This window comes from Homo sapiens, chromosome 11, assembly GCF_000001405.40.
Source record: "Homo sapiens chromosome 11, GRCh38.p14 Primary Assembly".
NCBI classification, from domain to species: Eukaryota; Metazoa; Chordata; class Mammalia; order Primates; family Hominidae; genus Homo; species Homo sapiens.
In genome coordinates, this window is record NC_000011.10 from 104,981,732 (window position 1) to 105,117,373 (window position 135,642).

Sequence of the window (135,642 nt, forward strand, 5' to 3'; positions counted from 1 at the left end):
AGCTTGTTTTGGAAGGACTCAGAGAAAGAAAAAGTAATGAGAAATTAGAAATTTTATTTTAAATTCCTTAAATTTGAGCTACCAATTAGATATGCAAGGAGACAGGTACAGTAGAAAATTTTATGTATGAAACAGGAACTCGGTTTTTATAGAGTTCTATATAGTCTCATGGTTCTTGTGAAGGGTCAAAGGACTTAGACTAATACTAGACACCCAACAAGTCTTTGATGTTAAAGTGGTTTAAGTAGCCTAGAAAATACTGTTATTAGTAATTGACTAGAATAGTTCTAAGGAATAAAAGGAGTACTCAAACTATAAACACAGAAATTATATTACTTGATTTCTTTTTTACATAAATAAAGGACAGTCACCTTTTGAAAATATTTGGGTAGCTAAAACATAAATTCTACTCTTTATGCCTTTCAAGGAAGTATATAACACAGATAAGAGTACTAGTTTCCGTAAGAAATCTATTAGTGAGCAAATGGCACATATAAGATGCATTTTGTATGTGTCCCCAAACATGTGACCATTACTTGGTTTATTTCACACCTTTATTGTTTGAAATATTCAATATTTATTGCACTTATTGTATTGAATTTAAAAAGAGTATGTGCCACTGTACTCTTTTTAAAGAGCACTTACATAAATTTAAACATATTTAATTTTTCCATATTTCCCCTATAGTGCACAAAATTTAACTAAAAAATATTTGTTTTTATCAAAGTTATTCTGAGCCAAATCAGAAAAAAAGCCAAATGATACAAAATACATAATTTTGCTTATCTTCTTTTAATTTTTGCATCATTTTTTTCCCATAATTACATTCGACACTTATAAAATGATTTTGTGGGAACTAATCCCATCATGAAAACTTTGTAAGTATGCCATGCTCCACACTTCCATTTAGGGTTTTGTTCTTTATAAAAAGTGCATGGCCTTAAAGTGCAAAAATACAGACCTATTTATAGGATACTTAATATCCCAAACAAGTTAAACTATATGTAAGACTAATCAGAGTCTTCGGCAGAAACCAATATTTGTGTCTTAGACTCCAGAAATACCTGTCTCAGCCTTGTTCAGTGCCAAGGAAAAATTCAACATACTGTTATTGACCCATAAATTCTACATCAAAATGAACTATGATTCTCTCACAGATTTAGAAGCCTCAAAAATTACATCTCATAATGTATCAGTCTGTTATTGCCACAAGACTGCCATATAACAAATGATCTCAAAATTTCAGCGACAAATTTCACTAAGCTCATTTTGCACCTGTGGGTATACAATTCAGCTGCAGGAACCTCTTACTTCCCTTGTGGGTCATCTCAGTGCGTCTTTTCCATAATTCTCATCCTCCTTTAGGTCTGGTAGGTTTCTGTCATAGCAACTGCAGAAGCCGAGACGACAAGCCTAATCAGTTAAGAATATTTCAAGCCTCTGCTTGGATTAATAAATTGGTCATTTCAACTGAAAGAAGTTGCTATGGAAGATGTAAAACATGGTACTCAGAACAATTTGCTAATCCTCTACATCCTGAAGATTTCTGTAATGAATTGAATCCAAATATTTCCCTCCATTTGATCTCCTGTAGCAAATATTGATTAAGCCATTTAATAAAAAGGTGCTTTATATTCTTTCATATAGGGTAGATACTTCTGACATGCAATTTTTTTCTGAAGTTCAAAAGCACCATGAAAGCATGTACTAGAGATTTTTCTCAATTTGTATAGCAGATGTTCAGCACAATGCCTTAAATAAATTGTTTTTAATAATGGACAAAATATAGAGGGTAAAAAAGCACTTTTTTTAAAAAAAAGAATCAGACAATTTTGGTTTGAGTTCTATTTATCAGTAGGATATCAATCAAAATATATAGGCTGCAAATATCACCAGGTTTACTATTAACTTTCTGCCCAATGTAGTCAACAGGTAGCTCTGATCATTGTACTTTTTAGAGAACTGGAATAATGGAAGATCCATTTTGACACATGGCTTTACCATGGCAGAGAAATGGTAAATAACAAATGGTGTTCTGGTTTCCAACCCATTATCTCAAATGGAAGCTCACATACTACCTCTGCTTATGTGGCATTAGTGAAAGTAAGTTATGTAGCTACAGCAACCTTGAAAGGAGATGGGTACAATCCTACCACATTCCAAGAGGCAGGCCCATGAGATGAGTACCTTTATTTCTCCCATTTTACAGAAGAAAATCAGACTTCAGGCTGTAGAATAACCTCTGAAATCACACAATTGGAAAGTAGCCAAGCTGGAATTTTCATCAATGTGTCTAAGAAATGAAAACCTATGCTTTTTGGCACAGCATTTCTTTACCTTTTCATGTGAAGTAGGCTTTACAGTAGATGCTATGTGCTATTGTCTGAATCTTTATTTTCCTTCTAAAATTCATATGGTTAAAATCCTAACCCCCAAGGTTATGGCATTTGGAGGTGGGGCCTTTGGGAGGTGATTAGGTTATGAGAGCAGAGCCTTCATAACTAGAATAAGTGCTTTTATAAAAGAGACCCCAGAGAGGTAGCTCTTTACTACTACCATGTGAGGACAAAGTTATAAGATGCCATACAGAAATTAGAAAGTGGGCCCTCACCAGATCTAGATCTTCCAATGCCTTGATCCTGGACTTCCCAGCCTCTAGAATTGTGAGAAATAAATTTCAATCATTTATAAGCTACTCAGTTTATGGCATTTTGTTCCAGCTGTCCAAATGGAATAAAATAGTAGATACTAACAAATACTAGCTCTTGTTATCCTTAACCCTTGTATTTTCTACTGATGATAATGATAATTAAGAATGTAAGAATTAAATAACTATACAAAACAAAACACAAAAGAAAGAGAAAATTTTATCTTCTTAGGACAATGTGTGTTCATCTCTACCTAAAAGAAGGTTGGTAGACTGTCTTTTTGGAGATATTGCTTGTTAGTAATGAATATACTATAGTCCATAATGTAAGGTATGCCCATTATCAGTGGAGATTTTAACATGCTTAAGAAACCATTATATAAGTCCAAAATATTAATTTAGTTTTGAGAAATATAACTTTTATAAGAAATAGAATATTTGCATTAATATAGTGAGAGTATTTTCTTTCAGCAACCTGGCCAAAAGTATAATCAGAAGAATGCTAAGTGGACATAGAATCAAATGAGGGAGAATGAGATAAATCAATTTGTAATATCATCAAGCTAATAACTCCAACCTAAGGGAAAAACTTCTGCTTATGGATGAAAGTATCAAAGTCCGTTGATTACACAACCCTTTGCATACTTTCACCATCACTAAATGCGTTGTTATCATTTGGCTAAGGCTCTCTCCCACAAAGTGAAGAGGAATGGGTACTGTCACCCCTGCCTCTGTGACTCTTTTTTCTTATTTCAATGTATGTCTAGACATAGACTTTCCTCGAATGTCTGCTTATGTTCCTTCAGTTTGCCAAGTCTCTTAGGCTTCATACTTGTTATTAATATAACATTTCATACCTTTGCACTATCATATTTATTGATTTCATATTTAAATTTCAGAATAAAGTAATTTTCCACTGTTTTCAGACTTACTAGGATAATCTCATATATGATAAGAATAACAATGATGATGATACAGAACCAAGTTTAAATATTACTCCAGAATTACTTCCAGGGGCTTGCAATGTCAGTGGATGAAATATGTGTCAAAAATTGGAGCAAAATAATGTTTTTCCTAATTAATAAGTGCATATTCTTTTTACTTTGAAATTTCCTGTATAGATCATTTCAAAGGTGGTTTCCCAAACTCAGTGAGCAATCACAGTACCTGCTTTTAACTTCTTATTGCTGAAAGAGGCATTGAAGTGGGTCAGAGAGACAGTCTTGAATGGTAGACACCAATCTTCCCCTATCCCCTGGCAGAGGCCATGCAGCAGTATGGAGAGTCTGTGTGTTGGAGGAGGGAGAGTACAGCATCTGAGGGACATTACATTGAACTCAGTGTTGCATGTCATAGTTGAGAACAAAGCTGTGATAGGCTCAGCCAGTGCCTGTGCATGGTGGGAGCATTTGAACCAGCCCTAGCCAGAGAGGAATCATCTATCCCAGTGGTTGAAACTTGAGTTGCTCAGCAAGCCTCGTCACTGCTAGCCAAAGTGCTCTGGGGTCCTTGGTAGACTTGAAAGGCAGTCTAGGATTCAAGAACTACAATTACTAGGGAACTCCTTGTGCTGGGCTAGGCTCAGAGTCATTAACCTGGAAAGTTACTAGCCAGGTGGCTAAGGGGGTGTTTGTCTCACCTCCCGGCAAACCCCAGGCTGCACAGCTCACAGCAATGAAAGTGATTTCTTTTTTCTGCTTAAGAAAAGGAGAGAGAAGAGTAAAGAAGACTTTGTATTGCACCTTGGATATTAGCTCACCCATAGTAGGACAGGGCACCAGGTAAAGATGTGAGATACCCACCCCAGGCCCTGGCTCTCAGATGACATTTCTAGACATACCCTAGCCAATCGAGAACCCAGTGACATAAAGGGAAGGATCCAGTCCTGGCAGAATTTGTCACCTGCTGACTAAAGAGTCTTTGTGTCCTTAATAATCAATACTCAGGTAGTATGCAATGCGCCTTGGGCTCTAAGATGTCCTGAATTCAGCTGTGATCCAACACATTCCCAGCTGTGGTGACTATGCTGAAAGACTCCTACAGTTTGATGAAAGCAGGGGAGAAAGTAAAGGGGACTTTGCCTTGCACTTTAGGTACCAGCTTGGCCACAGTGGGTTAGAGCAATAATCAAGGTCTTAGGGTCTCTGAGTCTAGGCCTAGGCTCTTGGATAGCATTTCTGGACCTGTCATGGGCCACAGGGGAGCCCACTGCCCTGAAGGGTGAGTCTCAGGCCTGGTAGCATTAATCACAAACTGACAGATGAGCCCTGAGGCTTTAAGTGAACATCAGTGGTGGCCTGGTAGAATGCCCCATGGGCCTGTGGTGCTGGTGGCCACAGGGAAAGTCTCCTCTGCCTGTGGGAAGGGAAGGGAAAAGCAGGAAGGACTTTGTATTGTGGTTTAAATGCCAGCTTAGCTACAGTAGAATAGAACAACAGGCAAATTACTAAGATTTTTTACTCCAATTCCTGGCTCCCAAATAGCATTTCTGGGCCTGTAGAGAACCTGGGGGAGCTCACCACCTTGAATGGAAGAACACAAACCTGTCTGGCTTTGCCACCTGCTGATCACAGAGCCCTAGGGCCTTGAGTGAACAGAGGTTGTAGCCAGTTAGTGATTACAGAGCATCTTGGGAGAGACCCAGTGCTGTGCTGGCTTCAGGTCTGAAATAGCGGTGGTGGTGACAGGGGTGCTTGTGTCTCTCCACCCCAGTTCCAGATGGCTCAGCACAGAAAGAGAGACTCTTTTGTTTGGGACAAAATAAGGAAAAAGAACAAGCGCCCATCTGATAATCTAGAGAATTCTTCCAAAATTCTATGTCTGTAACTGTCCAGAGAATTCAAAATAGCTGTTTTAATGAAACTCAAAGAAATTCAAGATAACACAGTGAAGGAACTCAGAATTCTATCAGGTAAATTCAACAAAGAGATTGAAATAATTAGAATGAATCAAGCAGAAACTCTGGAATTGAACAATATAATTGATATACTAAAGAATGCGTCAGAGTCCCTTAATAGTAGAATTGATCAAGCAGAATAAAGAATTAATGAGCTTGAAGACAGTTTATTTGGAAGTATACAGCCACAGGAAATGTAGGAAGGAAAAAAAACAATAAAGCATGACTACAAGATCTAGAAAAGAGGCTCAAAGGGATAAATCTAAAAGTTATTGGCATTAAAGATGAAGTAGAGAAAGAGATAGGGATAGAAAGTTTATTTCAAAGGAGTAATATCAGAAAACTTCCCAAGCCTAAAGAAAAATATCAACCTTCAAGTACAAGAAAGTTATAGAACACCAAGCAGATTTAACCCAAAGAAGACTACCTCAAGACATTTGATAATCAAACTTCCGAAGGTCAAAGATAAAGACAGATTTCTAAAAGCAGCAAGAGAAAGAAACAAATAATATACTCCAATATATCTAGCAGCAGACTTTTCAGTGGAAACCTTACAGGCCAGAAGAGAGTGGCGTGACATAATTAAAATGCCAAAGGAAAAAACTTTGACCCTAAAAAAGCACATCCAGTGAAAATGTCCTTCAAGCAAAAAAGATGAATAAAAACTTTCCCAGACAAACAAAAAAAAGATGAGGGCTTTTATCAATGCCAGACATGTTCTACAAGAAATGCTAAACCAAGTTCTTCAATCTGAAAAAAAGGACTTAAATGAGCAAGAAAGAATCATTTGAAGATACAAAACTCACTGGTAATAGTAAGAGCACAGAAAAACACAGAATATTATAACGCTGTAATTGTGATGTGTAAACATCTCTTAATTAGAAAGACTAAACCAATCAAAAATAATAACTACGACTACTTTTCAAGATGCAGACAGTACATGAAGACATCAAGAGAAACAACAAAAAGTTAAAAATTGAGATGATGCAACTAAAGTATACAGTTTTTATTAGTTTTCTTTTTCCATGGTTGTTTGTTTATGCAATCAGTATTTAGCTGTTATCAGTTTAAAATAATGAGTTATAAGATAGTATTTGCAGACCTCATGGCATCCATACAATGGATACTCAAAAAGTAAAAAGCAAAAAATTGAATCATACTACAAGAGAAAATCACCTTTGCTAAAAGCAAGACAGAAGAAAAGGAAAAAAGGAAGATAAGATCATAAAACAAGCAGACAACAAATAACAAAATGGCAGGAGTAATAAAAGACATTTAAATTAAAAAGAAAGAAGTCAAATTATCTTTGTTTGCAGATCATATTTTCTTCTTATTTGGAAATCGTAAAGACTCCACCAGAAAACTATTAGAACAGATAAACAAATTTGATAAAGTTACAGGAGATAAAATCAATATACAAAAATCTGTAGCATTTCTACATGCCAACACTAAACAATTCAAAAAAGAAATTTAAAAAGTAATCCCATTTATAGCAGCCTTAAATAAATGCCTAGGATTTAACTTCACCAAACAAGGGAAAGACCTCTACAATGAAAACTATAATACACTGATGAAAGAAATTGAAGAGGACGCAAAAATAAAATGATATTCCATGCTCATGAATGGAAAGATCTAATATTGTTAAAATGTACAAACTACCCAAAGCAACCTACAGACTGAATGCCATCTCTGTCCAAATGCCATCTCTGTCCAATAAAAAGAATGCCCAACAACATTCTTTACAGAAATAGGTGAAATGAGTCTAAAATTTATATTGAACTGCAAAAGACCCAGAATAGCCAAAGCTATCCTGAGCAAAAGGAACAAAACTAGAGGAATCACATTACATAATTCCAAATTATACTACAGAACTATAATAATTAAAACAGCATGGTACTGGCATAAAAACAGATGCATAGACCAATGGAACAAAATAGAGAACACAGAAACAAATTTACACACCTACAGTGAGCTCGTTTTTGACAAAGGTGTCAAGAATATACCCTGGGGAAAAGATAGCCTTTTCAATAAATGGTGCTGGGAAAACAGGATATCCATTTGCAGAAGAATGAAACTATAACCTTATCTCTTGCCACATACAAAAACAAAATCAAAACTGATGAAAGATTTAAATCTAAGACCTCAAATTATGAAACTACTAAAATAAAACATTAGGGAAACTATTAGAACATTGGTGTGGGCAAAAATTTTTTGAGTAATACCCCACAAGCACAAGAAACAAAAGCAAAAATGGACAAATAGAATCATATCATGTTAAAAAGCATCTGTGGAATAAAGAAAATAATCAAGGTGAAAGACAACCAACAGCATGGGAGAAAATATTTGCAAACTCTCCAAATGAAAAGGGATTAATAACCAAAATTTATAAGGAGCTGAAACAACTCTATAAGAAAAAAATCTAATGATCTGATTTAAAAATGGGTAAAAGAAAAAAATAAAAATGGGTAGAAGATTTGGATAGATATTTCTCAAAAGAAAACATAAAAACAACAAACAGGCTTATGAAAAGATATTCAGCACCATTGATGATCAGAGAAATGCAAATCAAAACTCCAATGATACATCATCTCACCCCAGTTAAAATGACTTTTATCCAAATGATAGGCAATAAACAGTGCTGGTGAGGATGCAGAGAAAAGGAAACATTCATACACTGTTGGGAATGTAAATTAGTACAACCACTATGAAGAAGAGTTTGGAGCCTTCTCAAAAAAAACTAAAGATAAAGCTACCATATAATCCAGCAATTCCACTTCGGGGTATGTAGCCAGAAGAAAGAAAATCAGTATATTGAAGAGACATCTGCACTCCCATATTTTTTTGCAGCACTGTTTACATCAGCTAAGATTTGGAAGCAGTCTAAGTGTCCATCAACAGATGAATGGATAAAAAAAATATGGTACATATACACAATGCAGTACTATTCAGCCATAAGAAAGACTGAGATTCTGTCATTTGCAACAACATGGATGGAATGGGAGATCATTGCATTAAGCAAAACAAGCCAGCCACAGAAAGACAAACATCACATGTTTTCATGTATTTGTGGAATCTAAAAATAAAAACAATTGAACTTATGAGTATAGAGAGTAGAAAGTTGATTACCAGAAGCTGGAAGGGTAGTGGAGGGTTGCAGGAGGAGGTGGGAATGGTTAATAGGTACAAAATTTATTAGAATGAATGAATAAGACCTAGTAATTGACAGCACCCCAGGTGACTATAGTCAAAATAATTTAATTGCGCATTAAAAAATAACTAAAAGGGGATAATTTGATTATAACACAAAGGATAAATGCTTGAGGGTATAAATATTCTATTTTTTCATGATGTGATTATTATACATTGAATGTCTGTATCAATATATCCCATGTATCTCATAAGTGCATTCATTATTTGTGATAACACCAAAATTAAAAGTTAAAAAGCATCTCATACTTTTCTCTGTTGTTATACATATTCTCCAACTAAAAATGATGGTGGGATTATGGATCAAAAGATTACAAGGCAAAAGATTACAGGGACCATGTCTTTAAAATTAAAACTTTCAAAATATGTGTAAATACTTGCTAATGTGAGTATATGTCAACACTATTTACTTCTTTCACTGGATGTTAGGGAAAAAAGGAACGGGGTGGATCCTTCTGGGTAAAGGAAAATAGTTTCACTAAATTCTTGTCTTTATTTCAGAAAATGCCTGCCCTTCAAGGCAGATAAGAGAGTATTTTTTTAATATATTTTAAGTCTAATTTTCCCCTTTTAAGTCAAATTCTTCTTTTCTCTTTGGGTGACATTACTGATTATTATTATCTCCAATGGAAGATAGCTACATATATGAATGGAGGGAAAGAGAAGTCGTTTGGAAATGAAAGACTAACAGAAAAAGAACTCATATTATTTGAACCCAATTCATTTTTACTTTGATTCCTAGTTACGAATTCTAATTCTATCCAACCTTAGTTTTAAGAGTCTTGGCAAAGAATTGTAACACAGGCAATTTTGGCTTCCTGTATGCCATTCAACCTGCTGTCCATTCTGCAAGCCATCTTTCTTAATTATAAATCTGACTATAAATAACGCCCCTGTTTAATAATATTCTAAAATAATTTACACTGTCCCCAGGACAAATAATTACTCCTATATATTTCATCAGTACATCTAATCTTTTCAAACCATACTTCAACTTTTACATTGCAACCATACAATTTTTTTAATTCCCAAATTTGTCTTATCGTTTTGCACTCTCAATTTTGGTGCGTGATTTTTCCTCCCCCTTATAAAATTCTCTTTTTGATATAACAAATTTATCATAATAAAAGCATGCACACTTACATGCAAACATAAGTCTCTGTGTTCTGTTTTCCTGTCAATTTTTAACACCGTTAATAACTCAAATTAAACTCCTATTTTTCATTGTACCACCACTAGTCTCTAAATTGCTGGGAGTTCTCACTCCACTGTTGCCTGCACAACCCTGGAAGTATAAATTTGGAAGGTGAGGGGACAGAGGCTGACTTAAGGCTGCCAGTGATACTCCCTTCACTATTTCAAAAAGTCGCATAAGTGATCTCTTTTCTTCTCTCTCCAATTCTGTTCATGTGTCAATTGGGGTATTGTTTATCTATCACACTCACTTGGGTTTTTTTGTTTGTTAAATATACAAAAGACTGATACTTAAATCATTTTTTAATAATAAATATAGGTTTGCCACTAAAATTAAACAATAGAAAAGTTTGTAAAGTGGAAAAGGATTATCCACACTCTTTAATTTGACACAAGGTAACCCCAATTATATGTTTAGCTTGCATCTTTCTGAATTTTTTCTATGCTTTTGTAAAACACTTAATATATTACCGATTTTATTGATTTCCTTAATCATTGGCTTCCTAGTATCCTTGACCTTTGCTTCAACCCTGTAACAGTCTTATGACTTGGTTTTGGCCAACATAATGCAGTAGAAGGATCTCGTGCAATTCCCAGCTCAGGCTTTATGAAGCCTGGTGCTCTTCTTCCTCGTGGACACCTGAACCTAAATGAGGACGAGCCTGAGCCACATTGCTGGCTAATAAGACACATCATGTGGAAAAGAGCCCAGCTGCCCCAGCCAGCCAAGGTCATTCTAGACCAGCCATGTGCTTTCCAAACATATGAGAGATCCCAGCCTTTCAGTAAAGATGCCTACCCCATGCAGAGGTGATCTCAGACACATGGATAATCTCAGCAGAGTCAAGACCTACCTAGCTAACTGGTAACCTTGTGAACAATAGCAAATGCTTATTGTGTTAAACTACTGAGGTTTTGGGTGTTTTGATACCCATAAATAAATAACTGGCAGACACATATTTACCTATACCTTTTTTCCTTATAGCACCAGTATCATATATTATCAACAATTTGCTCCATTTGTTTAATCTTTGCTTCACAACATAGGACAAACCCTTTAAAAATTCAACACATTAAAATTCAATACTACCTGATTTTTAGAAATCTATAAATTATTAAAAGTGTCAATTCAATATAATTTTAAATATTTTGTCAAAGTAATACATTCATGAGACAGTCCATAGTACAGAAAAGAATACAATAAAAATCATATTTCCCAGTACAACTCTCCCCACCTTTAGTCCCACATACTAGAGGTAATTTCCTTCAATTATTTTTGTTTTGTTTTGTTTGGCAGTAACATTTGGAATTCTCAATAATGACTATTATACCTCTGTGTTTCCCGAAATATAGAACATAAACAATGCCATTGACTACCTGATATGAAAAATGAGATGCAGCTCACTTACATAGCCACATATCTGGTCTATTCTACCTAATATTTGATGATGTCATGATGTTCATACTTTTTATTGATTAATTGTGGAACAATAAATAATATATTTAATCCTAATTTCTTCTTTCATCAATGTTGCTCAGTAGTTAAATTTTCTCTATGTAAGTTGATTAATGTTGCCCTCATACCTTCTCACTTTCAATTATATCATTATATTTTTGCAATTTTTATCGTAGTAAAATGCCATAACAAAATTACAAGCTTAACAATTTTAAGTGTACAGCCAAATAGTATTAAAATACATTCATAATTTTGCACAACAATCACCCATCTACCTCCAGAATTCTTTCTATCTTGTAAATCTGAAACTTTATAACCATTAAATGACACTTCATTTTCTCCTGCCCTAGCACCTGGCAATCACCATTCTACTTTCTGTCTCTGTGAATCTGATAATCTAGGTACCTCATATAAGTGTGATCATATTGTATTTTTGTGTGTGTGAATGGCTTATTTTACCTGGCATAATGTCCTCAAAGTTCCTCTATATTTTAGCATATGTCAGAACTTCCCTCCTTTCTATGCTAAATTATATTTTATTATATCTATATACAATATTTTACTTATCCATTTTTCAGTCCATGGATACTTTCGTTGCTTCCACATTTTAGATATCATGAACAACGTTGCCATGAATATGGGTGTATAAGTGTATCTTTGAGACCCTGCTTTCAATTATTTTAGGGATGTACCCAAAGGTGGAGTTTCTGGATCCTATGATAATTCTAGCTTTAATTTTGTGAGGAACTTCCATACTGTTTTCCACAGTGGTGCCATTTGACATTGTCACCAACAGAGCACAGGGTTCCGATTATTCTACATCCCTGCAAACACCTGTTATTTTGTGTTTGTTTGTATGTTTTGATGGGAGTCATTCTAATGGGTATGAGGTGGTATCTTATACTTTTAACACCATCTTCTTTCATTCTATTGTTGGCGGTAAGTCACAGCCAGTCGTCTTCATCAGCCAAGTATAGATGTTACATGAGCCATAAAACTCGAAAATCTAGTTAGTTTCTTCCACTTCATTTTCACTCGTCCACCATTTTCATTGAAATTATATTGTCTATTAGAGAATCTAAAAAGATACAGTTCATACAATCTAAAAAGATACAGTCTTTACTTTTATTGAAATACCAAATATTGACTATGCAAGCTATACTGGTAAATGTGCTCTTTGATGTTGACAGAGGAGGGCTGGGCTGCCTGTGGTTTCCTGCAGAAGAGAGAAAGGACAGAAGGTCAAGATGGTTACCCCTCACTGCCTTCATCCCATCCTTCATTATGATTCTTCTTCCATCTTCTGCCATATGCTTTTGCCATTTCCCTCGACTTCCATCTGTGACCTCTGTGTCTATTTAGTGAAAAGTACTCAGGAATATCTTTGTAAAACCTAAGTTAAATTATGTCACTTCTCTTTTCCAAAGCACTGGAAGGGTTTCCTATCTACTCAGATAATATTTTTTTAAAGATTTACCATGTGATGTTCAAGCACATTGTGATGAGGCTCCTCACTGTTTCTCCTAATTTGTCTCTGTCAGTTCCCTCACTTGCATTCTCTTTTGGTCACACTATCTCATTGTAGTTCTTTTTAAACCTGTTCAGCATATTTCTGCCCCAGGGCATTTGCACTTGTATTCTGTGCTGGAACACCTCTCCTGCATAAGAACCACATGATTCACTCTCCAACTCTGTGCATTCTTTATTCCAATTTCATTATTTCAAGGCAGGTTTTCCTGAATAAAGTACCTATAGTTGAGCATGTATTTTCTACAGTCCCATAACTGTGGCTGAATGTCAGTAATGAGACAGCCAAGTAAAAAGGGCTCCCTGGCAGAACCTCCCACCAGACTGTGCACTGGGAAGAATGCACACTGGGGTGGAGCCTTGGGAAGTTCATGCCATTTGCAGCAGGGAGAAGCCTGGCCCCTCCTCTTCCTGGGTGGTACCTGGTATTCAATCTGCGAGGCAGGAAGGGCATTAGCAGGACTCTGGCTCTGTGAAGGGTCTGTTTCCCATTTTTTTCCTTTTCACACAATAAACCCTGCCCTCCTCACCTTTCAGATTGTCTGTGAGTCTAATTTCTCATGGTCGTGTGACAAGGACCCCATCTTTAGCTGAACTAAGGAGAAAGTCAACAACAGTAATGTGATATGTGCACTCAGAGGACCAAAGCCCTGCTTTCCCCATAGATAGCTCCTGTGTTTACTCTGTTTTGTTCAAGGTCTGATGCACTGTTTGGTAACTAAGTGTGGCAGGTGGGAGAGAAACAGAGAGAGAGACAAAGAGAGGGAGTGTATGAGAGATAAATGAACATAATTAATAATGGTAATATTTGTACATTATTATTTTAATAATTACTAACCTAGGACTTTCATTGTGTATTACATTTTGCTGCAATTTTCCTTACCCTTTGATTGATTATATAGTTGAGGGAAACTAAATGCATATAAGTAGAATAAAAAAGAGCAAATAAATACTCACCAGACTACATCAATAAAGAACACTAACTTGACCATATAAGCAGTCAGCTGTCATTGGTCATTGAACTTCACCACCGATATAGCTCTTTCATTTATTTCACCCTCCAACAACTCTCAATACTTACATTTTCAATTGCCAGGAAAGAGGTAGAAATCTCTTGTCAAGGTTGCTCGTTCTATGGTGGGCATCTGGGCTTTAGCCTGTGGAACTTCAAATGATTTCTGTACCTAAAAGAAAAAACAGTAGATGAGATATGAGGGATTTTGGGTTCTCAGAATGCATCTTACACCATGAACCAGGAAATGCCTGAATGAAGAGAGCTTCCAGGGTTGATAGGACCAAGCCCATGGATATTCCAACTCCTTAACACTGCTACTCTACCTCTTAGAATTGACACCCCATGTCATACTGTACACTTTACATCAAAATAAACACTGCATGCCTAGTCAAGGCTTTTCAACCTCCATTTTCTCTATTTTCCATTTTTGACCTACGGATGTGGAAATCAATTAAATATCCTTTGGGATATGCTCATGAGAACTGGATATGGAAGATTTAGTACTTTCAACCCCCACCAACGCTGATTCTTCAATTTAAGGAGAATTAAATCCCAGAATCTTGCTTTAAGGCCTGAACACTGAACAACTTTCATGCCCACACCACCATGCTGACCTCTGAAATCTTATGCATGGACTGATCAATGAGATCCTGCTTACCGTAAATCCAATATTTCTAGTTCTTTTCCCAGGAATACCCTCAAAAGTACAATGTCTAATTCCTAATCATCCAAAAGGATTTAACTTCCCAGTTCTCTATTCACAGAAACCCCATCTCAATTTATGGTACAATCTTCTTTAAACACCAGTGGTATATCTTCCTTTTCCCACAAGAGTTTTACTGTTCTCTATAATTTTTAATTTAGAAACAACCACACTTTCCTGTGTTAATACCAATCCTATTTTCCCTTAAAAAGAGAAGGAACATTTATCTATTCATTCATGCATCTATTTATTCAATATATATTAATTGAATGTCTGCTATATGTCAGGCATATTGAGGTGCTGAGCAAATCCCCGCCATCCTGAAGTTTGCATATTAGTGAGTAAATACAGGTAAAAAACAGACACATAAATAAACTATTAATATATGCTTAATGGGAGGAGGTAAGAACTGTGGAGAAAATAAAGTAGGAAGGATGGGGAATAAGGAATGTCCCAAGTTGGGCAAGGAGTAGCAAACCTTCCCTTCTGCCCTTTCCCATGGAAAGAGTGATTTCTTTTTTATTCCCTGTTACATGCCTTTATGAATTCTACCACAATCTGTAATTGCACATTTTTTTGTTAACCCATATTTTCAGTATCCATATCTCTCACAAAAGTGTGAGTCCTAGATAGTCTTAAGCCATGCAAGCCTCATTTACCCCTTTGTCATCAGGATGAAGCCCCTCACCTCCATCCAGTTTTTATTCATTTAGTAAATTAACAAAAATTATTTCAAAATATTTTCTATTCTCTGAATTTTAATAAGTTATAACCCAAAATAGGAAGCTTATAGCTGATATTATTTTGTTTTACTTTGCTCTTCTTCTGGGATATATTGACATTTTCTTTCTCTAAAGCAGATTTTAAACACCTGAATGACAGAAATCAGGTGCCATACTACTTTTGCTTGCCTGAAAAACTGTGTCATTTTTATTCGATTAGTGAATAATGATAAATTCTTTCTGAGCAAATAAGTAAATGACTAGAAAAGGAAATGGAAGCTTACCTTCCGAAATATTTCCATTAGGTGGCAGCAGCAAGAATATTTCTGGAAGCATGTGATGAGTTCCGTAATGAAGATGGAGCCCCTTGTGCGGTCTCTCCAGGACACGTTATCTATGATGATACAGCCTGGTATGCCTTGGGCTACGACTTTCACTATGTTTTTGTTTATATTTTTGTTTTTGCATAGCTTGAGAATTTACTTGATAGATTTATGGAAATCCCTTATAACCAAACATTTACTTAGGTTTCACACAGAGGAAACAGAAAAGCTGGCAAAGGTTGAACAAAAAAGACAGCTTGTAAGTATTGCAAGAGATTGCATAGTGATTGTATTTTGATTCTTGGAACTAACTTTTTATTATGGACCTCATGTTCATTCACTTTGCTTAGAAAAGGGGACTTGAGAAATAACTGGAATTCTTTCACTTTACAAAGGAAAGAATAGAAGCTCAGAAGGATGAATAAACTTTTAGGTTCAGTGAGGAAGCAACAAAAAACTACCGTCGGGCTCCAAGATTGTTTACAGATTGCACCATGATGTCTTTCACCATAAAATAAACAAAATAGATGAACACATCCAAAGTTTCAGTTATAGAAGATTAAAATATAGAAAAATACTGTATAATATGGTGCCAATAGTAAATAATACTGTCTTATATACTTAAAAATTTGCAGAGAGTAGATCTTATGTAAATTATCCTTATCACACCCTTGCAGAATGATGATAATAATAAATAGAGAGCTGGAGGAATCTTTTGGAGGAGAGATGTTTACAGCATAGATTTGGGTGATGATTTTAGGGGTGTGTACTAATCTCCAAACTTATTGAGTTGCATACATTAAATATGTACAGTTTTCATATGTCAGCTATGCCTCCATAAAGTGGTTTAAAAATAAGACTTGAAAATTTACAACTTGGAAAGAGTAAAATAGAAAGCCCTTTAGGATGATTACCTAGAGGTGAAATACAAACGACTGTTTCCTGTAATTAGACCTAATTAGCTCCACCCTAACATTTCTTACCTTTTTTAAAGCTCATTCACATTTTTATCTGGACACTTAATAACATTGCTCTTTGTAGGATCAAGTGGGATATATGTAGAAGAGGGCTTGAAGTTGATCGTTTGGAAAGACAGCCAGTACTGGGATCCATAAAACTTCTATTCAAAATGTTAAATGGATTTATTAAAAAAACAGCATCCATCATCTATGTTTACATGGTGTGTGGCGAATGGGGTTCCTTGTATTGTATTGCTTTAATATTTGGTATGCCTTTGACTGTAAAGTGTAACACTTATAATAAAAGTACAGTTTTTTAAAATGTGTGTGTGGGAGGGGGAAGGAATCTATTCTCACAGCACACATAAGATCATGCAAAATATATAGAGAGCACACACCATTCTCTCAGCTCATTGTTGCATAGGGCCTATCTTGATTTCATAGAATCATTCAAAGGTGGCCTCAGCACCCCCAAATTTTTGACTGTTACTAAAAGACACATACGTGGTGTTGAAGAACAGAAAGCAATGAAGTCCTTCTCCTCGTGGATCTTGCAAACAGAATCTGCCTCCAGGTTCTCAGATGACTGTGAAGAGATGAGTGCCAAGGATGCTGGAGAGTCTCTGACCCAGAGTTCCCCATGTTTTTCTGTAGAGACATCAACTTTCTTTTTTTTTTATGTTACTTTAAGTTCCAGAATAGAAATGCAGAACGTGTAGGTTTGTTACATAGTTACGCATGTACCATTGTGGTTTGCTGCACCTATCATATAGGTTTTAAGCCCACATGCATTAAGTATTTGTCTTAAGGCTCTCCTTCCCCTTGTCGCCCACCCCCCGACTGGCCCCGGTGTGTGATATTCCCCTCCCTGTGTCCATGTATTCTCATTGTTCAACCCTCACTTATAAGTGAGAACAAGTGGTGTTTGGTTTTCTATTCCTGTGTTAATTTGCTGAGGATGATAGCTTCCAGCTTCATTCATGTCCCTGCAAAGGACATGATCTCATTCCTTTTAGGGCTACACAGTATTCCATGGGATATGTGTACCACATTTTCTTTGTCCAGTCTATCTATCATTGATGGACATTTGGGTTGGATCAAGAGACATCAACTTTTTATACACTGATGTGCCTCACTTAGCATGGCTATCACAATTGCCCACCTTGTTATTTTTCAGTGTTCTTTCTAACTAATTTCATACATACATACAGACCCACACACATGCAAACACACACACACATTTTGCTTTGTCTCTAGTGTCATTCAACAATGTGTAAATTAATAGTGAATTTATCATGTCATTACCAGTTTTCAGTTAAATTATTGCTGCTTTCTTAAAGAAACAAAACAAAATATACATCCCAATAGTCATGAGGTAATTGGAAGTCAGGAATAAAAAGAGGGAGAGAGAAGATTGACTTAAATCCCCTCAAGTTTCCTTAACTCCCAACTCATTTTCCCTTCAATAATTGTGAATAAATAGGGTGCTTGTATCACATAATAACTTCAGTTTCAAGTGCAAATTCTTCAGAAACCACATAATGTCAACATGTCTGTAAATCATTTACAAATCAAGCTATCATGTAAATGATTCCATTTCAAAGTTTGAATATTTCTGTTTAACTTTGATTTAGGGATTCTGATGATCTCCTTCACCACTTCCTTCACCACTATCACCGTGGATAAAATTGTACAGAAATTTCTCCACTGATGAGACAATTTCTCATTATATCAGCCCCTTAGGTAGAGTTTCTTCATAATTCAATGTACTTTATTTGCACTGGATGGGGTCTAACATTGTTTCCCCTAAATATAAACCAAACATCACAATCCTCTGCATACACCTTCAAAACTGTTAGATGTTCAGCCTCAGCACTCACCACCTCTGCAGGCCTGGACAATGATGACCTTGGGTTTGTCCTTTAGACTGAGGCAGTTGCGGTTGTTGAATATCTGGAAGATGGTGTCATAAAGCAGCACATCCGGTTTTTTCTTTTTATGCGCAGTTCCGCAGATTCCCTCTAGGATGCCATGAGACATGAGTACCAAGAACGTGCTGTCAGAGGACTTGTGCTCTGGTCTGGCAGCAAATGCCCTCAGCACTGACTCCATATCCTATAAAAGAGCAATGTCTAACTTCAGTCAGAGAAGCATCACAATTAATAGGACCTCCTAGATTTACCATGAGCGAAACAAGAAACATATGTAACATCCGGGTCGTGGTGCTTCACATAGCGCTTACTCAGTCATGACAGCAGTTTTATGTTTTTTTGTTTTGTTTTTTTTTTCCTTTGTAATGGGGCTGTGGGTTCCTACTTTTTCTCCCTGCTGACACACCATACACTGTCTTCTTAATATATTGTATATTTTTATATGTTACTTATATTACTTTTTTTTATCTCAATCTTTTCTCTCCTTTCCTAACAAGAGTCATGTGTTATAAACGCATCACACCACTGTCCTTGTAAAACCCAACATACGTTGCTTAGAATAAAATCAATCTTCTGGCCTGACCATACTCATCCTTATACTATGTCTGTTCTGCTTCAATCTCTAGTCACACTGATCTGTTGTGCCTCACATGTGCCAGTTTCATTTTCAGCTCAGCTCTTTCACAGGTAGCGCCCCCTACTGGGAAGGCGCTGCATTCTCATCTTCCCAGAGCCATTCCATTCCTTCCGGTAGTGCCGTCCAACTCCTGTGTTCTCTCCCCACAGAGGCTTTTCTGGACCAACCCAAAAACATCGCACCCCATCCAACATTCTCTCTCATGTTTCCTTTTTGCTTACTTTGGATTCTCTTGTTATTCTTATATAGACACATACACACACTCATTATCTGAAATTGTCCGGTTTCGTTTATATTGTGAGATTTTACCTCCACTCTAACCTAGATCCTTGCAATTTGAAACTTCTGGTATCATTTACAGACTTATCCACAGTATCAGGAAAAGCTCTTGGCCCCAAAGTTTGGATTTAATATTTGTTTTAAGAGTGCATTCCTGGGCCGGGTGCGGTGGCTCACGCCTGTAATTCCAGCACTTTGGGAGGCCAAGGCGGGCAGATCACGAGGTCAGGAGATCGAGACCATCCTGGCTAACAAGGTGAAACCTCATCTCTGTTAAAAATAGAGAAAATTAGCCGGGCGTGGTGGCACGCTCCTGTAGCCCCAGCTACTCGGTAGGGCAGGAGAATCGCTTGTGGAAGGTGAATGTTGCAGTGAGCCAAGATCACGCCACTACACTCCAGCCTGGGCGACAGAGTGAGACTTGGTCTCAAAAAATAAATAAAAATAAAAATAGAGTGCCCTCCTGCCTAAAACACATTACTCTGTGATTTTATGTGGAATCTTGGGGCTACATCCCAATCACCTGATCTTATTGGAACTCAGTAACAATTGCGAAAATACATGCCAATCATATTTTGTCTAGTTTTATGGAGTTGAGGGTATTTGAGGCTCAAAAGAGACACTGATTTATGTGTTCAATAATTTCATTTGCTAGTGCATGTGCGCATGTACACACACACACACACACGCACACGAACCCAGAGGTTGTTAAACCTTGTTGAACTTCTATAAAGCTAACTAATTATTAGAAGAATCTGTGTTGCCTATGGATGAGTGTGAGATGGCTTAGGGGTTCTTACCCTGGCTGTGAGATTCTTTTCGTCAACCACAGTGTAGCCCAGGCCTTGAAGCAGCCTTTTCATCCCCACGATGTCATAGTGAGCCCCATTCCTTGCAGGCAGGTGATCAAACTTTGTATTGCATATGATGAGAGCCAGGCGTCTGCGGTCCTCTCTCTTTTTTATTGGATAGATCTGCAGGAGATGGAGATGAAGCAACTTTGATTACCCGAGTCTCTTTTCAACCCCCATATGCCTCACAATTTTGCTTTTTTAAGACCTCATGCAGCTGCCACCTTCCCTAACCTCTATCAGAAGACACTGCCTTCCTCTCTCTCAAGAGCCCAGAGCAAGAACCAGGACATATCTGGAATGATCACTCTAGAATCTTGAGGAAACTAGAATAATTCCTACCCCCTTCCTTCTCCTTTTTCTTCTCCACCTACTCAAACATTTCTTATATTTAGGTTCAAATCAAATTTCATATAAACCAAGAGGTGTTGTCATCGGCTCCAGTAAAAATAAATATAGCAAATTTTCTTTGCCTTCCGTATTATGATTATTTTGGTACTATTTTAAAAACATAAACTTACAATGATTTTCAAGATTTAATTATACTTTTCAAATATATTTTATGTCTAGGCTTTTCAACTGGGTATAAACAATTACTACTCAGCCATGTTATAAACATTTTATTTTGTGGCTTTATCTGAAATTGTAATAAATCCCAAATTGATACAAAAATCAATAAATGATAAAAAAGAGAAAGCTACATTTTATCATGGATTGAATGAGCACTGGTATTTGTTTGAAGCCATATGAACCCTTGCCTGCTGAAAGCATCTATCATAAAGGTTACCACTGTCACCACCCCCTCATCATTTAGTGCTTTAAGTATTTGTGCATTTATGGCTGGCACTGTGGTTCCCGCCTGTAATCCCAGTGCTTTGGGAGGCCAAGGCTGTGGATCTCATGAAGATAGGATTTGGAGAACAGACTGGACAACATAGGGAGACTATATCTCTACAAAAATTAAAAAAAAAATCAGCCTGGCAAGGTAGTGTGCATTTGTAGTGCTAACTACTTGGGAGGCTGAGGCTGGAGAATCTCTTGAGCCCATGTGTTCAAGATAGCAGTCAGCTATGATCACACCACAGCACTCCAGGCTGGGCAACAGAGCAAGACCCCATTTTTAAAAATGTGCATTGCATTTAATGAAAGCAATTGTTTCTCTCTTCTTCCCCATTTCATACAGAGAGCACAGCACCTCATCATGATTTTTTTTACACAGTCTCAGGAATTCTTCACGAGGACAAAGTTTGAGTATATTTGTAGATTCTGCTGACTCAGGTGGTCCAGCCTCGATTTGCAGAAGAGCTGTGGGATATCACAAAATATAAATTATGGTTTCTGCCTCTGTGACCCAATTTATCACCTAAGAACTTTGAGAGAGAGAGAGAGAGAAATCCTAGGAAAAAGACTCTTTATATTTAGGGGTTATAGCTGTACCTAATTTCCAGCTTAAGGAAATGTGTTGTGAGAATTCCCTGATAGAGAAAGCAGACTCCCACAACCCCACCAAGAAGAAGATGCAACTATAGATTCCGATTATTCTGGAGAAAAAATCTTGATGATTTAAAGTTAAATTTGGCTTTTCTATATTCAGAAAAACAGTTTGATTTTTCCAGTGGTTTTACGCTAGGGTACTCATTCATTTATTTGGACTTTCTGCTGTGTCTGGGCAAGAGTGTGCTAAGTAAATACTTGTCAGAGTGCTATTTGAAATACAATGTGAGTTCCATATGCAATATTAAATTTTCTAATATCACATTTACAAAAGGTAAAAATAATTGTAATAATATATTTATTTAACATAATATATTCAAAATATTATTATTTCAACATATGTCACTAGCCACAAGTTATGTCTGGTGGCTACAAAAGTGGATGGGACAACATCCCATTTTGGATTGATAGTCCCCTCCTAGTTCACACCACATACAGATACATGTATACAACAAACGTTTGATAGAATATTGAATCCTGTACCATCCTGGTATTTTTTAAGCAACTTTTATGTGAATTAATAATTATTCTAGAAGAAATAAGCTTCAGTTATCTTTCAACAAATTGTGAAATCACCTATTTATGAAGAAAGGTTGTCTAGTGACAACACAGTACACAATAGTACTGTGTCCAAGGTCAAAGGGACAAATATTTGTATGAGATTCTGACGTAACTCTGAACATCTTGTCTCTAAACTGCTGGACAGCCAACACTGTCCAACTCATATTTTATAATGTGAGGAAATAATACATCTGTTTTGGATAAGTTTGCTTCTGAGTAATTCTGATCTATCCCCTTGTGAAATGTAATATTGATCTCTTTTGACCGATATTGTGCAAAAAACTGGGAGATTATTGAGCCCTCCTTCTGGAAAAGAAAAAGGAATTTATGTATACAAATTCAAAGAAGAATTTAGTAAGATCTAATAACAAGATTTCTTTTCATGAAAGAAATGGACAAGTATACTTTTATGTTTGGTTACGTGACCCAACCAAGACATAGGAATCATGAGTAAAGTAATATTGTTCTGTATAAAATTTATATTGTTTTTAAATATTTCATGTATTTTTTATATATCAATCATTTGTTTCTCTTCATTTTTAATAATATTTTAAAGTAAATGTCTTGCTAAAGAGTATGATAAAAGCGTGAGTTCTGGGAATGCAATAAGTTCTAAGTGTGTAAGGAAACCATACCTTCTAAGCATCTCTTTTTTCATAGATTAAACAGTGACAGATGCTTTTTCTTCTCATTTCAGAAAAGTCTGCCAATGTGAAGACATCTAGGGTCCTGGGATATTACTGGTCTGAGGGTATGTTTTCCTGTTTAAAGGTTTGGAGAACTTCCAACTTAACAGTCATCTCCTAAGACTTTTATGTGTCTGTGTGTAGAACAGGTGTTTTCCAGTAAAATTAGAAATTAGACAGAAATTCTATCTTATATCCAGTAGTAGAATTAGTACAAAAATATTATTTTATTACAAAATAATAAATATTATAGTGCAGTCTCCTTCCAAAGAGAGTTTCTATTAGCCTGGCAGTGCAACAGGAAGTAATGTGGAAATCAGGAGTTTAGATAAAAATTTCAATTTGAGTCTTATCTATTATCTAATGAAACAGGAATCTCTCAGGAATCTGCTCAGGAATCTCTTAACATTGACACAACAAGAAAGGGAGTAGTGGAGTGGTACAGGATCAGTAAAGCAATTTCCCACAGCACATAGGGACTTAGGTGGTTATCTCCTGACTAAATCAGATCATCGGTATATAGTGTGTATATATATATGTGTGTGTGTGTGTGTGTGTGTGTGTGTGTGTGTGTGTGTAAACAGTTAAATAACAAATGAATAGCTAGGATTCTTCTTATCCTGCACTCCAGAATCCAATGCTTTGTTGGAAACCCTCATAATTATAACCATATCCAAAGGCCTAGCCAAGGCCTGTACCTCTTCTAATAGCCCAGCCCACCCAGCTTCCTGGTCTGCTGTGCCAGTGTACTCAAAGTATTCTGGGATCGATCATTCTGGAGAATACAAATGCAGATAGAGTGCAGAGAGCCACTGGACCCCTCCTGCAGGGATCTGCAGCTGCCTCCTTCTTGCCACAGCCTCTGCTGATCAGATAGGCTAATTCAGTTTAGAGTTTAGTGCTCATCATATATGATATCTGGGATTGCTAAAATCATTTTGAAGCCCGTATTGCTACAAATATGATTCCTATTTGTTGCATTATCTCTGATTTTTAAAAACCGATATTTTTTCCTCATGCCATTCCAGGTTTGAGGAAAAGGAAAATACTTGCAAAAGACCAGTTTAAATATTAATAAGAATGCATCCTTGCCTAAAATCTTGGACAACTATACTAGCATGTGGTTTCTGTTGAGGGGAAACTTTCCCCACAGAGAAGGGGAGTTTATTTTGTATAGTGAGGTTTGAACAATTTATGTTGCTTTATGTTCATGATCGTATGTGATTATTGGTAAGCTGTAGTAGTTCAGGGCTGAAGATTTCAGTTTAAAGTCTATGGCAAATTGAGTCCTTCCCTGGAAAACATGGATCTGAGAACATTTAGGCTCTAATAATACTGATAATTCAATCCGTGTCAAAAGTTTTGAAATGTTATAAAATTTAAACATTTTATAGTAGTTCCCTGATCATAATTTTGTAACTCACAGAAATGAGTAAGCATTGGAAAATTCCAATTTGTAGCGCCCAAATAATAATTAAGAAAGCACTCTTTATTGCATGCGTATACTTCATTTGTTTATTCATCACACATTAATTAGGTATCTGCTATGTGCCAGGATCTCCATTAATTACTCTTATTAATTGGTGAAGAAACCAGTTACATTCTGGTAGCAGAAACTTGGTGCATGTTACTTCTTTTTACTGAAGCGGAAAAGGGTTAAAAGTGGAGCACGTTTATTCTGGAAAACAAAGCATTTAATTTTAGCTGTATTCATTTTGTGATGCCAGTGAAACACTGGAGCAGAATTGTTTTATATGCCGCTAGAGCTAAATGAGTCTGGAGCTCAGATGAGAGAGTCCTGAATGAGAGCTGGTATCTTGGAAGTTGTTGGCATGTGGTGCCTGGCATTACAATGTTTCTGGCTGTAGACAGTCTTGTGAGAAAGTGCTGGAATTGCCCACATTTCACAGGTGGTAAGACTGATGACTAGGGAGAATGGAAGGTCAAGAAACTTGCATGAAGCTGCATAGTTCACATGTGACAGAATCTAAGTTTGGGTTTAGGTATCTCCTACTAAAAAATCTCCCTTATTAACTATTTCTGTGCACAGTCTAAACACAAGGACACAGCTTTTTGGCTAATTGGAAATTTGATCCCGTCCCATAAAAGACAAGGTGGTCTCTAACAGGATGATGACATGTTTACTGAAAATGAGAGTTTAGAAATGAAACTGTAGGTAGATCACAGATAACACTGCATGGGCCTTGGAGTTGAATATATTCTGGAAAATTTAACATATTTATCGTGTTAGATGCAACCTTACGTTTTACACTGGTGATCTTTTGGTCCATATTGAGAAGTGTTTGGGTAAACATTTGATGAGCCACGCGATTCTTTCGCAAAGAGTCTACCAAGATCAGGGCCTTGTCTTCAATTTTGGTATCATAATATTTTTTCTTTTCCTCTTCCTTCAATGTCAGAACATCGTGTTTTGCCAAATAATTAAAAACACCATGAAGAACATCTTTGCCCAGGTATTCCAACATCTTAACTGTTTTTTTTTTGTGGTTGTCTTCTGTCAGAAATAGAAAGACTCCTTTAACTATGGGCACAGCTTAAAGAGTTCTGCCTTCACCTAAGACATAACTCTGTAATATGAAACTCCTCTAAAAATACATTCTATTTTACCATGTCTCCAGCGAATAACACACATCTTTTTTTGCAACTGCAGAATTCTCTCACCTATCAAATTCATACCAGACTGTGCTTAGCAATTCATTTCCTCTTAAATTTGTTTTTATAGCTTTTCTTCTTCCTTCTGTGGCATTGGGAATAATGCTAATTTCCTGGTCACCTGCTGCTTTCATATTTCTCTTTCTCTTGCTCACAGCTCATGATGATGATAATTTACCTGAAATGGACACTCCCAGGACAGTCCATGCTCTTGTCTAGACTGTAAATACTACTAGACTATACAATCTTGCCTCTTTGCTGTATTTAGTTTCCTTGGGGAAAGCACTATATCTTTGAATTTGCATTTTTAGCACACATCCTATACCCACATCTTTGTGCTCATTAACATCTTTGTGCCCAAAATGCTTAAAAGTACTTAGCATGCTTGCTAAATACATGACTTAATGAACAAATGGATGACTGCACCCAGAGTCCTAATTTTTTAGCATCTTTTCCTCAATCAAAATTTGAAATTGAAAATAATATCATAACTACTCTAGCATGGTGAATTTATGTGACATCAGGTTAATCACTACACCTTAGCATAATTTGAATTTTTATTGGAAAATATAGATATCAAAGTGATAAATTTTTTTGCCTGGCCCTCTTCTAATTACTGCCAGTCATTGGTAAAGCAACCAGTTGCATTCTGGTGGGAGAAATTTGATATATATTAGTTTCTTTTACTAAAATGGAAAGGGGTTAAAGTTGGAACAAATTTGTTTAGAAGAAAAAGTGTTTAATTTTTAGGTAATCATTAGTTTAATGAAGCCAATGAAACACTGGAGCAGAATTGTTGAAAATACATCTAGAGCTAAATGAGTCTGGAGCTCAGAGGAGAGAGTTCTGGATGACAGCTAATATCTTGGGAGTTATTGGCATGTTGATGCCAGCCAACACAATGTTTCTAACCTTCCACAGTCTTGTGAGAAAGTACTGAAATTGTCCCCATTTCATAGATGGTAAGACTGATGATTAGGGAGCAAGAGAGGTTAAGATACATGCAGGAAGCCACACAGATTATTAGTAACAGAATCTAGATTTAGGTTTGAATATGTCTTACTACAAGCCTCTACTATTAATTATTTCCATGCACAATCTGAACCCAAGGACTCAGCCTTTTAGCCGATTGGAAACTGGATCCCACCCCACAAAAGACAAGGTAGTCCCTGAAGGAAAAATTATAGGTTTGGTGAAAATGATAGTTTCATAAAGGAAGGAGGATAGGGGGATCACAGAAGTCACTGCATGGGACTTATAATTGAACAGATTCTAAAAAATTGGAAATATCCATTGTAAAATATCCAGTCTTACTTTTTACACTGGTCGACTTTTGATCCGTATTAGGTACTAGGGTCTGGATAGATGTTTGTCCAGCCACGTTGTTCTTTAGCATGTGGTTTATCACGAAGTTATCCAATCCACTCTGAAGGATACCTTTGAACATAGCTTCAAAATTCTTACGCCTTTTTTTTTTGCCACTGTCTTCTATCAGAAATATAAAGACTCCTTCAACTCTGGGCACAGCTTAAAGAGTTTTGCCCTTGCTTTAGACAAAGCTCTGTAATGTGAAACACCCTTGAAAATACATTCTGTCTTACCATGTCTTCAACAAATACTCATTATTTCTTTGTACCTGTAGCATTCTCTCACCCATCAAATTCCTACCAGGCTGTGTTTAACAATTCATTGCCACTTAAGTTTGTTTTTTATAGCTTGTCTTTTTCCTTTCTGCAGCATTGGGCCTAATGCTAAATTCCTGGTCATCCATTGTATTCAGATTTCTCTCTCTTGCTCAAACTCATGATGACCTACCTGAAGTGTGTGCACCCAGGACAGTCCATTCTCTTGTCTAGACTGTAAATTATTCCTACTAGACTGCAGGATCTTTCCTTTTCTCTGTATTTAGCTTCCTTGGTGAATTAACTATATCTTTGAATTTGTGTTTTTTAACACACAAGCTATACCCAATTGTGCTAATTAACAATTTTCTGCTCAAAATGCTTAAAAGTGCTTAATCTGCTTGCTGAATACATAAGTAAACATCCAACTTAATCATTAAGTGGATAAATGCATCTAGATACCTAATTCTTCAGCGCCTTTTCTCAAACCAAAATTTAGAATTGAAAATATTTAACAAATATTATGGTAGATTAATATAATACTGAGTTAATGTATTACTCCTTGGTATAATTCAGATTTTTACCAGGAGATATATATATACACACATATATATATATATATATATATATATATATATATATATACACACACACACGTATATATATATATATACACACGTATATATATATATACACACACATATATATATACACATATATATATACACATATATATACACATATATATACATATATATACACACATATATATACACATATATACATATATATACACATATATATATACACACATACACACACACACACACATATATATATCAAAGTAATAAATCACTTATTTCAATACAAGAGATATGATTTAAGCAGGTTGTATGTGGAAAAGCCAGATATCTCCTCTCTTCTGTTAACTCTATAAAGATCATTATCTAGTTTATCTAAATATAAGGATAGCTTTCACACAAAATACATTTTCTAAAGAAAACATGTCAGGACATTGAACAAAATTTTGGCCTAGAAGCACCAGACTCATTTTCCAGGTTATCTTGAGTTCATATGCCAATAATGAACCAACCATTATTAGAAAGACACATGGAAGTTACAAAACAGGACAAAAAGTTACATTTAATAAATGTAACATCTCCTATGTATTTTTTGTGATTAAAAAATGAATTCACATAAAGCAATGACAATCATCATTATATCATGAGTAATTATCATTATTATTAACAATATCAGTAATTATCATTATTATAATGATTTAATCAGTAATTATCATTATTATTATACTCATATAATAAATCAGTAATTATCATTATTATACTGATATAATAAATCAGTAATTATCATTATACTGATATAATAAATCAGTAATTATCATTATTATTATTATATCATATCAGTAATAATCATTATTATTTACAAGTCTCTCTTCTAAGTACTTTACAAATAGTAGTATACTGGACTCTCACAATAAACCAGTAGAATATTTATTATTTTATCAATTTTATAAGTCATTTAAATAATAGGCTGCCCTAAATCACATGAATTAGGGTTCAAATCCTATTTTTACACCACATTCCATAGAGTTAACCATGACAGGCTTTCAGTAATAATAATATATGTTGAACCCCCATGAGGTCAAGTGCTTTACTGAAATTTCACAAAAACTCCATGCAAAATGTATATTAACCTCTTTTATATGGAAAAGGAAACATATACAGATAAGTTACTTAAGAAATTGAGTGTAATCCTGTGAAAAGAAAATGAAGTATACAGTAACTCCGGAGCAGGAATAGAAGTACAAGTGATCAGAATCCAGAGCCCCAACTCTTAAGTCATGAAACTACATTACATGATAGTTGTTGAAGAGCTTCTTAAGAGAACACAGATAAGATGCTTAAGGAACTCAGAAAAGATGAGAAAATTCCAGGAGGAGAGTTTACAGAGGCTTCTTAGAAGACAAGACAAAAACGTTGGTTTTAAATGCAATGTAGATGTTGGAACAGGGAATGTGAAGATTTGCAAAGAGTACACAGATTAGTTAATGGAATGTCTACTCTGCCTGAGTTCTGAAGTTCTATTTAACTTACTTGCATGCTTAGTAAATGAATATAGTTTTGACTGAATGAATATGTGGAGACATGTGAAAAGCAATTAACCTAAAGAGGTTTACAACACAATAAATGCCACTTATAGAAAACACACAGTTAACATCATACTCAATGGTGAAAAGATAAAAGCTTTTCTTCAAAGATTAGGAAGAGGACAAACACACCCACTTTCACCGCTTCTATTCTAGAAATCCTAACCAGAGGAATTAGACAACAGAAAGAATTTAAAGGCATCAAAATAGGAGAGGAAGAAGTTAATGTGTCCTGTTTATGAATGACATGATCTTACATATATTAAGAAAACCCTAAATGCTCCATGAAAAATCTGTTGGAACTAATACACAAATGCAGTAAAGTTGAAGGATACAAAAACAACATGCAAAAATTAGTATCATTTTTATAACAACAAACTAAAAAATTGGATGATAAAAATCTCATTTATAATGGCTATAAAAAAATTTCATGAAATAATAAGGAATAAATGTAACCAAAAAGTTAAAGATGTATATACTCATAACTATAAAACATTGACAGAAGAAAATGCCTGAGATTCACAAAAATCAAAAGATATCCCGTGTTCATGAATTGGAAAATATTACATTATTATGTCTATACTACCCAAGAAATCTATGAATTCAATACAATTCCTATTAAGCCTCCAATGGCATTTTTTACAGAAATAGGAAAATCAACCTTAAAATTCATATGGAATTATTTAAAAATTCAAATAGCCAAAGCATCCTTGAGTAAAGAACAAAACTGGAGGCAGCACACAACCTGACTTTAAAACATACTGCAAAGTTATAATAATCAAACATAGTACTGGCATAAAAGCAAACACAGAGATCAATGGAATAAAACAAAAAGGCCAGAAATAAACCCAGTTATTTACAGTAAATTTATTTTTGACAAAGTTTCAAGAACAGACAATAGGCTAAGGACACTTTCTTCGATAAATGATGTTGGGAAAATTAAATATCCAAGAGCAGAAGAATGAAAACGGGCCCTTATCTGCCACCATATACAAAAATCAACTCAAAATGGATTAAAAACATAAGCCTAATAACTGAAACTTTGAAACTACTACACAAAAACGTGGAAAAGCTTAATGACACTGGTATAGACAATGATTTTTGGATATAACACTAAAAATATGGGAAAAGAAAGCAAAATTAAGATATGAGATTACATCAAACTAAAAAGCTTTTGCAAAGCCAAGGAAACAACAGTGTGAAGAGATAACCAACAGAATAGGAGTAAATATTTGAATCCATATGTCTGATAAGATATTAATATTCAAAATATATGAGAAACACAATTCAATAGGAAGAAAACAAATATTACAAAATGAGCCAAGGACCAAAATAGACATTTTTCAAAGGAAGATGCATAAATGGACAACAGGTCTATACAAAATGCTCAACATCTCTGATCACCAGGGACATTAAAACCACAATGAGATAATGCCTCACACCTGTTAGAATGATTAGAATGGGTATTATAAAAAAAAAAGATAACAAGTGTTGGAAAGGATGTAGAGAAAAAGGAACTCTTGTATACTGTTGGTGAAAATATAAATTAGTACAGTCATAATGAAAAACAATAGGAAACTCCTCAAAAAGTTAAAAATTAAAATGAATTAAAAATGTTAAAAATGATGTAGCAGCCCAAATATTTAGTATATATTTTAAACATTAAGTCAGTGTGTTGAAAAGACATATACACTTCCATTGTGATTGCAGCATTATTCACAATAGGCAAGATATAAAATCAACCTAAGTATCTGTAGATGGATGAATGGATGGAGAAAGTATCATAATGCAACAGTATTCAGCTTTAGAAAAAAGAAAGAAATCTTGTCATTTGTGACAACATTGATTAACATGGATAACATTACATTAAATAAAATAAGCCAAGCTGGGCACCAAAAAACAAATACTATATGATCTCACTGATGTGTAGACTCACAAAAGTTAAACACATAAAAGCAGAGGGTAGAATGGTGGTGATTAGGAGGAGGCAGGAAGTTTGGGGAGATGTTGATCAAAGGAAACAACATTTCAATTAGATCGGAGAAGTAAGTTTAAGAAATCTATTGCACCACATAGTGACTATAGTCAATGATGAATTCTTGAAAATTGTTTGACAGTGTAAATTTTAAGTGCTGTAATCACAAAAAAAGATGAGCATATGAGGTAATGCATATGTTATTTAGCTCTTTAGGCATTCTACAATATATATTTCAAACATCATTTTGTACATAAGTACATAAAATATTTATTTGCCAATTAAATAAATAAAATAATATTTATAAAAAACAATTCAAGACATTTGGCTTGAGAGCCTCTTTTCATAATCTATAAATTCTCATAGCATCAATTATAAGTTTAAAATAATAAATAAATGACTCAAATTTATGGATCAGCCCAGATGTGGATCCCGTATGGAAACCCATACGTCCAAAAATGAGACGTCACTTAAAATACTCCCACAACCTCATTCAATTGAACTTTTAAAATTGAACTGCTAATTTTCTTCTATTTCCATCCTTCATTTGCTCCTCCATATAGTAAAAAATAATACCTAACTTCCAAGTGCGGGAAGGCAGCAAAACCTGGTGATATTAAACTTCTTCTGCCTTCTGTATGTCTTATTCCCCAACTCAATTCACACTGCATTGATTTTATTTACTAAACATTTTCAGAATCTGACCACTACTCTTAATTTTAATTGTTCATTACTTCTATTCAGGCCAACACCCTTTCTTTCTGAATTACACCAAGAACCTTATAAACCTTCTTTTTGTCCTTTCTATTCTATTCTTCACAATAAAGAGTGTTCCTATATCTAGATTTGACCATGAAACGTCTCAGCTTATTCTAACCTAGGCCTTCTCATTCAGCCTCATCTTCTGATACTGTCCCCACCTTGCTCATTACAATTAAAATATTCTGCTCTTCATTTAATGTCTAGTCCAGTCTCCCACCTTCTCCTTGCTTCCTATTCTCCTATACTTTCTGTTCATTCTCCAAGTCTAAGACCAGATGGCATTTTTTTTTTTCAGGCAATCCTCTGATTCTCTGAGGGGAGACAATGTCAGAGGTACATGCCCCTAGGGCACCTTGTTTCTCTTTAGGGTAGCATAGTTTTTTACCTTTAATTGTGATTTCCAGCCTAATTCTCAGCATCCACCATTAGATTTTATGCTCTGTGAGGATAGGTGGCCATAAACTAGGCCTGCACTACTTCTGGCACTCAAGGGAAGTCTAATAATTATCTACTGAATCACTAGTTGAGTGAATGTAGAAACAAATGAATAAATTTTAGGTATGGCCCAACTCTTGAAGAATATTTAATAAAAGGTAAGTAAGTTTGATTTTATTTAATAGACAATAAGCACACACTGGAAGTTTTAAGCAGAAGGAAGGCATATTCATTCTGGAAAATTTGGTGAGCAAAAGTTTGTGAAAAATACTCTGCTAGTTGTGAGGGTACCATTTTGAGGAAATGTTCTTACATGTTCAAGCTTACAGTCAAGTGGAAAGATAGATATGCAAATACATCAAATAAAAAACATTGTAAGAATTTAAATAACGAGCAGATGCTCAAAAAAAAGCATGAGCACACTGTGTTTCAGGTAGAAGATAGCTGTCCAGAGAAGGGAGGGCTTGGCACTGAGACCTGAAAGACTAGGAGGAATTTGCCCCTTGGACAAGTGAGGGCTGGTCCCCTAACAGAGAGCAGTGTGGGAAGAAACACAAAGATTTTAGGGTGTCTAAAGTAATCAGGAAGCTGGGCTAGCTGGGCTTTAGAAAGTATTGAAGTGTGCAGCCAGGACTGAAGTGGGCGTGATGAGATAGGGCCATCATTTGAAGATGTTTGTTTGCAGAAAATTGACAGAACATTAGAGTGTTGAGTTTAAGAGTCAGGCCAACCTAGATTCACTCTTCTCAACAGACATTAGACCAAAAGAAAATTTCGTAGTCCTTTTCTAGACACCTTCCTCAACTATAAAATGGCAATAATAGCACAAACTTAACTGACTGGTTTTAAATATTCAGTCACAGAGAGTGCAAGAGATACCGATCACACAGTATTATTTTTAAAAAACAGTTTTTATTGATTACTTTTTGTTATTTTAGTAATCAATGAATTGAAGATGCAGTGATAATAAAAACGAATGGAATAATTTAGAGGCCAAATTCATCAAGAGCAGTTTTGGTCCTAGGCAAAGTGATGTGATGTTCTTACACATTTTATATAGGATACTGTTTTTCACTAGTTTTATTTAACAAAGACCAACTACACATGGTTGTTTATAATTATTAACCCACTTAACTTATTTTTGATTAGTGCTCTTCAATTTCTCCTATCTATTATCTAATGATTCTCCTGACTCCAGTCTACGACCAGTAAAGTCAGCCTGCCCGGCCAAAGAGGCAGCCATGGCTATGAATTTGACTTACTCCTCCCTGGCCAAATGCTTTTTAGTATCATAAAATAGACAAAAAAAAAAAAAATTTAAAAGCAAGCAATTCCTGCATTTTAGGAGTTTCAGTTAAATGTTGTGAGGTGAGATGTAAACCTTGGAGATAATTAAGCTAGTGGGAGAATCGAATAAAGAAACTCAACAGCAAGGAAGTACAAGTGAAGTAAAATACAGTAAACATTTGCTTCTTTTTCTTATGAACGTAAAAATCGTGCCTTAGAGTGATTAATGGAAAAATGAATAAGTATATTTTGAAAGACAGAAACACCATCTAAAACACTATCTGAAAGTTTAGATATTTTTAAAAAGGCAATAGGGAGCCAATGTATGTTGCTGAGTAAGAAAATTACATTAATAGATCCCTAGCATGTGAGAGGTGAGAGTTAACTAACTGACCACCTTTGCTAATGATGCTAACCTGCAGAAGAACCTGTGCCAGGCTAGCTTCATAAGAATTGTCTGCAGATCTTTAAAGGTTAATAAATGCCTACAGTCTGTTAAAGATTGAGCTATTCAGGGTTGGGAATGCAGTGGTAATCTGATTTTTAAATATGACTGCAGGGGGAGGCGCCAAGATGGCCGAATAGGAACAGCTCCAGTCTACAGCTCCCAGCGTGAGCGAGCAGAAGACGGGTGATTTCTGCATTTCCATCTGAGGTACCGGGTTCATCTCACTAAGGAGTGCCAGACAGTGGGCGCAGGTCAGTGGGTGCGTGCACCGTGTGCAAGCCGAAGCAGGGCGAGGCATTGCCTCACTCGGGAAGCGCAAGGGGTCAGGGAGTTCCCTTTCCTAGTCAAAGAAAGGGGTGACACACGGCACCTGGAAAATCGGGTCACTTCCACCCGAATACTGCGCTTTTCCAACCGGCTTAAAAAATGGCGCATCAGATTATATCCTGCACCTGGCTCGGAGGGTCCTACGCCCACGGAGTCTCGCTGATTGCTAGCACAGCAGTCTGAGATCAAACTGCAAGGCAGCAGCGAGGCTGGGGGAGGGGCGCCCACCATTGCCCAGGCTTGCTTAGGTAAACAAAGCAGCCAGGAAGCTCGAACTGGGTGGAGCCCACCACAGCTCAAGGAGGCCTGCCTGCCTCTGTAGGCTCCACCTCTGGGGGCAGGGCACAGACAAACAAAAAGACAGCAGTAACCTCTGCAGACTTAAATGTCCCTGTCTGACAGCTTTGAAGAGAGCAGTGGTTCTCCCAGCACGCAGCTGGAGATCTGAGAACGGGCAGACTGCCTCCTCAAGTGGGTCCCTGACTCCTGACCCCCCGAGCAGCCTAACTGGGAGGCACCCCCCAGCAGGGGCAGACTGACACCTCACACGGCCGGGTACTCCAACAGACCTGCAGCTGAGGGTCCTGTCTGTTAGAAGGAAAACTAACAAACAGAAAGGACATCCACACCAAAAACCCATCTGTACATCACCATCATCAAAGACCAAAAGTAGAAAAAACCACAAAGATGGGGAAAAAACAGAGCAGAAAAACTGGAAACTCTAAAAAGCAGAGCGACTCTCCTCCTCCAAAGGAACGCAGTTCCTCGCCAGCAACGGAACAAAGCTGGATGGAGAATGACTTTGACAAGCTGAGAGAAGAAGGCTTCAGATGATCAAATTACTCCGAGCTACGGGAGGACATTCAACCAAAGGCAAAGAAGTTGAAAACCTTGAAAAAAATTTAGAAGAATGTATAACTAGAATAACCAATACAGAGAAGTGCTTAAAGGAGCTGATGGAGCTGAAAACCAAGGCTCGAGAACTACGTGAAGAATGCAGAAGCCTCAGGAGCCGATGCGATCAACTGGAAGAAAGGGTATCAGCGATGGAAGATGAAGTGAATGAAATGAAGCAAGAAGGGAAGTTTAGAGAAAAAAGAATAAAAAGAAATGAGCAAAGCCTCCAAGAAATATGGGACTATGTGAAAAGACCAAATCTACGTCTGATTGGTGTACCTGAAAGTGACGGGGAGAATGGAACCAAGTTGGAAAACACTCTGCAGGATATTATCCAGGAGAACTTCCCCAATATAGCAAGGCAGGCCAACATTCAGATTCAGGAAATACAGAGAATGCCACAAAGATACTCCTCGAGAAGAGCAACTCCAAGACACATAATTGTCAGATTCACCAAAGTTGAAATGAAGGAAAAAATGTTAAGGGCAGCCAGAGAGAAAGGTCAGGTTACCCTCAAAGAGAAGCCCATCAGACTAACAGCAGATCTCTCGGCAGAAACTCTACAAGCCAGAAGAGAATGAGGGCCAATATTCAACATTCTTAAAGAAAAGAATTTTCAACCCAGAATTTCATATCCAGCCAAACTAAGCTTCATAAGTGAAGGAGAAATAAAATACTTTACAGACAAGCAAATGCTGAGAGATTTTGTCACCACCAGGCCTGCCCTAAAAGAGCTCCTGAAGGAAGCACTCAACATGGAAAGGAACAACCGGTACCAGCCGCTGCAAAATCATGCCAAAATGTAAAGACCATCGAGACTAGGAAGAAACTGCATCAACTAACGAGCAAAATAACCAGCTAACATCATAATGACAGGATCAAATTCACACATAACAATATTAACTTTAAATGTAAATGGACTAAATGCTCCAATTAAAAGACACAGACTGGCAAATTGGATAGAGTCAAGACCCACCAGTGTGCTGTATTCAGGAAACCCATCTCACATGCAGAGACACACATAGGCTCAAAATAAAAGGATGGAGGAAGATCTGCCAAGCAAATGGAAAACAAAAAAAGGCAGGGGTTGCAGTCCTAGTCTCTGATAAAACAGACTTTAAACCAACAAAGATCAAAAGAGACAAAGAAGGCCATTACATAATGGTAAAGGGATCAATTCAACAAGAAGAGCTAACTATCCTAAATATATATGCACCCAATACAGGAGCACCCAGATTCATAAAGCAAGTCCTGAGTGACCTACAAAGAGACTTAGACTCCCACACATTAATAATGGGAGACTTTAACACCCCACTGTCAACATTAGACAGATCAGCGAGACAGAAAGTCAACAAGGATACCCAGGAATTGAACTCAGCTCTGCACCAAGCGGACCTAATAGACATCTACAGAACTCTCCACCCCAAATCAACAGAATATACATTTTTTTCAGCACCACACCACACCTATTCCAAAATTGACCACATAGTTGGAAGTAAAGCACTCCTCAGCAAATGTAAAAGAACAGAAATTATAACAAACTATCTCTCAGACCACAGTGCAATCAAACGAGAACTCAGGATTAAGAATCTCACTCAAAACCACTCAACTACATGGAAACTGAACAACCTGCTCCTGAATGACTACTGGGTACATAATGAAATGAAGGCAGAAATAAAGATGTTCTTTGAAACCAACGAGAACAAAGATACAACATACCAGAATCTCTGGGATGCATTCAAAGCAGTGTGTAGAGGGAAATTTATAGCACTAAATGCCCACAAGAGAAAGCAGGAAAGATCCAAAATTGACACCCTAACATCACAATTAAAGGAACTAGAAAAGCAAGAGCAAACACATTCAAAAGCTAGCAGAAGGCAAGAAATAACTAAAATCAGAGCAGAACTGAAGGAAATAGAGACACAAAAAACCCTTCAAAAAATTAATGAATCCAGGAGCTGGTTTTTTGAAAGGATCAACAAAATTCATAGACCGCTAGCAAGACTAATAAAGAAAAAAAGAGAGAAGAATCAAATAGACGCAATAAAAAATGATAATGGGGATATCACCACCGATCCCACAGAAATACAAACTACCATCAGAGAATACTACAAACACCTCTACGCAAATAAACTAGAAAATCTAGAAGAAATGGATAAGTTTCTGGACACATACACTCTCCCAAGACTAAACCAGGAAGAAGTTGAATCTCTGAATGGACCAATAACAGGATCTGAAATTGTGGCAATAATCAAAAGCTTACCAACTAAAAAGAGTCCAGGACCAGATGGATTCACAGCCGAATTCTACCAGAGGTACAAGGAGGAACTGGTACCATTCCTTCTGAAACTATTCCAATCAATAGAAAAAGAGGGAATCCTCCCTAACTCATTTTATGAGGCCAGCATCATCCTGATACCAAAGCCGGGCAGAGACACAACCAAAAAAGAGAATTTTAGACCAATATCCTTGATGAACATTGATGCAAAAATCCTCAATAAAATACTGGCAAACCGAATCTAGCAGCACATCAAAAAGCTTATCCACCATGATCAAGGGGGCTTCATCCCTGGGATGCAAGGCTGGTTCAATATACGCAAATCAATAAATATAATCCAGCATATAAACAGAACCAAAGACAAAAACCACGTGATTATCTCAATAGATGCAGAAAAGTTCTTTGACAAAATTCAACAACGCTTCATGCTAAAAACTCTCAATAAATTAGGTATTGATGGGATGTATTTCAAAATAATAAGAGCTATCTATGACAAACCCACAGCCAATATCATACTGAATGGGCAAAAACTGGAAGCATTCCCTTTGAAAACTGGCACAAGACAGGGATGCCCTCTCTCACCACTCCTATTCAACATAGTGTTGGAAGTTCTGGCCAGGGCGATCAGGCAGGAGAAGAAAATAAAGGGTATTCAATTAGGAAAAGTGGAAGTCAAATTGTCCCTGTTTGCAGACGACATGATTGTATATCTAGAAAACCCCATTGTCTCAGCCCAAAATCTCCTTAAGCTGATAAGCAACTTCAGCAAAGTCTCAGGATACAAAATCAATGTACAAAAATCACAAGCATTCTTATACACCAACAACAGACAAACAGAGAGCCAAATCATGAGTGAACTCCCATTCACAATTGCTTCAAAGAGAATAAAATACCTAGGAATCCAACTTACAAGGGATGTGAAGGACCTCTTCAAGGAGAACTACAAACCACTGCTCAAGGAAATAAAAGAGGGTACAAACAAATGGAAGAACATTCCATGCTCATGGGTAGGAAGAATCAATATCGTGAAAAATGGCCATACTGCCCAAGATAATTTACAGATTCAATGCCATCGCCATCAAGCTACCAATGACTTTCTTCACAGAATTGGAAAAAACTACTTTACAGTTCATATGGAACCAAAAAAGAGCCCGCATTGCCACGTCAATCCTGAGCCAAAAGAACAAAGCTGGAGGCATCACACTACCTGACTTCAAACTATACTACAAAGCTACAGTAACCAAAACAGCATGGTACTGGTACCAACACAGAGATATAGATCAATGGAACAGAACAGAGCCCTCAGAAATAATGCCGCATATCTACAACTATCTGATCTTTGACAAACCTGAGACAAACAAGCAATGCGGAAAGGATTCCCTATTTAATAAATGGTGCTGGGAAAACTGGCTAGCCATATGTAGAAAGCTGAAACTGGATCCCTTCCTTACACCTTATACAAAAATTAATTCAAGATGGATTAAAGACTTAAAAGTTAGACCTAAAACCATAAAAACCCTAGAAGAAAACCTAGACATTACCATTCAGGACATAGGCATGGGCAAGGACTTCATGTCTAAAACACCAAAAGCAATGGCAACAGAAGCCAAAATTGACAAATGGGATCTAATTAAACTAAAGAGCTTCTACACAGCAAAAGAAACTACCGTCAGAGTGAACAGGCAACCTACAAAATGGGAGAAAATTTTCGCAACCTACTCGTCTGACAAAGGGCTAATATCCAGAATCTACAATGAACTCAAACAAATTTACAAGAAAAAAACAAACAACCCCATCAAAAAGTGGGCGAAGGACATGAACAGACACTTCTCAAAAGAAGACATTTATGCAGCCAAAAAACACATGAAAAAGTGCTCACCATCACTGGCCATCAGAGAAATGCAAATCAAAACCACAATGAGATACCATCTCACACGAGTTAGAATGGCAATCATTAAAAAGTCAGGAAACAACAGGTGCTGGAGAGGATGTGGAAAAATAGGAACACTTTTACACTGTTGGTGGGACTGTAAACTAGTTCAACCATTGTGGAAGTCAGTGTGGCGATTCCACAGGGATCTAGAACTAGAAATACCATTTGACCCAGCCATCCCTTTACTGGGTATATACCCAAAGGACTATAAATCATGCTGCTATAAAGACACATGCACACGTATGTTTATTGTGGCATTATTCACAATAGCAAAGACTTGGAACCAACCCAAATGTCCAACAATGATAGACTGGATTAAGAAAATGTGGCACATATACACCATGGAATATTATGCAGCCATAAAAAATGATGAGTTCATGTCCTTTGTAGGGACATGGATGAAATTGGAAATCATCATTCTCAGTAAACTATCACAAGAACAAAAAACCAAACACCGCATATTCTCACTCATAGGTGGGAACTGAACAATGAGAACACATGGACACAGGAAGGGGAACATCACACTCTGGAGCCTGTTGTGGGGTGGGGGGAGGGGGGAGGGATAGCATTGGGAGGTATACCTAATGCTAGATGACGAGTTAGTGGGTGCAGCCCACCAGCATGTCACATGTATACATATGTAACTAACCTGCACATTGTGCACATGTACCCTAAAACTTAAAGTATAATAATAATAAATAAATAAATTAAAGAAAAAAAAAGACTGCAGATTATTCATATATGTTATAAGGTTTAGAAAGCACTGATCTATTCCAGTTTCTTCCTTTTTCCAGTGAGGAGAATGAAACCAAAGACGCAATATGACCTGCTGGAATACGAGCTGCTTAAGTAGCCCAGGACTCCAACTCATAGGCTTTTTTAGCTTCTGTGTATAAGACAGTTGGCCTGAAAGTAGTGTGCAGTATGGACTGAAGGGTTAAGTTTTTGGGAGTGGGAAGACAGTTAAAAGTCTATGATAGCAACCTAAGATATATTACATTATAAGAGTTAGTACCAGGACTACATAGAAAGGTGGAAAAATGCAATCACTTTAAACAGACCAATAAGATAATTCAAGATAAGAGATGACAACACGTTGAGAACACAGAGGCTCTCAGATCTGATTGTGGGGAGAAGGTTCATAGTCTGGAGGATTAATTTGGAATCAAGAGGAAGCAGAGAAGATTTCAGAGTGCATTTAGAAATTTCCGGAGTTTTCTCACACAAATAACTTACTCTGTCTTTCCTTACTCTCTCTTTGATTACCAGAAGCTGAAAGAAAGGAATTAACCTTTTTCTGGCTTGAAAACATCTAGAGAACATACTCTCCTTCAGTGTCTCTACACAGTCTCAGGATTCAAACTACATACCACCAATAAGAGAAAGATTCAGCATGCACACTATTGGTTGATTTCCCTTTTGGTATTTCTGCCTGTCACATAGCAATAAATCAAGATTTTTCTAAGACCTGAGTACCCAGCTGCTAGTCAGAAAAGGGCCCAGACTCACCAGCCATAGCTAACAGCCTCTGTCTCTTTGTACAGCACTGGAAAGTGCCTCAGACTCAGAGATAAAATACACTAGGTACTTCCTTATTGCAGGGAGTGGGGACAAGTGATTACAGATTATGGGAAGTTGCTTCTGGGAACCTATAGTTTCATCATTGGGAAGTGCCCTGTAGTAAGCAAATTGGCTTTCTATTCTTGAACTCTAGATTCTTCCCTGGGGAAAAAAAATGCAAATGACAAAACATTGTTTTGTGGGTTGAAACCTCAGCCTGGTTTTCTTTTTCCTTTTCTCTCTCCATAGCCCCACATCTTCTTTTATTCATCCCTCTCTTCTGATCTGTCAGTTTTTCTACCTCTGCTCGTCTAAAAACACATGTCCTGAATGAGTAAAATCTAACTAGTTTCCTTGCATCTTCCCATAAGAATTAACCAAATATTTTGTATATCTTGGGTTTCTTTATTTTTCATTTCAATTTTTATTTGAGTTTCAGGGGTACATATGCAGGTTTGTTACAAGAGTATATTAGGTGATGCAGAGGTTTGTAGTACAATTTAACCTATTACCTAGGTAGTGAGAATAGCACCCAGTACATAGTTTTTCGGCTCTTGCCTTCTTCCTTCATTCCTCCCTCTGGTATTTCCCTGTGTCTGTTATTCCCGTCTTTATGTCCATGTGTACACAATATTTAGCTAGAACTTACAAGTGAGATTATGTGATATTTGGTTTTCTGTTTCTGCATTAATTTGCTTAGAATAATGGCCTCCAGTTGCATCCATGTTGCTGCAAAGGGCAGGGTTTCATTTTTATGGCTGTGTAACATTCCATAGTAGCAGTGTACCACATTTTTTTAAATCCAATCCACCATTGATGGACACCTGGGTTGATTCTATTATTTTGGCTACAGTGAATAGTGCTGCGACAAACATTTGAAAGCACATGTCTTTTTGATAGAACAGTACATTTTCCTTTGAGGATTCAGTCAGTAATGGGATGCTTGGACAAATGATAGTTCTTTTTTTAGTTATTTGGTAAATCTCCAAACTGCTTTTCAAAAAGATGGATGCATCACATTACTGGACTTCAAGCTATGCTAGAAGTCTACAGTAACCACAACAGCAAGGTATTCGTACAAAAAAAACAGACACAAAGCCCAATGGAACAGAATAGAGAACCCCAAAATAAAGCCACACACCTATAACCAACTGATACTCAACAAAGTCAACAACAACAGCAAAAAGAAACAAGGAAAGGATTGTTTATTCAATAAATGTATTTCTTGTTTAAACTGTGCTGAGGAATCATGATGGAGTCTTCTCCTCCCCATCTCCCTGTCATCTTACGCTTTGATTGGAGACAGTTCTGAAGGAATCCTCTTATCTACTTCCTGGAATGCTGTTCTTCAACTGACTAAAACTGCTTTAACAGTTAATTTTTACTTAGGGTGGCAATTCACTTCTCCTTTTTGATATTCTCTGAGCAAAGACTGATCACAGATGTAGTCTCAGGTTGTAGTAGAGTATGCATGATAACACAGAAGAGATATGCCCAGAGAAACAGTTAATAAAAGGTAAAAAAAAAAAAAAAGAGAGAGAGAGAGAGACTGTAATGTGTTCAACTATGAAGGTGTTTAAGAAGTCAGAAATTAACTCTCATTTAATCTGTTAAATATTAGAAAAAAACATATTTGCAAGTAAGGGGTAGTTCTTCGAATCCTCCCTAAATCTTAACATCCCTGAGTGCATGATTTCACCCCAAACTCGTTTTCTCTGCACCATGCCAGGACTTCACTGTGCACACCATGCATCCTAGAGTTTCTTCAGGGTGTCAGGCACCATCTGCCAAGCGCTTCATTTTGGATGGCTGTCTTATCTTTTCAAGAAGTCTGTGAACTACTGAGGGTTGATTCAAAACTTACTTTGTCTTAAATACTTTTGCAAAGGGTAGAAACATGCAAGTTCATGGATTTGTCAGTAGCAAACTGTGGGATTTGGGAAAAGTTCTTTATCACACTACACTGTCGCTGTCATAACTAGCTGTCTTCCCCCGTCTCTCCTGCTGAGCTCTAAATTATTTGAAGTCAGATACCTGCTGTAACTTATATCACATCCCCAAAGCAGAAAGCCCAGCAAACGATTTTTCTTTTTTTAAAAATGGCACAAAATAAATTTTTGTTCAAGAAAGTAATTAATAACATTGCTATGTTTGTAAGTCTGATTTTCTTTTTTAAATTTTTATATTTTATTTTACTTTAAGTTCTGGGAAAGAAAGGTGCCAATAGCCAGTTTGGGTCTGACAGATTAAGTCAAACACTCTAAATTCCTTAGTCACTCTAAGTTCCAGTCCCTGTTTCTTCAGTGTGGGAGAAAAATGAGGACAAGTTTTCATTTTTCTACCAGATTTATTATTTCAAAAAAGTTTATTATTCAGCAGACATAATTCCAAAAACCTTTACAGAAGGATCTCTTCACTTCCTATGAGAAAAAGAAATAATTAAAAAAAAAAACATAGGAAAGAATTTTGTTAAAGACATGCAAGTTATAAAGTTATACCACCAATGGGAACATACACAATTTTAAAAGGAAAGACCACATGCTATGTTTAAATATACCCTGCTGAGGTGAAGGAGAGAAACATCCAAAAGTGAGGGTTTGTAGTCTTACGGCCACTTCTAGGCCAATATCAGATGAATCTCAAAAGGGGTCTAAATGAAAAACTTTGGGAGAAGAGCAACGTGCTCTGCACTGACCAGAAGAAAGGCATTACTTCAGTATTTTCTGTATATGGCTTGATTATCCCTTATCCAAAATGCATGCTACCAGAAGTATTTCAAATTTCAGATATTTTTGTATATTGGAATTCAGCTGTATACTTACTGGTTTAGCATCCCTAATCCAAAAACCTATAATTTGAAATGTTTCAATAAACATTTCCTTTGAATATCATGTGGGCGCTCACACAGTGTTGGATTTTAGAGCATTTCAAAATTCAAATTTTTGGATTAAGGATTCTCAGCCTGTAAACCTAGAGTTCTTGACTCAAATGGACTTTCAGTACCCTTTCCTCAACCTTCCCACACTCCCGACCATACACATGTACCTGCCCACAGACATTCATACAGTTTCCTTATTTTAATGTCCTGGGAAGAGGTAGAAACATCTTGTCAAAGTCACTCTTTCAGTGGTGGGCATCTGCGCTCTACCATCTGGCTGCTCAAATGAAAATCGAACCTAAAAGAGTAAGGAAAGTCTGTAGCCCTTTTTTTTGCTGAGTTTTTTTTTTCAAGAATTTCTTGAGTTATGCCAAAAAACTACAACAAATATAGCAAAATAAGTGACAAAAACAAAAAGTACTTCCATCTGCAACAAGTATAACCATATATGTATGTAAGCATTGAATGACCCTCCTCAGGGCATTTTAAATCTGCTGCTGGATCTAATAGCCATGAGAGACACAGGTAAATTAGAGTCCATTCATTTGTCTCTGCAGGGCAGGAGCGGGGTGAAACTAAATGATTGTTTTCTCAAGGCTGTGGGTCTTAATAGATTGGATTAGGCTCCTGGGTTTGTCCACTCTCCAAAGAACTCCAAAACTCTTTTGGAAAGAAGAGCATTATTGGAAGATAAACTTGTCTGGATCTGCTTTCTATGCTTCCAATTGCAATAGCCAAGCATTCAGGGAAGTAGAGTGAAAATAGCATCCACTAGCATCTTACCTTGCGGAAAATTTCCTCCACATCACAGGAACAGGCATATTCTTGCATATGTTCAATGAGTCTTCCAATAAAAACAGAGCCCATTGTGGGATGTCTCCAAGAAACATTATCTATGGATAAAGCACATTTCAAATCTCAAGACTGGCTCTTGCCTGAAGAAAGAGAAGAAACCCTAGTATTTATACTCCAGCTGAGGGATGTTTGAAATCATAAATTTAGTAGCAAATAAGGAAAAGGCGGAATGGGGTAGAGGGGAGTGATTGGGATTTGGAAATGAAATATCTAAATGTGCATTCCCAAAGTGGTATTACTGACTGTGATTTAAGTTAATTATGCATTCTGATATTTAATAGACTCAGCTAGCTATACAGGGGATGGTAATAACTCCATACACAAGAGGTATCTGAGGTCACGCAAGTGTTTGAGATAACCCAGGATATGCAATACTCAGTCTACATGGGGTAATTATATTATCAAATTCTCAATTTATGTACTTCATAAAAGATTAATCGAAATTAAATAACATTGACAGTAAGATATTTACACACAAAAAGTTAACTATAAAAATCATAAAACAGAACAAAAGTAGAAATCTAGGAGGAGTAGATAAGGAAATAAGCACAGTATATTGGAGGAAAAAAGTTCTTATGAAGAAGAGAAATATTAAAGAAAAATATTAATTTATTACATAGTAGACACAGAAGTAATGAAGGCATAAAATTATGCAAAGGAAGTCATAAGAGAAAAGCAGCAGCAATAGCTCTGTATGTAATGACAGACACATTCTTTAATGACACATTTTAGCCAGTTCTAATGGTCATAAAGTATATATTGATAATAAAATTCTATTTAGAAACCCAGCTATCTCAGCTAAATGAAGCCTTTAACTGAGACTTGTTCTAGTAAAAGGAAGTAAGTGAAAGATATCGTGGAGACAGATATCTTTGCAAATGTTTTGTGAAATTAAGGAAGTAGATAATTATTTTTCTTCAGGAGATCACTATGATGTGGTTGGGATTGGCACAGCAGAATGTGGAGATAGGTTTAACATGGAAGTTATAGATAACTGAATTGGAGTTTCTGACAGTCATCTAGAAGGTAGGAGTAAGGAAAGTGAAAGAAAAGAAAGACACATAAATCAGCCAGATTGATAATGAGAAGCCAGAGGCCTACAAAGAGCTACTTAGAGAGCGGTGAATGTCATGTGGAAGGCTGGGATCAAAGGATACTAACGAACAGTTCTGTCTAATATTAAACTCTGCTATACGTACTCAGGCTGAAAATATATGGTGTTTTTGGGTAGTGTCATTGTTTCTGATCATTGGGAAAAAAAAATTATTGAGTTCTACATCAGGGCATGTTCAACCCAATGTAGAACCAAGCTTCTTCTGAAAGAAGATATCTCATTTTAGAAAATATTTTAGAAAACTTAACTATTTGAGCAGAGACAGGGCCTTTGGGCCAGAGGTGACCAAGAGAATGCAAGTCCTCTCAGGAAACTGCCAAAGGTGGTGAATGAAAGGATTTAAATAATTTTTATTTAAACCTTGCTTAGAAAAGTAACTGAATTAAGTTATCAAATATATACATTTTAAATAATAGCAGTTTTTTAATGTGTGCTTTATTTTGTGTCGTGCCCAATATTTCAAATATATTAATTTATTAAATCCTTAGAAAAATAATATTTATATTCACATATTAGTCAGCAATTCAAGGAAAGCCCGAGGAGGAACTAGTGGAACTGTTTTACAAAATACTAAATGTCTGGGTCAGTCAATAATAGCAAGATTCTTACTCCAAAGCATACGTTTAGAAAAATTCAAATATATTCTGTCTCACACACTTCATGCTTCTAGGTAAAACCCACTTTAATTTAGGGCCCCAAAGTGTCTCGCTTGCTGTTCTGCTTTTCAGAATCTTGCTCTTACTCTTCTCCTATAAATATTTGATGTCTGGGCAAATTGGACTAATGAATGATCTCAACATGGCAGAATTTTCTATGCAGAGTCAGATTCTAATGTACTACAGCACATACCGTCTTCCATTTAATTCTCTGCTATCGCTCAAAGTTCCAAAAATATTTTGAAACATAGATGAATTCTTTAATTAGTAATGCATTGAACAGATATGCAAAATTGCTCTCTTGGATAAAGGGAATTCTGTGTATAACTTGGAACAAAGCTTGAGTTGGTCTTGAGTTGTTAATCACCACCTCTAGTGGGTTATTGTCACTTTTTCTATTGATAGCCCCAACAAAGATGTCCTGTGTAGAAACCTGTTACCTGGTGTGGAAGAGCAGAAAGCGATAAAATCCTTCTCTATGTGGGCTTTCTTAATAGCATCATCCTCAAACTCTTCTGTAGTTGGTAAAGATAGGTTTCCAGAAACTCCTACTGAATCTTTAAACCACACCACACCAGGGCTGTCTGGAAAGACACAGTTTGATTTGTTACTACTACCAATGGCTGAGAAGATGTTTTCCTCCTAGCCTCTGTTCAATGATATTTATTAATGTGTTTGCTCTATCATTAATTCACATGCAAATAGACACATGCATTTCAGTTACAATCTTTTCAACAATGTTTATCTTTTCTAACCATCAAACAAATTGTAAAAATTTCCAAACATCAAAATCTCAAGCTTAAATATGGAATAAATATCTACCAACCAGCCATTCAATTCACAGAAGCTGCATTCTTGAATACTGACAGTATGTGTTCTTTGACATTAAAAGACAAACCAAAAGAAACCAAAAATTCTTGGATGCATACAGAGTAGGATAGTATTTGATTGTCTGGTGTTCTCAAAGGCATCAGCACTCACCACCACGGCAGGCCTGGATGATGATCACCTTCGGTTTGTCCTTCAAACTTGGGCAGTTCTTGGTATTCAACATGTTAAAGATTGCATTGAGTTGTAGTATATCTGGGACTTGCTCAGAGTGTTTCTTCCCACAAATGCCTTCCCGAATACCATGAGACATGAACACCAGGAACGTGCTGTCAGAGGTCTTGTGCTCTGGGCGGTGTGCAAATGCCTCCAGCTCTGTAGTCATGTCCTGAAAGACACCATATCACTGATTTTCGACTATGTAATTAACTATCATGGTACCTTGGAAAGTCAATAAATAAATACTTAAGGAGTTTCTTAAGGAATTCCGTGACAAACAACAGGGTGCCAAAAAAAAATTTAGTCTTAGTTTCAAGAAAGGTGAAGGAAAGTGTTATAGGAAGTCATCCAGAGTTATCTTGTAGAGAGACAGTGGCATTACTGAGTCAATAAAACATTTCCCAATTCAGTTATACCAGGCTTGTGCTGCATGACTCTTATGTTACAAAGGACCATGTAGTATCCAGCACTCTCTCATGGCAAGTTTGTATTTTAGATTATCAAGAGATTACATTTCTTGGTCTTACAACCAAGCTTTCTAATATTATTCAGTTATACGAAGGGCATAACCATTGTTTCTGTTGTATAATAGAACTTACCGAAGCAGTGAGATTTTTTTTCACATCTACGCTGTACCCCAGATTTTGTAGCAGCATTGTCATGCCTGTGATGTCAACCTCAGCTCCAGTTCTTCTAGGAATACTGTCAAATTCTTCATTGCAGATAATGAGAGCAAGACGTGTGCGGCTTGACTTGTCCATTATTGGATAAATCTGTAGGAAATGCAATTTGAATGAACAGCCTTGTTCTTTCCAATTAAATATTTCCCTTCCTGGTTTATGACAGCTTCCCCTTCCTTAGTCCTATCAAGATACCAAACCCCATGAACCATACATTGAAAAGGGGGAACAGAATTGAATGCTGCTTCAAGAGTATGCATGGACATTGCAAATGCCCAGATGGCAGCTGAGCTTCTGACTTCGTTGTTCTTGATAGGTAGGATTTTGAAAGATGCACAAGCTTTGAAGCAAAAATGACTGAATTCTAAAACTGATTGTTCCAATTTCTGATTGTTTTTCTTTGGGAAAAATATTTAACAATCCCGTCTCAGCTTCTTGATCTCTAAAATGGGTTGTGTTTAAGGTTAAAAATTATATATTATCATGTGCAAAATGCTTAGAACAATGCCCATTCTTAATAAGCATTCAATAGCTGTCATCACTGATGTTATTTACCCCGGAAGTGGATCCAATTTGGACCTCTTTCTATAAACCTGGGATTCTAGGATATAGAAATCCTTTATGTAAGGGGAGCAGAAGTATGATTCTCCAGAACTGCTCAATGAGGTTGGCTCTAAGAATAAGCCACTGCATTTCAGAACTGCCTGAAGTGTTTCTTTCACCCCACTCTATCCTTGGGTTCTGAGCATGGCACCTCTGCCGACTTTTGTTTCCATATCCTTTGAGCTTCTTCTAGGGAGCAAAGCTTGACATTCCCTTCTGAGCCTGAGGATGTGGGCATAGCTGGGTTGTCCTGCACTGCCTGAGGAGCTGCAAGAGACAAAGAACATCATGAACAGTGGCATCCCTGTTTGTTCCACTTTGTGTTTGTTACAGCCTCACCTATGGATGAAGCCACAGAAGAGGAAATGCACTCTGAGGAGGACAATCCTGATCTACATCATTAACACAGCTGAGTGAGTTTGCTCCTAATGGAGCACATTTCAAGCAAGAGATTTCCAGGTATGCATTACAAGTATCTTCTTTCATATTTCAGGATCAGCCTTTCTACAAGCATTTTAGATACTAACATAGAAAGGGAAAATTTAAAGTCTATGCCTGATAAAACACTCAGAAAACAAAAAATGTGTGAGATAAAATAGTTAAGAATATAAACTTTTTTCAAAATATTCAAACCCTAGGATAAAATTTAATGGGATCAGGTCTTAATTTAATCTACTAAAATATTTTTTAAAATACATGTTTATCTTTTTATTTATTTACTTAATATACATGGTAGTAAGCACTAGGAATATTTTTTAATGAATCTTTGTCCTGTCCTTCAGGATCTCTTCCTTCTATGTATACATATGAAAGGACATGAATATTGAATATATGAAGTAGAATGAAGATATAATGATAAATGCTAAAATCAAGGTACACACTAGATGGATTTATAGCACTAAACATTCATTGCACAGACACTTGAGGAAATGTTTTCACAGAGTTTATGTGAGAAAATCCTTGAGCCTTTTATTTCATCACAGGTTCAACACAATCCAACAATGTGATGTCCTTGTTAAAGAAATTAATGTAACCTTTGTTTTAAAATAGAAATAAGTTTTCTAGATGTGTGGAGGATCTTTTAGAAGCTATTAAGGCAAAAAATAATATTTAATTTTAAAAACAAATTTGAAAAATTGTTATACAATCAGTTAGATAAACAAAGGCAGCATGAAATGTGCTGATGTGGAGAAGAACGAATTAGAATAGATATATTGGAAAAAATTATAGAATAATCATTTGTTGGATAAAATGTTGGATTTCTTCATAAAGAAGTGTGAAAACAATAGAAAAAAACTAGAAGTAGTTAGGTTATTTTTGAGCTATTTTTTCATAGTAGAGAATACAGTATTTCTTTATATATTGAATATCCCATGCTGTGAAACATTTAAGAAAATATTCATGATACCCAACCTTAATAAATTCAGTAGAGTAATATCTGAACTTGATAAATAATTTGCATTCCTAGCCTCTACATTGCTTTCAGATATAAGTTTAAGAGTGCACTATGGGAATAGGGGTTCTTTAATAAAATAATAGAAGTAGAAATAGAGAGATGGTTCCAAATTTGAGAAAAGCCTGCATAAAACTTGGCCATGGGTTGAATGTTAGAGGTGCATGAGAAGGAAGGGTCCCATATGAGTTTCAAGTTCCTGGTTTGAACAACTGGTGACGGTGGCACCAATAACCAAGTTACACAAAACCGGAAGAGAAGCAGGGTGTGGAAGTATAGCATTTTCAGCTCTGGGAAAGTTTAGAATAAGGTGTCTCTGGGAGATGGGAGTGAATATTTCAGTAGGCTTAAATAATGAAGTTTGGTACTTATTTGGGTAATCAGGATTTGAGACACAGATTCAGAATTTTTAATATAAATGTGGATAATGAAGCTGTGGAAACAGTTTCTACAAAAGCAGAATAGATTACAAAAAGAAAATTATATGACCAATCTATGAGAATTCTCCATAGCCCATTTACCCACGTTTGATCCTACAAAATTAATGTCAAGGAAGATGTGGGTCAAAGAATGCTCTTCCTTTAAAAACAGCATTACCTGGAAAGGAAGAAAGTACTCCTTGAGAGTCTTGCATATTAAGGTAATTTCCAGATGTTTGATCTATGAAAAGATAAAGGGTATTGAAGTAGTCACTTATCATCTCTGGAAAACTTTACCCCAATCTGTAAAACACTCCCCACTAAAAATTTCTCCCATAACACTGACTGACTGACTGACATTAAATAATGTTAAAGATGTTCTTTAATTTAGAGAGTGGTGGGAGGTAGAAAATGAAAGAGGCATTGGTAGAAAAATACGTGTTTATTACACATAGATGAAAACAGAAACATCTGCAATGTCTGCTTAGACAGGCATAAGCTTTCCCTAACCCTTAGAACAGAAGGCTTTTGCTTTCAAAGAACATCTCCCTCTGAAGTGGCTTTAGGAAGTGCCACAGACATCAATGACTGGGAATCCACCAGAACTCTCATCCTCACCACGTGGTAGGTCCAAGTGGTCATGAGATTTGGCCAGCTCAGTTCCTGAGCCCTGTATTGGGCCTGAGGAGGGTTGCAAGTGGAGGATTTCCAGGCCTCACAGCATGACCCACAGCCTGGTAACAGGCAACCAGGTGATCTTACTCAAAGAAAATACAAGGAGGCAACTGGAGGAATGAGCCCATTAGAAATCTTCACTTTTCTATACGTTCAATGTGTTCTCTGAGTGTATCGCCATCATTGAAATATATTTTATTCTTTTGGGAGGGTAAAATTTTGGAGAAAAGTTATAAAAAGTATTTGATTATAAACCTTAAAGCTTCATGTGACTTTACAACTACATAAGTGCCTACAGACCCCTTGCACTCAGCAAAAATAAATCCACAGGTAAATATTTTGCCTTGCCAGGAACACTGGAAAACACAGCATGAAGCTTTTCAGATGGTTCTCAAGAGCTTCAGTAAAGGAGCTACCACATACTCAGAACAGGAAATGAGCTTTAATCAGAAGAGTGCCACTGAGGATTAAGGAAAAGAATCAAAGGAGAGTCAAGGGACATGCAATAGGGACCCTGCTACAGAAATATGGCCCTGAAGCCAGAAATAAGAAAGTTTTCTTCCAATTAACATGACTAGTAAAGAAATCAAATGTTAGGCACGAAGACAGGCCCTAGGTGAACTTGAGTGTAAGTCACTGACCCTTACCTGCTGAGAGTCCCAGCGTCCCTGCCAGGTAACTGTCTTCTTCACAAATGTATGTGATGCAAATTTGGCATGCCTGTGCCCCTTTCGGAATAACGGAGTCAATCAAAGCTCGGGTCTTATCCATAACTGTAGCATTTTCACGTTTTACTTTCTCCATCTCTTCCTTGTTCAGCACCCTTGTCTGTAATAATTCATCCAGTAAGCCATTTATTGTACCTTCACCCATGGAACGGATAAACAGCTTTCTCTTCTCCTTCAGGACCTTGTCTGTTTAGAGCACAAGGATTTCTCACATCATGAAAACAGCCTCATATTCCTCTCATGTAATCAACAGAAAGTGACCTCATTTAGATTTCATCAGTGAAATGTCCCCCTCCTCACAGTTGGGTAATCCCTCTTCTTACTGTATTGCTGTCCTACTTGTTTCCCTCAATAGTCTCCATACATGTGCATGGAGTGACCTGAAGACTGAGTTTACCATTTCCACATCAGTCCCTGGAAAGCAGAGATCATCCTCTTATGTCGCATGTTTATTTAACTCTGGTTAATAAAGTAATGAAGCAGAAATAGCCCATTTCATTTAGGAACCACTGCTGCTAGTACTCCTCCTGTGCCAATTCTGTACCCTCTGTCAGACTTTCAACATGTAAGTAAGAGTTTAATTAAGATTGCAAAATGACATCAGGCTTCCCCTAAAGCCTCAGTTCCTTTCTGGGCTTGCCTTTCCTTTCTAAAGTCTGCAAGAATCTTCTAGTTCCTTCTCTCCTCCCTCTCCCCCCTTTTCCTTGCTTCTACTCAAGTAAACTTCCACAGATGCTAATTATGGCTTCCAGAAGAGCCAGCCCCTTCCAAAACTCTTTCTTCCCAGGGACCTGTTCTTGGAACAGTAAAAGACTCACCGGCCATGGCTTTTCTCTCCTCCCTTCTTGTGTGACTGAAACTGAAAGTATGCTTCGCCTTCCTTTTTGGCAGGGCCTGTACATGTATTGGGAAATACTCACTGTGCATGCATATGCATGTCTTTATTTTTCTTCCCATTAAAGAATCAGAACTGTAGCCTGCATCAGGTAGTGTATCCATGGGAAATTTTCTTCACCAGCCCTTGGATAGATCAGGGTAGGAGGGGAATGGGGCTTGGAGAGTAAGACAGGATTGAAAAAGTATGTGTACAATTAAATTCACACAGTGAAGAGTTTCTCAATCATTAGAAAGCTTGACGGAGAAAAGTAACACAACCTTTGGAGTATGTGAACCACTGTTCCCCTGACCCCACCTCATAGCTCTTGGGAAAGTTGTGGGTAATGTATGTCCCTGTGAAACATTTTTGCTTTAAGAAATAGAAACATTTTTCACCAGAATTAAAGCTTTTCTTATTTAATGTCCTTCTTTTCACATTGCTTTTTTCTTTCTGTTTTTTTTTTTTTCTGATACAGGGTATCATTCTGTCGTGCAGGCCGGAATGCAGTTATTTGACCTTGGCTCACTGCAGCCTCCACTTCCCAGGCTCAGATGATTCTTCCAACTCAGCCTCCCGAGTAGCTGCAATTACTGGCACATGCCACCATGGCCAGCTAATATTTGTATCTCTTGTAAAGACAGGGTCTCCTTGTGTTTCCTAGGCTTGTCTTCAGCTCCCAGGCTCAAGCAATGTGCCCACCTTGGTCTCCCAAATTGCTAGGATTACAGGCATGAGCCACCCACCCATCCTGGAGGGTTTATTTTTGAGGGAAATTGCATTGTAGAGGCCCAGAGCATAGGCTCTGGAATGAGAATGTCGAACTTAGCATTTTAAACTTCCCTTCCTTGGCAAGATAATGAACTTCCCTATGCATTGGTTCCTCTGTATGTGAAATAATTTTATTAATAGTATGTACCTACACAGTTTTGAGCATTAAGTGAGAGAAAATGTGGAAAATGCATGGAACATAGCCTGGCAAATGGTAAGCAAATAATGAGTGATATTATTATAATTAATACAAATGTTTAAGGTTAGAAAAATAATCAAGGATGATTATTTGCAGATTATTTAGCTAAGTTTATCTTTTGTTAGAATCCTCAAGCAGTGCATCTAGTCATTCATTTAGCAAACATATACGGACGACATTGCTCTAGGTGCCAGAGGTTCAGTCAAAACATATCATGGTCCTTTCCCCTTTGGTCTCACATTCAAGAGGGAAAGACAAACATGAAGGCTGGTGATATGGTCTGTCTCTGTTTCCCTACTCAAATCTCACCTTGAATTGTAATAATCCTCATGTGTTATGGGAGGTATCTGGTGGGATGTAATTGAATCATGGGTGCTGTTTTTTTTCCATGCTGTTCTCTTGATAATGAATGTCTCATGAGATCCGATGGTTTTATAAAAGGGAATTCCTCTGCTCATACCCTCTTGCCTGCACCCATGTAAGACGTGTCCTTGCTCCTCTTTTGCCTTTTGCTATGATTCTGAGGCCTCCCCAGCCATGTGGAACTGTGAGTCTATTAAATATCTTTTTTGTTCTATATAATTACCCAGCCTTGAGTATGTCTTTATTAGCAGTGTGAGAAATGACTAATGCAGTAAATTTATACTGAGTAATGGAGTGCTGCTGTAAAGATCTCCAAAAATGTGGAAGCGATGTTGGAACTGGGTAAAATGCAGAGGTTGGAACAGTTCTTAGGGCTTAGAGAAAGATAGGAAAATAGAATCTGGAACTTTCTAGAGACTTGTTGAATGGCTTTGACTAAATGCTGCTCATCTCGAATGAAGATAGGAACTTGTTGGGAAGTGGAATAAAAGTGACTGTTGCTGCGTTTTAGTGAAGAGAGTGGTGGCATCTTGCCCCTGCCCTAGAGATCTGTGGAACTTTGAACTTGAGAGAGATGATTTAGGGCATCTGGCAGAAGAAATTTCTAAGCAGCAAAGCATTCCAGAAGTGATTTGGGTGCTGTTAAAAGCATTCATTTTTATGTATTTGCAAAGATATGGTTTGGAATTGGAACTTATGTTTAAAAGGGAAGCAGAGCATAAAAGTTTGAAACATTCGCAGCCAGATGATGTGCTGGGAAAGCAAAACCCACTTTCTAAGGAGAAATTCAAGCCAACTGTAGAAATTTGCAGAAGTAACGAGGAGCCAAATGTTAATCTCTAAGACATTAATCTCCAAGACAATGGGGAATATGTCTCCAGAGTATGTCAGAGACCTTCCAGGCAGCCCCTCCTATCACAGGACTGGAGACCTAAGAGGGAAAAAAATGTTTTCATGAGGTAAGCCGAGGGCCCTTCTGCTGTATGCAGCCTAAAGGCTTAGTGCCCTTCTTCCCGGGCCACTGAAGCCATGGCTAAAAGGGGCCAAGAAATAGCTTGGGCTGTGACTTCAAAGGGTGCAAGCCCCAAGCCTTGGCAGCTTCCATGTGGTGTGGAGCCTGTAGGGGCACAGAAGTCAAGAATTGAGGTTTGGGAACCTCTGTCTAGATTTCAGAGGATGTATGGAAATGCTTGTATGTCCAGGCAGAAGTTTGCTGCAGGGGTGGGACCCTCATGAAGAACTTCTACTAGGGCAATGCAGAAGGGAAATGTGGGGTGTGAGCTCCCACACAGAGTCCTCACTGGGGCACTGCCTAGTGGAGCCATGAGAAAAGGGCCACCATCCTCCAGATCCTAAAATGGTAGATCCACAAACGGCTTGCACCATGCACCTGGAATACTCAGGCACTCAATGCCAACCCATGAAAGCAGCTAGGAGGGATGCTGTACACTGCAAAGCCACGAGGGTGGAGCTGCCCAAGGCCATGGGACCCCGACTCTTGCATCAGCATGACCGAGATATGAGACATGGAGTCAAAGATCATTTTGAAGCTTTAAGATTTGGCTGCCCTACTGGATATTGGACTCGCATGGGGAATGTAGCCCCTTCCTTTGGCCAATTTCTCCCATTTGGAATGGGTGTATTTACCCAATGCCTGTATCCCCGTTGTATCTAGGAAGTAACTAACTTGCTTTTGATTTTACAGGCTCATAGGTGGAAGGGACTTGCCTTGTCTTAGAGAAGACTTTGGACTTGGACTTTTGGGTTAATGCTGGAATGAGTGAAGACTTTGAGGAACAGTTGGAAGGCAGGATTGGTTTTGAAATGTGAGCACATGACATTTAGGAGAGGCCAGGGGCAGAATGACAGAGTTTGGCTCTGTGTCCCCACCAAAACCTCACCTTAAATTGTAATAATCCCCTGGTGTCATGGGAGGCACCTGGTGGGAGGTAATTGAATCATGGAGGTGGGTTTTTCCCATGTTGTTCTCATGATAGTGAAAAAGTCTCATGAGATCTGATGGCTTCATAAAGGGGAGTTCCCCTGCACATGCCTTTTTGTCTGCTTCCATGGAAGATGTGTCCTTGCTCCTCTTTTGCCTTCCACCATGATTGTGAGGCTTCCCCAGCCATGTGGAACTATGAGCCCATTAAACCTCTTTTTTTCTTTATAAATACCCAGTCTTGGGTATGTCTTTATTAGCAGCATGAGAACAGACTAATACACCTGGTATGTAATATGTAACTGGAATATTCAGACTGTTCAAATGTAGCAAGTGATGAGAATGATAAAAAAAAAATTGGCAAAGTAGGAGACAAAATATTGCAGGACTCATGAACTTTAGACAGAGGAGCCAGGGAAGGCCAGAAAAGGTCTCTGCCTTTGCAATCACATGTTCAATTGCTTATCCCAGAAACAAACTCAATGTGGCTAATTTATTTTATAAATCTATTTGATGAAAGGTGGGCTAATTGCAAAATGCACACGGTATGTTACGTTTATCAAATTCTTTACCAAAAATTCTCCTGATTTGTTACCTTAATATTTTTGGAGATTAAAGACCCAGAGTTAGAAAAACATCCACCTTTTGACATGTGGGCTACCAGTTTTATTTTCTGTGCTCTAGGTGAAGGGTTAAATGTGTTTGGGTTTGACTAGAACTCACTGTGTAGGAGGACATCGTTTTTTTTTTTTATTTTTTATTTTTTGACAGAGTCTCGCACTGTCACCCCACTGGAGTGCAATGGTGCCATCTCCGCCTCCCGGGTTCATGTGATTCTCCTGCCTCAGCCTCCCAAGTAGCTGGAATTACAGGCACCACCACACCTGGCTAATTTTTTGTATTTTTACTAGAGATGGGGTTTCACTATGTTCACCAGACTGGTCTCAAACTCCTGACCTCGTAATCTGGCCACCTTGGCCTCCCAAAGTGCTGGGATTATAGATGTGAGCCACCATGCCCAACCTCTCATGGTGTTTTATCTTTACTTTGCCAATGACTTAATCCGATGGCAGCACAAACTTGTGCTCCTTGCCACTGGGAGGATTTGTAGCATGGAAGAAAGCAGAAATTGCCTGTGTATTACTTATCTTCCCATCATGTACTTTTAAATGATTCAATTTTTTTTCTATTAACTAAAGTATTTCACATGAGGGTTTCGCCCACAGCCAGAGCCATGAACCACTGAGTTGAAGCATGTCAGAGTGACATCCCAGAAACAGAAGCCATGACTAGACCATATATCTGGGAATGTAGAACCATAAGCCTTGAGTCTCATGTCATGGAAAGCTAAACACTGAGCCACTAGATTGCAAGGGCCCACTGTTTCCTCAAAAATGAAGATGTCAAAAACTGGAAACAAATAAATATCCAATTCCAGAGCATAAAATAACAATTTGTGCTATACATGTACACTGAAATGCTATTCAGTCATGAAAGGGAAAAATTACTAATATATGCAATAACATGGATGAAAAAAATATGTTTCAATTATGAGTGAAAGAAGCCATATAGGAAGGAACACATACCCTGTGATTCCAATTATATAAAGTTCTAGATTAGGAAAAACTAACGTACAGTGATAGAAATTCGATGACTACTTATCTGAGGAGGAAGTGGAAGGAGATTGATAACAATGGGCGTGACAAAACTTTCTGGGGTGACAAAATCGGTTTGCCTATTCACTAGGATGTTATTATACTAGAATAGCCATGTATCATTAGTTATCAACTTGTATTCTTAAAAGGAGTACATTTTCTTTGACGTAAATTATACAAAAATAACATTAAAATTTTGAAGCGAAAATGGTCAGTGGTTGTAATAATATATATTTTTTTGTTGATTTCTGGCTGGACACACTCCACAAATTTGTAAAAATTTTGGTAAGAGGAAGTTGTTCTTATAGTGACTGAGTTGTAATTACCAACCACCCAAGTTGGATGGGGAATTGTAGACAGAGTGGATATAATTTATAGGAACCAAATTGTTGACTTAAATGTGTACTTGGAAAATAGAATTACAAAGGTAAAATCATCTCAAAATAAATGAATGTAACAATTCTATTATAAGTAATATTTTAAATGTGCATAATGTTATAAAATCCTGTCAGTGTGAAGTCTGGGAAACAATATAATTTTAAATGACAGAGTAGGTACTGTAAAAATCTCTGACATAGAAGGCAGACAATTCTGTGCTTGGGTTTTGGCCATCCCATTTCCAAGCCTTAGAAGTTCATGGACACTTTCAGTTTATCCAACTCTTCTTAGTTATATTTTTGGACTATCAGCACATTTTGTGTAATACAACTTAGAGCACTAATCAACTATTACATGTTATTTTATTTTTTCTTTGTCTAAAAGCCTCTTTCTTTCTGCCCGGTTTATCAGTGTGGACTTTGGCATCTAATAGCCCTAGGGTCAACTTCTATTTATGAGCTGTAGATCTTAACCAAGTTATTTAACATCTCCCATCCTCCGTGTTCTCATGTATAGGAGGGGCCTCATTATCATTCTTACCTTCTAAGATGCAATGCCTGGTGTAGAGAGCATGCCACTATACCTCTCATTTATAGTAGTCATAAGCTATAGCCCAGAAGCAAGGTAATGTTAAAATGTACTTTTTGGTAAAGTGCTTCTAAATTATTCATATGCTTCATTTCAATATGTTAAATAAACATTAATTTCATTTTATGAATAGGAACAACAGGTAAAAAACTGACTCCAATTCTTGGTAAACACAAGTTGGAGAATTGGGTGAGAAGCAAGAGTCCACTTCAATACTTGCTCAATGGGATGTGCTTTTTTCCAACTGGGCACTACACTGGAAAATCTGGGTTATACAAGCAGACAAAATGGCTTGTTTGTGTCAGTGGGAAATAAATTCTAAGAGACAGACTGGGTGAAGACTATGATAATTTATGAGTTCCAGTTTGCAACTCTTTACCTAAACCTGGGATTCTAGGATATAGAGATCCTTTATGCAAGGGGAGCAGAAGTATGTTCCTCCAGAACCGCTCAATAAAATTGGTTCTAAGAAAAAGCCACTGCATTTCAAAACTGCCTGAAGTATATCTTTCACTCCACTTTATTATTGTATTCTGAACATGGCACCTCTGCAACTTTTGTTTCCATATCCTTTGAGCGTCTTCTAGAAAGCAAAGCTTGATTCTGCCTTCTGGGCTTGAGCATGTGGGCATAGCTGGGTTGTCCTGCACTGCCTGAAGAGCTGCAAGAGACAAGGAATATCATGAACAGTGGTATCCCTCTTTGTTCTTATAGCCTCACCTATGGAGGAAGCTACAAAAGAGGAAATACATTCCTAGAGGACAATCCTAATCTAGTCATTAACATAGTTGAGTGCGTTTGCTGCTAATGGAGCACATTTCAAGCCAGAGATTTCTAGGTATGCATTACAGGGAGGATCTACTTTCATATTTGAGCATAAGTATTTCTACAAGCATCTTAGATAAAAACAGAGAGGAAGCTTTTCAAGGCCATGCATGATAAAACACTCAGGAAACAGTCAATGAGTGATATAAAATAGTTAAAATATGATTTGTTTTCAAAGGATTCAAACCCTAGGATAAAATTTAATGGGAGCAGGTCTTAATTAACACTAATTAATTTTTAAAATATGTGTTTATCCTTTTATTTATTTACCTAATAGACATGGTAGTAAACACTGGGAATATTTTTTTAATGATCCCTTTTCCTGTCCTTCAGCATCTCCTCCTACAATGTATACATATGGGAGGACAAGAATATTGAATACGTAAACTAGAATAAATATAAAATAGAACGATGAATGCTAAAATCATGGTGTGCTCTAGATGGATTCATAGCACTAAACATTGCTTTCACGAACATATGAGGAAATGTTTTCACAGAGTTTATGTGAGAAAATCTTTGAGGCTTTTATTTCATCACAAGATCAACACAATCTGACAATGTGATGCACTTGTTAAAAAATTAATGTGATGTTTGTTTCAAGATAGAACTGAGGTTTCTAGATATCCAGAGGATCTTTTAGAAACTATTAAGGCAAAATAATAATATTTAATTTTGCAAACAAATTTGAAAAACTGCTATACAATCAGATAAACAAAGGCAGCATGAAGTGTGTTGACATGGAGAAGAACTAATTAGAATGATTATATTGGAGAAAACTATAAAATAATAATTTAGTAGAAGAAATGTTTGGTTTCTTTGTAAGGATTTGTGAAAGCAATAGAGAAAAACTAAAGAAAAGCATTTGAGTTATTTTTGAGAATACAGTATTTGGTTATATAGTGAGTATCCCATGCTGTGAAACATTTAAGAAAACATTCATGAGGTAATCATCCTTAATAAATTCAGTAGAGTAATATCTGAACTTGATAAAAACATGCATTTCTAGCCTCTAAATTGCTTTCAAATATAAGTTTCTTTTATTTTAAGGGGGGCACTTAAGGAATAAGAGTTCTTTAATAAAATAATAGAAGTAAGAATGAAGAGACATTTCCAAATTTGAGAGAAGAATGCATAAAACTTGGCCATGGCTTGAATATTGGAGGTGCATGAGAGGAAGGGGGCCAAGATGAGTTTCAAGTTCCTGGATTGAACAACTGGTGATGGTGGCATCAAAAACCAAGTTACACAAAACTGTAAGAGAAGCAGGGTGGGGAAGAATGGCATGTTCAGCTCTGAAATTGTTTACATAAATGTGTCTCTGGAAGATGTGAGGGAATATTTCAGTAGTCTTAAATGATGAAGTTTGGTACTTATTTGGGTAATCAGAATTTGAGATACAAATTCAGATTTTGTTAGTATAAATAAGAGTAGTAAAGCTTTGGGAACAGTTTCTGCAAAAACAGAATAGATTAAAAAAGAAAATTATATGATCAGTCTATGGGAATTCTCCATAGCCCCTTCAAGCAGAGCTCATTCCACTAAATTAATGTTAAAGAAGATGGGGTTCAAAGAATGCTCTTCATTGAAAAACAACATTACCTGGGAAGGAAGAAAATAGTAATTGGGAGTCTTGTGTACTAAGCTAATTTCCAGGTATCGGACCTATAAAAAGATGAAGAACATTGAAATAGCCACTTATCATCTCTGGAAAACTTTACAGCAATGCATAAGCCACTCCTCACTGCAAATTCCTCCCACAACCCTGACTAAATGACAATAAATAATGTTCAAGTGCACCAAAACTCCCATCCTCACCATGCTGTAGGTTCAAGGGATTATAAGAATGGGCAAGCTCATTTCCTGAGCACTGTATCAGGCCCTAGGAGGGCTGCAGATGATGGAAGTCCAGGCCTCCCAGTATGATCTGCAGCTTGGCAACAGACAAGCAGATCTTACTCAAAAGAAAATGCATGGGGGCAACGGGAGGAAAGAGCCCTGTTGAAATCTTTACTATTCTGTAATCATTGAATGTATTTCCTGAACGTATCATCGTCACTTAAATATACTTTATTCTTCTCTGAGGGCAAAAGTTTGAAAAGAATTTATAAAAAGTATTTGAATACAGACCCTAAAGCTCATGTCAAACAACTACATAAGGGCTTAGGGACACCCTGGACACAAAATAATAAATCAATCAATAAATATCGTGCCTTGCCAGGAACACTGGAACATATTGTATGAAGCTTTCTAGATAGTTCTCATGACCTTAAGGAAATTAGCTACCATGTACTCAGAACAGAAAATGAACTTTAATCAGAAGAGGGCACTGAGGATGAAGGAACACAAAAAAGAGTCAAGGGACATGCAATAGGGCCTCTGCTACAGAAATATGGCCCAAAGGCAGAGATAAGAAGATATTCTGCAGATTAACATGACTAGTAAAGAAATCAAATGTTAGGCACGAAGACAGGCCCTAGGTGAACTTGAGTGTGAGTCACTGACCCTTACCTGCTGAGAGTCCCAGCGTCTCTGCCAGGTAACTGTCTTCTTCACAAATGTATGTGATGCAAATTTGGCATGCCTGTGCCCCTTTCGGAATAACGGAGTCAATCAAAGCTCGGGTCTTATCCATAACTGTAGCATTTTCACGTTTTACTTTCTCCATCTCTTCCTGGTTCAGCACCCTTGTCTGTAATAATTCATCCAGTAAGCCATTTATTGTACCTTCACCCATGGAATGGATAAACAGCTTTCTCTTCTCCTTCAGGACCTTGTCTGTTTGGAGCACAAGGATTTCTCACATCATGAAAACAGCCTCATATTCCTCTCACGTCATCAACAGAAAGTGACCTCATTTAGATTTCATCAGTGAAATGTCCCCCTCCTCACAGTTGGGTAATCCCTCTTCTTACTGTATTGCTGTCCTACTTGTTTCCCTCAGTAGTCCCCATATATGTGCATGGAGTGACCTGAAGACTGAGTTTACCATTTCCACATCAGTCCCTGGAAAGCAGAGATCATCCTCTTGTGTCCCATGTTTATTTAACTCTGAATAATAAAGTAATGAAGCAGAAATAGCCCATTTCATTTAGGAACCACTGCTGCTAGTACTCCTCCTGTGCCAATTCTGTACCCTCTGTCAGACTTACGACAGGTAAGCAAGGGTTTAATTAAGATTGCAAAATGACAGCAGGCTACCCCTAAAGTCTCTGTTCCTTTCTGGGCTTGCCTTTTCTTTCTAAAGCCTGCAAAAATCTTCTAGTTCCTTCTCTCCTCCCACTCCTCCCTCTCCCTCACTTCTGCTCACCTAAACTTCCACAGATACTAATTATGGCTTCCAGAAGAGCCAGCCCTTTCCACAACTCTTTCTTCCCAGGGACCTGTTCTTGGAACAGTAAAAGACTCACCGGCCATGGCTTTTCTCTCCTACCCTTCTTGTGTGGGCTGAAACTGAAAGTATGTTTCGCCTTCCTTTTTGGCAGGGCGTGTACACATATTGGGAAACACCCACTGCACATTCATATGCATATCTTTATTTTTCTTCCCAGAGAAAGAATCAGAACTGTAGCCTGCATCAGAGAGTGTATCCAAGGGAATTCTTTTTTCTCCAGCCCTTGGATAGATCAGGGTAGGAGGGGAATGGGGCTTAGAGAATAAGCCCCAGGATTGAGAAAGTATGTGTACAGTTAAATTCACACAGTGAAGAGTTTCCCATTCATTCGAAAACTTGACCGAAAAAATTAACACAACCTTTGGAGAATGTGAACCACTGTTCCCTTGACCCCACCTCACAGCTTTGGGGAAAGTTTGTGGGAAATATATGTCCCTGTGAAGCAATTTTGCTTTAAGAAATGTAAACATTTTTCACCAATATTAAAGCTTTTCTTATTTAATGTTCTTCCTTTCCTGATGGCTTTTTTGTTTTGTTTTGTCTTCTGATACATGATGTCACTCTGTTGCCCAGGTTGGAGTGCAGTGGCATGACCACGGCTCACTGCAGCCTCCACTTCCCTAGGCTGAGATGATTCTCCCACTTCAGTTTCCTGAGTAGTTAAAATTACAGGCAAATCCCATCAGGGCTGGTTAATTTTTGTATTTTTTGTTGAGACGGGCTCTCCCTATGTTTCCTTGGCTGATTTTGAATTCCAGCGCTCAAGCGATCCGCCCATCTTGGCCTCCCAAAGAGCTGGGATTACAGGCATGAGCCATGAGCCACTCACTCATCTTGGATGGCTTTCTTTTGAGGGACATTGCATCACAGAGGCCCAAAGCATAGACTCTGAACTCAGAATGTTGAACCTAGCAAGTTAAACTCACCTTCCTGGGCAAGATATTAAACTTCTTTATACATTGGTTCCTCTGTCTGTAAAATAATATTATTAATAGTACATACACATCTACACAGTTTTGAGCAGTATTGAGATAAAAATGTGAAAAATGAATGGAACATTGCCTGGCAAATGGTAAGCAGATAATGAGGGATATTACTATAATTAATAGAAATATTTCAGTTTAGAAAAATAATCAAGGATGATTATTTGCAGATTTTTTAGCTAAGTTTATCTTTTGTTAGAATCCTCAAGCAGTGCCTCCAGTCATTCATTTAGCAAATATATGTGGACAACATGGTTCTCGGTGTCAGGGGTTCCATCAAAACATATATTATGATCCTTTCCCTCTTGCTCGCACATTCAAGAGGGAAAGATACACATGAAACCTGGTATGTAATATGTAACTGGAATATTTAGAATGTGAAAATATGCCAAGCGATGAGAAGAATAAGAAATTAATTGGAGAAGTGGGAGACAAAGTATTGCAGGACTCATGAAAATTGTACACAGAGGAGCCAGGGAAGGCCAGAAGAGGTCTCTGCCTTTGTCAGTACATGCTGAATTGATTATCCCAGAAATAAACTCAATGTGGCTAATTTATTTCATGAATAAACTTGATGGAAGATGGACTAATAGCAAAATGCACACGGTACATTTCATTTATCATTTTTTTTTTTTTTTACCAAAAATTTTCTTGGGCTGTTACGTTATTACCTTTGGAGGATAATGACCAGATTTACAAAAATATTTACGGTTTGACATGTGGGCTACCAGTTTTACTTCCTGTGCTCCAGGCTAAGAGTTAAATGTCATTGGTTAAGTAGAACGGACTGTGTAGGAGGACAATGACGTGGCTTTTAATCTAAGGTGTTTTTCATGGTGTTTTTATCTTTACTCTGCCAATGACCTAATCCGATTGCAGCAAAATCTTGAGCTCCTTGCCGCTGGAAGGATTTGTAGCATGGAAGAAAGCAGAAATTGTCTGTGCACCACTTCTCTTTAGTTTATTTACTTTTAAATTTATGTACTGACTCATTTATTTTTTCTGCTGCTTAAGGGTTTCACATGAGGGTTTCTCCCCACCAGCCAGAGCCAAGAACCACGGAGTTTATGCATGCCAAAGTGGCATCCAGGACACAGAAACAATGATTAGACCATGTGTCTGGGGATGTAGAATCATGAGCTTTGAGTCATGTCCTGGGAATGTAAACACTGAGCCATTAGAGTGCAAAGGCTCGCTATTTCCTCAAAAAGGAAGATGTCAAAAACTGGAAACAACTCAAATTCCAATTCAGGAGCATAAGTAAACAATTTGTGCTAGACACATACACTGAAATACTATTCAGTCATAAAAGGAAAAAATTACTAATATATGCAATAACATGGATGAAAAACTTATACTTTCATTATGAGTGGAAGAAGCCATATAGGAAGGAGCACATACCCTGTGATTCCAATTATATAAAGTTCTAGATTAGAAAAATCTAATGTGTAGTGGTAGAAATTCAATCACTGCTTATCAGAGGAGGAAATGGAAGGAAATTGAGAACAAAGGGCAAGACAAAATTTTTTGGGGTGACAATATCGGTTTGTCTATTAAATGGGATATTATACTAAATATTCTTGTGTAATTAATAATCAATTTATATTCTTAAAAGGGGTACATTTTCTTTTATGTAAATTATACTAAAATAATGTTAAAATTTGAAATGAAAAAGGTCAATGGTAGTAATAACAGACTAATTTGGAAAAACATTTTTTTTCTTGATTTCAGGACACAATCAAGCCTCCAAAAATTACCCATAATTCTGGTAAGAGGAAGCAGTTCTCATAGTGGCTGAAATGTAATTACCCGCCACCCACATTGGAGGGGGATAGGTAGACAGAGGGGAGATAACCTACAGGAACCAATTTATTGACTGAAATATGTACCTGGAAAATAGCATTACGTAAGTAAAATTATCTTAAAATAAATGAATGTAGCAATTCTACTGTAAGTGATATTTAAAATCTGCATAATGATTTAAAAATCCTTCTATCAGTGTGAAGTCTGTGAAACAATATTATTTTAAATGACAGAGTAGGTACTATAAGAACCTCTGACATAGAAGACAGAAAATTCCTGTGCTTGGGTTTTGACCATCCCATTTCCAAGCTTTAGAACATCATATACCCTTTCAGTTTATCCAACTCCTCTTCTTATTTATATTTGTGGACCATTAGCACATTTTGAGTAATACAATTCAGAACACTAATCAACTATAACATGTTATTTTATGTTTTCTTTGTCTAAAACCTTCCCCTTTTCTGCACAGCTTATCAGTGTGGACTTGGGTATCTAACAGTCCTGAGGTCAACTTCTGTTTATGAGCTATTAGATTTTGGACAAGTTATTTAACATCTCTCAGCCTCTGTGTTCTCGTGTATAGAAGGGGCCTCCTAATCATTCTTACCTTCTAGGATGCAATGCCAGGTGTAGAGATCATGCCATAGTACCTCTCATTTATGGTAGTCATGACCTATAGAGCAGAAGCAAGGTCATGTACAAATGTACTTTTTGGTTAAGTACTTCTAAATTTTTCATATGCTTCACTTCAGTATGTTGAATAAGCATTAATTTCATTTTATGATAGGAAGATCAGGTAAAAAATTGCTTCAAGGCCTTGGTAAGCCCAAGCTGGAGAACTGGGTGAGAAGCCAGCCCACCACCTCACTCATTACTTGCTGTATGTGATGCACTCCTCTTCAACTGGGTACTAACTACACTGGGAAATAGGAAGTAGATAAGCAGATAAAAGGTGCTTTTTTGTGTCAGTGGGAAATAAATTCTGAGTTAAATGCATCTAGACTATGATAATTTATAACAGTCAGCCCCAGTAAACTATTTAAATGATGAGATGGGCAATAGGAAACCATTGCAGCTTCCTAAGTAGGAGAGTCACGTTAACATGCTTCTAAAGTAACTATTTCATATTGAGTGCTTAATAAGGCCCAGGCTCTGTAATAGATACTTCATCTATATTGGTTCCTCTTGTCGAACCGTTTAAAAATATTGGTACTTGGAATAACCCCAGATTATGAAACCAAAATCTCATCCTGACCCTCACCCTTGAGACTTCATGCACTGCCACATCCAGAATTTAATAGGACATGTTCTTTGAGGCATTGCTGGTACCATGTGAACCAGGAGCTGGGTCCTGATTGGACTGAGTGTTGGAGACAGGAGAAGGGGTAAGAATGTCTGGGAGTTGGTGCTGACTACAGAAAGAAGCTGCAGAAGAGTAGGAAGGAGCGAAGATGAAGCAGTAAAGAGCTTGCCTGGACAGGCAAGTGGCCAGGAGGGGTGTGGTCTCCTTGTGTCAGATTTCTACACCAACAGCATAGATAATAACTGACCCATGGAACCTCTACAAGTTAGAGTCTCATCTTGGAACCAGATAGAGCCAAATCCCCAAGGAGGGATAGACATGGTCTTGGATGTGGTGTGTTGCCTAGCAGCAGAAACAGAAGCCATTCTTTTCCTTCAGCCCACTCAGAATATAAACTACACTGACAGATGAAGTATATAAATACACTAGAAAGCAAGCCACTATAAGGATATATCAGCAGAAAGAAGAGACTATAAATTTAAATCTTGAAGGACATTGAGATATTGGACAAATCAAATATCAAATATAGAATGAAATCATTCTATATCAAATATAGAAGGATGTAAATAAAGGGAGCAAAAAGTAATTATTCTATAATAAGCAATAATTTGAGAAACAATAAAAATAGAGCATGTATAAATACAAAAATTAGTTATATTTAATAATGGACAGATTAAAAGGCAGACACACAAATCTGCGAAAATGTATATAATGTGGAAGATACAGAGATGTACAGTTGACCTTTAAACAATGAAATACTTAGAGGCACTGACCCCTATATTCAGTTGAAAATCTGTGGCCGGTTGCGGTGGCTCACGCCTGTAATCCCAGCACTTTGGGAGGCAAAGGCGGGCGCATCAGGAGGTCAGGAGATCGAGACTATCCTGGCTAACACGGTGAAACCCCATCTCTACTAAAAATACAAAAAAATAGCCCGTCATGGTGGCGGGTGCCTGTTGTCCCAGCTACTCAGAAGGCTGAGGCAGGAGAATGGCTTGAACCCAGGAGGTGGAGCTTGCAGTGAGCTGAGTACGCACCACTGCACTCCAGCCTGGGAGACAAAGCGAGACTCGGTCGCAAAAAAAAAAAAAGAAAAGAAAAGAAAATCTGCATATAACTTTTGACTCCTTCCAAACTTAACTTCTAATGGCCTGCTATTGAAGAGAAGCCTTACCAGTAACAAAAACCACTGATTAACAAATATTTTGTATTTTATATGTATTATATACTGTAATATAAAGTAAGCTAAAGTAAAAAAAGTTGTTAAGAAAATCATAAGGAAGAGAAAATATATCTACTATTGACTCAGTGAGAGTGGATTATCATAAGGTCTTCATCCTCATCGTCTTCACATTGAGTAAGCTGAAGAGATGGAGGAAGGGGATGGCTTAGTCTTGCAGTCTCACGGGTGGCAGAAGCAGAAGAAGAGGTGGAACAGGACACAGGAGAAGAAGGCACACTGCATTTATATTTGTGGAAATGCATAGTTATTTCTGTCTGACATTTTTGCTTTTCCATTTCCCTAAAATTTTTTCTAGACAGTATGAATCTTTCTTTCACCATTTCCCTTAGTTTCAGTGCTCATATCATAGAATGGTCTTTGTTGTAAAACAGGTCAAAAGCTGCTTTGAAAAATCAGAATCTTTCTGCCAAATTATAATGCCAATTTGTGCTCTGGCACTACTTCTTCTACATCTTCTTCCTCATCATTTGGAACTGGTTCAGAAGCACACATCTCTATCAAGTTTTCATCTGTTAATTTCTCTAATGTGCAATTAGCTCTTGAATTTTTATAAGATCCATATCTTAAAGTTATTCACTTTTTTTGCAATATCTACAATCTCTCATTATTTTCTTGATTGGCTTTTTCATAAACGCTGGTGAAGTCATGGACAACTTCTGGAAACAGTTTTCTCTAGCAGAAATTTATCGGGGTCTTGTTATGTTGCCTAGGTTGGCCTTAAGCTCCTGGACTCAAGCTATCCTTCCACCTCAGCCTCTTTAGTAGCTGGGATCATAGGCCCATACCACTGCACCCAAAATCATGGCTTTTAATTTTTTAATATCAATGATGTCATTTTCAGTGGTGTAGCCCTTCCAGACTTTCATGATGTCATCTCTATCGATGGTCTCTTCCTTGGCATTCACAAATCTTTTCATAGAGTAACATGTGTAATGAGCATTAAAGTTCTTTCTGACCTCCTGATTCAGAGGCTGAATTAGAGACGTTTCATTTGGTGGCGAGTAGACCACTTTGATTTTTTGCAAATTGAACTAATGAGGTTTTGGGTAGCCAGGGGCATTGTCCAACATCAAAAGAATCATAAATGGGCAGTCCCTTATTGGCAAAATATTTTCTGACTTCAGGGACAAAGCATGAAAGGAATCAATAGAGAAAAAGTGCTCCCATTGCACAGGCATTCTTGTTGTCCAACCAAAACACTGGCAGCTAGTGTTTACCATTTCTGTTCAAGGCTCAGGGCTTAGTAGCTTTATAGATAAGAGCAGTCCTGATGATAAACCTGACTGCATTCCCATGAAACAGTAAAATTAGCTTATCCTTTTCTATTTTAAATCCTTGTGCTTGCTTCTATTTCTTACTAACAAATGGCCTTTTTGGCATCTTTTTTTCTAGACTAGAACATTGTCACCTGTATTCAAAACCTGTTCCAGTAGTATAGTTTCTCTTCAATGATTTTCTTAATAGTTTCTGGGAACCAATCTGCTGCCTCTTGATAACCAAAAGCTGCATCCCCTGATGTCTTGACATTTTTAATGCAAAAGCACTTTAAATTATCAAACCATCCTTGGCTATCATTAAAGTATCCACCTTTAGATCCTTCCCCTTTCTTTTCCTTTAAGTTGTATAAAATAACTTCATTTTTTCTGGAATCATATTAGAGTCTATAAATATACCTTTCATATGAAAATTCTGCCACCACTTACACCCTTCAATTTCAATACAAGATTAAAAATTGTTTCACAATAGTGCAAGGTTTTGGCACTGGCAGGCACAGTGCAGTGATAGCTTTATTATCTCCTTTTATTTTTTTACATTGGTCTTCATTCTGTATTCATTTATCTTGAAATGGTGAGCAGCCACAAATCCAGATCTCAATCTACAGTACATATCAAACAGTTCTACTTTTTCTTGTAATGTCATGACATTGCTTCTTGGGAACATTACACCATCAGTATTGGTATGTTGTCTGGACCCCGTGCTGTTATTCGAGAATTATGGTGTTGCAGTAAATGCAACGAAAAATACATTAAAAACCCAAGGATACTGCTTTTTATAGCAATATGAAATTTACTGGAGATACAAACTGCTGATGTAGAGATAATGAGTGTCACATGGCATTTTAAGCAGATACAAAACTTGAGTTCACTGAAATAGCAGCAGGAAATGGCTATGAAAATATGGGAGTACAGTATCCATGGTTAATTTTGTGCAGTTAGGATTTAATACTGTATCTTTATATTTGTTTACATTTCTCTTTTCAAGTGGTACTATGTTTTATCTATGAGTGCATAAACTTTGATAAACTTTAGCTTTCTATAATAGATTTGTGTATATTTTATAATATAGTAGTAAATGATAAAATAGACTTAACAACTCCATAAATTTTGTGCATTTTTTACATACCTAACTTAATTTTTCAGTATTTCTAGTGTAGATGATTTGTGATTTTCTTCAAATTGTAGCAAATCTCCTAAATTTTTCCAATATGTTTATATGTTTATAAAATGCATGTATAAGCAGACCAAGGCATTTCAGATACTTGTTGTTTATGGGTTAATACTAATTTATCTAGATTGCAAAATCAAAGCAGAAATGAGAGGCTGAAAAATTTGAGAAGGCTTCACAGGTACGAAGGATGGAATGAGAAACTCTGAGATATAGCTGATCAACTTACCAGAAAGACAGACGAGAGAGAATAGAAAAGACAAAATATTTAAAGCAAATTTTTCAGAACTGGGGAAAAATATGTGTCCACTGATTGAAGAAGCACAATGTATCTGTAATAGGATAACTTCAAAGAATAACTGCTTTCTAACAGCCCTCTGAGTTCGGCATTGTGATGAGTTGAATTGTGTACCATAAAAACATATTGAAGGCCTACACCCCAGTTACTCAGAATGTGCTCTTATTAGGAAATAGGGTCCTTGCAAATATAATCAGTTACAATGAGTTTATTTTGGATTAGTGTAGGGCCATCAGCCGGAACAACTCATGTTCATACCAAAGAAAAGGGGCTCTGGAGCAAAGACAGACAGGAAGAGCAACATGTGAAGACACAGACTCACAGAGGGAAGGCAGCAATATAATGACAAAAGCAGAGAATAGAGTGATGTAGCTGCAAACAAGGAACACCAAGATTGATTGAGGCAACCAGTAGTTAGGATGGCGGCCATGGCCCTACTCTACTGACACCCTGATTTCAAACTTCTTGCCTCCAAAACTGAGAGAATGCATTTCCAGTTAAACCTCCCTGTTTGTGGTGATTTGTCATGGCAGCCCTAGGAAATGAATACAGGTATTATTAGTTCCATTTTGCAGATGAGAAAACAGATTCTCAGAGAGATTGATGACTTAGCCAATGGAGTGAGGAGCAACCTCACCTCATGGATCTATAATCTGAAAATGGAACAACAACCACATGTGCTAGAACAGAAGTAAAAACTGGTGACCCACAGAGTCCATCATAAGCCCAGTGATATTTCTTTGGCTCTCTCAGATGTGATTTATCTTGACATTGAATTAATTATCAGAGGTAAAAAATTGTAAGATTTCAAATAAAGTGTTTCATTCCAGGCCTCTGTTGCTTGAATTTCAACATGGAAAGGGTTGCCTGGTACTGAGTCCTTGATGACGCATTCATTATGCCTTCTGATTTTTCCTGCGTTCACCTAACCTGATTAACTTAATGTGTGTTCTCTGCCAAGCCTATATGGTGTTGGTATTTGTGGCCTCTGCCTGGGAGACCTGAGATTAGACTTACAGTCTGTAAATTTTATTAAGATTATTATTAAAAATTATTATTAATCTCACCAATTTACACTGATATAATGATTTGTATGATCATTGACTTCAAGTCTCATTTCTCTATCTGTCAACTACCTGCCTTGGAGAATTGTTGGATTAAATTTAATGTCTGAAGAACAATAATACCTATTGAACAGCACAAATGTAGTAATGTTACCTCTTATCTCAATATGATTCTTCACATATCTGTAATGCTAGAAAAATATATGTTACATACGAGAAAATTTTTTGTAAGGAAAAGCAACAGCATTTTTCCACAAGGATTTCAAAACATTGAGTAAATGTATCTATTTCAAGGGAGACGGGAGGGTAAAAGGATGTAATAACTATATTGATTAAGAAAAGAAAGGAAATTTAAGGGATAAATAATGCAACATAAGTTTCATAAGCAATGTAGTATGTGATGTTTATTTTCACTATGTAACTCAGAAAAATCATTGTCATCACATAACACACCACTTCAACCCTCCTGACTTTAGTGCTGTTGTAGTGGGGACTCCCCCTCATGTGGTTGTTGTCACACATCAAGCCACTGTGCTTCAGGTTCTTTCTGCTTTGAAGATCGAAGATGTTCATCAAAGGACTGAGGACTGTTTAGCTGTGCATATGTGGGTCCAGAATTGTAGGAGAGGGAGGACCTTCTCCTGGGGGCTAATTTCAACCAATGAATGGCATTAGTCCATTGATGAATGTCTCTAATTCCTCATCTTCTAGTAAGGTAGAATCTACATAATTGTAGACAATCCTGAAGAAAGACTGGAACCCAGTTTCTCAGAGCAGTAATGAATTCATTATTGCATTTTTTTGGAATATTATCTTTCTTTCATCTCCCTTCCCCACTCCCTCACTTCTGCTTTTTGGAAATACTTTCCAAATAATACTTACAGTCAAGTGGCTGACTCCTCCTATTTCATGGTCAACCAAATTGCGTCATTATCATCATCAACATCACCACTATCATTGTTGTCATCATTATCTTTATTGAGCAATTTAAGTATGAACAGAACTATAATTAGTTTTCTACATATATCATGTCATGTAGTTCTTACTATATTACAAAATTGCTAGGCTTAACTCTCCTTACTCATAAAACTCTGTAGCTAAGTTAATTACACATATAATCACACATCTAATATCAAGTATGGGGCAGAAGAAGCCCAGGCCTTGAAACAGCTCCTTCATTCCCGTGATGTCGAAGTGAGCCCCATTCCTTGGAGTCAGATAGTCAAACTTTGTATTGCTTATAATGAGAGCCAGGTATTTGCAGATCTTTCTGTTTTTTTTTTTATTAGATTGATCTGCAGGAGATGGAGATGAAGTGACTTTGATTACCTGAGTCTCTTTTCAATCTCCATATGTTTCACAATTTTGTTTTTTTAAAACCTCGTATAGCTGCCCTCTTCCCTAACCTCTATCAAAAGACACTGCTTTCCTCTCTCTCAAGAGCCCAGAGCAAGAACCAGGACATATCTGGATGATTAGTCAAGAATCTTAAAGAAACTAGAATAATTCCTACTCCCTTTCTTCTTATTTTTCTTCTGCATCTACTCAAACATTTCTTATATTCAGGTTCAAATCAAATTTCATAAAAACTGAGAGATGTCATCTGCACCAGTAAAAATGAATATAGCAGAGGTTGTTTGCCTTCCATATTATGATTATATTTGTACTATTTAAAAAATATCAACATACTGTTTTTTAAGCTTTAATTATATTTTTCAAATATGCTTCACATCTAGGCTTTTCAACCAGAGTACAAATAATTATTACTCAGCTATGCTATCATGTAACTATTTTTCTTCTGTGACTATAGCTGAAATTGTAATATATCTCAAATAGATACAAGAATCAATAAATGAAAAAATGATGAATCTACGTTTTATCATGGGTTGAATGAGTATTGGTATCTTTTTGAAGCCATATGAACCCTTCCTTGCTGAAAGCATCTATGATAAAGGTTACTACTGTCATCACCCCCAGTCACTTAGTGCTTTAAGTATTTGTGCATTTATGGCTGGCACTGTGGCTCCAGCCTGTAATCTCAGTGCTTTGGGAGGTGAAGGCAGTGGATCTCATGAAGCCAGTATTTAGAGATCAATCTGGGCAACACAGTGAGACTATGTCTCTACAAGAATTAAAATGATCAGCCTGGCATGGTGGTGTGCATCTGTAGTCCTAGCTGCTTGAGAGGCTGAGGCTGCAGAATCTCTTGAGCCCATGTGTTCAAGACAGCAGTCAGCTATGATCACACCATGGCACTCCAGGCTGGGCAACAGAGCAAGACCCCATTAAAAATAGTGCATTTAATGAAAGCAATTGATTCTCTCCTTTTGTCCATTTCATGAACAGAGCACAGCATCTCTCCAGGTTTTTCTTTACGGTCTCAATAATTCTTCTTGAGGACAAAGCTTGAGAGTATTTGTAGATTCTGCTGATTCAGGTGGTCCAGCTTTGATTTGTGGAAGAGCTGTGGGATATCACACAATATAAGTGATGTCTTCTGCCTCTGTGACCCAGGTTATCACCTAAGAAAGTTGAGACAGAGAGAAAGAGAGAGAGAAATCCTAGGAAAAAGACTTCTTTGCCTGTAGGGATTATAGCTGTGCTTAACTTCCAGCTTAAGGAAATGTATTGTTGTTGAAGAAGAAAAGGGAATTCCCTGATAAAGAAAGCAGAAATCTCCCTCCATCCCTCCACACACAAAAAATGCAATCACAGATTCTGATCATTCTGCAAAAAAAATCTTGATGATTTAGGGTTACATTTGGCCTTCCTCTATTCAGAAAAACAGTTTGATTTTTCCAGTGGTTTTACTGTATGGTACTGATTCATCCATGTGGACTTTCTACTGTGTCTGGGCAAGAGTGTACTAAATAAATACCTGTTCAGAGTGCTATCTATTTGAAATACAATGTGAGTTCCACATGCAATATTAAATTTTGTAATATCACATTTACAAAAGGTATAATTAATTTCAATAATATATTTATTATAATTTATACAAAACATTACTCTATCAACATGTGCCACTAGCCACAAGTTAAGTACTTAATAGGTACATGTGGCTACAAAACTGGATGAGACAACATTCCATTTTGGAGTAATAGTTCCCTCCTAGTCCACACCACACACAGATACATATATACAGCAAACACTTAACAGAATATTGATTTCTGTACCATCCTGGTATTTTAAAAGCAAACTTTAAGTGAATGACCAACTTTTCTAGAAGAAACGGGTTTCAGATATCTTTTAACAAATTTTGAAATCAGCTATTCAAAGAAGAAATGTTGTCTAGTGACAATAGTACTGTGTCCAAGGTCAAAGGGACAAATATTTGTACGAGATTCTGACGTAAATGTGGACGTCTTGCCTCCAAAGTGCTGAACAACCAACACTAAGTTTTTTACCTTGTGTTTTATAATGTGAGGAAATAATATATCTCTTTTGGATAAGTTTGTAATAGTCATTCTGATCTATCCCCTTGTGAAATATAATATTCATCTCTTTTGACTGATATTGTGCAAGAAACTGGGAGATTCTTGAGCCTTCCTTCTGGAAAAGAAAAAAGAATTCATGCATACAAATTAGAAGAAAAGTTTACTAAGATATAATAACAAGGTTTCTTTTCATGAAAAGAATGGACAGGCATAGTATTTATGTTTGGTTACATGACCCAATCAAGACATAGGAACTATGAGTAAAGTACTATTATCCTGTCTACAATTTATATTGTTTTGTTATATTTCATGTATTTTTTCTATTTCAATCATTTGTTTCCATTCGTTTTTAATGATATTTTAGAATAAATATCTTGCTAAAGTGTATGATAAAAACCTGATCTCTGGGGATGCAACAAGTTTTAAGAGTATGTAAGGAAACCAAACCTTCTAAGCATATATTTCTTCATAGATTAAACAGTGACATATGTTCCTCCTTCTCATTTCAGAAAGTTCTGCCAATGTGAAGACATCCAGGGTCCTGATATATTCCAGGTCTGGGGGTATGTTTTCCTGTTTACAGGTTTGGAGAATTTCCTAAGTTAATAGTCATCTTTTAATGACCTTTATGCATCTAGATAGATAGATAGATAGATAGATAGAGAGATAGAGACATAGATATAGATGCATCTATATATGCATCTGTATATCTATCTATCTATCTATATATATATAAAGTGATTTTAGGTAAAATAAAAATTAGACAAAATTTCTCTCATATCCTATAGTAAAGTTAGCATGAAAATGGTTATTTTATTACAATATTATAAATATTATAGTGCAGATTGCTGCCCAAAGAGAGTTTCTATTAGCCTAGCAGTACAACAGAAAGAAATGTGGAAATCAGGAGTTTAGATAAGCATTTCAATTTGAGTCTTATCTGTTATGTAATGAAATAGGACTCTCTCAGGAATCTCCCCTGGAATCTCTTTACATTGAGACAAAAAGAGAGGGAGTGGTATAGGGTCAGACAAACAATTGCCATGGCATGTAGGGGTTTACATGGCTATGTCTCTGACTAAATCACAGTCTTGGAACTGTGATTTCTATATACTGCATAATATATGTATATTATGTGTGTATCTATATATTATATTATATATAATATTTTATATATATATATATGTTGGTTTGTTAAATGAAACAAACAAATAGCTAGGATTCTTCTTATCCTGAACTTCAGAATCCAATGCTCTGCTGGAAAACCTCAGAATTATAACCATATCCAAAGGCCTGGCCAAGGCCTAGACCTCTTCTAATAGCCTTGTTAACCTGCTTCCTGGTCTGCTGGGCTAGTGACCCTAAAACGTCCTGGGATCCATCACTCTGGAGAATCCAAATGCAGATAGAGTGCAGGGAGCCACTGGACCCCTGCTGCAGGTATCTGCAGCTACCTCCTTCCTGCCACAACCTCTGCTGATCAGAAAGGTTATTTCATTTTGGAATTTAGTGCTCATTATATATGAGAATTGTACGTGATAAATAATATATAATTATTGGTAAACTCTAGTAGTTCAGGGCTGCAGATTTCAGTGTAATTCTATGGAAAATTTTGTCTATCCCTGAAAAACATGGATCTGAGAATATTTAAACTCTAATAATACTCATAATATAATCTTACAGTCAAAAGTTTTAAAAAGTTATAAAATTTAAACATTTTATAGGAGTTCCCCAATCATATTTTTTTAATTCACAGAAATGAGTAAACACTGAAAAATTCCAATTTGTAGCATCCTAATAATAATTAGGAAAACTACTCTTTATTGCATGCATACACTTCATCTGTTTATTCATCACATATTAATTACGTATCTGCTATGTGCCAGGATCTCTAGTACTTACTCCTATTAATTATTGAAGAAACTAGTTACATTCTGGTGGCAGAAACTTAGTATATTTTAGCTCTTTTTACTTAAATGGAAAAGGGTTAAAAGTGGAACAGGTTTGTTCTGGAAAACAAAATGGTTAATTTCAGCTGTATTCATTTTGTGATGCCAGTGAAACACTCTAGTGGAATTGTTGAATATGCTGCTACAGCTAAATGAATCTGGAGCTCCAAGGAGAGAGTTCTGGATGAGGCCTAATATCTTGGAAGTTGTTGGTATGTGATGCCTGGCATTATATTGCCTCTAGCTTTACATAGTCTTATGAAAAAGGACTGGAATTGTCCCTGCTTTATATGTGGTAAGACTGATGATTAGTCAGCTACAGCGTTTAAGATACATGCAGGAAGACATATACTTTACTGACAGAATCTAGGTTTAGATTTGAGTATCTCTTACTACAAAGCATCTACTATTAATTATTTCTATGAACAGTCTGAACCTGAGGACTCAGCCTTTTAGCCAGTTGGAAACTGGATCCCACCCCACAAAAGGCAAGGTAGTCCCTTAAAGAACAATCACAGGTTTAATGAAAATGACAGATTTGTAAAGGAAGGATAGAGAGATCACAGAAGACACTGCATGGGCCTTGGAGTTGAATAGAGTCTAAAAAAATGGAGATATCCATTGTAAAATACCAATCTTACCTTTCATACTGGTGGACTTTTGGTACGTATTAAGTAGGGTCTCGATAGACTTTTGTCCAGCCACAGGGTTCTTTAGCACATTGTCTAGCAAGATGAGGGCTTTGTCTTCAATTTCGGCATAATATTTTTTCTTTTCCTTTCTCTTCAATATCAGAACTTTTTTTCTTCACAAGTTATTCAAATTGTCATGAAGAATACCATGGCCCCCACACCTCCTTCTGTTCATCCTTTCTTCTGATCTGTCAGTTTTTCTACCTCAGCTAATCTAAAATACATGTCCTGAATGAGTAAAATTTAACTAGTCTCCTTGCATTTTCCCGTAATAATTAACCAAATAGTTTACATTTCACTTTTTGTTTTCATTTCAATTGTTTTTTTAGATTCAGGGATACACACGCAGGTTTGTTAAAAAGGTATATTATGTGATGCTGAAGTTTGGGGTATGATTTAACCCATCACCTAGGTAGTGAGAGTAGCACCCAGTATATAGTTTTTCAGCTCTTGCCCTCCTCCTTCACTCCTTCCTCTAGTTGCTCCCTGTGTCTATTATTTCCATCTTTATGTCCATGAGTGCCTACTATTTAGCTATCACTTATAAGTCAGATCATGTGGTACTTAGTTTTCTGTTTCTGTATTAATTTGCTTAGGGTAATGGGCTCCAGTTGCATCCATATTGCTGGAAAGTATAATATTTGAATTTATATGGCAGTGTACTATTCCATGGTAGGTATGTACCAATTTTATTTTTATCCAATCCACTATTGATGGGCACCTGGGTTGATTCTACGATTTTGCTATGGTGGATAGTGCTGTTGACAAATATCTGAAAGCATGTGTCTTATTGATAGTACAGTACATTTTCCTTTGGGAATTTAGCCAATAATGGGATTACTTGGTCACATGATAGTTCTGTTTTTAGTTCTTCGGTAAATCTCCAAACTGCTTTTCACAAAGATGGAGGCATCACATTCCTGGACTTCAAGCTATACAAGTCTACAGTAACCCCACAGCAAGGTAATGGTACAAAAAAACAGACACATAGACCAATGGAACAGAATAGAGAACGCCAAAATAATACCACACACCTGTAACCAACTGATATTTAACAAAGTCAACAACAACAAAAAAGAAATAACGAAAGGATTTTTTATTCAATAAATGTATTTCTTGTTTAAACTGTGCTGAGAAATCATGACGGTGTCTTCTCCTCCACATCTCCTGGTCATCCTACCTTTTGATTGGAGATCATTCGGAAGGAATCCCCTTACTCCCGGGAAAGCTTTCCTTCAACTGCCTAAGATTGCATTAACAGTTAATTTTTACGGAAGGTGACAATTTACTTCTGCTTTTTGATACTCGCTGAGCAAAGACTGATCACAGATATAGTCTCAGGTTGTAGTAGAATATGCATGATAGTACAGAAAAGATATGCCCAGACAGTTAATAAAAGGCCAGAAATAAGGGGGTCTGTAATGTGTTCAACTATGAAGATTTTTAAAAGGTCAGATATTCACTTTGATTTATAGGTTAAAGATTAGAAAAGGCTCATATTTGCAGGAGAAATGGTAGTTCTTCGAATCCTCCCTAAATCTTAACATCCCTGAGTGAATGATTTCACCCCAAACTTGTTTTATCTGCACCATGCAGGGACTTCACTGCGCACACCATGGATCCTAGAGTTTCTTCAGGGTGTCATGCACTGTCTGCCAAGCGCTTCATTTTTGATGGCTGTCTTACCTTTGCAAGAAGTCTGTCAACTACTAAGGGTCTAGAGTTAATTCAAAATTTACTTTCTCTCTCTTAAATACCTTAACAAAGAGTAGAAATATGCAGGTTCTACTCATGGATTTGTCAGTAGTGAACTGTGGGATTTGGGAAAAGTCTCTTATCACACTGCACTGTCACTGTCATAACTATCTGTCTTCTCCCCATCTCTCCTGCTGAGCTCCAAATTTTTTGAAGTCAGGTACCTGTGGTAATTTGTATCTGCATCCCTAAAGCAGAAACCCCAGCAAATGGTTTTTCGAATGAAAAAATGGTGCTAATACGCAGTTCAGGTCTTATGAATTAAGCCTAACATTCTAAATTCAATACTTCCTCTGATTTCCAACCTCTGTTTCTCCACTGTGGAAAGAAACTGAGGACACGTTTTTATTTTTATATCAAATTTATTAAAATATTCAAAAAAGTCTATTATTAAACAGATATAATTCCAAAAACCATTATAGAATGAAGGAAGCCTTGGTTATCTATGGGGGGGATAAAAAAAACATAAAAGAGAATTTTGCTAAAAGAAATGTAAGTAATAAAGTTATACCACCAATGAGAACACACACAATCTTAAAAGGAAAGACTGCATGCTATTTTAAAATGTTACCCTGCTGAGGTGAAGGGGAGAAATATCTAAAAGTGAGGGTTCATAGTCTTACGGCCACTTCTAGGTTCCTATCAGCCGACACTCAGAAAGAGTCTAAAAGAAAAACTTTGGAAGAAGAGCAGCGTGCTCTGCAGTGACCAGAAGAAAGGCATTACTTCAGTATTTTCTGTATATTATACTATGGATTGATTATCCCTTATCCAAAACGCATGCTACCAGAAATATTTTGAATTTCAGATATTTTTGTATATTGGAATATCTGCATTATATTTACTGGTTTAGCATCCTTATTCCAAAATCCTAAAATTTGAAATGCTTCTATAAGCATTTCCTTTGAATATCATGTGGGTTCTCACACAGTTTTGGATTTCAGATCATTTCAAAATTTAAATTTTTGGATTAAAAATTCTAGGCCTGTAGACCTAGAGTCCTGGACTAAAATGGACTTTCAGTACGCTTTCCTTAACCTTCCCACACTCCCAACCACACACACATACCTGCCCTCAGATATTCATACAGCTTCCTTATTTTAATGTCCTGAAAAGAGGTGGAAACGTCTTGTCAAAGTCATCCTTTCAGTGCTGGGCATCTGTGCTTTATCATCTGGCTGCTCAAATGAAAGTCGAACCCGAAAGAGAAAGGAAAGTCTGGAGACCGGTTTTTCTGAAAAGTTTGTTGACTCATGCCAAAAAGACTACAACAAATATAGCAAAATAAGTGACAAAAACAAAAAGTACTTGTGTCTGCAACAAGTATAGCCATGTGCTTATCTAAGCATTGAATGACCCTCCTTGGGGCTTTTTAAATCTGCGGTTGGCTCTAATAGCCATGAGGGAGACACAGGCGAATTAGAGTCCGCTCATTTGTCTCTGCAGGTCAGGGGAAGGGTGAAAATAAATGATTGTTTTATTGAGCCTGTGGGTCTTAATAGATTGGATTTGGCTCCCAGGCTTGTTCACTCTCCAAAGAATTTCAAAACTCTTTTGGAAAGAAGGGTATTATTGGAGGATAAACATGTCTGGATCTGCTTTCTATGCTTCCAATTGCAATAGCCAAGCATTCAGGGAAGTAGAGTGAAAATAGCATCCACCAGAGCCCTACCTTGCGGAAAATTTCCTCCACATCACAGGAACAGGCATATTCTTGCAGATGTTCAATGAGTCTCATAATAAAAACAGAGCCCTTTGTGGGATGTCTCCAAGAAACATTATCAGTTGATAAAGCACATTTCACATCTCAAGACTGGCTCTTGCCTGAAGAAAGAGAAGAAACTCTAGTATTTCTGCTCCAGCTGAGGCATGTTTTGGAATTCATCTATTTTCCCTACACTTCATTGTAATTTTAGTGAATCCATTTGAAGTTCAGTGAGTGTATTTTTACTTATACTCTAACCGGTGCTGTATATGTTGCAGGCATTAAAATGACATAGTCCCTGAGTTCACACAGTCGTAAATTTAGTAGAGAGTTAGGAAAAGGCAGAATGGGTTAAAGGGAAGGAATTGGGTTTTGGAAAATAGCTATATACAGAGCTAAATAGAGAACTGTGAATGTCATGTGGAAGGCTGGGACCAAAAGATATTAAAGAACAGTTCTGTCTAATGTTAAAGTCTACTATATGTACTCAGACTGGAAATGTATGTTTTTGGTGTGTGTCTTTTCATTGTTTTTGATCATTGAAAAAATATAGAGTTCTACATCAGGGCATGTTCAAGACAATATAGAACCAAACTTCTTCTGAAAGAAGATATCTCATTGTACAAAATATTATAGAAAATTTAACTATTTGAGCAGGGGCTGGGCGTTTGGGCCAGAGGTGACCAAGAGAATGCAAGTCCTCTCAGGAAACTGCCATACAAGGTGGATGAAAGCATTCAAGTGATCTTTATTTAAACCTTGCTAAGAAAAGTAACTGGATTAAGTTCTACGATAAAAACATTTTAAATAACACCAGTCCTTTAACGTGTACTTCTTTCTGTGTCATGTGCAATAATTCACATATATTAATTTATTTAATCCATAGAAAAATGATATTTATATTCCTATATTTTAGTGAGCAATTCAAGGAAAGCCCAGGGATAAAAAAGTGGAGCTAGTTTACAAAGTACTAAATGACTAGATGAGTCAATAATAGCAATATTCTTACTGCAAAGCATACCTTTAGAATAATGCATATATATTCTGCTTTATATACTTCATGCTTCTAGGTAAAACCCACTTTAATTTAGGGGCCCAAAGTTCCTCGCTTGCTATTCTACTTTGCTGAACACTGCTCCTACTCGTCTCCTGTGAATACTTGATGTCGGGGCCTATTGGTCCATTGAATGATCTCAACATGGAGGACCTTTCCTACGCAGAGTCAGATTCTTATGTGCTACAGCGCGGATCGTCTTCCATTTAATTCTCTGTTATCTCTCACAGTTCTAAAATATTTTGCAACAGAGAGGAGTTCATTAATTACCAACTCAATGAAAAGATGTGCTTACTTGCTCTCTGTGGATAAAGAGAATTGTGTGTATGACTTGGAACAAAGCTTTAGTTTGTGTTCAAAAATCTTATCTAAAGTTCTGTACACTTATCTACCCTCTAGTGGGTGGTTGTGAGTTTTTCTATTGATAACACCCACAAAGATATTCTGTGTACAAGAAACCTGTTACCTGATGCGGAAGAGCAGAAAGCAATAAAATCCTTCTCTATGTGGGCTTTCTTAATAGCATCATCCTCAAAATCTCCCAGAGTTGGTAAAGATATATTTTCAGAGACTCATAATGAATCTTTTACCAACACCACACCATGGTTCTCTGGAAAGACAAAATTTGGTTTGTTACTACTACCAGTGGCTGAGAGGACAACGTTCTCCTCTTAGCCTCTGTTCAATCATATTTATCAATATATTTGCTGTATCATTAATTCACGTACACATGCACACATTCATTCAAGTAACAATCTTTTCAACAATTCTTATTTCTTCTAACACTCAAACAAATTTTAAAAACAACCAAACATCAAAGTCTCAGGATTGAAAATGAAACAAATATCTACCAACCAGTCATACAATTCACAGAAGCCACATGTTGAGTGATGACACTACGTTTTCTTTGACATTAATAAACAGACATAAACTGAAAAACCCTGGATCCATACAGATGAGGACAGCATTAGAATGTCTGGTGTTCTCAAGGACATCAGCACTCACCACCACAGCAGGCCTCGAAGATGATCACCTTGGGTTTGTCCTTCAAACTTGGGCAGTTCTTGCTATTCAACATTTTAAATATTTCATTGAGTTGTAATATATCACGGACTTGTTCAGAGTATTTCTTCCCACAAATGCCTTCCCGAACACCATGAGACAAGAACACCGGGAAGGTGCTGTCAGAGGTCTTGTGCTCTGGGCGGTGAGCAAATGCCTCCAGCTCTGTAGTCATTTCCTGAAAGAGACCATACCACTGATTTTGGACTATGTAATTAACTCTCATGGAACCTTGGAAAGCCAATAAATAAATACTTAAGGATTTCTTAAGGAATTCCATGACAAACAATGGAGTGCCAAAAAAACTTTAAGTCTTAATTTCGAGAAAGGTGAAGGAAGGGGTTTTAGGAAGTCATTCAGAGTTACCTTGTAGAGAGAACGTGGCATTACTGAGTTAAACAAACAAACAAAAGAAAACGAAATGAAAAACAAAAAACTAAACAAAAAAAAAGCACTTCACAATTAAGTTAAACCAGGCTTATGCTGAATGACTCTGATGTTTCAAGGGAACTTGTAGCATCCAGCACCCTCCCATGGCAAGTTTATATTTTATATTATCAAAAGATTACATTTCTTGGTCCTACAACCAAGCTTTCTAATATTATTTAGTTATAGGAAGGGCGTGACCATTCTCTCTAAGGTGTAATAGACCTTACCCAAGCAGTGAGATTTCTTTTCACGTCCACCTTGTACCCCAGATTTTGCAGCAGCATCGTCATGCCTATGATGTCAACCTCAGCTCCCGTTATTTTAGAAAGACTATCAAACTCTTCGTTGCAGATAATGAGCAAGACGTGTGCGGCTTGACTTGCCCATTATTGGATAAATGTGTAGGAAATGCAGTTTGGATGAGCAGTAATTTATTCTCTGTAATTTAATATTCCCCTGGCAAATTTATGACTGTTTACCCTTTCTTAATTCTATCAAGATACCAAATCCCATGGACTATACATTGAAAATGGCTAATGGAATTGAGTGCTACTTCGAGAGTAGGCATAGAAATTGCAAATGCCCAGATGGCAGGTGAACTACTGACTTCATTGCTGTTGATAGGTAGGATTTTGAAAAATGCACAAGCTTTGAAGCAAGAATGACTGAATTCTAAAACTGACTGCTCCAATTTCTGATTGTTTTTCTTTTTGCAAAATATTTAACAATCCCATGTCTCAGCTTCTTGATCTCTAAAATGTTTTTTTAAGGTTAAAAATTATGTATTATCATAGAATGCTTAGAACACCGGCCACTGTTAGTGAACATTCAATAGCTGTCATTGTTGATGTTATTTATCCAGGAATTGGGTGCAGTTAGGAACTGTTTCTATAAACCTGGGATTCTAGGATACAGGAATTTTTTTTTTTATGTAAGGGAAGCAGAAGTAAGATTCTCCATTGAGAACAGCTCTAAGAAAAAGTCACTGCATTTTAGAATCACCACAAGTATATCTTTCACCCCACTCTATCCTTATGTTCTGAGCATGGCACCTCTGTCAACTTTTCTTTCCATATCCTTTTAGCTTAGTCTAGGGAGCAAAGCTTAACGCTTCCTCCTGAGCCTGTGGATGTAGGCATAGCAGGGTTGTCCCACACTGGCACTGCCTGAGGAGTCGCAAGAGTCAAAGAATATCATGAACATTGGCATCCCTCTTTGTTCTGCTTTGTGTTTCTTACAGCCTCACCTAAGGATGAAGCCACGAAAGTGGAAATACATTCTTAGGAAGACAATCCTGATCTCTCACCGCTGAGTAATTTCACTGCTAATGGAGTACATTTCCAGCCAGAGAATTCCAGGTGTGCAATACAGGGATCTCCTTTCATATTTCAGGATCAGTATTTTCACAAATATTGCAGATAAAAATGTAGAAAGGAAGATTTTCAAGGCCATGCATGATAAAATGCTCAGAAAACAATCAAATGTGTAAGATCAAATCGTTAGAATATAAATTTGTTTCAAAAGATTTGAACCATAGAATAAAATTTAATGGGAGGCAGTCTTAATTAAAGCTACTAAAAATTTCTGAGAGATATGCTTATGTTTGTATTTATTTATTAATGGAAATGGTAGTAAGCACTAGGAATATTTTGTTAATGAACCCTTGTCCTGTTCTTCAGGATCTCTTCCTACTATGTACATGTATGGAAGGAGGAGATTATTAATTATATGAACTAGAATGAATATAAAATAGTATGATAAATGCTAACATCAAAGAGCACACTAGATGGATTTATAGCACTTAACATTGACTGCACAGACCTATGAGGAAATGTTTTCACAGAGTTTATATGAGAAAATTCTTGAAACTTTTACTTCATCACAGGTTCAACACCATCTGACAATGTGATCACTTGTTAGAGAAGTTAATGTAATCTTTGTTTCAAGATAGAAATGAGTTTTCTAGATTTGTGGAGTATCTTTTAGAAACTATTAAGTCAAGAAAATAATATTTAATTTTGAAAACAAGGTTGAGAAACTGTTATACAATCAGTTAGACAAATAAAGGCAGCATGAAGTGTGGTGACATGGGGAAGAAATAATTAGAATGGATATATTGGAGTAAACTATAAAATAATAATTTGATAGAATAAATGTTTGGTTTCTTGAGAAAGAAGAATGAAAACAATATAAAAAAACAAAATAGAAATATATGGGTTATTTCTGAGGTATTTTTTCTTAGTGAAAATACAGTATTTCATTATATAGTGAATATCCCATGCTCTAAAATATTTAAGGATACATACATGAATTAATCAACCTTAATAAATTCAATAGAGTAATGCCTGACCTTGATTAAAAAAATGTGCATTTCTAGCCTCTAAATTGTTTCTAAATAGAAGAGGGCCCTTGATGAATAGGGGTTTTTTAATGAAATAGAAGTAGAAATGCAGACACAGTTCCAAATTTGGGAGAAGAATGCATAAAACTTGGCCATGGCTTGAATATTGGAGATGCGTGAAAGGAAAGGGGCCAAGATGAGTTTCAAGTGCTTGGTTTGAACAACTAGTGATGGTGACACCAACAACCGAGTTACACAAAACTGGAAGAGAAGCAAGGTGTGGAAGAATGGCATGTTCAGCTCTGATATTGTTTAGATAAAGGTGTCTCTGGAAGATGTGAGGGACTATTTCAGTAGGCTTAAATGATGAAGTTTGGTACTTATTTGGGTGATCAGGGTTTGAGACACAGATTCCGAATTTTTAATATAAACATAGATAGTGAAGCTGTTTTGACAGTTGCTACAAAAGCAGAATAGATTACAAAAAGAAAATTATATGATCACTCTGTGGGAATTCTCCATAGCCCCTTTAACTGTGGTTCATTCTACAACATTAATGTCAAAGAAAACAGGGTTCAAAGAATGCTCTTCCTTTAAAAACAGCATTACCTAGGAGGAATTACTACTTGAGAGTCTTGTGTAGTAAGGTGACTTCCAGATGATGGAGCAGAAAAAGAAGAAGGACATTGAAATAGTCACTTATCATCTCTGGAAAACTTTACCCTGATGCCTACAACACTCCCCACTAAAGATTCCTCCCACAACCCTGACTGAACGACATTAAATAACGCTCAAGATGGTCTTTAATTTAGAGAGTGGTGGGGGGTATAAAATGAAAGAGACGTTTTCAGAAAAATATGATATTTATTACACATAGATGAAAACATAAACTTATCCCATGTCTGCTTAGACAGGCATAAGCTTCCTCTAACCCTTAGAAAAATAAAATTTTTTTTTTTTTTTTTAAAAAGCCTTTTACTTTGAAAGAACATCTGCCTCTGAAGTGGCATTGGAAAGTACCACAGAGACCAGTAACTAGGAGTCCACCAGAACTCTCATCCTCACCATGGGGTAGGTCCAAGGGATCACAGGAATGGGCCAACTCATTTCCTGTGCACTGTATCAGGTCACAAGGTGGCCACAAATGGAGGCAGTCCAGGGCTCACAGCATGATCCACAGCCTGATAACAGGCAAGTGGGTGATCTTACTCAAAAGAAAATGCAAGGAGGCAACGGGAGGAAAAAGCCAACTTGAAATCCTTACTTTTCTATAATCATTCAGTGTATTCTCTGAGTATATCGCCACTTTTGAAATATAATTTATTCTTCTTGGAGGGCAAAATTTTGGAGAGAAGTACAAAATGTAGTTAATTACAGACTTAAAACTTCATGTCAGACAACTACATAAGTGCCTGGGTACAGCCTGGACTCAAAAATACTAAATCAATCAATAAATATTGTGCCTCACCAGGAACAGTGGAACATATAGTGTGAAGATTTTTAGATAGTTCTCAAGAGCTTCAGGAAATTAGCTACCATGTACTCAGAACAGGAAATGAGCTTTAATCAGAAGAGGGCCACTGAGGATGAAGGAACAGAAACGAAGGAGAGTCAAGGGATATGCAATAGGGCCCCTGCTACAGAAATATTGCCCAAAGCCAGAGAGAAGGAAGTTTTCTGCAACTTAACATGGCTAGTAAAGACATCACATGGTAGTCACAATGACAGGCCCTAGGTGAACTTGAGTGTGAGTCACTGACCCTTACCTGCTGAGAGTCCCAGCGTCCCTGCCAGGTACCTGTCTTCTTCACAAATGTATGTGATGCAAATTTCACATGCCCGTGCCCCTTTCCGAATAACAGAGTCAAGCAAATCTCGGGCCTTATCGATAACTGTAACATTTTCACATTTTACTATCTCTGTGTCTTCCTGGCTCAGCACATTTGTCTCCAATAATTCATCCAGTAAGCCATTTATTGTACCTTCACCCAATGAATTGATAAGCAGCCGTCTCTTCTTCAGGAGGATCATGTCTGTTTGGAGCACAAGGATGTCTCACATCATGAACACAGCCTCATATTCTTCTCATGTCATCAACAGAAAGTGACCTCATTTAGATTTCATCAGTGAAATGTCCCCCTCCTCACAGTTGGGTTATCCCTCCTCTTACTTTATCGCTGTCCTTCTTGTTTCCCTCAGTAGTCTCCATACATGTGCATGGAGTGGACTGAAGACTGAGTTTACCATTTCCACATCAGTCCCTGGAAAGCAGAGATCATCCTCTTATGTCCCATGTTTATTTAACTCAGAATAATAAAGTAATGAAGCAGAAATAGCCCATTTCATTTAGGAACCACTGCTGCTAGTACTCCTCCTGTGCCAATTCTGTAGCCTCTGCCACACTTACAAGATGTAAGAGTTTAAATAAGATTGCAAAATGACAGCAGGCTGCTCCTAAAGCCTCAGTTCCTTTCTGGGCTTGCCTTTCCTTTCTAAAGACTGAAAGAGTCAACTAGTTTCTTCTCTCCTCCCTCTCCTCCCTCTCCCTCACTTCTGCTCAAGTAAACTTCCACAGATACTAATTATAGCTTCCAAAAGAGCCAGCGCCTTCCACAACTCTTTCCTCCCAGGGACCTGTTTTTGGGACAGTAAAAGACTCACCGGCCATGCTTTTCTCTCCTCCCTTCTTGTGTGAGCTGAAACTGAAAGCATGCTTCACCTTTCTTTTCACCTTCCTTTTATACCTTTTTGGCAGGGCGTGTACACTTATTGGGAAACAACCACTGCACATGCATACGCATGTCTTTTTTTTTATTTTTTCATATTTTTAATAGAGTGAGAATCACATTCCTGAACTGTAGACTGCAACAGAGAGTGTATCTTTGGGAAATTTTCTTCACCAGCTTTTGGAACAAGTCAGGGTAAGAGGGGAATGCGGCTTGGAGAATAAGACAAGAATGACAAAGTATGTGTACAATTAAACTCACACAGTGAAGAGTTTCTCATTCATTAGAAAACTTGATGGAGAAAAGTAACACAACCTTTAGAGAATTTGAACCCCTACTCTCCTGGGCCCATTTCACAGTCTAGGGAAAGTCATGGGAAATGTATGTCCCTGTGAAGCAATTTTACTTCAAGAAATGAACACATTTTTCACAAAAATTAAAGCTTTTCCTATTTAATGTCCTTCCTTTTCAGATTTTTTTTTCTGATACAGAATTTTATTCTGTCACACAGGCTGGAGTGCAGTGGCACTAACAGGGCTCACAGCAGCCTCCACCTCCCTAGGCTCAGATGACCCTCTCAGCTCTGCCTCCCAAGTAGCTGGGAACACAAGCACATGCTACCACGGCTGGATAATATTTTTATGTTTGTAAAGACAAGGTCTCCCTATGTTTCCTAGGCTGTTTTTGATATTCTGCACTCAAGCAATTCACCCACGTTGGCCTCCCAAACTGCTGGGATTACAGCTGTGAGCCACCCACCCATCCTGGATGGCTTTCTTTTGAGGAACATTACCTCATAGAGGCCTGGAGCACAGGCTCTGGACTCAGAATGTTGAACTTAGCATCTTAAACTTCATTTCTTGGGCAAGAAATTGAACTTCCCTATGCATTGGTTCCTCTGCCTGTGAAATAATTTTAATAATAGTACATACCTACACATTGAGCATTAAGTGAGACAAAATGTCCAAAATGCATGCAACATTGCCTGGCAAATGGTAAGCAGATAATGAGTGATATTACTATAATTAATACAAATATTTTACATTAGAAAAATCAAGGATAATTATTTGCAGATTATCCAGCTAAGTTTATCTTTCGTTAGACTCTTCAAGCAGTGCATCTAGTCATTCACTCAACAAATATATATGGACGATATGGTTCTAGGAGCCAGGGGTTCAGTCAAAACATATCATGGTCATTTCCCCCTTGCTCTCACATACAAGAGGGGAAGACAAACATGAAGCCTGGTATGTAGTATGTAACTGGAATATTCAGAATGTGCAAATATGGCAAGTGATGAGAAGAATAAGAAATTAATTGGAGAAATGGGAGACAAAATGTTTTAGGACTCATGAAAACTGTAGAATGAGAAGCCAGAGAAGGCCAGAAGAGGTCTCTGTCTTTGCAAGCACATGTTCAATTGATAATTCCAGAAATAAACTCAATGAGGCCAATTTATTTTATGAACCTCTTTGATGCAAGTTGGACTAATAAAAAAAATGCAGACAGTACTTTACATTTATCAATTTCTTTAACAAAAACTTTCTTGTGTCATTACCTTGTTATCTTTGGAGAATAAGGACCAGGAGTCACAAAAACATCCACCTTTTGACATGTGGGCCACCAATGTTACTTCCTGTGCTCTAAGCGATGAGTTAAACGTGTTTAGGTTAGACTAGAATGCACTGTGTAGAAGGAAAATGATGTGGCTTTTAACCCAAGGGGCTTTCTCATGATTTTTTTTTTATCTTTACTTTGTCAATGACCTAGTCAGATTGCAGCAAAATCTTGAGCTCCTTGACAGTGGGAGGATTTGGAGCATGGAAGAAAGCAGAAATTACCTGTGCATCACTTCTCTTCCATTCATTTACTTTTACATTTATGTACAGATTCTTTTATTTTCTCTATTAACTTAAGGATTTCACACATAGTTTTCGCCCCCAGGCAGAGCCATGAATCAGTGAGTTAAAGTATGACAAAATGGCATCCAGGACACAGAAGCCATGACTAGACCATGTATCTGGGGATGTAGAACCATGAGCCATGAGTCTTTTGTCCTGGGAAGCTAAACATTGAGCCACTAGATTGCAAGGTCTCACTGTTTCCTCAAAAATGAAGATGTCATAAACTGGCAACAATTCAATATCCAATTCAGGAGCATAAGTAAACAATTTGTGCTATACACATACACTGAAATACTATTCAGTCACAAAAGAAAAAAATACTAATTTATGCAGTAACATGGATGACAACATTATGATTTCATGATGAGTGAAAGAAGCCATATACAAAGGAACATATATCCTGTGATTCCAATTAAATAAGGTTTATATTAGAAATAACTAATGTATAGTGGTAAAAATTTAATCACTACTTATCTTAGGAGGAAGTGGCAGGAAATTGAGTACAATGGGCATGAAAAACTTTCTGGGGTGAGAAAATCAGGCAAAGTTTTATCTTTACTTTGGCAATGACTTAATCCATTTGCAGCACAATCTTGTGCTCCTTGCCACTGGGAGGATTTGTAGCATGAAAGAAAGCAGAAATTGCCTGTAAATTACTTCTCTTCCAATCATTTGCTTTTAAATTTATTTACTGATTAATTTATTTTTTCTGCTAACTTTCACGTGAAGGTTTCTTCCCCAGATAGAGCCAGGAACCACTGAGTTGAAGCATGCCAAAGCGGCATCCAGGACACAGAAATCATGACTAGACCATATATCTGGGGATGTAGAACCATAAGCCTTGAGTCTCATGTCCTGGGAAGCTAAACATTGAGCAACTAGATTGCAAGGGCCCACTGTTCCTCAAAAATGGAGATGTCAAAAACTGGAAACAACTCAATAACCAATTCAGGAGCATAAGTAAATAATTTGTGCTATATACATACACTGAAATGCTGTTCAGTCATAAAAGGGAAATATTACTAAGATATGTAATAATATGAATGAAAAAACTGCTGCATTCATTATGAGTGAATGAAGCCATATAGGAGGGAACACATACCCTGGGATTCCAATTATATAAAGTTCTAAATTAGAAAAAAACTAACGTATATTGATAGAAATTCAATCACTACTTATCTGAGGGGGGAGTTTTTTTCTTCTTAGTCAACTGAATTATTTTTTTCCATTTTTTGTCTTGCCACTTTTAATGCACACATGAGAGGCCCTAAAATAACTTCTGGTAGCCTGCGACTCCTTGGGAAAAACAGAGGAGGCACCATAGACCTCGTTTTGGAAAAAAAACAACAACAAAAAGCAAACAAAAAGAAACCGCTCTGTTTTCTTCCCGAAACCCCAGGAATTAACAGTAGATAGATCCCTATCAAAATCAAAGGCTCTATTCTGTTTTGCATTGTGTTATCTGACAGTTTGAGTTTTGGGGGGATCAGAAATTACTTTGCATTATGAGAGAGCTTTGGTATGTAATAACTAGGTAGGAAATATATTTAATGGATGGCCAAGAGTATTTTTGGAGGCATACTTGGCTCTTTGCACACTTGGATTAGAGAAACATGCACTTGGACACCTGGAAGATATGGAAACATCCTTACCCTTGACTGAGAGATGAGATTCCCATGGGGGATGGGCTGATTTCAAAATGGGCTGATTGGCTTTAGGTTGCCTTGCAACAAAATGCAGGGTAGAAGCACCACACTGTCTTCTCTGGTAGTATTTTCCTCCTTTTGGGGATCAAGCATCCAGTATAAAATGACACCCTTAATTCTGGAGATCTGTCTTTCCCTTCAGCTGTGGCTGCTTATTTAGCTCAGAAAAAAATGCATGCTTTCCTGACCCTGTTCCTCCAAGGGCTCCACCCTGAAGCTAGTAATCCAATTTAAAGCTGGCAAATGAAAAATCTTACAAGCCCGGAGTTTTCTGTCTGTGTATTTATATAAACTTCTGTAATTCTGATATTATTTAGTGTACATTATTAGTAATTATCATTGTTATGTAAAATTGTGGGATGCCACAGAAGTAAGCCAAATTCCTAGTCAATTATAACTTTAATAGTGTCTATAGGCTTTTGTCATCAACAGATATTTTGTCTTGCTTTGGTCCTTTTCAAATGGCAGTTTATAATCAGATATAGGACTTTGAATGCAGGTGTCAGATAACTTTAAAAATTGTGCTATTGGAATGGAGGAAAAAATGAAACTTCTAGGACTCTCATGAAGACCTTATATGTTAAATATCACTAATCCTTTTGTTTTCAGAGTCAAGATAACTTATTTCTTTAGAGCTATTTGCAACTTTTAACAAGTGAGTAAAATATGCTCTGGTGAAAAAATTTTGAACCATCTTTGTTTCTCTCTATCTGATTTCTCCAGAATTTGGAAGCTATTTGTAAGTATTCACAATTTATGGGAGCATAGTTAATTGCATAAGTGCAATAAGATTTTTTTTTTTTTTCTTTTTTTGTAACAGGACACAATCGGAGAAATTGGTTGTTTTATCAAGGCTTTGACTGGAATGCTGTGCTTCTTTTAAAGAATCGAAGTTGACTCATAGAAACAATGAAATCCCTTGGGGAATCTGGCTTCATACCTTGTCTACACAGAGTCCTTGTACAAGTTTCTTGATCTCTGGTAAGTGAAGAATATCACTGTCTAACAGGTTCAGGAGCTCCAATTTATCTTGGGACCTTGAGAGGAGAGGAATTTACCCAACTCATAGGTATTTGAGTGTACGAACGCATGGCTGGACTCGGCTCTTGAAAAGTCTTACCTGAGATTGCTCATGGAACAGAGTTCCATCAAAGCCAATTTAAACAAAAAACAGCCTAACTGAAAAATAATTATCTGTTGCACCTTATGCAAATAATCAGGTCAAGTACAGTAAGACTAAAGCTTATTTTTGTAAACAAATTATTTCTATCATAATTTGTTCTTAATAAAAATGAGTCTGGAAAGAGAAAAATTATGCTTTGAAAGAAAATCTATAATACACCTGTTGTTAGCTGTCCTTGAGTTTTTTTTTTCTGCAATTTGGAATAAATCCCAAAATATTTGTGGATTAGAAGTCTCTAAACTAGTGCTTTCAAATCTTTCCTTTTAAAATTCTTTTTAGAATCTTTCCTTTTAAAATTGAGAATTGTACTCCTTATCCTAGGATTTGTTTTATACCTTACAGGAGGCTGTTCTCTTGAATACTGTAGGAAACCTACAAGGACAATACTAATGTTTTTGCCATGTAAGCATTGGAAGCCCAGCCAGGCCTGCATAAGTATGGTCTGGCAGTTGCAAAGCAGTTCCAGTCTTCTCACCTTGGGGTTCACTCCAATTTCCACTATGTCCCCTGTCAGCAGATGGAAGCCAGTGTGATCAACAGCCTTTTCCCATCTTCATAGCCTACATCTTAAGATTAAGCTGTTATAAAACCCAAAGGAAGGGATTGAAACCGCCTTTGTAATATTGCAACTGAGGAAATTATGACAGTGAAAGAAATCAGACCTAACCAACTCCATCTTGCTTCTAACACTTAAGCTGTCCTTCTTCATTCCTGGGCATAGGCTGAACTAACTTTGGGAAGGAATTCAGTTCATGGTCTGACTCTGAAACAAAATTGATTACAGTCCTTTCCCAAAAAGACCCCTTCTTGCCTGGGGTCCAGTCTGCCTTTACAGGACTAACAAATTAGCTACAAGATTAAAAATTACAATTTAAGGGTCATGCAACCTCTGGCTCCTAGAGTCTGAACGTCCCCAACATGCTCTGGGGATAATATCACTATTGTGAAACCTAAGATCAGCACTTAAGATATTTTTCAGACACTGCACTCAGTGGATCAGCTGACACCACCCCGACCCATAATCTAACTCAACCAGGCTGCCATAGCACCCAGGAAGAGAAGACAGCAAGAAAACCTCACTTTGACACCCTATGATTCCATCTCCCACCTAACTAATCAGCACTCCCTACTTCCCTAGCCCTTACCTGCCAAATTATCTTTAAACATTCTGATTTCTGAATGCTCGGGGAGACTGATTCAAGTAATAACAAAACTCTGATCACCCACACAGCCGGCTGTGAGTCAATTACTGTTTCCTGATTGCAATTCCCCTACCCTAACAAATCAGCTCTGTCTAAGCAGTGGGCAAGGTGAACCCATTGAACAGTAACAAATTCTTAATAGCAAACCAGGTGAGTTTGATTTCATTTAACAGATGATAAGTGCACATTGGAAGTTTCAAGCAGAAGGAAGGCATATTCATTCCCCTATCTATTCAGGAATATATATATATATATATATATATAGAGAGAGAGAGAGAGAGAGAGAGAGAGAAAGAGAGAGAGAGAGAGAGAGAGAGAGAGAGAGAGAGAGAGAGAGTCAGAGTTTCACTCTTGCTGCCCAGGCTGTGGTGCAATGGCGCAATCTCGGCTCACTGCAACCTCCGCCTCCCGGTTTCAAGGAATTCTCCTGGCTCAGCCTCTCAAGTAGCTGGGATTACAGGCATGTGCTACCATGCCCAGCCAATTTTTTTATATTTTTAGTAGAGACAGAGTTTCACCATGTTGGCCAGGCTAGTCTTGAATGAGTGACCTCAGGTGATCCACCCACTTCACCCCTCCAAAGTGCTGGGTTTACAGGCGTGAGCCACAGCGCCCAGCCCCATTCAGGAATATCTAATGATCATCATTTCTTAAAACTTACTCTGCTAGTATTAGGGGTACCATTTTGGAAACATGTTTGTACACTTTAAAGCTTGCAGTCAAGTGGATAGATATGCAAATAAGTAAAATGAAACATTTTATAAGAATGTACATAATGAGCAGATACTCAATAAAAGCATAGGTAAAGCGTGTCGTAGGTGGAAGATAGCTCTCCAGAGAAGAGAGGGCTGGGCACTGAAACCAGAAGGACTAGTAGGAATTTGTCCAGTGAACAACTGTGGGTTGGTATCCTGGCAGAGAGCAGTGTGGGAAGAAGCACAAAGGCTTGAATGTCTGGTATAACCACAAAACTGGGAGAGCTGGGCTTTAGAAGGAATATAAATGTGAAGCCAGGACTGAAGTAGGAGTGATCAGAGGCAGGGCAAGTATTTGAAGATGTTTGCAGAAAGGTAGAGTAATGGCAGAGTTTGAGAGTCACGCCAACCTGAGATCACTCCTCTCAACAGACTTTTGACCTAAAGCATATTTTGAAGGCATTCTCTAAGTATCCCCTTCAACTATAATATGGCAATAATAGCACAACTGTATTGATTGGTTTTAAATATTAAACCAGAGAGAGTACATTAAATAGCTATCATATGGTAAGTATTTTTTAAAGAAATGGTTATTACAGATTATTTTTTGTTATAATAATCACTGAATGAAAGCTGCAGTGGTAATAAAAATGGAAGGAATCAATTAGAGGAAAAAACTCATCAGGACCATAGTTTAGGCTCCCGGTAAAGTGATGTAATGCTTAAACACATTATAGGATACAATTCCTCAGGAGTTTAAGGTAACAATAGCTGACTACACTTAGTTGTTTATAATTACCAGATCATGACTTGTTTTTGACTAGTGGCTTTCAATTTTTCCCATCTATTATCTAATGATCCTTTGATTCTGGAGATTAAGTTAAATGTTGTGAGGTGAGACATAAACCCCGGATAGAATTGCTCTATAGGGAGAATCAAAGTAATAAAGAAACTCAACAACAAAGAAATATGAGTGAAGTAAATACAGTAATTTTGTTATGAAGCTGAAATAATGCTTTATAGGGACTAATGGAGAAATGAATACACATGTTTCAGAAGGTAGAAAAACTTGTCTGAAAGTTCAGATTTTTTTTAAAAAAGGCAATAAGGAGCCACAGTATGTCCCTGAGCAAAGTTAATTACATTAATAGATCACTAGCAGATAAGCAGAGAGAGTTAAATAACTGGTCAACTTTATTAATAACTCTAATCTGTAGACAAACCTATGCCAGGTCAGTTCCATAAGAATTATCTGCAGATCTTCAAAAGGCAATAAATGCCTGCAGGATATTTAAGACTGAGCTATTCAGAGTGAGGAAGGGGGTAGTGATCAGACTTTTTAAATATGATTACAGATTACTGTGATATGTTATAAGGTTTAGAATCCACTGATCTAGTCCAATTTCTCCCTTTTCCTATGAGGAGAATGAAGCCAAAGAAGTGTTATGACCTGCTGGAATACTGGCTGCCTAAGTAACTCATGACTATCCCTTAGGCTTTTTCAGCGTCGTTATATAAGACAGGAGACCCGAAAGTTGTGTGCAGAATGGATCGGAGAGTTAAGTCCTGGAGAGAGGGAGACCACTTAAAAACAACAACAGCAACAACCACACAAATGTGATAGTTACCTATGAAATATTGCATTAAAGTAGTCAGTACCGCGACCAGAGAAAGGGGTAAAAATGGAATCACTTTAAACAGACCAAGGATATAATTCACAATAAGAGATGACAAAGAGGTTAACAATTCAGAGGCTCTCAGGTCTGATTCGGGGAGGAATGTTTATGATCTGGGCAATTAATTTGGAATCAAGAGAAAGATTTCAGAGTGCATTTTGCAACTTCTAGACTTGTCTCACACAAATAACTTCCTCTACCTTTCTTTACCCTCCCTTTGATTACCAGAAGCTGAAAGAAAGGAATTAACTTCTTTCTGGCTCGAAGACCTCTGGAAAACTATGATCTCCTTCAGTATCTCTAACACCAGGTCCTGTGATTCAAACTACGCACAACCAGTAAGAAAAAGAATTCAGCATGCATGCTAATGGCTCACCTCCTTTCTTATGTTTATTACACATCAATAAATCAAGTGTTTTCTAAGATCCTACTACCAAGTTCCTAGTCAGAAAAGGAATCACCTGCCATAGGTAACAGCCTGTGTTCTTTCCTACAGCATTGAAAAGAGCCTCAGACTAAGAAATGAAAGGAAACTGTGTATTTCTTTATTGTAAAGGGCAGAAACGTGCAATTACAGATTGTGAAACTGCTGCTTAGAATTCCAGGCTCATTGTAAGGAAGTGCCTTGTCGTCAGCAAGTTGACATCCAAGTACTGGAACTTAGTTTCTTCCTGTGGGAGGAAAAAAAGAAAATGACAAAACATTGTCCTGTGGGTTGACACCTCAGCCTGTTTCTTTTCCTTGTTTCCTGTGGCCCCCCTACTTACTCTATCCATCTGTCTCTTCTCTTCCTGATCTCTCAGTTTTTCTTTCTCTGATCACAAAGAACCACAATGACTGAAGGAGTTTAATCTAACAAGTCTTCTTTCGTTTCCTCATAAGAATTAACCAAATAGTTCATATTTCCTGCTTAAACTGTGTTGATGAATCCTCACGATGTCTTCCCCTCTCTGTCTCCCTATGGTCTTAACCTTTTATTGGAGATAGTGCTGAGAGAACCCTCTTCTCTACTCCCTGGCATGCTTTCCTTTTACTAACTAAGATGGTCATAACATTTAATTTTTACCGAGGGTGAAAGTTCACCTTTGCTTTTTGATATCCCCTGAATGAAAGCTGATTGTAGAAGGAGGCTCAAGCTGTAGTAGAATTAATGTGTGATTATACAAAAGAGATATGCGCAGAAGAACAGTAAGTAAAAAGAGAAAGAAAAAGGCAAGGGATGACCGAGAAGAAACAGCTCTGGTTTGCAGCTCCAGCAGAGGAAAATACACAAGGCAAGTGATTTTTGCATTTCAAACTGAGGTACCCAAATCCTCTCACTGGGACTATCTAGGCAGTTAGTGCAACCTACAGAAAGCAAGGAGAAGCAGTGTGGGCGGCAGTTCACCCAGGAGCTACATGGGACAAAGGGACCTCCTTCCTTCAGGCAAGGGAGGCAGTGAGGGACTCTGCTACCCACCCGGGGTACTATTTTTTCCAGAATTTTTGCAATCCAGGGCTCAGGAGATCCCCTCGTGAGCATATACCATCAGGGCCTTGGGTCTCAACACAAAACTGGGCAGACCCACGGCTGCTGTTCTGGTTGGCAGCTGTTTGGGCAGGCACTGAGCTGCAGGAGTTTTTACACAGTCCAGCAGCTCCTGGAACTCTAGTGAGGCAGGAGTCCCATCCACACCCATGGAAAGGGGGCTGAAGCCAGGGAGCAAAATGGCCTTGCTCAGCATGTCCACTCTCACAGAAGCCTGCAAGCTTAGATCCACTGGATTAGAATCCCCACTACCCAGCATAGCAGCTTAGATTAGGCCTAAAATGACCGAAGTCCTCAAGGGAGGGGGGACTGCTGTTACTGCAGCTCTAGTAAGCGGTTTTCCCCTCCCAGTGCTAGGGAGGCTGGGCAGATTGGACTGGGCAGCAGTCTTCACAGTGCAGCACAGCCCCTGGAGCAGATCATGGCCAGACTGCTTCTTGAGGTGGGACCGGGATCCATCCCTCCTCACTGGGCAAGGCATCCTTGCAGGGATTCCAGCAACTCCAGCCAGGAGTTTACAGACAAAGCTCTCATTTCCCTGGGACAGAGCACCTGTGGGGAGGGGTGGCTGTGGTCTCAGATTCAGCCAACTTAATCTTTCCTGCCTGCTGGCTCTGAAGAGTATCAGAGATCCAGACAAGGGGGATTCCCCCAGCCCACTGCACCATCTCTGCTAAGGGATAGCCAGACTCCTTCCTAAAGTTGTTTCCTTATCCTGGGCCTCCTGAGTGGGTTAGACCTTTCAACAGGGGTTGCCAGACACCTTATGCAGGAGAGTTCCAACAGGCATCAGGTAAGTGCCTCTCTGGGACGAAGCTTCCATAGAAAGGAGCAGGCAGCAATCTTTGCTGTTCTGCAGCCTCCATCGATGATACCCAGGTGAACAGTATCTGTAGTGGACCCCCAGCGAATTGCAGCAGACCTGCAGAAGAGGGGACTGACTGCTAGAAGAAAAACAAAAAACGAAAGCAACAATAACAACAGCATCAACAAAAAAGACCCTACAAAAATCCCATCCAAAGGTCAACAGCTTCAAAGATTAAAGGTAGATAAATCCACAAAGATGATGAAAAACCAGTGCAAGACCGCTGAAAATTCCAAAAGCTGGAATGCCTTTTCTTCTCAAATGATTTCAGCATTTCTTCAGCAAGAGCACACAACAGGGCTGAAGCTGAGATGGATGAACTGACAGAAGTAGGTATCAGAAACTGAGTAATGACAAACTTTGCTGAGCTAAAGGATTATGTTCTAACCCAATGCAAAGAAGCCAAAAACCATGATAAAAGATTACAGGAAATGTTAATTAGAATAACCAGTTTAGAGAGGAATACAAATGACCTGTTGGAGCTGAGAAACACAGCATGAGAGCTTCATGATGCAAACACAAGTATTAATAGCTGAATCAACCAGGCAGAAGAAAGAATATCAGAGCTTGAATACTACTTTTCTGAAATAAGGCAGGCAGACGAGATTAGAGAAAAAAATATAAAAGCAATGAACAATACCTTCCAGAGCTATGGGACTATGTAAAAAGACCAAACCTATGACTGATTGAAGTACCCAAAAGAGATAGGGAGAATGGAATCAAGTTGAAGAACATACTTCAGGATATCATCCAGGAGAACATCCTTAACCTAGAAAGACAGACCAACATTCAAATTCAGGAAATTCAGACAACCCCAGTAAGATACTCCACAAGAAGATCAATCCCAAGACACATAATCATCAGATTCTCTAAGGTTGAAATGAAGGAAAAAATGTTAAGGGCAGCCAGAGAGAGAGGCCAGGTCACCTTCAAAGGGAAGCCCATCAGACTAGCAGCGGACTTCTCAGCAGAAACTCTACAAGCCAGAAAATACTGGGGACCAATAGTCAACATTCATAAAGAAAATAATTTCCAACCCAGAATTTTGTATCTGGCCAAACTAAGCTGCATAAGTGAAGAAGAAATAAAATCCTTTTCAGACAAGCAAATGCTGAGAGATTTTGTCGCCACCAGGCTAAATGCCCCAATTAAAAGACACAGAATATGGCAAGCTGGATAAAAAGACAGGACCCATCAGTATGTTGTATTCAAGAGACACTGTGGCTGGGAATGTAAATTAGTTCAACCATTGTGGAAGAGTGTGTGGTGATTCATCAAAGATTAAAACCAGAAATATCATTTGACACAGAAATACCATTACTGGGTAAATACCCAGAGGAATATAAATCATTCTATTATAAAGATATATTACATGCATGCATGTGTTCATTGCAGCACTAGTCACAATAGCAAAGACATGAAATCAACCCAAATGTCCATCAATGATAGGCTGGATAGAGAAAATGTGGCACATATACACCATGGAATACTATGCAGCCATACAAAAGAATGAGATCATGTCCTTTGCAGGGTCAAGGATGAAGCTGGAAGCCATTATCCTCAGCAGACTAATGCAGGAACAGAAAAACAAACAATACATGTTCTCACTTATAAGTGGGAGCTGAACAATGAGAACACATGGACACAGGGAAGGGAGCAACAAACAACGGGGTCAGAGAAGAGGATGGGAGCTGGGGGAGACCATTAGGGAAAAGAGCTAATGAATGCCTGGCTTAATAAATAGGTGATGGTTGATCTGTGCAGCAGCAAACCACCATGGCACACGTTTACCTATGTAACAAACCTGCACATCCTGCACTTGTATTCCAGAACTTAAAAAATAATAATTCATAAAATGGCAGTATGATGATCATCATTGAAGGATTTCAAGAGGTCAGAAATTCACATTCACTTTTATTGAGTTTAGGATTAGAAAAGGCTCATGATTGCAATTCAACTTGTAGTTCTTCCAGTTCTTCAAAATCTTTACATCACTGAGTGACTGATTTAAACCCAAACTATTTTCTCCTGCACAATGCAGGTGCATAATTTTGCATTCAATGCACTGTAGTGTTTCTTCAGAGTCTCATGCTCTATCTGCTATTACTTTTATATTTGTTGATTGTGAGAAGACTGTGAAATATTAGGGATCTAGGTTTTAATCAAAATTTATTTTGTATTTCTCAACACCCTTAGCAAAGGTTAGAAATATGCAGATTCTCTTCATGGATTTGTCAATAGTAAACTCTGGGATTTGGAAAAATGTCCCTTTTCACATCATGCTCTCACTATCATAACTGTCTTCCTTCTCCCCACCTCTCCTGCTGAGTTCTAAATTCTTCAAAGTTATGTACTTACTATAATTTAGATCTGTATTCCCAAAGCAGAAAGCCCTGAAAATGGTATTCTGAAGGAAAAAATGGTGCTATTAGCCAGTTCAGGTCTTATGAATCAAGTCTGAAGACTCTAAATCCATTACCTGCTCTAAGTTTCATCTTTTTTTTTCCAGTGTGGTAAAAAACATAGGACATTTTCATTTTTATATCAGACTTAATGGAATGCTTGTGGAACTGTGTGTTTTTGAACAGACACGACTCAAAAAGCAGGGGCATAAAGAGAGATTCTTTGCCTCCTCTGGGGAAAAGAAATAAAGCAAACATTTTTAAAAGTTCCACTAAAAGATATGCTACTTATAGTGTCATACCACCAATGGGGCTATACACATTCTGAAAAGTAAAGAGCCCATGCTGTATCTAGATTTTCCCCGGCTGAAATGAGAGAGAAAAACCTATAAGTGAGCATTTGTGATCTTATTACCACCTCAGAAATCAACATCAACTGACCCTCAAAAGGAATAGTTTAAGCAATGAACTTTGAGAGAAGAACAGTGCACTCTGCACTGAGCAGAAGGAAGGTGTTCTTTCAGTATTCCCTGTTTATTATACTATGGGTAGAATATCTCTTTTCCAAAATGCTGGGTGCTGGGGACACAAAATATTTTGGATTTCAGACTTTTCTGAATTTTGGAATATCTACATTACACTTACTAGTTGGGCATTCCTGATCCCAAAACCTAAAATCAGAAATACTTCAATAAGCATTTCCTTTGAATATCATGTCAACACTCAAAAAGTTTTCGATTTTGTTCAACAAAATACTAGTAAACTGAATACAGCAGCACATCAAAAAGTTAACTCACCACAATCCAGTGCACTTCATTCCCATAATGCAAGATTGATTCAACATACACAAGTCAATAAATGTGATTCACCACATAAGCAGGATTTAAAACAAAAAAGCAGACACAGAAAAGCTGTTTATAGAATGCAACATCCCTTTATGATAAAAAACCCTCAACAAATTAGGCAACAAAGGGAACAGACCCCAAAATAATAAGAGACAACTATGACAAACCCATAGCCAAACATCTGAAAGATTTCCCTTTGAAAACCAGCACAAGACAAGGATGCCCTCTCTCAACACAACTATTCCACATAGTCTTGGAAGTCCTAGCCAGAGTGATCAGACAATGGAAGGAAATAAAAGGCATCCAAATAGGAAAAGAAGAAGTCAAACTGTCCTCCAATGTACAAAATTCAGTAGCACTTCTGTACACCAAAACTGTCGAAGCTGAGAGCCAAATCAAGAACTCACCTCAATTGCAGTAGCCAAAAAAGGAAAAGAAAATACCCAGGAATATTCCAAAAGATCTCTACAAGGAGAACTACAAAACACTAAAATCAGATATGACACAAACAAATGGGAAAACATTCCATGCTCACAAAGTAAAAGAATCAATACCATTAAAATGGCCATCTGCCCAAGGCAATCCACAGATTCAGTGTTATTCCTATCAAATGATCAATGCCATTTTTCACAGAGTGAAAAATAAAAACAATTCTAAAATTCATGTGGAACCAGTGAAGAGCCTGAATAGCCAAAGCCACCCTAAGCAACAAAAACAAAGCTGGAGGCATTACCTTACCTGACTTCAATCTGTACTATAAGGCTACAGTAACAAAAACAGTGTGGTCCTCGTACAAAAACAGACACATAGACTAATAGACAAAATGAAAAACTTAGAAATAAAGCTGTATGCCATCTTTTCTTTGACAATGTGGACAAAAATAAGCAATGGGGAATGGACTCCCTATTCAATAAATGGTGCTAAGACAGAATGAGAGAACATATTTACAATGTATCCAACAAAGGTCCAATATCCAGAACCTGTAAGTAACTAAACCAACTCAGCAGGAAAAAATAAGTAACCCTATTAAAAAGTAGGTGAAAGACATGAACAAACATTTCTCAAAACAAGACAAACAAGTAGCAAAAAATGTATGAAAAAATTTTCAACATCACTAATCATCAGAGAAAAACGAACCAAAATCACCATAAAGCACCATGTCACACCAATCAGAATGGCTATTAATAAAACACCCATAGTATATCATTGGTCATCATGTATAATAGTTTTTATAGTTGCTGGATTCAGTTTTTTAGAATTTTTGATAATTTTATTTGTGAATTTATTAGATATAATTTTTTAATTTCTGGGATTAATGTGCAGCATGTGCAGGTTTGTGACTTAGGTAAACGTGTACCATGGTGGTTTGCTACACAGACCAATCTATCACCTAGTTATTAAGCCAAGCATGCATTAGATATTTTTCCTAATGCTCTCCCTCCCTTCAAATCCCCCTGTCAGGCCCCAGTGTGTGTTGTTCTCCTCCATGTGTTCATGTGTTCTCATTGTTCAGCTCCCACTTATAAGTGAGGACATGCAGTGTTTGGTTTTCTGTTTCTATGCCAGTTTTCTGAGGATAATTGCTACCAGGTAATTCATGTCTCTGCAAAGGACATGATCTTATCCTTCTTTATGGTTGCATAGTATTAGATGGCATATATGTACCACATTTTCTTTATCCAGTCTATCGCTGATGGGCATTTGGGTTGATTCCAGTCTTTGCTATTGTGAAGTTCTGATATCAAGTTAATATTGGTCTCACAGAATAAGTTGAGAAGTGTTTTCTCCTTTTATTTTTTGTGTGAAAATAAAAGTCAAAAAATAACAGATGCTGGCAACACTGTGAAGAGAAAGCAATGCCTGTACAATATTGGTGGAAACCTGAATTAGTTCAGCACTGTGGGAAGTAGATTGGAGATTTTCATACCCAAAAGAATATAAATCATTCTATTACAAAGATAAATGGAAGCGTATTTTCACTGCAGCACTGTTCACAATAGCAAAGACGTGGAATCAACCTAAATGCCCATCAGTGATAGATAGGAATAAGAAAGGGTGGTATGTATACATCATGGAATACTGTGCAGCTACATCATGGAACATCATGCTGGAATACTATGCAGCCATAAAAAGAAATCAGATCATGTCCTTCCCAAGAACATGGATGGAGGTGGAAGCCATTATCCTCAACAAACTAATGCAGGAACAGAAAAGCAAACACCTCATGTTCTCACTTAAAGTGGGAACTGAACAATGAGAACACATTTACATAGCGAAGAGAACAACACATGCTAGGGCCTATGAGGGGGTCAGGGGAAGGGAGGGCATCAGGAAGAATAGCTGATGGATTCTGGGTTAATACCTAGATGATTGGTTAATCTGTACAGCAAACCACCAAGACAAACATTTACCTATGTAACAAACCTGCACATCCTACACAAGTACACCACAACTTAAAATAATTTGAAGGAAAAAAAACCTTAGACTAACAGAGGAGGAAGAAATACTTCCAAACTCATTACAAGGACAGCATTACTCTGATACCAAAACCAGACAAAGGCACATCAAAAAAAAAAAAAAAGAAAGAAAATTTCGGCCAGTATGATTGATGAATATTGATACAAATATCCATAACAAAACACTAGCAAGCCAAATTCAACAACACATTCAAAAGATCATTCATCATGACCAAGCAAGATTTATCCAAGGGATGCAAGAATTGTTCAACATATGTAAATCAATTAATGTGATACATTGTATCAACAGAAGAAAGGACAAAAAACATAAAATCATTTAAATTGATGTTGAAAAAGCATTTAATAAAATTCAAAATACCTTCATCATGAAAATCCTCAAAAAAAAACAACAGGTACTGAAAGAACATACTTCAACATAATAAAAGTCATATACTACAGATCCACAGCTAGTATTATACTGAGTGGGGAAAACTGAACGCCTCTCCTCTAAGATCAGGATGTCCACTTTCAACACTGTTATCCAACATAGTGTTGCAAGTCCTAGGCAGAGCAATTAGAAAAGATAAAGAAATAAAGGGCATCGAGATTGGAAAGGAAGAAGTCAAATTATCCTTGTTTGCAGACTATGTGACCTTATATCTGAAAAATCCTAAAGACTCCACCAAAAAACTCTTAGACCTGATAAACTAATTCAGAAACATTGCAAGATACAAAAATTAATGTGCAAAATTTAATAGTATTTCTATATGCCAATGGTAAGCAAGCTGAAAAAGAGATCAAGAAAATTATTCCATATACAATAGCTAGAATTAAAATTAAATACCTAGGAATTACATTAACCAAAGAAGTAGAAGACCCTTGCCATGAAAACTATAAAACATTAATGAAAGATATTAAAGAGGATGCAAAAAATTTTTAAAAATTGTTTATGGATTGGAAGAGTCAATATTGTTAACATGTCTCTACTGCCTAAAGCAATCTATAGATTCAATGCAGTCCTTATAAAGATACCATTGGCATTCTTCACAGAAATAATAAAATAAAAAGAAATCCTAAAATGTATATAGAACCACAAAAGATCTAAAACAGCCAAAGGTACTCTGAAGAAAAATAACAAAACTGTAAGAATCACATTACCTGACTTTAAGTTACACTGCAGAACTGTAATTATCAAAATGTCATAGTACTGGTATAAAAACAGACAAATAAATCAATGGAACAGATTACAAAACCCAGAGATAAATCCACACATCTACAGTGAACTCATTTTTGACAATGGTGAGAGGACTGTCTCTTTAATAAATGGTACTGAAAATAAACTGGATATCCACATGCAAAAGAATGAACCTAGACCCCTGACTCCTGCCATATACAAAAATCATACCAAAATGAATCAAAGACTTAAATCAAAGACCTCAAACTATGGAACTCTTACAAAAAATAGAGAAACTCTCCAGTCCTTTGGACTAAGAAAGATTTTTTGAGTAACACTCCAGAAGCATGAGTAACCAAAGCAAAAATGGACAAATGGGATTACATCAAGTTAAAAACCTTCTGCACAGCAAAGGAAACAATCAACAAAGTAAAGAAAAAACTCACAGAATGGGCAAAAAATTGCAAACAATCCATCTGGCAAGGGATTAAAAACCAGAATATATAAGGAGCTCAAACAATTCTGAAGGAGAAAATTTTAATAATCTGATTTAAAAATGGGCAGAAGATCTAAATAGACATTTCTCAAAAGAGTACATACAAACGCCAAACAGGTATATGAAAAAATGCACAACATTATTATTAGTGAAATGCAAATCAAACTTATTTGTGGAAGCTAAAATTTCAAATATTTGAACTCAATGAAACAGAGAGTTGAAGAATTATTTCCAGAGGCTGGGAAGCATAGTGTGGTGTGGGGGAATTTGGGGAATGTTAATGGGTACAGAAACAAAAGAATAATCACATTGGGTACACATAGAATACAAATGGGCTCAATGGACACTGGGGTCAATAAGAGGGAGGACGGAGGTAGAGGGTCAAGGGTTGAGAAACTAACTATTATGTACTATGCTAACAACTTGGATGAGAGGAGCAATTGTCACCAAAACCACAGCATCATGCAATATACCTAGGTCACAAACCTGCACATGTACCCCTTGATGGAAAATAAAAGTTGGAATTATATAAAAAAAAAATATCAATAGGAGACACTCTTACAATTTAATGGAACGAAGGCATTTAAACTAGCAATTATTGCAGACTTTTCAGTGTCTCTTTTTGATTAAAAAAAAGTGGGAGGTAATAGGAAAGAATGTAGATACTGGAGGATTTCAGATTTTGAAATTTTGGATGAAGAGTAACACATTTAGAACTAGACACCTTGACCAGAATGGAGCTTCAGTACTCCTCTCCAACTTCTTCAAATCCCCAACACAAACATACAGACATTTGCCCACGGACATTCATACAACCTACTTCTTTTAATGTCCTAGGAAGAGATAGAAACATCTTGTCAATGTCACTCAGTGATGAGCATCTGTGCCCTACCTCTGGAAGCTCAAATGAAAATTGGACCTAAGAAGAGAAAGTCTGTGGACCTTTTGTGATGTAGAATCTTACACCAGAAAAACTGCAACAAATACAGCAACATAAATGACAAAAACAAAAACTATTGGCACCTGCAACCGTTTAAACTGTGCTGAGGAATCATGACAGTGTCTTCCCCTCCACATCTCCCTGTCATCTTACCCTTTGATTGGAGAGCGCTCTGGAGGAATCCCTTTACTCCCTGGAATGCTTTCCTTCAACTGCTTAAGATTGCCTTAACAATTAATTTTTACTGAGGGTGACAATTTACTTCTGCTTTTTGATATTCTCTGCGCAAAGACTGATCACAGATGTAGTCTTAGGTTGTAGTAGAATATGCACAATAGTACAGAAAAGACGTGCCCAGACAAACAGTTAATAAAAGGCCACACAAAAAAAGGGATTGTAATGTGCTCAACTACGAAGGTTTTTAAAAGGTCAGATATTCACTTTGAATTAATAGGATAAAGATTAGAAAAGGTTCATATTTGCAGGTGAAAGGGTAGTTCTTCCAATCCTCCCTAAATCTTAACATCCCTGAGTGAGTGATTTCAGCCCTAACTCATTTTCTTTGCGCCATGCAGGGACTTCACTGTGCACACCATGCATCCTAGAGTTTCTTCAGGGTGTCATGCACCATCTGCCAAGCGCTTCATTTTTGATGTATGTCTTACCTTTTCAAGAAGTCTGTGAACTACTGAAGGTCTACAGTTAATTCAAAATTTACTTTCTCTCTCTTAAATACCTTAACAAAGGGTAGAAATATGCAGGTTCTGTTGATGGATTTTTGGTAGTAAACTGGGATTTGGGAAAAGTCCCTTATCCCACTGCAGTGTCACTGTCATAACTATTCGTCTTCTTTCCATCTCTCCTGCAGAGCTCTAAATTTTTTGAAGTCGGGTACCTGTGGTAATTTGTATCTGCATCCCTAATTTGTAATTTGTGTCTTCAATCCAGCAGCAAATGGTATTTTGAATGAAAAAATGGTGCCAATAGCCAGTTCAGGTCTTACGGATTAAGTCTAACATTCTAAATTCAGTACTCCCTCTGATTTCCAACCACTGTTGCTCCAATGTGGAAGAAAACTGAGGACATGTTTTTACTTTTATATCAGATTTATTAAAATGTTCAGAAGTCTATTATTAAACAGATATAATTCCAAAAACCATTACAGAATGAAGAAACTCTAGGTTTCCTATGGGGAAAAAAAACAAGCATAAAAGAGAATTTTGCTAAAAGAAATGTAAGTTATAAAGTTATACCACCAATGGGAACATATGCAACCTTAAAAGGAAAGGCCACATGCTATTTTAAAATGTTACCCTGCTGAGGTGAAGGGGAGAAACATCTAAGAGTCAGCCTTCATAGACTTATGGCCACTTCTAGGTCAATATCAGCTGACCCTCAGAAAGGGTCTAAAAGAAAAAAAGAAAAACTTTGGAAGAAGAGCAGCATGCTCTGCAGAGACCAGAAGAAAGGCATTACTTCAGTATTTTCTGTATATTATGCCACGGCTTGATTATCCCTTATCCAAAATTCATGCTACCTGAAGTATTTTGAAATTCAGATATTTTTGTATATTGGAATATCTACATTATACTTACTGGTTTAGCATCCTTATTCCAAAAACCTAAAATTTGAAATGCTTCAATAAGCATTTCCTTTGAATATCATGTGGGCGCTCACACAGTTTTGGATTTTAGAGCATTTCAAAATTTAAATTTTTGGATTAAAAATTCTCAATCGGTAGACTTCGAGTCCTTGACTAAAATGGACTTTCAGTACACTTTACTCAACCTTCCCACACTCCTGACCACACACACATACCGGCCCTCAGACATTCATACAGCTTCCTTATTTTAATGTACTGGGAAGAGATAGAAACGTCTTGTCGAAGTAACTCTTTCAGTGCTGGGCATCTGTGCTTTATCATCTGGCTGCTCAAATGAAAGTTGAACCTGAAAGAGAAAAGAAAGTCTGGAGACCTGTTTTTCTGAAAAGATTATTAACTCATGCCAAAAAGGCTAAAACAAATCTAGCAAAGTAAGTGATGAAAACAAAAAGTACTTGTATCTACAACAAGTACAGCCATGTGCTTATCTAAGCATTGAATCACTCTCCTCAGGGCGTTTTAAATCTGTGGTTGGATCTAATGTCCATGAGGGACACAGGGAAATTAGAGTCCATTCATGTGTCTCTGCAGGGCAGGAGGTGGGTGAAACTAAATGATTATTTTATTGAGGCTGTTGGTCTTAACAGATTGGATCTGGCTCCCAGGCTTGTTCACTCTCCAAAGAACTTCAAAACTTTTTTGGAAGGAAGGGTGTTATTGGAAGATAAACATGTCTGGATCTGCTTTCTATGCTTCCAATTGCAATAGCCAAGCATTCGGGGAAGCAGAGTGAAAATAGCATCCACTAGAGCCCTATCTTGTGGAAAATTTCCTCCACATCACAGGAACAGGAATATTCTTGCAGTTGTTCAATGACTCATAACAAAAAGAGCCCTTTGCAGGATGTCTCCAGCAAACATTATCTATTGATAAAGCTTTAAATCTCAAGATTGACTCTTGCCCGAAGAAAGAGAAGAAACTCTAGTATTTCTGCTCCAGCTGAGGCATATTTTGGAGTTCATCTATTTTCCATACACTTCACTGTATTTTTTAGTGAATACATTTGAAGTTCAGTGAGTATATTTTTACTGATACTCTAAATGGTGCTGTATATGGTGCAGGTACTAACGTTGCATAGTCCCAGAGTTACAGTCGTAAATTTAGTAGAGAGTTAGGAAAAGGCAGAATGTGGTAAAGGGAAGGAATTGGGATTTGAAAAAGAAATATCTAAATGTGCATCCCCAAAGTGCTGTTACTGACTGTGATTTAAGTTAATTGTCCATGCTGATATGCAATAGACTCAGCTATACAGGGAATGGTAACAATTTCATACACAGGAGATATCTGAGTCTACACTAGTGTCTGAGCTAACAAAGGGTATGTAATACTCAGTCTATACAGGGTAATTATGTTAATAAATTCTCAATGTATGTACTTCACATAAAATTTTAATGAAAATTTAATAACATTGACTGTAAGATATTTCCACACGAAGAGTTAACCATAAAAATCATAAAACAGAACAAAAGTAGAAATCTAGGAAAAGTCAATAAAAGGATGTTGACATCATAATGGACAATAAGAAGTTCTTATGGAAGAGAAAAATATTAAAGAAAACAATATTTATTACATGGTAGACACGGAAGTAATGAAGACATGTGAAAATTATACAAAGGGAGGCATAAGAGAAAAGCAGTAGCAATAGCTCTGTGTATAATCACAGACTTCTTTAATGACACATTTCAGCCAATTATAATGGTCATAAAGTGTATATTAATAATAAAATTCTATTTAGAACCACAGCTATCTTAGTTGAAGGAAGTAGGTAAGAGATAAGGTGGAAACAGGTGTTTCTGCAAATGTTTTGTGAAATTAAGGAAGTAGATAGTTACTTTTCCTCAGGAGAGCACTATGAAATAGTTGGGATTTGCACAGCAGAATGTGGAGCTAGGCTTAATATGGGAGTTATAAATAACTAAATGGAGTTTCTGACAGTCATATGGAAAGGAGGAGTAAGGAAAATGAAAGAAAAGAAAAACACGGAAATCAGCAGGATTGGTGATGAGAAGCCGGGGGCCTACAAAATGCTATATAGAGGGCCATGAATGTCATGTGGAAGGCTGGGATCAAAGGATATTAAAGAACAGTTCTGTCTAATGTTATAGTCTACTCTATGTACTCAGGCTGGAAATGTATTTTTTTGTGTGTTTATCTTGTCATTGGTTTTGATCATTGAAAAAATATTGAGTTCTGCATCAGGGCATGTTCAAGACAATATAGAACCAAACTTCTTCTGAAAGAAGATATCTCATTGTACAAATTATTTCAGAAAATTTAACTACTTGAGCAGAGGCAGGGCCTTTGAGCCAGAGGTGACCAAGACAATGCGAGTCCTCTCAGGAAACTGCCATACAAGGTGGATAAAAGCATTCAAGTCATTTTTATTTAAACCTTGCTAAGAAAAGTAACTGAATGAAGTTATAAAATAAAAACATTTTAAATAATACCAGTTCTTTAATGTGTACTTCTTTCTGTCATGTGCAATATTTCACATATATTAATTTCTTTAATCCTTAAAAAATGATATTTATATTCATATATATTAGTGAGTAATTCAAGGAAAGTACAGGGAGGAACTAGTGGAGCTAGTTTACAAAGTACTAAATGACTAGATCTGTCAATAATAGCAAGATTCTTACTGCAAAGCATACATTTAGAATAATGCGTATATATTCTGCTTTATATACTTGCTTCTAGGTAAAACCCACTTTAATTTAGGGGCCCAAAGTTCCTCGCTTGCTGTTCTACTTTTCTGAACCCTGCTTCTACTCTTCTCCTATGAATACTTGATGTTAGGCCCAATTGGTCCATTGAATGATCTCAACATGGAGGACCTTTTCTATGTAGAGTCAGACTCTAATGTTCTACAGCAGAGATCGTCTTCCATTTCATTCTCTGTTATCTCTCACAGTTCTAAAATATTTTGCAACAGAGAGGAGTTCATTAATTACTAAATCAGTGAAAAGAAGTGCTTACTTGCTCTTTGAGGATAAAGGGAATCCTGTGTATAACTTGGAACAAAGCTTTAGTTTGTGTTCAAAAATCTTATCTAAAGTTCTGCACAGGTATCTACCCTCTAGTGGGTGGCTGTGAGTTTTTCTATTGATAACACCCACAAAGATGTTCTGTGTACAAGAAACCTGTTACCTAATGTGGAAGAGCAGAAAGCAATAAAATCCTTCTCTATGTGTACTTGATTAATAGCATCATCCTCAAAATCTCCCGGAGTTGGTAAAGATATATTTTCAGAGGCCGGTACTGAATCTTTTACCAACACCACACCATGGTTCTCTGGAAAGACAAAATTTGGTTTGTTACTACTACCAATGGCTGAGAGGACAACGTTCTCCTCTTAGCGTCTGTTCAATCATATTTATCAATATATTTGCTCTATCATTAATTCACATGCACATACACACATACATTCAAGTAACATTCTTTCAACAATTCTTATTTCTTCTAACTCTCAAACTAATTTTAAAAACCACCAAACATCAAAGTCTCAGACTTGAATATAAAACAAATATCTACCAACCAGTCATACAATTCACAGAAGCCACATCTTGAGTGCTGACAGTGTATGTTCTTTGACACTAAAAAACAGACATAAACTGAAAATTCATGATGAATACAGATGAGGACAGTATTTGAATGTCTGGTGTTCTCAAAGACATTAGCCTCACCAACATGGCAGGCCTGGATGATTATCACCTTGGGTTTGTCCTTCAAACTTGGGCAGTTCTTGCTATTCAACGTTTTAAAGATTTCATTGAGTTGTAATACATCTGGGACTTGCTCAGAGTATTTCTTCCCACAAATGCCTTCCCGAATACCATGAGACCAGAGGCCTTGTGCTCTTGGTGCAGAGAAAATACCTCCAACTCTGTAGTCATTTCCTGAAAGAGACCATACTGCTGATTTTGGACTATGTGATTAACCCTCATGGCACCTTGGAAAGCCAATAAATAAGTACTTAAGGATTTCTTAAGTAATTTCATGACAAACAATGGAGGGCCAAAAAACCTTTTAGTCTTAATTTCGAGAAAGGTGAAGGAAGGTGTTGTAGGAAGTCATTCAGAGTTATCTGGTAAAGAGAACGTGGCATTACTGAGAAAAAAAAAAAAAAAACCTTCACATTTAAGTTAAACCAGACTCATGCTGAATGACTCTGATGTTTCAGGGGAATATGTAGCATCCAGCATCCTTCCATGGCAAGTTTATATTTTAGATTATCAACAGATTACAATTCTTGGTCCTACAACCAAGCTTTCTAATATTATTTAGTTACACAAAGGGCATGACCGTTGTCTCTATGGTATAATAGACCTTACCGAAGCAGTGAGATTTCTTTTCTCATCCACCTTGTACCCCAGATTTTGTAGCAGCATCATCATGCCTATGACATCAACCTCAGCTCCCACTCTTTTAGAAAGACTGTCAAACTCTTTGTTAAAGATAATGAGAGCAAGCATGATGTGTGCAGCTTGACTTGCCCATTATTGGATAAATCTGTAGGAAATGCAGTTTGGATGAATAGTCTTATTCTCTGTAATTTAATATTCACCTGGTTAATTTATGACCATTTTCCCTTTCTTAGTCCTATCAAGGTACCAAATCCCTTGGACTACACATTGAAAATGGGGAACGGAATTCAGTGCTACTTCGAGAGTAGGCATAGAAACTGCAAAGGCCCAGATGGCAGGTTAGCTACTGACTTCATTTTTCTTGATACGTAGGATTTTGAAAAATGCACAAGCTTTGAAGCCAGAATGCCTGAATTCTAAAACTGATTGCTCTAATTTTTTATTGTTTTTCTTTGGGCAGAATATTTAACAACCCCATGTCTCAGCTTCTAGATCTCTAAAATGGATTATTTTTAAGGTTAAAAATTATGTATTATCATGTACAAAATGCTTAGAACAGTGCCCACTCTTAGTGAACATTCAATAGCTGCCATTGTTGATGTTATTTATCCAGGAATTGGGTGCAATTAGGAACTGTTTCTATAAACCTGGGATCCTAGGATGCAGGATTTTTTTTTTTTTTTTAGGTAAAGGAAGCAGAAGTAAGATTCTCCGTTGAGAACAGCTCTAAGAAAAAGCCACTGCATTTCAGAATTGCCTCAAATGTATCTTTCACCCCACTCTAACCTTGTGTTCTGAGCATGGCACCTCTGTCAACTTTTCTTTCCATATCCTTTTAGCTTCGTCTAGGGAGCAAAGCTTGATGCTTCCTCCTGAGCCTGAGGATGTAGGCATAGCAGGGCTGTCCCACACTGCCACAGCCTGAGGAGTCGCAAGAGTCAAAGAATATCATGAACATTGGCATCCCTCTTTGTTCCGCTTTGTGTTTCTTACAGCCTCACCTAAGGATGAAGCCACAAAAGTGGAAATGCATTCTTAGGAAGACAATCCTGATCTTTCACCGCTGAATAATTTCACTGCTAATGGAGTACATTTCCAGCCAGAGATTTCCAGGTGTGCAATACAGGGATCTCCTTTCATATTTCAGGATCAGTATTTTTACAAGTATTTTAGATAAAAATGTAGAAAGGAAGCTTTTCAAGGCCATGCATGAAAAAATGCTCAGAAAACAATCAAATGTGTGAGATAAAATAGAACATAAATTTATTTCAAAAGATTTGAACCATAGAATAAAATTTAATGGGAGGAGGTCTTAACAAAATCTACCAAAAATCTTTAAGAAATATGTTTATCTCTTTATTTATTTACTGAATAGACATGGTAGTAAGCACTAGGAATACTTTTTTAATGAACTTTGGCCTGTCCTTCAGGATCTCTTCCTACTATGTATACATATGGAAGAAGGAGATTATTAAATATATGAACTAGAATGATAAATGCTAAAATCAAAGTGCACACTAGATGGATTTATAGCACTTAACATTGACTGCACAGACATATGAGGAAATGTTTTCACAGAGTTTATGTGAAAAAATCCTTGCAGCTTTTATTTCATCACCAGTACAACACCATCCGACAATGTGATATAGTTGTTAAAAAACTTAATGTAATCTTTGTTTCAAGATAGAAATTAGTTTTCTAGATTTGTGGAGTATCTTTTAGAAACTATTATGTCAAGGAAATAATATTTAATTTTGAAAACAAGTTTGAGAAACTGTTATACAATTAGTTAGATAAATAAAGGCAGCATGAATTGTGTTGACTTGGGGAAGAACTAATTGGAATGGATATATTGGAGAAAACTAAAAATTAGTAATTTGATAGAAGAAATGTTTGGTTTCTTCAGAAAGAAGAATGAAAACGACATAAAAAAACTAAATAGAGGTATATGAGTTATGTTTGAGGTAATTTTTCTTAGTGAAAATGCAGTATTTGGTTATATAGTGAGTGTCCCATGCTGTAAAACATTTAAGAAAATATTCATGAGTTAATCAACCTTAATAAATTCAATAGAGTAAAAACTGAAGTTGATAGAAAAATTTACACTTCTTGCCTCTAAATTGCTTTTAAATATAAGTTTCTTTTATTTTAAGAGGGCCCTTGATGAATAGGGGTTTTTAATGAAATAGAAGAAGAAATAGCGAGACAGTTCCAAATTTGAGAGAAGAATGCATAAAACTTGGCGGTGGCTTGAATATTGGAGATGCGTGAGAGGAAAGGGGCCAAGATGTGTTTCAAGTTCCTGGTTTGAACAACTGGTGATGGTGACATCAATAACCGAGTTACACAAAACTGGAAGAGAAGCAGGGTGGGGAAGAATGGCATGTTCAGCTCTGATATTGTTTAGATAAAGGTGTCTCTAGGAGACGTGAGGGAATATTTCAGTAGGCTTAAATGATGAAGTTTGGTACTTATTTGGGTAATCAGGATTTGAGATACTGATTCCAAATTTTAATGTAAACATAGATAGTGAAGCTGTTTTGACAGTTGCTACAAAAGCAGAATAGATTACAAAAAGAAAATTGTATGATCACTCTATGGGAATTCTTCATAGCCCCTTTAACTGTGGTTCATCCTACAACATTAATGTCACGGGAAGCCACGGTTCAAAGAATGCTCTTTCTTTAAAAACAGCATTACCTAGGAAGGAAGTACTATTTGAGAATCTTGTGTAGTAAGGTGATTTCCAGATGTTGGACCTAGAGAAAGAAGAAGGACATTGAAATAGTCACTTATCATCTCTGGAAAACTTTACCCTAATGCTTACAACACTCCCCACTAAAGATTCCTCCCACAACCCTGACTGAACGACATTAAATAACGTTCAAAATGTTCTTTAATTTAGAGAGTCGTGGGGGTATAAAATGAAAGAGACATTGTCAGAAAAATATGACATTTATTACACATAGATGAAAACATAAACTTCTCCCATGTCTGCTTAGACAGGCGTAAGCTTCCTCTAACCCTTAGAAAACAAAACAAAACAAAAAAAGCCTTTTACTTTGAAAGAACATCTGCCTCTGAAGTGGCATTGGAAAGTACCACAGAGACCAGTAACTAGGAGTCCACCAGAACTCTCATCCTCACCATGTGGTAGGTCCAAGGGATCACAGGAATGGGCCAACTCATTTCCTGTGCACTGTATCAGGTCACAAGGTGGCCACAAATGGAGGCAGTCCAGGGCTCACAGCATGATCCACAGCCTGATAACAGGCAAGTGGGTGATCTTACTCAAAAGAAAATGCAAGGAGGCAACGGGAGGAAAAAGCCAACTTGAAATCCTTACTTTTCTATAATCATTCAGTGTATTCTCTGAGTATATCACCACTTTTGAAATATAACTTATTCTTCTTGGAGGGCAATATTTTGGAGAGAAGTTATAAAACGTATTTAATTACAGACCTTAAACCTTCATGACAGACAACTACATAAGTGCCTGGGTACACCCTGGACTCAAAAATACTAAATCAATCAATAAATATTGTGCCTCGCCTGGAACAGTGGAACATATAGTGTGAAGCTTTTTAGATAGTTCTCATAACCTTCAGGAAATCAGCTACCGCTTACTCAGAACAGGAAATGTGCTTTAATCAGAAGAGGGCCACTGAGGATGAGTAAACAGAAACGAAGGAGAGTCAAGGGACATGCAGTAGGGCCCGTGTTACAGAAATATTGCCTGAAGCCAGAGAGAAGGAAGTTTTCTGCAACTTAACATGACTAGTAAAGACATCACATGGTAGTCACAATGACAGGCCCTAGGCGAACTTGAGTATGAGTCACTGACCCTTACCTGCTGAGAGTCCCAGCGTCCCTGCCAGGTGACTGTCTTCTTCACAAATGTATGTGATGCAAATTTGGCATGCTGGAGCCCCTTTCCGAATAACAGAGTCAAGCAAAGCTCGGGCCTTATCCATAACTGTAGCATTTTCACATTTTACTATCTCTATCTCTTCCTGGCTCAGCACCCTTGTCTCCAATAATTCACCCAGTAAGCCATTTATTGTACCTTCGCCCACTGAACGGATAAACTGCTTTCTCTTCTCCTTCAGGACCTTGTCTGTTTGGAGCACAAGGATTTCTCACATCATGAAAACAGCCTCATATTCCTCTCATGTCATCACCAGAAGGCAACCTCATTTAGATTTCATCAGTGAAATGTCCCCCTCCTCACAGTTGGGTAATCCCTCTTCTTACTTTATCGCTGTACTACTTGTTTCCCTCAATAGTCTCCATACATGTGCATGGAGTGGCCTGAAGACTCAGTTTACCATTTCCACATTAGTCCCTGGAAAGCAGAAATCATCCTCTTATGTCACATGATTATTTAACTCTGAATAATAAAGTAATGAAACAGAAATAGCCCATTTCATTTAGGAACCACTGCTGCTAGTACTCCTCCTGTGCCAATTCTGTAGCCTCTGCCACACTTACAACATGTAAGAGTTTAAATAAGATTGCAAAATGACAGCAAGCTACTCCTAAAGCCTCAGTTCCTTTCTGGGCTTTCCTTTCCTTTCTAAAGGCTGCAAGAGTCATCTAATTTCTTCTCTCCTCACTCTCCTCCCTGTCCCTCACTTTTGCTCACATAAACCTCCACAGATACTGATGATAGCTTCCAGAAGAGCAAGCGCCTTCCACAACTTTTTCCTCCCAGGGGCCTGTTTTTGGGACAGTAAAAGACTCACCGGCCATGGCTTTTCTCTCCTCCCTTCTTGTGTAAGCTGAAACTGAAAGCATGCACCACCTTTCTTTTTACCTTCCTTTTATACATTTTGGCAGGGCATGTACACATATTGGGAAACCACTGCACATGCATATGCATGTCTTTTTTTATTTTTTCATTTTTTTAATAGAGTAAGATTCAGATTCCTGAACTGTAGGCTGCAACAGAGAGTGTATCTTTGGGAAATTTTCTTCACCAGCCCTTTGAACAAGTCAGGGTAGGAGGGGAATGGGGCTTGGAGAATAAGACAAGAATGACAAAGTATGTGTACAATTAAACTCATAGTGAAGAATTTCTCATTCGTTAGAAAGCTTGATGGAGAAAAGTAACACAACCTTTAGAGAATTTGAACCACTGCTCTCCTGGGCCCATTTCACAGTCTAGGGAAAGTCATGGGAAATGTATGTCCCTGTGAAACAATTTTACTTCAAGAAATGAACACATTTTTCACAAAAATTAAAGCTTTTCCTATTTAATGTCCTTCCTTTTCAGATTTTTTTTTCTGATACAGAATTTTATTCTGTCACACAGGCTGGAGTGCAGTGGCACTAACAGGGCTCACAGCAGCCTCCACCTCCCTAGGCTCAGATGATCCTCTCAGCTCTGCCTCCCAAGTAGCTGGGAACACAAGCACATGCTACCACGGCTGGATAATATTTTTATGTTTGTAAAGACAAGGTCTCCCTATGTTTCCTAGGCTGTTTTTGATATTCTGCACTCAAGCAATTCACTCACGTTGGCCTCCCAAACTGCTGGGATTACAGCTGTGAGCCACCCACCCATCCTGGATGGCTTTCTTTTGAGGAACATTACCTCATAGAGGCCTGGAGCACAGGCTCTGGACTCAGAATGTTGAACTTAGCATCTTAAACTTCATTTCTTGGGCAAGAAATTGAACTTCCCTATGCATTAGTTCCTCTGCCTGTGAAATAATTTTAATAATAGTACATACCTACACATTGAGCATTAAGTGAGACAAAATGTACAAAATGCATGCAACATTGCCTGGCAAATGGTAAGCAGATAATGAGTGATATTACTATAATTAATACAAATATTTTACATTAGAAAAATCAAGGATAATTATTTGCAGATTATCCAGCTAAGTTTATCTTTCGTTAGACTCTTCAAGCAGTGCATCTAGTCATTCACTCAACAAATATATATGGACGATATGGTTCTAGGAGCCAGGGGTTCAGTCAAAACATATCATGGTCATTTCCCCCTTGCTCTCACATACAAGAGGGGAAGACAAACATGAAGCCTGGTATGTAGTATGTAACTGGAATATTCAGAATGTGCAAATATGGCAAGTGATGAGAAGAATAAGAAATTAGTTGGAGAAATGGGAGACAAAATATTTTAGGACTCATGAAAACTGTAGAATGAGAAGCCAGAGAAGGCCAGAAGAGGTCTCTGTCTTTGCAAGCACATGTTCAATTGATAATTCCAGAAATAAACTCAATGCGGCCAATTTATTTTATGAACCTCTTTGATGCAAGTTGGACTAATAAAAAAAATGCAGACAGTACTTCACATTTATCAATTTCTTTAAAAAAAACTTTCTTGTGTCATTACCTTGTTATCTTTGGAGAATAAGGACCAGGAGTCACAAAAACATCCACCTTTTGACATGTGGGCCACCAATGTTACTTCCTGTGCTCTAAGCGATGAGTTAAACGTGTTTAGGTTAGACTAGAATGCACTGTGTAGAAGGAAAATAATGTGGCTTTTAACCTAAGGGCTTTCTCATGATTTTTTTTTATCTTTACTTTGTCAATGACCTAGTCAGATTGCAGCAAAATCTTGAGCTCCTTGACAGTGGGAGGATTTGGAGCATGGAAGAAAGCAGAAATTACCTGTGCATCACTTCTCTTCCATTCATTTACTTTTACATTTATGTACTGATTCTTTTATTTTCTCTATTAACTTAAGGATTTCACACATAGTTTTCTCCCCCAGGCAGAGCCATGAATCAGTGAGTTCATGGCTTGTACAAAGTATGACAAAATGGCACCCAGGACACAGAAGCCATGACTAGACCATATATATAGGGATGTAGAACCATGAGCCATGAGTCTTTTGTCCTGGGAAGCTAAGCATTGAGCCACTAGATTACAAGTGCCCACTGTTTCCTCAAAAATGAAGATGTCATAAACTGGCAACAACTCAATATCCAATTCAGGAGCATAAATAAACAATTTGTGCTATACACATACACTGAAATGCTATTCAGTCATAAAAAGGAAATATTACCAAAATATGCAATAACATGGATAAAAATATTATGTTTTAAATATGAGTGAAAGAAGCCATGTAGGAAGGAACACATACCCTGTGATTCCAATTATATAAAGTTCTAAATTAGAAAACAACTAACGTATAGTGAAATAAATTCAATCACAACTTATCTGAGGAGGAAGTGGAAGGAGATTAAGAAGAAAGGGTATGACAAAACTTTCTGCAGTGACATAATTGGTTTGCCTATTCATTAGGAAGTTATTATACTAAATATCCTCTAATCATTAATAACCAACTTGCATTCTTAAAAGGGGTATGTTTTCTTTTATGTAAATTATACTGAAATAACGTTAAAATTTTGAAATGAAAAAGGTCAGTGGTAGTAATAATAGACTGCTCAGCAGGCTGGCCAATTATAAACTTTGCCATGGGTCCCTGAAACCAATACTCTATGAAATTCCTCTGTCTTGTTTGGTCTCCTTAAGAGCTTAATCTTGTGACCATATGTGGATACTTTCTATTGGTTTACACCATCCAGCCCTAAAATTTTTTCTTGAGCAGTTAAAAGCCTTGGCACGGTTAACATTGGCTTCTCTAGGCTCCTTCTGGGACTAGCACTAGAAACTGCTCAATGCTGTAATTCAGTAGGTAAGACTTTGCCTTTTGACAATAGTGGCCTAGGCTCTATTCTTGGCTTCTGGAATGATTTCTTTCTGGTTTGCTATTTGCATAACTTTGCCATTTAATGAGGTTCCCCCACAACCCCACGGATAGCTTCTGACTTCCTCTCTTGAATTTTCCTTGCTCTGAACTACCTTGGGGAAATTCTAAATCTTGTAAAAAGAAACTGCTTACCATGTCTTTGAAGTGCATGGGAGGTTACTTTTGGTAAAGTTCAAAAGCCAGAAATATTGGCTGCTTGGCTAAAGTTGAGTAATAAGAAATTTAAAATGATTTTTTAAAGAGCACTATGGTTAAAATTCAGCTTAATTAAAAGTGAATAAACAAACTATGGATACACTTAAAAGGCCTTCATGTTTTTCTCTTCTTGGATCTCGTTTTTCTGTAAAAGGTTTTTTTCTTCTTAGTCAAGTGAATTATTTTTCTCCATTTTTGTCTTGCCACTCTTAATGCACACATGAGAGGCCCTAAGATAACTTCTGGTAGCCTGGGACTCCTTGGGAAAAACAGAGGAGGAACCATAGACCTTGTTTTGGAAAACAAACAAACAACAAAAAACAAACAAAAAAAACCCCCCTCTGTTTTCTTCCTTAAACCCCAGGAATTCAATGTACATAGATCCCTCTCAAAATCAAAGGCTCTGTTCTGTTTTGCACTGTGTTATCTGACAGTTTGAGTTTTGGGGGTATCAGAAATTACTTTGTATTATGAAAGAGCTTTGATATGTACTAACTAGGCTGGAAATATATATAATGGATGGCTAAGAGTATTTTTGGAGGGATACTTGGCTCTTTGCACACTTGGATTAGAGAAACATGCTCTTGGAAACCTGGAAGATATGGAAATATCCTCACCTCTGACTGAGAGATGAGACTCCCATGGGCTTGGGCTGATTTCAAAATGGGCTGATTGGTTTTAGGTTGCCTTGCAACAAAATGCAGGGTAGAAGCACTTCACTGTCTTCTCCGGTAGTACTTCCATCCTTTTGGGGATCCCAAATCCAGTATAAAATGGCACCCTTAATTTTGGAGATCTGTCTTTCCCTTCACCTGTGGCTGTGTATTTACTTGGAAAAAAATGCATGCTTTCCTGACCCTGTTTCTCCAAGGGATCCACCCTGAAGCTGGTAATCCAATTAAAAATCTGGCAAATAAAAAATCTTACAAGTGCTGAATCTTCTGTCTGTGTATTTATATAAACTTCTATAATTCTGATATTATTTAGTGTATATTATTAGTAATTATCATTGTTATGTAAAATTGATGGATGCCACAGAAGTAAGCAAAATTTCTAGTCAATTGTAACTTTAATAGTGTCTATAGGCATTTGTCATCCACAGATATTTTATCCTGCTTTGGTCCTTTTGAAAAGGCAGTTTATAATCAGATATAAGACTCTGAGTGCAGGTATCAGATAACTTTAAAAATTGTCCTATTGGAATAGAAGAAAAAATGAAACTTCTAGGACTCTCAGGGAGAGCGCATGTGTTAAACATCACTAATCCTTTTGTTTTCAGAGTTAAGATAACTTATTTCTTTAGAGCTATTTGCAACTTTTAACAAGTGAGTAAAATATGCTCCTGTGAAAAAATTTTGAACCATGTTTGTTTCTCTCTACCTGATTTCTCCAGAATTTGGAAGCTATTTGTAAGTATTCACAATTTATGGCAGAATAGTTAATTGCATAAGTACAATAAGAATCTGTTTTCTTTTTTAACAGGACACAATTGGAGAAATTGGTTATTTTACCAAGAATTTGACTGGAATGGCATGCTTCCTTTAAAGAATCAAAGTTGACTTATAGAGACAATAAAACCCCTTGGGGAATCTGGCTTCATACCTTGTCTACACAGAGTCCTTGTACAAGTTTCTTGATCTCTGGTAAGTAAGAATATCACTGTCTAACAGGTTCAGGAGCTCCAGTTTATCTTGGAACCTTGAGAGGAGAGGAATTTATCCAACTCATAGGTATTTGAGGGTACAAATGCATGGCTGGGCTCGGCTCTTGAAAAGTCTTATCTGAGATTCCTCATGGAACAGAGTTGCATCAAAGCCAATTTAAACAAAAAACAGCCTAACTGAAAAATAATTATTCTTGTTGCACCTTATGCAAATAATCAGGTCAAGTACAAAAAGACTAAAGCTTATTTTTGTAAACAAATTATTTCTGTCATAATTTGTTCTTAATAAAAATGAGTCTGGAAAGAGAAAAATTATCCTTCAAAAGAAAACATATAATATACCTGTTGTTAGTTGTCCTTGAGTTTTTTTTTTTTTCCTGCAGTTTGGAATAAATCCTAAATTCTTTGTAGATTAGAAGTCCCCAAACTAGTGCTTTCAAATCTTTGCTTTTAAAATTGGGAATTTTACTCCTCATCCTAGGATTTGTTATTTACCTTACAGGAGGCTGTTCACATAAATACTGTAGTAAAACTACAGAGAAGAGTAGTAATGTTTTTGCATTGCAAGCATTGGAAGCCCAGTCAGGCCTGCATGAGTATGCTCAGACAGTTGCAAAGTGGTTCCAATCTTCTCAACTTGGGGTTCACTCCAATTTCCACTATGTCCCAACAGCAGGTAGAAGCCAGTGTGATCAATGGTGTTTTCCCATCTTCGCAGCCTACATCTTAAGACTAAGCTGTTATAAAACCCAAAGGAATGGATTGACACTACCTTTACAATATTGCAACTGAGGAAATTATGACAGTGAAAGAAATCAGACCTAACCAACTCCATCTTGCTTCTAACACTTAAGCTGTCCTTCTTCATTCCTGGGCATAGGCTGAACTAACTTTGGGAAAGAATTCAGTTCATGGTTTGACTCTGAAACAAAATTGATTACAGCCCTTTCCCGAAAAGACCCCTTCTTGCCTGGGATCCAGTCTGCCTTTGCAGGACTAACAAATTAGCTACAAGATTAAAAATTACAATTTAAGTGTCATGCAACCTCTGGCTCCTAGAGTCTGAACGTCCCCAACATGCTCCGGGGATAATATCACTATTGTGAAACCTAAGATCAGCACTTAAGATATTTTTCAGACACTGCACTCAGTGGATCAGCTGACACTACCCAGACCCGTAATCTAACCCAACCAGGCTGCCATCGCACCCAGGAAGAGAAGACAGCAAGAAAACCTCACTTTGACACCCTATGATTCCATCTCCCACCTAACTAATCAGCACTCCCTACTTCCTAAGCCCCTACCGGCCAAATTATCTTTAAACATTCTGATTTCTGAATGCTCGGGGAGACTGATTTAAGTAATAACAAAACTCTCATCACCCACACAGCCGGCTGTGAGTCAATTACTGTTTCCTGATTGCAATTCCCCTACCCTGATAAATCAGCTCTGTCTAAGCAGTGGACAAGGTGAACCCATTGGATGGCAACAAATCCTTAATAGCAAACCAGGTAAGTTTGATTTCATTAACAGACGTTAAGTACACAGTGGGTTTCAAGCAGAAAGAAGCCATGTTCATTCCCCTATCCATTCAGGAATATATATATTTTTTGAGATGGAGTTTCGCTCTTGTTATCCAGGCTGGAGCGCAATGGTGCCATCTCGGCTCACTGCAACCTCCACCTCCCAGGTTCAAGGAATTCTCCTGGCTCAGCCTCTCGAGTAGCTGGGATTACAGGCATGCGCCACCATGCCTGGCTAATTTTTTTGTATTTTTAGTAGAGACAGGGTTTTACCATGTTGGCCAGGCTAGTCTCGAATGACTGACCTCAGGTGATCTGCCCACCATGCCCTCCCAAACTGCTGTGATTACAGGCATGAGCCATTGCGCCTGGCCCCTTTCAGGAATATTTAATGATCATTAATTCTTAACTTATTCTCCTAGTGTTGGGGGTACCATTTTGGAAACATGTTCGTACACTTTAAAGCTTGCAATCAAGTGGATAGATATGCAAATAAGTAAAATGAAACATAAGAATGTAAATAATGAGATGCTTAAGAAAACCATAAGTAAACAATGTCTCAGGTGGAAGATAGCTCTCCAGAGAAGAGAGGGCTTGGCACTGAATCTGGAAGGACTAGTAGGAATTTATCCCTTGGACAACTGGGGGTTGGTCTCCTGGCAGAGAGCAGTGTGGGAAGAAGCACAAAGGCTTGAGAGCGTCTCATGTAACCACAAAACTGGGAGAGCTGGGCTTTAGAAGGAATAGAAATGTGAAGCCAAGACTGAAGTGGGAGTGATCAGACTCAGGGCAAGTATTTGAAGATGTTTGCAGAAAGGTAGATTAATGGCAGAGTTTGAGAAGCATGCCAACCTGAAATCACTCCTCTCAACAGACTTTTGACCTAAAGCATATTTTGAAGGCATTCTCTAAGTTTCCCCTTCAATTATAATATGGCAATAATAGCACAACTGTATTGATTGGTTTTAAATATTAAATCAGAGAGAGTGCATGAAATAGCTATCATACGGTAAGTATTTTTCAAAGAAACCGTTATTATAGATTATTTTTTATTATTATAATAATCACTGAATGAAAGCTGCAGTGTTAATAAAAATGGAAGGAATCAATTAGAGGAAAAAAACTCATCAGGACCACAGTTTTGGTTCCACGTAAGGTGATGTAATGCTTAAACACATTATAGGATACAATTCCTCAGGAGTTTAAGGTAACAATAGCTGTCTACACTTGTTTGTCTATAATTATCAGACCATGACTTGTTTTTGACTAGTGGCTTTCAATTTCTCCTATCTATTATCTAATGATCCCTTGATTCTGAGCTTAAGTTAAATGTTATGAGGTGAGATATAAAACCCGGATACAATTGATCTATAGGGAGAATCAAAGGAATAAAGAAACTCAACAACAAGAAAATATGACTGAAGTAAATACAGTAATTTTTTATGAAGCTGAAATCATGCTTTACAGGAATTAATGGAAAAAATGAATACACATGTTTCAGAAGGTAGAGAAACTTGTCTGAAAGTTCAGATTTTTTTTAAGAAAGGCAATAAGGTGCCACTGTATGTCCATGAGCAAAGTTAATTACATTAATAGATCACTAGCAGGTAAGCAGAGAGAGTTAACTAACTGATCAACCTTCCTAATGACACTAATATGCAGACAAACCTATGCCAGGCCAGTTTCATAAGAATTATCTGCAGATCTTCAAATGGCAATAAATGCCTGCAGGATATTTAAGATTGAGCTATTCAGGGTGAGGAAGGGGGTAGTCATCAGACATTTTTATATGACTACAGATTACTGTGATATTTTATAAGGTTTAGAATCCACTGATCTGGTTCAATTTCTCCCTTTTCCTATGAGGAGAATGAAGCCAAAGAAGCGTTATGACCTGCTGGAATACTAGCTGCCTAAGTAACTCATGACTATCTCTTAGGCTTTTTCAGCTTCGTTATATAAGACAGGAGACCCAAAAGTTGTGTGCAGAATGGATCGGAGAGTTAAGTCCTGGAGAGAGGGAGACCACTTAAAAACAACAACAGCAACAACCACACAAATGTGATAGTTACCTATGAAATATTGCATTAAAGTAGTCAGTACCTCGACCAGAGAAAGGGGTAAAAATGGAATCACTTTAAACAAACCAAGGATATAATTCACAATAAGAGATGGCAAAGAGGTTAACAATTCAGAGGCTCTCAGGTCTGATTCTGGGAGGAATGTTTATGATCCGGGCAATTAACTTGGAATCAAGAGAAAGATTTCAGAGTGCATTTTGCAACTTCCAGGCTTGTCTCACACAAATAACTTCCTCTACCTTTCTTTACCCTTCCTTTGATTAACAGAAGCTGAAAGAAAGGAACTAACTTCTTTCTGGGTCGAAGACATCTGGAAAACATAGGATCTCCTTCAGTGTCTTTAGCACCAGATCCTGTGATTCAAACTACACACAACCAATAAGAAAAAGAATTCAACATGCGTGCTACCGGTTCACCTCCTTTCTTGTGTTTATTACACATCAATAAATCAAGTGTTTACTGAGATCCTACTCTCAAGTTCCTAGTCAGAAAAGGAATCACCTGCCGTAGGTAACAGCCTGTGTTCTTTCCTACAGCATTGAAAAGAGCCTCAGACTAAAAAATGAAAGGAAATTGTGTATTTCTTTATTGTAAAGGGCAGAAACGTGCAATTACAGATTGTGAAACTGCTGCTTAGAATTCCAGGCTCATTGTAAGGAAGTGCCTTGTCGTCAGCAAGTTGGCATCCAAGTACTGGAACTTAGTTTCTTCCTGTGGGAGGAAAAAAAAAAAAAGAAAAAGACAAAACATTGTCCTGTGGGTTGACACCTCAGCCTGTTTCTTTTCCTTGTTTCCTGTGGCCCCTCTACTTCTTCTATCCATCTGTCTCTTCTCTTCCTGATCTCTCAGTTTTTCTTTCTCTGATCACAAAGAACCACAATGACTGAAGGAGTTTAATCTCACAAGTCTTCTTTCATTTCCTCATAAGAATTAACCAAATAGTTCATATTTCCTGCTTAAACTGTCTTACTGTATCATCACGATGTTTTCCCCTCTCTATCTCCCTTTTATTGGAGATAGTGCTGCAAGAACCCTGCGGTCTAATCCCTGGCATGCTTTCCTTTTACTACCTAAGATGGCCATAACATTTCATTTTTACTGAGGGTGAAATTTCACCTTTGCTTTTTAATATCCCCTGAATGAAAGCTGATTGTAGAAGGAGTCTCAGGCTGTAGTAGAATTAATGTGTGATTATACAAAAGAAATATGCACAGAAGAACAGTAAGTAAAAGGAGAAAGAAAAAGCCATGATGGCTGAGTAGAAACAGCTCCAGTCTGCAGCTCCCACAGAGAAAAACACACAGGGCGAGTGATGTTTGCATTTCAAACTGAGGGACCCAAATCCTATCACTGGGACTATCTAGGCAGTTGGTGCAACACACAGAAAGCAAGGAAAAGCAGGGTGGGACGGCAGTTCACCCAGGAGCTACACCGGACAAAGGGACCTCCTTCCCTCAGGCAAGGGAGGCAGTGAGGGACTGTGCTACCCACCCGGGGTACTATTTTTTCCAGGATTTTTGCAGTCCAGGGCTCAGGAGATCCCCTCGTGAGCATATACCATCAGGGCCTTGGGTCTCAAGCACAAAACTGGGCAGACCCACGGCTGCTTTTCTGGTCGGAGGCTGTTTGGGCAGGCACTGAGCTGCAGGAGTTTTTACATAGTCCAGCAGCTCTCGGAACTCTAGTGAGGCAGGAGTCCATCCACTCCCATGGAAAGGGGGCTGAAGCCAGCCAGGGAGCAAAATGGCCTTGTTCAGTAGGTCCACTCTAACAGAAGCCTGCAAGCTTAGATCCACTGGATTAGTACCCCCCACAGGCCAGCATAGCAGCCTGGTGTAGGCCTAAGATGACCGACTTCCCCAGGGGAGGGGCGACTGCCATTACTGCAGCTCTAGTCAGCGGTTTTCCCCTACGAGTGCTAGGGAGGCTGGGCAGATTGGACTGGGCAGCAGTCTTCACAGTGCATCACAGCCGCTGGAACAGATCATGGCCAGAGTGCTCCTTTAGGTGGGACTGGGATCCATCCCTCCCCACTGGGCAAGTCATCCTTGCAGGAATTCCACCAACACCAGCCAGGAGTTTACAGACAGAGCTCTCATTTCCCTAGGACAGAGCACCTGTGGGGAGGGGCGGCTGTGGTCTCAGGTTCAACCAACTTAATCTTTCCTACGTGCTGGATCTGAAGAGTCCCAGCAATCCAGACAAGGGGGCTTCCCCAGCACAGTGAACCAGCTCTGCTAACGGATAGCCAGACTACTTCCTTAAGTGGGTTCTTGATCCCTTTCCTGCTGACTGGGTGAGACCTTTCAACAGGGGTCACCAGACACCTCATGCAGGAGAGTTCCGACTGGCATCAGGTCAGTGCTCCTCTGGGATGAAGCTTCCAGAGGAAGGAGCAGGCAGCAACCTTTGCTATTCTACAGCCTCCTTTGATGATACCCAGGTGAACAGTGTCTAGAGTGGACCTTGGGCAAACTGCAGCAGATCTGCAGAAGAGGGGACTGATTGTTAGAAGAAAAACAAAAAACAGAAAGCAATAATAACAACAGCATTAACAAAAAAGACCCTACAAAAATCCCATCCAAAGGTCAACAGCTTCAGGATTAAAGGTAGATAAATCCGCAAAGATGATGAAAAACCAATGCAAGACCGCTGAAAATTCCAAAAGCTGGAATGCCTTTTCTCCTTAAATGATTTCAACACTTCTCCAGCAAGGGCACACAACAGGGCTGAAGCTGAGATGGATGAACTGACAAAAGTAGGTATCAGAAACTGAGTAATGACAAACTTTGCTGAGCTAAAGGATTATGTTCTAACCCAATGCAAATAAGCTGAGAACCATGATAAAAGATTACAGGAACTGTTAATTAGAATAACCAGTTTAGAGAGGAATACAAATGATCTGATGGAGCTGAGAAACACAGCATGAGAGCTTCATGATGCAAACACAAGTATTAATAGGCGAATCTATCAGGCAGAAGGAAGAATATCAGAGCTTGAACACTATCTTGCTGAAATAAGGCAGGCAGACAAGATTAGAGAAAAAAAATAAAAGGCAATGAACAATATTCCAGAACTATTAGACTATGTAAAAAGACCAAACCTACGACTGATTGAAGTACCTGAAAGAGATGGGGAGAGTGGAACCAAGTTGACAAACATACTTCAGGATGTCATCCAGGAGAACATCCACAACCTAGCAAGACAGACCAACATTCAAATTCAGGAAATTCAGACAACCCCAGTAAGATACTCCACAAGAAGATCAATCCCAAGACAGATAATCAGCAGATTCTCCAAGGTTGAAATGAAGGAAAAAATGTTAAGGGCAGCCAGAGAGAGAGGCCAGGTCACCTACAAAGGGAAGCCCATCAGAATAGCAGCGGACTTCTCAGCAGAAACCCTACAAGCCAGAAAATTCTGGGGACCAATAGTCAACATTCATAAAGAAAATAATTTCCAACCCAGAATTTCATATCTGGCCAAATTAAGCTTCATAAGTGAAGGAGAAATAAAATTCTTTTCAGACAAGCAAATGCTGAAGGATTTTGTCACCAGCAGGCTTACCTTGCAAGAGGTCCTGAAGGAAGCACTAGGAATGGAAAGGAAAATCTGTTAGCAGCCACTACAAAAACATACTAAAATACACAGGCAAATGACACTATGAAGCAACTGCATTAACAAGTCTGTGAAATTAACCAGCCAACATCATGATGACAGGATCAAATTCACACATACCAATATTAACCTTAAAAGTAAATGGGCTAAATGCCCCAATTAAAAGACACAGAATGGCAAGTTGGATAAAAAGACAGGACCCGTCAGTATGCTGCATTCAACACTGTTGGTGGAAATGTAAATTTGTTCAACCATTGTGAAAGAGTGTGTGGTGATTCATCAAAGATTTAGAACCAGAAATACCATTTGACACAGAAATACCATTACTGGGTATATACACAGAGGAGTATAAATCATTCTATTATAAAGATACATTACATGCATGCATATGTTCATTGCAGCACTATTCACAATAGCAAAGACATGAAATCAACCCAAATGTCCATCAGTGATAGGCTGGATAGAGAAAATGTTCTACATATACACCATGGAATACTATGCAGCTATAAAAATTGATGAGATCATGTCCTTTGCAGGGACAAGGATGAAGCTAGAAGCCATTATCCTCAGCAGACTAATGCAAGAACAGAAAACCAAACACTGCATGTTCTCACTTATAAGTGGGAGCTGAACAATGAGAACACATGGACACAGGGAAGGGAACAACACACACTGGGGCCAGAGAAGAGGATGGGGAATGGAGGAGGGCATTAGAGAAAAGAGCTAATGAATGCTTGACCTAATAAAGAGGTGATGGGTTGATCTGTACAGGAAACCACCATGGCACATATTTACCTATGTAACAAACCTGCACATCCTGCACATGTATTCCAGAACTTAAAAAAAATAATAAAATAAAATGGCATTATGATGTTCGACATTGAAGGATTTCAAGAAATCAGAAATTCACCTTCACTTTTAATGAGTTTAGGATTAGAAAAAGGCTCATGACTGCAACTGAATTTGTAGTTCTTCCAGTTCTTCAAAATCTTCACATCACTGAGTGACTGATTTAACCCCAAACTATTTTCCCCTGCACAATGCAGGTGTATAATTTTGCATTCAATGCACTGTAGTGTTTCTTCAGAGTGTCATGCTCTATCTGCTATTGCTTTTATGTTTGTTGAGTGTTATACATTCTTAAATAGACTGTGAAATCTTAGGGATCTAGGGTTGAATCCAAATTTACTTTGTATTTCTCAAAACTCTTAGCAAATGTTAGATATGTGCAGTTTCTCTTCATGAATTTGTCAATAGTAAACTCTGGGATTTGGAAAAATGTCCCTTTTCACATCATGCTTTCACTATGATAACTGTCTTTCTTCTCCCCACCTCTCCTGCTGTATTCTAAATTCTTCAAAGTTACATACTTTCTATAATTTATATCTGTATTCCTAAAGCAGAAAGCCTTGAAAATGGTTTTCTGAAGGAAAAAATGGTGCTACTAGCCAGTTCATGTCTTATGAATCAAGTTTAAAGACTCTAAATCCATTACCTGCTCAAAATTTCATCTTCTGTTTTTTTCTAGTGTGGTTAAAAAAATAGGACATTCTTTCATTTTTATATCAGGCTTAATGGAATGCTTATGGAACTGTGTGTTTTTAAACAGACATGACTCAAAAATAGGTGCATAAAGAGAGAATTCTTGGCTTCCTGTGGGAAAAAACAAATAAAGCAAACATTTAAAAAACTTCCACCAAAAGATATGCAAGTTATAGTGTCATACCACCAATGGGACTATACACATTCTGAAGAGGAAATAGCCCATGCTGTGTCTAAGTATTCCCCTACTGAAATGAGAGAGAAACACCTATAAGTGAGCATTTGTGATCTTATTACCACCTCAGAAATCAACATCAACTGACCCTCAAAAGGAGTGGTTTAAGCAAAGAACTTTTAGAGAAGAGCAATGTACTCTGCACTGACCAGAAGGAAGGTGTTTTTTCAGAATTCCCTGTTTTTTATACTATGGGTAGAGTATCTCTTTTCCAAAATGCTGGGGACACAAAATGTTTTGGATTTCGTACTTTTCTGAATTTTGGAATATCTACGTTATAATTACTAGTTGAGCATTCCTAATCCCATAACCTAAAATCTGAAATACTTCAATAAGCATTTCCTTTGAATATCATGTCAACATCCAAAAAGGTTTCGGTTTTGTTCAACAAAATACTAGCAAACTGAATACAGCAGCACATCAAAAAGTTAATTCACCATAATCCAGTGCACTTCATTCCCATAATGCAAGATTGATTCAACATACACAAGTCAATAAATGTGATTCACCAAATAAGCAGGATTTAAAATAAAAAAGCAGACACAGAAAAGCTGTTGATAAAACCCAACATCCCTTTATGATAAAAAACCCTCAACAAATTAGGCAACAAAGGAAACAGACCCCAAAATAATAAGAGTCATCTATGACAAATTCATAGCCAAACATCTAAAAGTATTCCCTTTGAAAACCAGCACAAGACAAGGATTCTCTCTCTCAACACAACTGTTCCACATAATCCTGGAAGTCCTAGCCAGAGTGATCAGACAGCAGAAGGAAATACAGGTTATCCAAATCGGAAAAGAAGAAGTCAAACTGTCCTCCAATGTACAAAATTCAATAACACTTCTGTACACCACAAACGTTGAAGCTGTGAGCCAAATCAAGAACTCATCTCAACTGCAATAACCAAAAAATAAAAATAAAATACCTAGGAAAACATCTAAAAGAGCTCTACAAGGAGAGCCACAAAACACTAAAATCAGATATGACACAAACAAATGGGAAAATATTCCATGCTCACAGAGTAAAAGAATCAATACCATTAAAATGGCCATACTGCCTAAGGCAATCCACACATTCAATGTTATTCCTATCAAATGATCAATACCATTTTTCACAGAGTGAAAAATAAAACCAATTCTAAAATTCATATGGAACAAGCGAAGAGCCTGAATAGTTAAAGCCACCCTAAGCAACAAAAACAAAGCTGGAAGCGTCCCCTTTCCTGACTTCAAACTGTACTATCAGGCTACAGTAACAAAAACAGTGTGGTCCTGGTACAAAAACAGACACATAGACCAATAGACAAAATGAAAAACTTAGAAATAAAGCTGTATGCCATCTGTTCTTTGACAAAGTGGGCAAAAATAAGCACTGAGGAATGGACTCTCTATTCAATAAATGGTGCTGAGACAGAATGAGAGAAAACATTTACAAACGATGTATCCAACAAAAGTCCAATATCCAGAACCTGTAAGTAACTAAAACAACTCAGCAGAAAAAAATAAATAACACCATTAAAAAGTAGGCGAAAGACATAAACAGACACTTCTCAAAGGAAGACATACAAGTAGCAAAAAATATATGGAAGTGTTCAGCATCACTAATCATCAGAGAAAAATGAACCGAAAGCACAGTAAGATACCATCTCACACCAATCAGAATGGCTATTGACAAAATGTCAAAAGTATATCATTTGGTCATCATGTATAATAATTTTTATATGTTGCTGTATTCAGTTTTTTAGAATTTTTGATAATTTTAATGTGTGAATTTATTAGATGTAATTTTTTAATTTCTGAGATTAATGTGCAGCATGTGCAGGTTTGTGACTTAGGTAAACCTGTGCCATGGTGGTTTGCTGCACAGATCAACCTATCACCTAGCTATTAAGCCAAGCATGCATTAGATATTTTTCCTAATGCCCTCTCTCCCTTCAAATCCCCCTGTCAGGCCCCAATGTGTATTGTTCTCCTCCATGTGTTCATGTGTTCTCATTGTTCAGCTCCCACTTATAAGTGAGGACATGCAGTGTTTGGTTTTCTGTTTCTGTGCCAGTTTTCTGAGGATAATTGCTACCAGGTAATTCATGTCTCTGCAAAGGATA

At 37.4% G+C, this 135,642-nt stretch overlaps 3 protein-coding genes, 2 long non-coding RNA genes and 3 pseudogenes across 24 annotated transcripts, besides 2 other annotated features; 2 read left to right on the forward strand and 6 right to left on the reverse strand.

The window, feature by feature from the left end:
* Positions 1–12,511: 12,511 nt before the first annotated feature.
* CASP5 (caspase 5) lies at positions 12,512–41,437 on the reverse strand. 6 transcript variants are annotated; one of them, NM_004347.5, is made up of 10 exons: positions 41,399–41,437; positions 27,076–27,249; positions 25,352–25,603; positions 21,543–21,652; positions 20,297–20,470; positions 18,530–18,764; positions 17,154–17,297; positions 15,652–15,761; positions 14,009–14,111; positions 12,512–12,616 (listed from the first exon to the last, which is right to left on the reverse strand). In NM_004347.5, exons 1-9 carry the CDS (start codon positions 41,403–41,405, stop codon positions 14,013–14,015), a joined length of 1,305 nt encoding a protein of 434 aa, NP_004338.3. In that variant the 5' UTR covers positions 41,406–41,437; the 3' UTR covers positions 12,512–12,616; positions 14,009–14,012. The 6 variants fall into 6 exon arrangements, 4 of the variants coding, with proteins under 4 accessions (NP_004338.3, NP_001129584.1, NP_001129581.1 ...); NM_001136112.3 differs by having other exon boundaries at positions 27,076–27,288; NM_001136109.3 differs by lacking the exon at positions 27,076–27,249.
* Positions 18,551–18,845: an enhancer, noted in NCBI's record as "tiled region #11455; K562 Activating non-DNase unmatched - State 13:Ctcf". NCBI's record gives its function as "activates a minimal TATA promoter and a strong SV40 promoter by Sharpr-MPRA in K562 cells {active_cell/tissue: K562}" and the evidence as "EXISTENCE:reporter gene assay evidence [ECO:0000049][PMID:27701403]".
* Positions 34,666–53,950, forward strand: LOC124902742 (uncharacterized). The gene is made up of 3 exons (XR_007062869.1): positions 34,666–34,705; positions 49,616–49,741; positions 53,910–53,950. It is a non-coding gene; the product is annotated as an uncharacterized LOC124902742 (long non-coding RNA).
* Positions 43,712–54,955, reverse strand: CASP1 (caspase 1). Of its 12 annotated transcripts, XM_017018394.2 has the most exons (11): positions 54,711–54,952; positions 53,376–53,451; positions 52,477–52,657; positions 51,333–51,395; positions 49,434–49,549; positions 48,599–48,772; positions 47,934–48,168; positions 47,393–47,536; positions 45,111–45,220; positions 44,495–44,625; positions 43,712–43,869 (listed from the first exon to the last, which is right to left on the reverse strand). In XM_017018394.2, exons 1-10 carry the CDS (start codon positions 54,857–54,859, stop codon positions 44,527–44,529), a joined length of 1,347 nt encoding a protein of 448 aa, XP_016873883.2. In that variant the 5' UTR covers positions 54,860–54,952; the 3' UTR covers positions 43,712–43,869; positions 44,495–44,526. The 12 variants fall into 12 exon arrangements, with proteins under 12 accessions (XP_016873883.2, XP_016873884.2, NP_150634.1 ...); XM_017018395.2 differs by lacking the exon at positions 51,333–51,395 and having other exon boundaries at positions 54,711–54,955; NM_033292.4 differs by lacking the exon at positions 54,711–54,952 and having other exon boundaries at positions 52,477–52,743; positions 53,376–53,413.
* Positions 53,492–53,541: an enhancer, noted in NCBI's record as "active region_5460". NCBI's record gives its function as "activates an Ori minimal core promoter by ATAC-STARR-seq in GM12878 lymphoblastoid cells {active_cell/tissue: GM12878}" and the evidence as "EXISTENCE:reporter gene assay evidence [ECO:0000049][PMID:35858748]".
* On the reverse strand, positions 59,832–63,604 carry CARD16 (caspase recruitment domain family member 16). Of its 2 annotated transcripts, none has more exons than NM_052889.4 (4): positions 63,560–63,604; positions 62,661–62,927; positions 61,752–61,814; positions 59,832–59,988 (listed from the first exon to the last, which is right to left on the reverse strand). In NM_052889.4, the coding sequence occupies exons 1-3, from the start codon at positions 63,564–63,566 to the stop codon at positions 61,795–61,797; spliced, it is 294 nt and encodes a 97-aa protein (NP_443121.1). In that variant the 5' UTR covers positions 63,567–63,604; the 3' UTR covers positions 59,832–59,988; positions 61,752–61,794. The 2 variants fall into 2 exon arrangements, with proteins under 2 accessions (NP_443121.1, NP_001381509.1); NM_001394580.1 differs by having other exon boundaries at positions 63,460–63,604.
* A 2,664-nt stretch (positions 63,605–66,268) lies between these two features.
* Positions 66,269–94,423, forward strand: LOC107984381 (uncharacterized). Its single transcript, XR_001748352.2, has 3 exons — positions 66,269–66,432; positions 76,629–76,682; positions 94,263–94,423. It is a non-coding gene; the product is annotated as an uncharacterized LOC107984381 (long non-coding RNA).
* Positions 80,871–89,799, reverse strand: CASP1P2 (caspase 1 pseudogene 2; annotated as a pseudogene). The gene is made up of 5 exons (NR_131905.1): positions 89,768–89,799; positions 88,873–89,187; positions 84,280–84,514; positions 83,741–83,884; positions 80,871–82,339 (listed from the first exon to the last, which is right to left on the reverse strand). The product of NR_131905.1 is annotated as a caspase 1 pseudogene 2 (transcript).
* Positions 94,424–98,721: 4,298 nt separating the features above from the next.
* On the reverse strand, positions 98,722–119,728 carry CARD17P (caspase recruitment domain family member 17, pseudogene; annotated as a pseudogene). Its single transcript, NR_172520.1, has 5 exons — positions 119,677–119,728; positions 118,782–119,048; positions 117,632–117,690; positions 110,723–110,853; positions 98,722–98,869 (listed from the first exon to the last, which is right to left on the reverse strand). The product of NR_172520.1 is annotated as a caspase recruitment domain family member 17, pseudogene (transcript).
* Positions 113,707–115,858, reverse strand: CASP1P3 (caspase 1 pseudogene 3; annotated as a pseudogene).
* Positions 119,729–135,642: the final 15,914 nt, after the last annotated feature.

Bases quoted from the DNA above. Each gene is read 5' to 3' on its own strand.
- CARD16 (NM_052889.4), bottom strand. The intron at 61,815-62,660 runs GTAAGGGTCAGT...ATCTTTTTATAG, and splicing joins GACGCTGGGACTCTCAGCAG to GTCCGATACCTGGAAATTAG.
- CASP5 (NM_001136112.3), bottom strand. The intron at 20,471-21,542 runs GTGCTGTGCTCT...CATCTCCTGCAG, and splicing joins GTAAAAAAAATCATGATGAG to ATCTATCCAATAAAAAAGAG. The intron at 14,112-15,651 runs GTAAGCTTCCAT...TTTTTCTTTTAG, and splicing joins TAATGGAAATATTTCGGAAG to GTACAGAAATCATTTGAAGT.
- CASP1 (XM_017018394.2), bottom strand. From the start codon at position 54,859: ATGAGCAGAGGAATTCCCTTTTATAAAACCATCGGATCTCATGAGACA. The intron at 47,537-47,933 runs GTGAGTGCTGAT...GTGTCTTTCCAG, and splicing joins CATCCAGGCCTGCCGTGGTG to ACAGCCCTGGTGTGGTGTGG. The intron at 45,221-47,392 runs GTAACAGGTTTC...CTTTATCCATAG, and splicing joins TTTCTGCTCTTCCACACCAG to ATAATGTTTCTTGGAGACAT.